General features: G+C 35.9%; 5 protein-coding genes across 7 annotated transcripts; 2 read left to right on the plus strand and 3 right to left on the minus strand.

Annotated features, from left to right (window-relative positions):
* The first annotated feature begins 243 nt into the window (after nucleotides 1–243).
* Nucleotides 244–7099, plus strand: Droj2 (DnaJ heat shock protein family (Hsp40) member A4-like). Of its 2 annotated transcripts, none has more exons than XM_073962820.1 (3): nucleotides 244–381; nucleotides 5329–6598; nucleotides 6729–7099. In XM_073962820.1, the coding sequence occupies exons 2-3, from the start codon at nucleotides 5507–5509 to the stop codon at nucleotides 6837–6839; spliced, it is 1203 nt and encodes a 400-aa protein (XP_073818921.1). In that variant the 5' UTR covers nucleotides 244–381; nucleotides 5329–5506; the 3' UTR covers nucleotides 6840–7099. The 2 variants fall into 2 exon arrangements, with proteins under 2 accessions (XP_073818921.1, XP_073818922.1); XM_073962821.1 differs by having other exon boundaries at nucleotides 322–648.
* Nucleotides 7100–22682: 15583 nt separating this feature from the next.
* Nucleotides 22683–25134, minus strand: LOC141390147 (uncharacterized). Its single transcript, XM_073962823.1, has 2 exons — nucleotides 24895–25134; nucleotides 22683–24826 (listed from the first exon to the last, which is right to left on the minus strand). Exons 1-2 carry the CDS (start codon nucleotides 24987–24989, stop codon nucleotides 24619–24621), a joined length of 303 nt encoding a protein of 100 aa, XP_073818924.1. The 5' UTR covers nucleotides 24990–25134; the 3' UTR covers nucleotides 22683–24618.
* LOC141390146 (protein AAR2 homolog) lies at nucleotides 23408–24618 on the plus strand. The gene has a single exon (XM_073962822.1). It carries the CDS (start codon nucleotides 23408–23410, stop codon nucleotides 24533–24535), a length of 1128 nt encoding a protein of 375 aa, XP_073818923.1. The 3' UTR covers nucleotides 24536–24618.
* A 414-nt stretch (nucleotides 25135–25548) lies between the features above and the next one.
* LOC141390144 (WD repeat-containing protein 36) lies at nucleotides 25549–28881 on the minus strand. The gene is made up of 5 exons (XM_073962819.1): nucleotides 27855–28881; nucleotides 27466–27787; nucleotides 27143–27397; nucleotides 26905–27081; nucleotides 25549–26847 (listed from the first exon to the last, which is right to left on the minus strand). The coding sequence occupies exons 1-5, from the start codon at nucleotides 28683–28685 to the stop codon at nucleotides 25655–25657; spliced, it is 2778 nt and encodes a 925-aa protein (XP_073818920.1). The 5' UTR covers nucleotides 28686–28881; the 3' UTR covers nucleotides 25549–25654.
* A 16992-nt stretch (nucleotides 28882–45873) lies between these two features.
* Nucleotides 45874–110037, minus strand: CCHa2 (neuropeptide CCHamide-2). Of its 2 annotated transcripts, none has more exons than XM_073962839.1 (4): nucleotides 109787–110037; nucleotides 67846–67933; nucleotides 52950–53203; nucleotides 45874–47170 (listed from the first exon to the last, which is right to left on the minus strand). In XM_073962839.1, the coding sequence occupies exons 2-4, from the start codon at nucleotides 67919–67921 to the stop codon at nucleotides 47054–47056; spliced, it is 447 nt and encodes a 148-aa protein (XP_073818940.1). In that variant the 5' UTR covers nucleotides 67922–67933; nucleotides 109787–110037; the 3' UTR covers nucleotides 45874–47053. The 2 variants fall into 2 exon arrangements, with proteins under 2 accessions (XP_073818940.1, XP_073818939.1); XM_073962838.1 differs by lacking the exon at nucleotides 109787–110037 and adding an exon at nucleotides 73448–73973.
* Nucleotides 110038–121875: the final 11838 nt, after the last annotated feature.

The raw sequence follows: 121875 nt of genomic DNA on the forward strand, positions 1-121875 counted from the left end.
TCATACAAATACTGTCAATTACATTGCTTAAATGTCAAATGAAATCCAATGGATTTCAGATGAGATTTCATTTGACGAATACGCATAGGAATTGACAATTGAAATCCACTCGATTTGAACTTGTACAAATTGTCGAGTAAACGAACACAACTATTGCTTGTATTCTGTAAACCCAAGTTCATTTTAATAAATTTACTGGTAACGGAACACAGCTTATATGCATATTTTAACTGGTTAATCAATTTACAAATTAACCGATACTCGGTACTATCAGAGCATAGCATTGCCAGCGTTAAATAATTTTCTAGAAAATTTCTGAACGAAACGAAGAAACGCATCCATTCGTAAAATAAAAGTATTGCGCGACGGATCATTTTTTGTGTGAGTTCAATTTGCCAATATTTAATAATTTTTAAGGAGGAAAAACTATTATTTCTATTTAGCCCACAAGAATAAAATCAAGTTCATTCAATAAAAAGACGAAAAACCAAGTGTGCGATTAACAAATTTCTTTGAAATTATATATAACAAGGGACTCCACTCCGTAAAATATTAAAAATATCATTATTTTATTCCCAATTTTTGTTAACAAATATTTCAATATTGCAAAAATTCTGAGAGAAAAAAAATTACCTGACATCTAAGAAGGTAAAATTGTGAAAAAAGTTACCATTTTCTTTGTATAACTGTTACTATGTGACGCATTTGTGGTGAGAAAAAATGAGAATTTGTGCGTGTGTATGTTGAATGAGTTCTTCAACTTTCTTCCCTGACTACTCGACTCTGAAATTCATCTGTATTAATATATTTTTGTTAGTTTAAGATGAAATTTTATGTAATTCATTTCGGTGAGACGAAAGAAATGTGATGATGAACAATCTGCAATTTTTTTCAGATTCGTTTCACTATTTTCCGTAGGATGGGAACATAAATCACCTGCCCTTTATTGTCTATTGCCCTTTGACAGTCTCACCATCATACTGTTGTACATATTCATGATTGTGGTGAGAGGCATACAAGGCAAGCAAAACGCTTATCGTGCTATTATGGGGAAGTTAATTTGGAACTTTTGAACATTTGCAATTAATTTTTATTTATAATATAGCGTTCTAAAATTTCGAATTATTAGTGCAACTATGGGCTTTCAGCATGCACCACAATAAACCAACAAAAAAATGTATTTCCTTATTTTCCTCGTTTCCTTTTTTTACATCAGACATGTGGAAACCGATAGAATTTTTGCGTTTTTTCATTTATTTCTTTTGTTCGTGGTTTCATTAGTTGTTTGTGTGCGAGCGTGTGTTTACTCGTTGTTACCCCCAAACCCCAGTGTTGTATTTATTGAAGCAGCTGTCTCGAGTTTGCAGAAAAAAAAACAGGGAATGCCATAGTCATCGTAGTTCTTCATGTGTGCAATGTGTTCGTCGTCGTATTTCACAAAATATCTAGAAAATACACGATGACCGATTCTTCAGTAAATAATAGGAAGATATTCGTTGTCTCTATTTGAATGTAAATTTATTATAACATATTCTGTTTATTTTTACGTCATGCATATTGTTGTGTATGGCGAAACCGTATGATTGAGAGAAAAATCAACCACGCTCACTATTTTAACTTAAAAATCGGACTTTGAGTTCATTTAATATGATAAACCACTTGATTTGGCGTAAACTATTACCCAGTTTACACTATGCTTGCATTAGAAAATCCAGTTGATTTAAGATGTCATTTTCGGCATAAGACGATCTGGCCAACTATGCTCGGATCGAAATGAAATTTTTATCACAGGTAGATCTGATAAGAGAAAAATTTTAAATTTAAAAAAAAGTTGTTCCCGTTCCCTAGATTTGCACCTGTCCATAGGAGAAAGTCTTAAATCCCCGGCCGAAGGACGGTTACTTTAAAAAAGTACAAGTTTAAAAAAATTTTTTGAGCATAGTGCGTCAACTCAACTTGTTCCACATTTTCATACAATATACAGTTTGACAACAAATGTATTGCAAAGGCCAAAATTGTAAAAAATTTCAAATTAATTGCTCGTTTATTGCAACAAAATTATGTAAAAACTATACGGTTTTTTGTGCAAATCTCTTACTATTGGTCCCCAAAACAATATTCCATTAATATATGCAAAGTTTATTTGCGATTTATAAAAATACGGTCAAAAATAAGAATTAACTACTGTTTGGTCTTTGCAATACATTTGTTCCCTAACTGTATGTATGTCAAATAAATCGAGAAAATTTTATAAATGCATAGTCTAAACCAATTTTAGGAACGGAAGGTTAGATGAAAATAGACCCAATTATCATTGTAATACCGTGCATCCCGGTTATTTACGTCTCTGCTAACTGCCTTTCCCATCAGGATGGCTTCAAAGTAAGTAACAGGTCAACAGCAGTACCACCACTTTTAAAAGTGTGCGCTGCGTTGAGATTTTTTGCGGAGGGAAGTTTCCAAAAGTCCCATGGCAATGATTGCAACAATTGCATGGCTCAATCTACATTATCGAACGTGTTGAAGGAAGTTGTCCACTTGATAGAAGACAAATTGGATCGTTTCGAAGTTGACGGAGGGGGAAAAAAGACAAAACAAAAATAGATGGAACCCAAGTGCACATTGGATTTGCACTCAATTTATCAATTATTTATTTTATTTTTTATTTACCCTGCGTTTACAAATGCCAGTATTGGCAAGACTATAGCAAAAATACAAACCTTTTTCACAAATACATTTATAAATTTTTAAATATGTATAGAAAAGTATGAATGTATTTGTAAAAATGGTTTGTAACTCTGCTATTGTCTTGTCAATACTGTCTGTGTGTAAACGCCTAGTTATTTTAATTAATCATGCAAAAAATCAACAATTGTTAAGAAAATGTTTTTTCCTTTCAATTTTACTTCTTGTTTCTTCGAAAATATTCACTGCAACTAAAAATAACTGGTTGCTGAAAAATAGCCGCTTCGTCAACTGAGACTCGCAACTTCAGTTGAAAGTTGCCATACGTAAAGTAATTTTGGCAACTGACAACGCCACTCAACGATAATTGCCATCGATAATCGACCCCTTATGTCCAATAACTCCATAGTTTTATTTTACCCTGACCTAGAACTGTCAAAAAATAGATGACACAATTATTAGTTATGTTCCAGAACTAAAAAGTTTTTACAATTTTTACCACTTTTACAGATTTTGCGTTCCCGAACACAAAATTTATATGAAAATCGTTTACGACTTTTACAACTTTTACGACTTTTACCATTTTATAAAGTACGGGAACAGGCCAATTATTTTAAAATTATTATTTAAAATCATTTTTTATAATTTTTTAAAAATTCAATATTGATAGATAGTTTTGTCTTCACACGTTCACATTTTTCGAAAAGTAATCTGTATTTTTGTGAATTTTTATTAAATAAAAGCAATTGGTTTTTTCTCTTCTATATTTCTGTGAACTACTTCTGCAAAATGTCGCATAGACATTTCCGTCATTTTCGTTTCCAAATTAAGTGATGACAAATTAAAGATAATATCGATAACAATCGATTATTTGAAACGAAATATCGAAAATATCTAAAGCATAGTACACACGGTCCAACAAAACTGACAGTCATCGAAGTCTATTTCGTTAATATCTAAGTATAGCTGAATAATTACTTTCCTAATCACTAAATTATACCTTAAATGTTGTATTTCAATCATTTTTAGCTAACAAAAAGTTTTTATTTGCCAGAAAATTTCCGTGCTTAAGTCCATATTTATATTATGCAATTTTCCTTGCGGCAATTGTCAGTTTGAAAGAGAGAGAGGTGTGGCATATTGTAACCCTTTGCCTCTCAACACCCTCTCTTACCCACAAACTGACAATTGCCGCAAGGAAAAGTGCCTAATCCAAATATGGATTAATGTTGGAAATATCGATTGTTTGCCAGCTCTATCCTGACCTTATTATATATTCATATTCATAAGATTAAATTTTTATCGCATATTTAAATTTTTCATCAAAAGTCGAAAATTACAAAATTGTTTGTGTTTTAGTCCAATTGCGTGGATTTGCATAGAATGACAGATAACAGACAAGACTATAACAAAAGCCAAAAAACTCTACAAAAAATTTACAAAATTAGCCGAGTTTTACGTCATTTTTTTGTAACCATTTTTTGTGGTGCCACCGTGGTTCAATGGTATGCACACTCGCCTTGCACGCTGAATGTCGTGGGTTCGATTCCCCGACCAGTCAACATGAAATTTTCAACGGTGGCAAAATACCCCTCAGTGATGTTGGCGACATTTCCTGAGTATTTCAGCCATGTTAAACTTCTCTACAAGTGGTGTCTTAAGACACGACGTTCGGACTCGGCGATAAACAGTAGATTCCATATCATTGAGCTAGTATGAATCGGGGTGCACTCATTGATATGAGAGAAGTCCTTCCCGTCCCATTTTGTAACAATCGGTTCAGAAGAGCCAGGTCTAACGGACAGTTTTTACTAAACTAGCATTAAGCAAACCTCTGTTGCTACAAAATTATAAAAACCGTCAAGTATTCACCATGGAGCTACTATCATGACAAGAGTGCTAGAGTGCCGTTTAACCACAGATTTGTGTTATTTTTTGTATAAAATCTTCCATGTTACAATTCGCCATATAGCATGTATTATGAGCCTAAATTAGTATTAAAAAACACAGTGATATTGTCTAAAATCATGCGTACTGTTATACCTATGGTGTGTTCCAGTACTGCAAGAATCTACTAATTTTTTAATATTTTTTGCGATAACATAATGGAAAAATTTTTATTGTAAAATTTGTAGCTTCTTGCAGGTTCTGGAACAGGCATATAAACTCACCACAATATATAAATCCTAATAATAAACCCTAATACACCACAATAAAAGGAAACGTAATTACTTTCCAAAAATTTGTCACTACCTGATAAAGCATTTCCTTACTCAAATACGAATCACCCGTCATTTGATGTTGTTACTTTTCGCCAATATCCAAGCATACATAATGATTGACGGGTGGTGACCTTGATTTTCCATAACGTCACACGTACAAACGCACACCCGCAAACAAACAGATTATACTATTCATGTGCCATGTGCATCTGTATATGAAATGATTGAATCAATCGATTGACAAACGAATCAAAGTTCTAGAAGCGCATTGCAAATATCTAACAAAGTAATTTGTTTGTTTCAAATGCACGGTATAATCACCCCCCGCTCTTTCACAAAAGAGATAAGACATGTTTGAAATGGCAACTCTATTTGCTTAATTTATGGATTTTTCACGATTTTCCTTTTTGTTTGTTTTCAGATCCTTTTCATCCCTTTGTCATCTTTGTGTGTGTACAACAACATTAAGAAAGCCAAGAAGAAGGAGGTAAATAAACGGAAGCAGGCTCCTCTTCCCCAAAACTATAAGAAATTATTCGGCAAAAGCAGCAAAGTGAAATATCTTCTAGTTTGATAAGCCATACAAAAATTATTACAAAATGGTTAAGGAAACCGGTTATTATGACCTGTTGGGTGTCAAACCAAATGCCACGCCTGATGAATTGAAAAAGGCATACAGAAAATTGGCCTTGAAATATCATCCGGACAAAAACCCAAATGAGGGTGAAAAATTCAAAGCTATTTCTCAGGCCTACGAGGTATTGTCAGACCCTGATAAGCGTTCCATTTATGACGAAGGTGGCGAAGCTGCTATCAAGAAGGGCGGTGCCGACACCGGTGATTTCCGTAATCCCATGGACTTCTTTGAGAAGTTCTTCGGTGGTGGCTTCACATCGGGTCGTCGTCGTGAACGCCGCGGTAAAGATGTTGTTCATCAAATGTCTGTGCAACTGGAAGAGCTGTACAATGGAGCAACACGCAAATTGGCCCTGCAAAAGAATGTCATCTGTGACAAATGCGAGGGACGTGGTGGCAGGAAAGGAGCTATTGAAAAGTGTATGCAATGTAATGGTGCCGGTTTGGAATCACGCATCCAACAAATCGGCCCCGGTTTGGTCCAACACATCGAACAAGTTTGTCGCAAGTGTGCCGGTTCTGGTGAAATGATTTCGGAGAAAGATCGTTGCAAACAATGTAATGGCCGAAAGACAGTGCGCGAACGCAAAGTTCTAGAAGTGCACATCGAAAAGGGTATGCGTGATGGTCAGAAGATTGTATTCAGCGGTGAAGGTGACCATGAACCCGACTCCCAGCCCGGTGATATTATTATTTTACTGGACGAAAAAGAACATCAGACCTTCGTTCACGCTGGTACAGATTTAATGATGAAGATGCCAATCCAATTGGTCGAGGCTTTGTGCGGTTTCAGTAGGGTGATCAAAACATTAGATGATCGTGATTTGGTTATCACATCACCACCAGGCGAAGTAATAAAACATGAAATGACTAAGTGTATAATGGACGAGGGTATGCCGTTATACAAGAATCCTCTTGAAAAGGGTCGACTCATCATTCAATTTGAAGTGATCTTCCCCGAATCGATTCCAGTTTCTATTATTCCCGCTTTGGAGCAATGTTTGCCACCTAGACCAGAAGTAACCATTCCAATAGATGCTGAACAAGTCACATTGGTAAGTCTTACAACATTTTTAATTTTCATATTATAATTTTGACGCCAAATTAGTTTCATATGGCTTTTCATCCATTAATGCTTATCTTTATGCAAATCGTTAATTTTGTTTTATTCTTTTTTCCCTACAGTCTGAATTCGACCCTAAACAACGCCGGGATCAACATCATCATCGCATGGCGTACGAAGAAGATGATCGTTATGAGGATGGACCTAGAGTACAGCAATGTTCCTCAAGTTAAATAGCATGTAACTAATTAACAAATCCGGCGTATCCAGCTTATAAACATACTACTCCAACAAAACAAAAAAATACATCAGAAGATTTAATGGAAAACAAAAATGCTAGGCGCAGAAGCAAACCATACATGTAACTTAACCCCCTATTGCTAACACTCACTATTCCTCGTTTTAATAAACAAATTAGAACAATCATTGAAACACAACACAAAACACGAACATAAACAATATATTTGCGAAATCTAGAACTGGAAATCTAAAAGTTTTTGTGTGTATTTTCTTTTTTACCTACCATTATTTTGGCATCAGTCTGTCATTTCCACAACATTCTTCTGAATCAAAATACAAACTATAGATATTAGATGTCAGCAATTTTCATCATAGCAGGTGTAAACCAGAAGACCTGATGAAAAATAAGTTATCCAATTATCCTTTGGCTGGAAGGAACAAATCAAACTTATCAACCGTTTCATTAGAAAATATTACAACACTCTTAGCTAATCAGCAAAAAGAAGAAAACAAATGTCTAAATTACTTCAAGATATAGAAACATTGAAAATTTCAAAATGTACATTATATACACCGCTGTATTTATAACTTTATACTTTACATACATACATAGTACATATATTTATATCTCGTAGTAGTAATACCACTTCAACTATATTTGATTATTAAATGCAACCTTTTATTTTGATTTTATGGAATGGAATGACATTTTTACGATTCGGTTGTCCATTCCTTAACAAACATTTGCAGCCCTATTCTGAACATTCCCATGGGAACTGTTTCCCATGGGAGCGAAATTTCCCATTCCCACGTTTTCCATATTCTCAACGACGTGGGAACATCAAATCATGGGAATTGAATTTTCGAAATTCGAAATTAGTTACACCAAATTATGATAGCATACTTTTAGGGGGCTGTAATTTTGTTTTGTAATACAAAATGCCTATTTGCATTGAATTCGCGGTTTTTGAATTAGATTAGCAAAAGCACAACTTACTTAATTCAACAACCGTGCATTGATTTATGGATTTTTTAAGTGAATGGAGTCAACGATGTGTGATGTTGTTCTAATAAGCACATTTTCTTCAGATTGTGCGAATTGGTGTAAGCATTTTTTAATTAGTAGGCAAACATAATTTTTATGTAAAAAGAAATAGGAACTTTTTAAGTTTGTAACGAATTTAAAAATTGTATGTTGATACCGAGTAATTTTAGTTAGGGGTTTAACGAGTATATCGCTAGTTTTACTTATTCCTAATGACCGCTAGAACTCGTATTTTGCATATTTTTAAAAAATTCAAAAAGATAAGTTCGGGTATTTTTCTCGATTATTACATATTTTTGCTTGTTTATTACATATCGTCACCATAAATATCCGAAGACGTATCTAAAAAAAAAAACTAATAATAATAATAATAAAATACGTTTGTGATTGAATCTAAAACTAAAACACATGCCCTTGCAAAATTTCAAGCTTCTACGATCCTATTCAAGAAAAGGCATTTCGGAAAATGGAATAGCATTGCAATAATTTGGCATATACATATGTATGTACGCCTGTTATCTTTGTCGTGTCGTTGAGGAGACTAACACGTTTTCAATAGAACGTTGGTCGTCTGATTTAAAAAACCCGAAAGTTATATTACGAAAATAAATAAAAGTTGTAAAGATTGTATATATTATGGTTATTTTCCAATATATTTTAATAATTATTGCCAAAAATTCTTTTGAAATTGATTTGTTTTTACTTGTTGTTCTGCGTTAATAGAATCAAGCATGACTCTTTTTCTCGTATTTCAATACATATGGTCTGTTCCAGAACTGCAAAAATCTACTAATTTTTACTACTTTTTTTGTTTTGTTCGATAACATAAAGGACAATTTTTTATCGGTGTAAAACATGTTAGATTCTTGCAGGTTTTTGTATCATATAAGAATATGCAAAATCCGAAGTCTACTAATGACATATTTTACAGTACATTTTGTATGCTTTTATTAAGCAAACACATGGCGATTATAAATATTTGCAATAATTTTGTCGTGTAGATGTCTTAAAATATGAAATTTCATAAAAATATGAAATTTCTTGAATTTTTTTTTCAAACTCCCACACTGTTTGCTGGGGAGATTTTTCCCACAAAAAGACACAAAATTCTCCCACAATTCAAGATAGAGAATGTATACTTTTTTCCCATGGGAACAAATTCCCAATTCGAACTTCATTCAGAATGAGGGGAGATGGGAAATGGAAAAAAAACTCCCACAAAATTTTGTTCAGAATACGAAAATGTGGGAATGGGAAAAAATTCCCAACTCCCATGCGTTCAGAATAGGGCTGTTGGTGTTTTTCCTTCCGTCATTTCCAGCATGAACGACAAATAGTGAGCTGTAAAATCTCTCACATGTTTTGGAAAACGTTGTTGGCTTTGTGTTCTCTTCTTTTGGAAAAAAACGTCTCGTAAAATAAATAAATTAGTTTTGGGTTCTGTTAAATTTGGGATAATATATATTGTGGCACTTGATGTTCGCAGAATATTAAGTCTTCATCGTTTGGAAGGGAATAAAAGAATCTCGAACTACCGATGTTTAATAATAAACGACCTAAATCATACTTTACAACAACGGAAAAATAAACAGTTCAAGAAAAATAAAAAATCATGTTTAAATCTTTCAAATGTTTCTTTTTTCATTCAGTAATTCATCTGAAAGGAAAAAATCCTTAAAACGGTAAGAGAGAGAGGTTTGAAGTTTACAACCAATCCGAAACGTTTCAGAGTGAAGTCCTAAATTTTCAAAAGAGTAACATCAAATTGATTAATACACAATATCCTGCGGAGATGAACAAGTGAATCTAGAAACAGAGGCTCACATCCGAAACGTCAGTTGCTTTGCAGATGACTGAAGTGTTATGTTTCATAAACCAGTGCATTTCGTAAATCTAAACGTACTACAGTCGGACCTCGATAATCCGTAAAGGTCGGGACCGGAGGCATTACGGATAATCGATTTTCCCGGATTTGTTAAAAGAAAGAAATTAATAATAATAAACAGCCCAATCATGAATGAAAATTCCGTGCGGAATTTCTCTCTTTTCCCTTCTTTGCTATCACAAACAAAAACAGCCCTATTCTGAACGCATGGGAGTTGGGAATTTTTTCCCATTCCCACATTTTCGTATTCTGAATAAAATTTTGTGGGAGTTTATTTCCCATCTCCCCTCATTCTGATTGAAGTTCGAATTGGGAATTTGTTCCCATGGGAAAAAAGTATACATTCTCTATCTTGAATTGTGGGAGAATTTTGTGTCTTTTTGTGGGAAAAAATCTCCCCAGCAAACAGTGTGGGAGTTTGAAAAAAAATTTCAAGAATGGTTTATATAATTTCATATTTTAAGACATCTACACGACAAAATTATTGCAAATATTTATAATCGCCATGTGTTTGCTTAATAAAAGCATACAAAATGTACTGTAAAATATGTCATTAGACGACTTCGGATTTTGCATATTCTTATATACAAAAACCTGCAAAAATCTAACATGTTTTACACCGATAAAAAAATTTTCCTTTATGTTATCGAACAAAACAAAAAAAAAGTAGTAAACATTAGTAGATTTTTCCAGTTCTGGAAGAGACCATATGTATTGAAATACGAGAAAAAAAGTCATGGTTGATTCTATTAACGCAGCACAGCAAGTAAAAACAAATCAATTGCTCTGTTCCAGAACCTGCAAGAAGCTACTATTCTTTACTACGATAGCATTTTTCCCTTTATGTTATCGGAAAAAATAGTAAAAATTAGTAGATTCTTGCAGTTCTGGAACAGACCAAATTTCAAAATTTTTGGCAATAATTATTAAAATATATTGGAAAATAAGCATAATATATACAATCTTTAAAACTTTTATTCATTTTCGTAATATAACCTTCGGGTTTTTTAAATCAGACGACTAACGTTCTATTGAAAACGTGTTAGCCTCCTCAACGACACGACAACGATCACACAAACGTACATACATATATGCTAAATTATTGCAATGCTATTCCATTTTCCGAAATGCCTTTTCTTGAATAGGATCGTCGTTATTTTTGAACGTAGAAGCTTTAAATTTTGCAAGGGCATGTGTTTTAGTTTTAGATTCAATCAAAAACGTATTTTATTTATTTATTTATTTTTTTTTGAGATACGTCTTCTGAAATATGTATGTAATAATCGAGAAAAATATCCGAATTTATCTTTTTCAATTTTTTAAAAATATGCAAAATACGAGTTCTGGCGATCATTAGAAATAAGTAAAACTAGCGATATACCCCTAACTAAAATTATTCCGAATCAACATACAATTTTTAAATTCGTTGCAAAGTTCCTATTACTTTATACACAAAACTCATGTTTGCCTACTAATTAAAAAATGCTTACACCAATTCGCACATTCTGAAGAAAATGTGCTTATTAAAACAACATCACACAATGTTTGACTCCATTCACTTAAAAAAACCGTAAATCAATGCACGGTTGTTGAATTAATGGACCGATTCCGTACAGCGAGGCGAGTCATGTCGCGTTGCCAAATGCAATTTTTCGATTCCGTATGGCAATATCGCCTGACGTCGTCAAATTTTGTCGCCGAAATGTTCATTTTCCGGCGACAACAAATTAGCTGTCGCCGTACATTTTTACTAACGAATAAAAATAAAATAAAAAAAAATAAAAATAACTTGTTATCGACGATTATTTTCTATCGCTGTACGTAGTGCATTTTTTAAATTTTGTCACAGAGACGATAGACGACGCGACATGACTCGCCTCGCTGTACGGAATCGGCCCATAAGTGAGTTGTGCTTTGCTAATCTAATTCAAAAATCGCGAATTCAATGCAAATAGGCATTTTGTGTGTTTTTTTAAGCTCGATAGAACTTGGAATTGTAAAAAATAACACAAAAAATTAATGGGCCGATTCCGTACAGCGAGGCGAGTCGTGTCGCGTTGCCACATGCAATTTTTCGATTCCGTATGGCAATATCGCCTGACGTCGTCAAATTTTGGGGTCGATCATCGATAACAATTATCGTTGAGTGGCGTTGCCAGTTGTCAAAATTGATCCACGTATGGCAACTCTCAACTGAAGTTGCGAATCTCAGTTGACGAAGCGGCTGTTTTTCAGCAACCACCAATTTTCAGTTGCAGTGAACATTTTTGAAGAAACAAGAAGTAAAATAGAAGGAAAAATAAACATTTTGTTAACAATTATTGATTCTTTGCATCATTAATTAATTTAGTGTATCAATATGGTGAAAATAACGACAAAGCAACAGTTCGAAATATTAATTGATAAACTGAGTGAAAATCCAAACTTAAGCTGGAAACACATACAACGTTTGGGTAAAGTTTTGTGTCGTTTTGGCCGTTTTTATACTGTTGGGCATGATGCCGAAAAATTCAAATTCATTTGAAATATATGCCGGCAAACACATCAACGCCGGACATTCGTTGAAAAAGAAAATGCATCAAAATAAAATAAACTTCAACGACACTGGTGGTGGTCCATCACAGAAGGGAATTTATCGCCTTTGGAGCGGACAGCAGCAAATCTTTTGCAAATGAATTTGGTGACAAATACAGTAGGTTCGGTTTAAGTACAAATGACGAACATCCTCCTTTGGACCCATAATGTGCTCATGTACTCCATCTATATAGCCAACTACACCAAAGAATTTCGTTTTTGAATAAAAATGGTTTTTATTTTGCCCTTTTTCCACCTCTGTCAACTTCGAAACACACAATTTGTCCTCTATCAAGTGGACAATTTCCTTCAATACTCTCGACAATGTAGATTGAGCCATGCAATTGTTGAAATCAATACCATGGGACTTTTGGAAACTTCCGTCCTCAAAGAATCGCAACGCTGCGCACACTTACTGTAACTTACTTTGAAGTCATCCTTTAACGTTTCCACAACGTAAACTACGGCATCCTTTGGCAATCGAAAATACGACTGAAACCTGAAATAATTTACTGATTATACAGATCTTTCCACATGATCATCAGCTTACAGTGCAGATGGCAATTCCAATGGATTCGATTTGTCCCTCAAATTTCTTCTAATAGATGCAATGTCCTGTACATTTTTTTCATCATCAAAAAATAATTCCACCGAACTTATAATTTTTTGAGACAGGAAATAAAACTTGACGATCCGAAGATTCAATGGGCTGTTGTTTTCCAAATTTGCTCGAAAACTCAGCCAAAATATTAAAATATTGTCCAGAATACACAAAAGAGTTATCCAAAGCGCAATTATTTTTAAAATGTTTTTTTTTTGTGCGAATAGAGGTCACAAGTTTGAAAAAACACTGATCGATAACATGTTTATCGACCACCCAGTTGAGTTGACATTAATGGTACAACATTTCGTCTCAGTCGCGCAGACAACTGACAACGCAACTCAAGTTTAGTGGCAATACAAGATAGACCCATTTGTCGCCGAAATGTTAATTTTCCGGCGACAACAAATTAGCTGTCGCCGTACATTTTTACTAACGAATAAAAATAAAATAAAAATAACTTTTTATCGACGATTATTTTCTATCGCTGTACGTAGTGCATTTTTTAAATTTTGTCACAGAGACGATAGACGACGCGACATGACTCGCCTCGCTGTACGGAATCGGCCCATAAATTGTAATCAAATTTTTTTTTTATTCGAAAGATCAATACGTGACATTAATGGGCCGATTCCGTACAGCGAGGCGAGTCATGTCGCGTCGTCTATCGTCTCTGTGACAAAATTTAAAAAATGCACTAGAAAAATTTGTAAACAAGGCGGAAAAATTAAATTTGTTTTGATGTACAAAGTTGATTTTAATCAACCAAAACTAATATTTATGATGTCTAAACGATAAAATAATTCGTTTATTTATTTTAGATGGGCAAACTGCGATAAAATAATTCTTTGTTTGCTCTTTAGTTAGCATTAGTAGCGTAATGTGCTAACATTTTCAGTATTAAACAATAAATTTGGAATTTGAAGTATGCTTTTTGAGACGAATTCAATTTACAAAAAAAAATTATTTGACGTTTCAAATTCGATCAGACGGGATGATGCATCTACTTTGGTAATTGTGCTATGAACAAAAATCAGCTGACTGCCATTTAAACTCTTAAAAATGTATATCTAAATACAATGAGATTTGTACTGGATTTATTAAATCCAGTCGAGGATTTATGGCTAGTCTAAATGAGCTATTACAGCCCCCAAAAGTATGCTATAATAATTTGGTGTAACTGATTTCGAATTTCGAAATTTCAGCTCCTATCTTTTGCTGTTCCCACGTCGTTGAGAATATGGAAAACGTGGGAGTGGGAAATTTCGCTCCCATGGGAAACAGTTCCCATGGGAATGTTCAGAATAGGGCTGAAAAAATCCGCACGGAAAAAAATTCCGATGGAGAAAAAGTAGGTATCATGAACGCTCTCAAACATGTGTTTTCCTCCAAAAAAATCTCCCTTGCAAAACTGAAGGGAGATTACAAAAAAAGTTGGTATTTCCCAAAAATTTTGTACAAAACATGCAAAATAAACAGTTTTGTTGGATTTTTATACTAAAATCTTCAATTCGCGGTTGAAATTTTATTAAAAACTGGACATATTTAACAAAATGACAATACTTTTTGTACCGATCAACGATGGATCGCGGAATTTTGCACATACAAAATACCGATTCGTTATTGTTGAAAACACTGGATAAATGTATAATTTTAAATATTTTTATTAAAATGAATGTAATCGAGCTTGAGGTCAATGTTGTGCTTTTATTTATTTCATATTTGTTCCAATATTTCGAAATTCATTGAATTTCATCTTCAGGGAGATTTGTAAATAATTAGAATAATAACTTAAAAACTAGCGTAGTGTGACTACCTCCGTCAATTGTTATTATTGCAATAATTTTTATAATTTTTTAATTTCGAAATATTGGAACAAATATGAAATAAATAAAAGCACAACATTGACCTCAAGCTCGATAATAGCCCGTTTCCACGGTACGTCGTTCGTTCTCTATTCGTTGTTCGACCCTCAAATACAAATAAATTACTTGATTCCCCATACAAAAATCTGAGAACGAACGACGATTTTTCTACGTTGTTCAAGTAGAAATACTCTCCGAACAACGATAAAATATGTCCCATCTCTAACAAATGAGAGCATTTATCGAAATAAATTAATTATGACATGTCTAAATTCAAAATTGAAAGATTTGTTGAAAACACAAAAATTTTTAGAAAAAAGGAAAAAGATGAATGGAAATTAATGAAGTAAACACTTTATATAGATGCAGAAGGAAGATGGTTGTGTTTCCTTCTCAATTCCACACACGTTTCTTGTCCATTAGTTCAAAATCGCGTAAACAATCAGAAACAAAAAGGAAACAAATAACTGAAAGTCTGTATACACAAACACTGTTTTGACATGTCTCTCTCACTTTAATTTTGAAAATAGAAAAATAAAAAAATATATTGAAAATACAAAATTATTCGGAATTGATGGAAAAAATGAATGAAATGTGTGTAGTTAAATATAGAAGATACATTTGAAGGAAAGTCTATTGCTTTTCCTATTCATTTAATGTATATTTAATGTGTTTTCGGTTCAAATTTTCGTGAAAACAAGGAAACAAAAATGAAGGAAATTTTGTTTATGTTTCTGTTAATTACGAATGGTGTCGTGGAAACGGGTTAATTCGTGTACGTCGTTCGACAGGCGAACAACGTAATTGAAACGCTCGTGTGAACATGACATTACATTCATTTTAATAATATTACGAAAAGGTCGAACAAAAAACATAGATTTTTAAATATTTTTATTTCAAAATCCTTCTTTTTATTAAAAACACTCGTTTTTAATACATTCGTGATAGAGGCAGTTCCATAGCACAATGCACTGTTTCCTTGGAATTTTACAATCTTATTTGATGATTTTCATAACAAGTAACATCTTCTGAATTTCTTTGATGTGTACAAAGACATAAATACATAAAGACTAGACATAATAGCTGTGTCTTTTTACGTGATAATTTGTAATAATTATTACTAATGTTGTAGATTTTGACAGTTGTATAAAGGAAAAGTTGCTGGAAAAATGTTTCAGCAACATTTATGGGCCGATTCCGTACAGCGAGGCGAGTCGTGTCGCGTTGCCAGTTGCAATTTTTCCATTACGTATGGCAAAAGTCGCACGACGACGTCAAATTTTGTCGCCGTAATGTTCATTTTCCGGCGACAACAAATTAGCTGTCGCCGTTCATTTTTACTAACGAATAAAAATAAAATAAAAAAAAAATAAAAATAACTTGTTATCGACGATTATTTTCTATCGCTGTACGTAGTGCATTGTTTAAATTTTGTCGCCTAGACGATAGACGACGCGACATGACTCGCCTCGCTGTACGGAATCGGCCCATTAGTAAGTAAAAAGACACACCTAATGCATGCAACAAAAATGTTTATGAAACAATGTATAGAAACATTACCCTTAACAGAAACAATGCACGTTGCATTCAATTCAAAATCGCAACCAAGGAGGAAATTTTCATGTAATGATATCAGAAACGAAATTTATGAATTCAAAAGGATCTATTCAAGAATAATTCCATGTCAATTGGTTCGTTAAATTCGGTTAAATACGTACAAAACGTATAAAAGAAAAAAATGTTATGTCACCTTATCGTAACATTACATTATGTTAAATTCAACAAAGCCATAAATACAACAAGACATGGTAGAATAATTCTTAGGTAGGACACAGCTAACAGCTGATTACAATTTTTTCTTTTTATGGCTTCTTCTGTCAAAAGCAGGGTTGACATTTCTTACTGTTGTTGACATTATACAATAATAAAGGTAGATGCATCGTTGAATTTTCCCAACAAAAACTTCACTGTAAGATATTATCTTAAAATTGAGAACAAGGACAACAAATTCTATTAGCATTGGCAAAGTTAAATTGGTTAATAGTGATACTTGCGAAATAACGATTTGTAAAATATTGATTTGAATTGAAATTAGTTCTGAAATTACGGGAACTGAAAAACTACAAACATTGTAAAAATTCTAGCTGCAATGTCAACGTATGTGTATGCAAAGCAGATGCCCACAATCTTGATGTTTGATCAGCCAAACTTGTCAAGTAGAAGATAATAGATTTCACTGTCGTAAGTTTGGGTATAACTTTTGCTATTTTTGGAAGTCTTTTCTAGCAGTACTGGAACAGACTAAATATTCTGCAGCATAGCTAGTGATTTTTATATTTTACTTTATTTGGCGCTTTTATCATAAACAGTGAAGTTCTAAAATCCATATGTTTTTGTAAAATCGGCTAACTATGCAGATACATCTACCCTTATTATTGATGTATGCCATTTGACGTTTTAAGCCATGGCTACAGGGTTGTGTTTTTCAGCGATTTTCATACCTGGCCTACCTATAATTTATTGTACCATGTGTCTTATCTTGTTGTATATAGCTTTGTTCCTTTACTTTTTTAATGGTAAGAGTGGTAAAAGAGAAAAGTGTCAAAATTGTTCAAATTTGCTCTCTCATGAACATTTTTACCAGAAAAGTAAAGGAACGGAAAAATGGTAGATCCGGCAGCAATGTCAGAAAAAAACATAAAAAAAATCAATTTTCGTCTTTTATTTCACAGTTTTTAATTTAGTGTTGTCAGTTTTCGACTTTTTCTTCGGTTTTTCGTCCATTTTGTGAAATAATCATCAAACAAAAGTCGAAAAATCAGTTCTGCCATTTTCTACCTGCAGAAATTTTGCTGGTAGCCTGTGGTAGAAGAGAAAGCCATTCTCGCTCTCTCTCCCCTCTCACTCTCTTAAAAATTGCTTCCAGTTTTGCCATTTTTCGGGGTTAAGGAACGCATTGCAGGTTAAAAATGGTAACAAATGGTAACCTCAGGTAGGTAAAGGAACACACCTAATATGTCTTTGATGTGTAAAAGTGTATGAGGTAATTTACACGAGGAAACAATGTTTCCTCTAAAACGTGTGTTCCGTTTTGATTCTCATTCATAATTGCATTTTCAGGGTTGCGCTGTTTAACAAGCGTACCTTTTGAACGGTAGACGTACGTTTTTACATAAAGTTACCAAAAATGATTATGTACCTATTGTACCTGAATATTCAAAAAACAATTCTTTGGAAAACTACAAAAACAGGTAAAAAGGAAGGGTTAATAATATAAATAACCATTCATGAACAATTCCGTAAAAAGTATGACACATGAGGGTAAAAAATACCTGTATTACCTGTCGTAAATTGTTAAAAAATGGGTATCAATTCATGAAGTAGTGAAATACCTTACTATAACAATTACAAGAAACATTTTTTTACAACACAAAATAAATAAATTATTATGAAATTATTATTTATTTCTTGCACATATCCATCCAAAAGTGCCTTTTGTACGTTTTTGTACAATCATTTCTACATTTGTTCCCAACACTGACCAATTTTGCGAATGAGAATCAAAACGGAACACACGTTTTAGAGGAAACAAGGAAACATTGTTTCCTCGTGTAAATTACCTCTATTTTAGAGCGTTTTCAGACGATAGGGTTTGACTGCTCAAAAACGTGGTTTCCGTTTTGACTCTCATTCGTAATTTTCACATCTAGTGTTGCGTTTTTAAAGTCATTTTATACAAGCGTACTTTTTGAACAAAAAGAAGTACGGTTTTACATAAATGTAACAAAAAGGTTTATGTGTGTATTGTCACTTCTTACCAAGATCTATTTAACAGGTCACGTAAGTAACACAAATACAACTCTGTTTTTGCCAAAAATTCTTCAATATGTCAAAACGTTTGTTTACGTTTTCATACAATTTATTCACAATAACAAAAAAATTTGACAGATTGAAACCAATCATCTGGTCATTTTACGCCACCTTATTATTTCATCATGTTTCTTACAGCATTTAACACGAAAATGATTATTTGTTTACATTTTTATTCTTACACATTTCGCACACACACATTCTTAATATTATAAAAACCTGTGAGGAAACAGTTATTCACCCTTATTACGGTTGGCGTTGTCGTATCCAAAATTGCAAGCTGACGTGTCGTAACGTCTAATTGGTATTATGTATGTTTTTGAACAAAAAAGCAAAAATTTCAATTTTTAAAGAATTCTTTTGGTAACAAACATAATTAGAATTATTAGTAGATCATTTTTAAACTTTTAATTCAGAAGAAAAACTAACCCTATAGTTTTTACAATCAAAACAATTGTTTGGCGTAGACGTTTTTGTGGTCGTTGGCGTAGTCGTTGTCGTAGGGATATTTTTTGGTACCACGTAACATTTACGACAACGACAATTTTTTTCTCATACAAAATTTAAAAAATATATATTTTTTAATTGTAAAACAATTCGTTTGAAATCATCTTTTGAGCAAGAACTAAGAAATTTACATTGCATCAATCGTTATATGAGTACTCTAACAAATTTTCAATAGAAAGTTTGTCATCTGATAAAGACACAAAATTTATCTTACGCAAATGAATCAAAGTAGAAAAATTTGTATTTATTATAGTTATTTTCCAATATATTTTAACAGTCATTGCCAAAAAATTCTTTTGAAATTAATTTGTTTTTATTTTTATATGCTGTCGTTTACAAAATCGGTCACGACTCTTTCCTCGTATTTCAACGCCATACGTAATACCAATTTGTCGTGTTACGCCATACGTAATACCGATTTGTCGTATCAAAAAGAAATAAATGTTGTATTTAAACCAAGAAATGCGTTCTGGAAATTACAAATGTATTTCTTTCGATTTTTTAAGGACATAAAATGCTATAAAAGACAAAAAATGTCGTTGTATATAATTTTTCATCATATAAAAATGTATCTTACGACTACGCCAACGTCTACGCCTACGACAACGTCTACGTCACTTGAACGTCTACGACTACGCCAACCGTAATAACTAGGCGTTTACACCAGACAGTTTGTCTTCAAATACAACTCTGATTTACTAACACATGCATACATTTGTCGTTTGTCTCTCAGCTGTCCATCAGTTTTTCACAGACAGCCGGGTTGACAAATTTTTGACATTTTTGTGAAAAAGAAGTGAGATGATAATTCAAATGTGCTGAAAACAAAAGAATATGCACAAAACAAAATATGTAAACGGAAAACAAAAAGAAATCGGTGATTTTCATTCATAATTTTACAACTGTTTTCGCAGTTGTCTGGACGCCTACGTCACACAGGCAAGTTGTGGGATTATGACAATCAGTACATGAAGTCAACTGTCCTGTCATTTGTAAACGCAGGGTTAGGGTGATTACTTATACCATGACCAGATTTAGATTAGGCAATTTTCCTTGACGGATTTTTTCGCCCTCTTTTATACAAACAATTCTGTTCGAACATTTTTTTTTTCAAAACATTTAAAATAATCTCAATTACGAAAACTATAAAAGAAATTAATTAAAAAATCATAACATGTTCTTGAAGTAATGGTTGTATAATACAAAATAAATAGAAAATATTTCACGAACGAATTTATCAAAAAAGTACTTTATGTACGTTTTCGTTCACTTACTTCCACATTTTGTTTCAACACTGGCACAGTCTGCGAATGAGAAACAAAACGGACAACGCATTTTTGAGCAGGCAAACCTTGAACGTTTTCACACGATAAGGTTTGCCTGCTCAAAAATGCGTTGTCCGTGTTGGTTCTCATTCGTAAATTGTGTCAGTGTTGAAACAAAATGTGGAAGTAAGTGAACGAAAACGTACATAAAGTACCATACATACAACACTAGCATGTAAGATATTATCTACCTGTTTCATCATATTTTTTACAAATAAAGGTGTTCTTCAAAACATGACTTCTATGTACCTGTTAATAACAAAGGTATTTCCCTATTTCATAAAAATCTTTCTTGAAAAATTTACGCTGGTAACGCAGGTATCATCTTACCTTCAGGTGGTAAGAATTATTACATTATTTTTTACATGGCATGCGCGCATGAGGCAACAATTTTAACAACGCATACATTTTACCCAATTTTATGGGATTCACAAGAATTACTTTTTTAATTTTCAAATACAATACACACATAAACCTTTTTGGTACATTTATGTAAAACCGTACTTCTTTTTGTTCAAAAAGTACGCTTGTATAAAATGACTTAAAAAACGCAACACTAGATGTGGAAATTAAGAATGAGAGTCAAAACGGAAACCACGTTTTTGAGCAGTCAAACCTTATCGTGTGAAAACGTTCTTTGAATTCAAAAGCCATTCACTGAAGAATGATAGCAAACAAGTGTCTTATCTTGTTGTATTTATAGCTTTGTTCCTTTACCTGCCTGAGGTTACCATTTTTAACCTGCAAAGCGTTCCTTTACTTTAACAAGCATACAATTTATATGAGACCACTTCACCACTTTTACCATTTTTTGCCACTGTTACCATTTTTTAAAGTAAAGGAACAGACCATCAGCCCAATCATGAATATACTTGCGGAATGCAGTTCTCGCGGAATAGTTTTTTCTCGAGAGAACATTCCTCCTATCATTAATAATTGGGGAAAAATAATCTTTGAATTTGGCAGCACTGAAGGGTCGTTTTCATACCTTGTGTGCCCTAATTGTTGTGAAAACAAAGAGACAATGTTAAGTGTTTGTGTTTTTAGACAAAATAAACAAATTTAATCAAATAAATAACACTTTTACACATCAAAGAAATTCAGAAGATTTTACTTGTTATGAAAATCATCAAATAAGATTGTAAAATTCCAAGGAAACAGCACGTTGTGGTATCGAACTGCCACTATCATGAATGTATCAAAAACGAGCGTTTTTAATAAAAAATATGGCAAAATTGAAAAATATAAATTTTGAAATAAAAATAATTTGAAATATGCATTTATCCAATGTTTTTCAACAATAACGAAGCGGTGTTTTGTATGCTCAAAATTCTGCCATCCTTCGTTGATCGGTACAAAAAGTTGAGACTCAACTTGAGAGTGACCGAGTTTGCAAACTAATGTTATTTTGTGAAATATGTTAATTTTTTAATAAATTTCCAAACGCGAATTGAAGATTTTAGTATAAAAACCCAAGAAAACTGTTTATTTTGTATGTTTTTACAACATTTTTGGGAAATACCAACTTTTTTTGTAATCTCCCTTCTGTTTTGCAAGGGAGATTTTTTTTGGAGGAAAACACATGTTTGAGAGCGTTCATGATACCTACTTTTTCTCCATCGGAATGTTTTTCCGTGCGCATTTTTTGTTTGTGATAGTAGAGAAGAGGAAAGAGAGAAATTCCGCAGGGAATTTTCATTCATGATTGAGCTGCATATGTCTTTGATGTGTAAAAGTGTATTTTATTTGATTAAATTTGTTTATTTTGTCTAAAAACACAAACACTTAACATTTTCTCTTTGTTTTCACAACAATTAGGGCCACAAGGTATGAAAAAGACCCTTCAGTGCTGCCAAATTCAATGATTATTTTTCTCACATTATTCTTGATAGGAGGAATGTTCTCTCGAGAAAAATCTATTCCGCGAGAGTTGTATTCCGCAAGAATATTCATGATTGGGCTGTACATAAATTCCGAATAAAGTTTACATCCCGTTATTCACGAAATTTTTAATGGAGCGGAGCTGGAGTCCATGTCGAAAGCTGAACTAGTGATGGGAAGGCAACATAAAAAACCTTTTGGGTGATGAAGCAAAATCAGATGCGCTTGGATTAAATTAAGAACGGAGGAAGTAAGCTCAAATGTGATTGAATTTAATGGAAACTTTTTTTTAAATTTATTTATTTATTTACTTTGCAATTGAAGCCAGTTTACAATTCTATGGCCAATTTAAATATAATTACAAAGAATCCACATGAATATCATAGCTACTCGAAAATATAAAAATAAATAAATTAATAAATTTGTGTTTATATAGTAAAGTTCTTTGTGTTCTTGTTTTACACAAAAATAAATGCATTTTATTTACATTTGGGATATTTCGCATTGGCTTGCATTTTTATTGCATCTTTAGACTGATTAAAAATTCAATCCGAAGAATGAATACAAATTCAATCCAAAGCACTGCATCTTAAGTTGTGATTTGGATCGAAAATGGAGTGCATCCTAGCTGCGCGCTCTCTTGTAAAATTCATAAGTGAATTCATAGGAAAAGATGTACTCCAACGGCAATTGTACTGTACACTATTACTGATTAAACTGCATCCACGGATGCAAACTTTTTGCTGGGGAAATAGTATTCGAACACACCTGTTGTTAACACAATCAAAACATATGTTGTTGAAGTGTACTGTACTGTAGCAGCTGGGTAGTACGGAAAAGTAGAGGGAGCAAGTTCTGCATTTTAAGAGATTAAAATTTAATTTCAAAAGGTAATTATTTATTTTATTATTATTGTCTTATTGTTTTTGTTGGTATTCAAATAATTATTATCATTTCTTCAGGCAATTTTTATTTCACACAAAGCGCGTAGTTAGTTTCTTTGCCGGCATGAATCAAAACAACATTTCATCAATGGACATCGACTCTGAAACTGCTAAAAAGCTTTTCGACCATGGCGCTGTACTAGTCATTACCGGCGTTCCCAGGAAAACTGAATTTGGCATAGATTTGTGTTCGTACACTACCGATGAAAATTTCCGCGGTATAAAAATGATACCGCCAGGACCGCATCATGTTTGGTGTGCTGCCACTGGGCCATATGGGGATAGTGCGCCCCGAGTTGGATTTGCACACTATTTTAATGAACAGGAGATATTGGTGAAGGAATGGGATGCAGACAATGAAGAATTAAGAGATCGTAAAGTGGATGAACCAGAATTGGAAATACAACGGATTAGGTCAAACCTAAAGACATTGGATAAATATTTAGCACCATATGATTTTCGTTACTGGAATGATTGGCGAAAACTAACCGACACAGTTAGCAAAAATACCTTAGACAGATGCCAACCTTCCCTTGGTGTAATTCGTACCAACGCAGAGCTCCAGTCATGCCCGGATTCTGAGAGACCTCGTGGTCCCTTAAGCGCGACACGTCCTGCAATGGCGACAAAATTGGTAATGAATGAATCTGATTTACTACCAAATCTGAAGCCGATCGAAGGAACTGCTCCCAGATTTTGTACAGTCCCAAGCAGAGTACCCAAAGAGTGTACACCTGCAGAGATTTCTAAACACTCACTAGATTGTATAGATGCATGCGACATATTGCTGAAAAACTTCCTTCAATCTCAAGAACTTATTGAAGAGATACAGCTCTCTTTTGCCTTTTTTCTGGTCGGTTACTCTATAGAATCTCTGGAATTTTGGCGAAAGGTTTTGTCCCTGCTTTCACATTCAGAAGATTCAGTTACAAAATATAGATTATTGTATATGAAGTATGCCGAAGTACTGGCATTACAATTGCCTCATCTACCAGAGGAACTAATGGAAGCCACGGAACATAATAGTATCTATAAAGATATTCGTTCGTTGCTTGTAAATTTAAACGTATGTGGATTGCACAAAAGTGCTGAACATTTAACGAAAAAACTAAAGAGCAGTATGAATTGGTCATTTGAAGGTCTTTTGGATGAAGATCCCGAAGATATGCCAGTTGTGGTAGAATGTGATTAGTAAGTACGAGTTAGTTTTTTAGAAACATATAGTAGCTTTACATATATTGAAATATTAAAATAAAATAAACAAGATTTGTGTAACTATTTGTCCTTCTTAGCTTCAGCAACGAGACTCGAAGGGTCGTCCCCTGTAACATTGTCCTGGCCGTTGTTTTCTTTGTCGTTAAGTTCTTTTTCAGCATCGGCAAGCTCTTTATCCAAATCCAAGTTATATTTGGCTGCCAGCTCCTCTAAACGTTTCTGATTGTTTTTCAAGTAGCCGGGCAGGAAAAATATTGTTTGGACCATTCTTGAAATAGGTGAAAATACATGTATGTATGTGTGAAAGTGAATGTGTTAATTTCTTATGACGCTTACTTTATCAAGACGTATCCTGAGATGGCCAACAGTAAACAGGTTATTGATGTTTTCAACATCGTCCAGTAATCCACAACTACTTGTTGATGCTTCATTTTGTTGCAACCACAATCGATTTTGAATATTTCTTGAATTACTTTTAAACTCAAATATGAATATGATTGATGTTGATGATAATTTTCAAACCAATTTCCTAAGGTGTACTGCTATAACAATATTTCAAATTACTAAACCTTCTGTTATGTGGTGGTCAATCGGTCGGTTAGTGGTGCGTTTGGATGGGTTGTTGCCATGGGTACGCTAACAATTGAATGATGTGGTGGGAAACACATTCAGATATACACATGTCCTTTCTGTGTTTGTTAATATATACCCATGGGAATACTTACATATACATATGTATTTATATAGAATATATAATTAGGTATGTTACTTTTTTAGGAAATCAATAATGCACATGATAATGTAACAGACAAAATTCACAGATATCAATTATGACAATTTGTAACCGAAATCAATTGTTAGCCTGTGACTAATCAACAAATTAGTACCTTCTGCTAGAAACTTTTGCTGAAGATTTTCTATGTAGAGTGTTAATAATTAATTAATTTGTGACTTTTTCCATTCCAATTACATTAGACAAAAACTATAGCATTCGATAAAAAGTTCGAGTTTATGTATTTATTAAAAACAATATTAATAATTTTGCTGAACACTAGAAATAAACTTAAATATATAACTAAAAGGAAGTACATCATATCTATTGTACAAAATTTCTCAGCGCCGCCACTACACCCATACCGTACATTAGGTTTTGTTCAATTTTTTGCCATGAAGCCTCCTGTACTGCGGACAACTCCTCTAGGGTTTTAATTGCATCGGGGAATTCAATTAAACCTGTACCATGTGCACGTAAAAATACGCTTAGGTATGATTGGGCCAATTCAAAGTTATTGTTAGATTCAAACATGTATTTGAGTGTTTTTAAGAACTGTATCATAGCTTTGACAGTTCCACCTCCGATTGGATGTAATGATTTCACTTCGAAATCAACCATTGAAGGACCCATTTGTTTAAGGAACGTTACAGCTTTTTCATAATCTTCAGACAGGGCTGTTTCCTCTAGAAGTTTTCCAAAAGCTGTAAGATTACTTAGGTTTGTCGTTTTAAAGACTCTTGATTCGGTTTCTTCTTCAGTGTTGGCCTTAGAGATATCAAATTTCATTTCTAACCCCGCCACGGTTGGCAAAAAGAATGGTGCTTGTTTAGGTGCCTTAGGCGGAGCTTTTGGTTTGTTACGCTTCTTAATAATTTCCAAATCCAAAAGATTTTGCCATCTGGACACTGCAACACCTGACATTGTAATCAATTCTCTTGACAGCTGCTCAGGTGTTTCATAATTTAAGTTAACCTCATCACCCAATACTTCATTTTCCTCGTACTCATCGTCAATCTCCATGGATAATTCTTCAACGGCTTCTTCAAGACTCAATTCATCGGCCATATTTGTGGGTAGACCCACAAATGGCGCCACTGCAGTTGGATTAATGGAACGTAAAGAAATTTGGTTGAAGAGCATTTTGTTGGCCCACAGGTATATTCCCAAATTGTTGACATGAGCAGTGGCAAGAAAATCTCCAGTTGGCGACATTGTGAGGGACACACAAGGTCTCTCCACCCGAAAATGATCAATCATATATGAAGAGGGTATATCCCAAACTTTGATGGTGGCATCCATGGAAGCAGAAATAAGCCAACGGCTGTCGGGACTGAATGTAACGTCATTGATCTTTGCTGAATGTCCCTCAAATTTACGTATAATGACTTTGGTATCCATATCCAAGACCAATAAAACAAAATTTTCCAATGCAATGGCTATCATTGCGCTTTCGCGATGGCAACGCATCAGCACAATACCTTCTGTCAGTTTTTTAATGGCAAACGGCTTTTCCACTGAAATCAAATATTTGTTAATATCTGCATAATTTAAACACCGAAATGACGGCTTACATTTATCTTTGAAATGCCAAAACTTCAATAGACCTGTGCTGCAACCAGTCACCACTACCTGACTCAGATTATCGCATGCTATTCCTCTTATGGCTGCTTTATGGGCCGGTTTTCCATAGCTGGCTCTATGAATACCGGATTGTATATTAAATCTTTCTACTTCACCATTGGAATAACCTAAAAATTATTCAAAAATATTAGTTATAAGGGGGGTCTAATTAAACTCACAACTACTTACCTATGATAACAAAATTGCCACAATGGGTCAGGGTAACGCAAGTAGTCTCTGTTTTAAAGTCTTGACGATTTTTATTAGTAAACTGTGCCGGTATTAAACGATGCTCGCCCATACGGTTTTTATGGAAAGACCAAGTGGTTGTTTGTATGGTTCCGCTATGAATTGCCGCAATATTATCCCACTCTTTTTCGCGTGTCAATTCTGTGGTAAATTCTAAAATGGGAGGCATACGATGGCTGTCCTCTTCAAATCGATCTAAAAAGAAAAAGAATGTTTGAATTCACTTAATTGTCGTTCCTCCTGATATCTCTGTTGCTACTTACTCTTCTTTTTGGATGCTTTTCTATTATAGCTAGCTTTGCCGAAACTTTTATTTAGTGTCTCAGATATAGTGCTAAACGATCTCAGAGAACTGTCTTCACCGGACGATAATATAGTTTGACCATTCATACCGTGATAACGTATACATAATGGAGGAGCTGTATGACCCTCACGTATGCGCAACATTCGTGCACCGCCGTCGGTCATATCAAATATCCACAGTTTCATAGCATTATCTGGCGAAGTGGTTAAGATTAAGGGTTCATTGGGTAAGCATATAGCTGTTGTTACTGAGTCCTCGTGAGCCTGCAATTGGCTGGCAATCTAAGAACGTGAATAAACGTAGGTAGTTACAAACATAATTCTCCACTGTCTATTTAAGTTGACTTACCTTCTTCTCTTCTAAATTCCAAAAAGCTACATAACCATTGGTACTGGCTGTGGCCATTATAGGTGGCCCATCTGTTCGAAAAGTTATTTTCGATACAGCACCCCAATCCTGTTTGAATTCCATAAGTATTTCATCATATTTCAAATTCATCACTGTAGTTGTACCGTCTTGGTGACCAACTGCCACTACATCTATTGCCGGTGCCGGTTCAATGCACGTTACTCTGCTATCGTGACCATTGAATGTGTATACCAACCGATTGTCTTTTATATTCCAAATTTGTATTTGACCTTGTTTGGAACCCAATACGATTTTATTCAGATAAGTTGGTGGATGAGCCACAGCAGTAACTAGAAATTCCTCAGCTTTAAAGGGTATTTCCAAGTACACCTCCTCATCCTTAATATCCCACACCTTCAGTACATTGGCCTCGTCTACGGCGATCAGGTGACGATTAAAGGGCAGCAACAAATGAACATTTTTGCTGTGGCCCCTATAAATGTGACGCACATGCTTGCCAGCTCTCCAAGCATATATACATTTGTTACTTGCTGTATAGATGTGCCAGCGATCTGTAGCCATTGCAGTGATTTCATCCGGATGCTGTCCACCTACATGGAGTAGTCGGAAGTGACTTGCCGTATAAACTTGAAAAGATCTTCCAATACATGTTGTAATAAGATTATCTTTGCGCCTCTGAATGTAACGAACAACGGCTGGGATGTGATTGCTAACGTAACCCAGAGCACGATTTCGACGGAAGATAACACTGCTGTCGCGCTGTTTCGCCCTTAGATTTGTTGTCTCTTCTCCTTCATTAAGATTAGTCATTGTAAATAGGATGTTTCTGTGTAATCTTTTGATATTATTGCCTTTGTTTAATTTATTTTAAAAACACGCGGATCAATTTCTGAATTCCAATGTTTTTGTCATGTAGTCAAATGTCAGTTTATGAGTTTTCTCTGTTTTGTCGTGAACACCGCCTGAGAGCAACATGTGCTAACTAGAGCTGACAAATAATCGATGTCACTATCGATACTTAACGATAAAAGTTGATGCTATTTATGTCATGTTCACACGAGCGTTTGAAGTACGTTATTCGCTACTACTTTCTACTACGATAAAAATTTTTCCTTTATGTTATCGAAAAAATAGTAAACATTAGTACATTCTTGCAGTACTGGAACAGACCAATATAGTAATGTTTTATTTGAACCCGCTTCAGTTCTGTTTTCATTTCTTAATTTGGTGGCACATTTTCGTTGGTAACAAATGGTAAAAATGGCAACCTCAGGTAAGTAACCCTGCGTTTACAAATGCCAGTATTGGCAAGACAATAGCAAAAATACAAACCTTTTTCACAAATACATTTATAAATTTTTAAATATGTATAGAGAAAAGTATGAATGTATTGGTGAAAATAGTTTGTAACTTTGCTACTGTCTTGCCAATAATGCCTGTGTGTAAACGCCTAGTAAAGGAACACAACTTGTATGAACTTTGCATACTGAAAGTCCCAATTTAGTCCCAATTTACATTGGGCGAGGTTACTTGCGGCAATTGGCATTTTGTAGGAGAGAGAGGTGAGGCATATGGTAACCCTTTGCCTCTCAGCACCCTCTCTCACCTACAAACTGACAATTGCCGCAAGTAAACTCTCCTAATGTAAATTGGGACTTACATTGGGCGAGTTTACTTGCGGCAATTGTCATTTTGTAGGAGAGAGAGGTGAGGCATATGGTAACCCTTTGCCTCTCAGCACCCTCTCTCACCAACAAACTGACAGTTGCCGCAAGTAAACTCGCCTAATGTAAATTGGGACTAACACAAGGCACATTTATATAAGGTAGATGCATGAATTACCTTAAAGTTCGGGAACGGAAAAATGGAAAATACGTCAAAAAAACTGGAACAAATGTCAAAGTCGGCCTATTTTTTTACACGCTCAAATTTGTCGAGTAAAAAGTTTTTAAAGAGAGTTGTGTACGGGAACGGGTTTTCGGGTAAAATGTGTAAAAGTCGTAAAAATTTTAAAAACTTTTTAGTTCTGGAACAAAGCTATTATGTGTGATACACTACTCATTTAAATTACCTCCACGCGAACTGTTTCAAGCATTGATCCTTTTGAGGTAATTTTCGACCACTTTTTTACACATATTGGGCGGTATCTTAACCATAACATGACGAATGTTGGTTTTTAAGTGCTGAAAAGTTGAAGGTTTATCTGCATATACACGGTATTTCGCGTATTTCGCGTAGCCATAACAAGGCTAATGGTGTAAAATTTGATGATCTTGAATAAAGCCATATTCGCTCGAGTTGTGTGGCATATGTACGGTGACCAACCGTACTCTATTATAGAGTACAGTACTCTATTTTATATGTCCGTCCTCTATTTTTTTAAAGTACTCTATTTGTCCTCTATTTTCAAAATATGTACTCTAGATCTCTATTTTTGATCTGTTTTACAAATACATGTGAATAAATACATATCGCTCATTTACTCACAGAGTGGCATAACTCAAAAAAAGTGTTTTCTGATTTAACAAATTCTATTTTGTCTACGACTTCTACTTTATCTTATGTCAAGTTTTTATGCTAATATCTCGAAAACTCACCTAGCTACAGTTCATTTACTACGGGTTTGGCCCAATTCAAAAGTTTTTTGAGTTTATAAAGCATTAAAACAGTTAAAATCATGCATGATCTTGCACAGAAACATTGAGTAAATGAGCGATATGTATATAAAACAGGCCTGCTCAAGGTGCGCACCTGAGCTGTCGGTGTGTGTCAATTTTCTCACACACACAATTTAAAAAGAGAGCTTTTGTTTTTGTTTTGAATATTTTCAAAATTAAAAATCAGTCTCTATTGAACATTCAATGAGGAAGGTTCTGTTTTCGAATTTGTCTATGAATTTATATGCGTACACTGAAAAAATGAATGAAGATACTGAATACGAATTTTTATTTGCCTAAAATTTTTACGGCAAATTAGAGTGTTTGGTTTGTCAACGCACTTTGGTTTGTCACGAACTTGATTTGCAACAAATTATAACATCAACAGTCACATTTGGTCAAAATAAAATAATTATTCTACTCTATATTTTGAAATATAAAATAAAAAAAAACTGTTACGATATTTCTCACAGTATACAGAGAGACAAAGGAAAATTGAAATTTGTGTATTTCAAAACCAACACAATTACAAAATGTGTTTGTGTGTCTGAGCACACCTGATATAAAACAATGAAATCAAAGAATCCTACACAGATTTGAAATAAAAAATGTATTTTTCATGTATGTTTACAAACTTTTTTTTACAAGGAGTGATCTTACGGATGGAAAAAAAACAAATTCCACCCGAAAGTTCACACATTGAGCTTCTTTCGGATTTATGTTGAAAAATATTGCATACCTGCCTACCAAACACTGTTCTTACTGAAGCAGTTTACGGTACCCACAGTAGCTCCCAAAAACAGCCACATACGGATTTAAAATACACCCTTTCATTTATTACACCAGCAACCGTGGTAATATAAACCAAATTTAAATGTATGTAAAATGGAATAGATTGACCATTGGGAGTGGAATTTATTTAATATATAATATACTTTAAATAATGTGTGGAGTGACCAAAAAATACAAAAAGTCGAAAAAATTTATTTTATTTTCCTTAAAATCACTACATATGGCTAAATTGACCGTGATTTCACCACCTAGAACATATTACTGAAGGTCTGCTGCATTTGTCTTACTAGGTTTCAAAATCCGATTTTGCCCTCTTTTTGATATTTATCAGTTTTTATTTGGATAACTCTCAATAAAAACTCGTAAAATTGTGAAATTTTGGTTTGAGGAAATAAATAATAAATTTAAAAATGTTATTGTTTACATTTTCATTGCAAGTGAAACAAGTAAGGATTATCCATTGTTCGTTATATGCGGGATTTGCGGTAGTAAACTTTATCTTATCTCTCTTTTACATATTTATAATTGATACTGTGTAAAGGAGCACTAAACTCATTTTTATTAACGTACATTTCAAAAATACACAAAATCGTAATACCAATTCGTATGAAAATCTAATCGCGGGGTCAAAATTTTTGTTACTTACTACCGTGATCTTTTCAACGGTTTGTTGTGCATAGAAAACTAATGAAAATGCCCGTGGTAGAAATAGCATTCTTCGTTATATACGTAGTTTAGAGCTGGCAAACCATCGATATTCCCAACATTAGATATTTACACCTGCGTGAAGTTAGCGACGTCGCCAACTTTCGATAACACAGAGTTATCGAAATTCACAGGGTGACACAGAACGTCAAAAATTCACATTTAGTACTATTTTTGCAACCCTGCTGACGAAAAAAGTTAGCGACGAATATTATAATTAATTAATTTTATAAAATTATGAATGAAAAACTCTAAAAACAATCCATCTTATTATAAATAATAAAATTTAAGTAATTTTCAAGAGTTAAATGTACGTCAATGTTACCAAACCATATCAAATAACGCATTGTTTTGAACCTAAAATTGACCGGTGGTCAGGACAGAGAATCGCCTCTGGAATCTTCAATATACAAACCTCGTCCAAACTGAATGCATAGAATGAAAGATAGAGTCCCAGAGAACATTTCCTCATACTAGGAATATTCAATTTCAGTTTTTTGTAGAACAAAGTTGTCCATTTTCCGTTTTCCAACTGGTGGTCAGGACATAGAATCGCCTCTGGAATCTCCCCTATACAAACCTCGTCCAAACTGAATGCATGGAATGAAAGAAAGAGTCCCAGAGAACATTTCCTCATACTAGGAATATTCAATTTCAGTTTTTTGTAGAACAAAGTTGTCCATTTTCCGTTTTCCAACTGGTGGTCAGGACAGAGAATCGCCTCTGGAATCTTCAATATACAAACCTCGTCCAAACTGAATGCATAGAATGAAAGATAGAGTCCCAGAGAACATTTCCTCATACTAGGAATATTCAATTTCAGTTTTTTGTAGAACAAAGTTGTCCATTTTCCGTTTTCCAACTGGTGGTCAGGACATAGAATCGCCTCTGGAATCTCCCCTATACAAACCTCGTCCAAACTGAATGCATGGAATGAAAGAAAGAGTCCCAGAGAACATTTCCTCATACTAGGAATATTCAATTTCAGTTTTTTGTAGAACAAAGTTGTCGATTTTCCGTTTTCCAACTGGTGGTCAGGACAGAGAATCGCCTCTGGAATCTTCAATATACAAACCTCGTCCAAACTGAATGCATGGAATGAAAGATAGAGTCCCATAGAACATTTCCTCATACTAGGAATATTCAATTTCAGTTTTTTGCAGAACAAAGTTGTCCATTTTCCGTTTTCCAACTGGTGGTCAGGACATAGAATCGCCTCTGGAATCTCCCCTATACAAACCTCGTCCAAACTGAATGCATGGAATGAAAGAAAGAGTCCCAGAGAACATTTCCTCATACTAGGAATATTCAATTTCAGTTTTTTGTAGAACAAAGTTGTCCATTTTCCGTTTTCCAACTGGTGGTCAGGACAGAGAATCGCCTCTGGAATCTTCAATATACAAACCTCGTCCAAACTGAATGCATGGAATGAAAGAAAGAGTCCCAGAGAACATTTCCTCATACTAGGAATATTCAATTTCAGTTTTTTGTAGAACAAAGTTGTCGATTTTCCGTTTTCCAACTGGTGGTCAGGACATAGAATCGCCTCTGGAATCTTCAATATACAAACCTCGTCCAAACTGAATGCATGGAATGAAAGAAAGAGTCCCAGAGAACATTTCCTCATACTAGGAATATTCAATTTCAGTTTTTTGTAGAACAAAGTTGTCCATTTTCCGTTTTCCAACTGGTGGTCAGGACAGAGAATCGCCTCTGGAATCTTCAATATACAAACCTCGTCCAAACTGAATACATGGAATGAAAGATAGAGTCCCAGAGAACATTTCCTCATACTAGGAATATTCAATTTCAGTTTTTTGTAGAACAAAGTTGTCCATTTTCCGTTTTCCAACTGGTGGTCAGGACAGAGAATCGCCTCTGGAATCTTCAATATACAAACCTCGTCCAAACTGAATGCATAGAATGAAAGATAGAGTCCCAGAGAACATTTCCTCATACTAGGAATATTCAATTTCAGTTTTTTGTAGAACAAAGTTGTCCATTTTCCGTTTTCCAACTGGTGGTCAGGACATAGAATCGCCTCTGGAATCTCCCCTATACAAACCTCGTCCAAACTGAATGCATGGAATGAAAGAAAGAGTCCCAGAGAACATTTCCTCATACTAGGAATATTCAATTTCAGTTTTTTGTAGAACAAAGTTGTCCATTTTCCGTTTTCCAACTGGTGGTCAGGACAGAGAATCGCCTCTGGAATCTTCAATATACAAACCTCGTCCAAACTGAATGCATAGAATGAAAGATAGAGTCCCAGAGAACATTTCCTCATACTAGGAATATTCAATTTCAGTTTTTTGTAGAACAAAGTTGTCCATTTTCCGTTTTCCAACTGGTGGTCAGGACATAGAATCGCCTCTGGAATCTCCCCTATACAAACCTCGTCCAAACTGAATGCATGGAATGAAAGAAAGAGTCCCAGAGAACATTTCCTCATACTAGGAATATTCAATTTCAGTTTTTTGCAGAACAAAGTTGTCCATTTTCCGTTTTTCAACTGGTGGTCAGGACATAGAATCGCCTCTGGAATCTCCCCTATACAAACCTCGTCCAAACTGAATGCATGGAATGAAAGAAAGAGTCCCAGAGAACATTTCCTCATACTAGGAATATTCAATTTCAGTTTTTTGTAGAACAAAGTTGTCGATTTTCCGTTTTCCAACTGGTGGTCAGGACAGAGAATCGCCTCTGGAATCTTCAATATACAAACCTCGTCCAAACTGAATGCATGGAATGAAAGAAAGAGTCCCAGAGAACATTTCCTCATACTAGGAATATTCAATTTCAGTTTTTTGTAGAACAAAGTTGTCGATTTTCCGTTTTCCAACTGGTGGTCAGGACATAGAATCGCCTCTGGAATCTTCAATATACAAACCTCGTCCAAACTGAATGCATGGAATGAAAGAAAGAGTCCCAGAGAACATTTCCTCATACTAGGAATATTCAATTTCAGTTTTTTGTAGAACAAAGTTGTCCATTTTCCGTTTTCCAACTGGTGGTCAGGACAGAGAATCGCCTCTGGAATCTTCAATATACAAACCTCGTCCAAACTGAATACATGGAATGAAAGATAGAGTCCCAGAGAACATTTCCTCATACTAGGAATATTCAATTTCAGTTTTTTGTAGAACAAAGTTGTCCATTTTCCGTTTTCCAACTGGTGGTCAGGACAGAGAATCGCCTCTGGAATCTTCAATATACAAACCTCGTCCAAACTGAATGCATAGAATGAAAGATAGAGTCCCAGAGAACATTTCCTCATACTAGGAATATTCAATTTCAGTTTTTTGTAGAACAAAGTTGTCCATTTTCCGTTTTCCAACTGGTGGTCAGGACATAGAATCGCCTCTGGAATCTCCCCTATACAAACCTCGTCCAAACTGAATGCATGGAATGAAAGAAAGAGTCCCAGAGAACATTTCCTCATACTAGGAATATTCAATTTCAGTTTTTTGTAGAACAAAGTTGTCCATTTTCCGTTTTCCAACTGGTGGTCAGGACAGAGAATCGCCTCTGGAATCTTCAATATACAAACCTCGTCCAAACTGAATGCATAGAATGAAAGATAGAGTCCCAGAGAACATTTCCTCATACTAGGAATATTCAATTTCAGTTTTTTGTAGAACAAAGTTGTCCATTTTCCGTTTTCCAACTGGTGGTCAGGACATAGAATCGCCTCTGGAATCTCCCCTATACAAACCTCGTCCAAACTGAATGCATGGAATGAAAGAAAGAGTCCCAGAGAACATTTCCTCATACTAGGAATATTCAATTTCAGTTTTTTGTAGAACAAAGTTGTCCATTTTCCGTTTTCCAACTGGTGGTCAGGACAGAGAATCGCCTCTGGAATCTTCAATATACAAACCTCGTCCAAACTGAATGCATAGAATGAAAGATAGAGTCCCAGAGAACATTTCCTCATACTAGGAATATTCAATTTCAGTTTTTTGTAGAACAAAGTTGTCCATTTTCCGTTTTCCAACTGGTGGTCAGGACAGAGAATCGCCTCTGGAATCTTCAATATACAAACCTCGTCCAAACTGAATGCATAGAATGAAAGATAGAGTCCCAGAGAACATTTCCTCATACTAGGAATATTCAATTTCAGTTTTTTGTAGAACAAAGTTGTCGATTTTCCGTTTTCCAACTGGTGGTCAGGACAGAGAATCGCCTCTGGAATCTTCAATATACAAACCTCGTCCAAACTGAATGCATGGAATGAAAGAAAGAGTCCCAGAGAACATTTCCTCATACTAGGAATATTCAATTTCAGTTTTTTGTAGAACAAAGTTGTCGATTTTCCGTTTTCCAACTGGTGGTCAGGACATAGAATCGCCTCTGGAATCTTCAATATACAAACCTCGTCCAAACTGAATGCATGGAATGAAAGAAAGAGTCCCAGAGAACATTTCCTCATACTAGGAATATTCAATTTCAGTTTTTTGTAGAACAAAGTTGTCCATTTTCCGTTTTCCAACTGGTGGTCAGGACATAGAATCGCCTCTGGAATCTCCCCTATACAAACCTCGTCCAAACTGAATGCATGGAATGAAAGAAAGAGTCCCAGAGAACATTTCCTCATACTAGGAATATTCAATTTCAGTTTTTTGTAGAACAAAGTTGTCGATTTTCCGTTTTCCAACTGGTGGTCAGGACAGAGAATCGCCTCTGGAATCTTCAATATACAAACCTCGTCCAAACTGAATGCATGGAATGAAAGATAGAGTCCCATAGAACATTTCCTCATACAAGGAATGTTTTATTTCTAGAACAATGTTTCCAATTATCTGGTTTCCAAGTGATGGTCAACATTTGCGCCAAAGTCTTCTTGTTTATCATTTACTGCGCGTTGTTAACATTTTCTTACTTATAATAGGTGTGTTCGTTTACTCAACAATTTGTACCAGTTCAGTAATTTCTTGCAATCTTCTAAGGTCTTTTGCATTGTACTATAGTACTATAGTAAACGAACAACACCCAGTAATAATTTGTACAAATTTTATGTTTACGACAAATTAATGCATATCTTCTATACACAGTTTTATGCTATGTTCACATATACGAAATCCACTCGATTTCAAATGTCATATCCATAGGATAAACGTCAAATGAAATCGAGATGTGATTTCATTTGACGTATAATCTATGGATTTGACAGTTGAAATCAAGTGGATTTCGTAAATGACAAGCAACGGACGAACAAGCAACGTAATGAATTCAACCAGAAATCCTCTTATGTATCCAGCACTTTACTTTTAATAGCATACAGTTTGTATGAGCGCGGTTCACAACTTTTACCATTTTTGCCAATATTACCATTTATTAAAAAATAAAGGAACAGATTAAATGACTGTCATCTATATCTGTAACCTGGCGTTTACAAAAGACAGATTTTAGAAGACAATAGGAAAAATACAACTCTTTTTAACCAATACATTTATAAATAAATTTCGGAGTACGAAAACGCATTTTTAGCACTTAATGGGAAAACTACTCCAAGTTGTTATTGAAGTAGTTTTAAACACAACTTTTATCTATCAACATTTATTTTTTGATGTCTCAACAACGAAATTATTTTTTCTTCATTTGTTTGTACTTTACACACTTAAAACGATATATAGATAATTTTAGGGTAATTTTAAAAAATAAGGTTGTAGAGTTCTATATTGTAATATATTTTTGATTATTAATTCAATTGACAACAACCTGTTTTGAACATTCAAGTTCGATCAGCTGCCCATATGAATCTACCTTGATCATTGTTATATGATTGAAATCAACAAAAAAATAAGTGTAAACACCGGGGTGTATTTCCGGATTTCGCGAAAGCCAGTGGATTTTGGAGCGTAAGTGTAAAATTGGCATAAGCAATCGATGTTTTATATAATTGTTAATTATTTTTTAAGATACGGAATTATAACACTAGGGATCTTCAAAGCCGTCTTCTTCAAAGCCGTCTTCTAAAATAGAACAAATTTGAATCAGAATTTAAGTAATATAAAGCATTCAGAACTGTCGTAGGTCATTCTTATTAGATGAGAAGAAGTAATTTATGGTTTCAAATTTCATGAGTAGATCCTATTATTATTTGATGAATGTAAACCAGCTATAACTGACAACTGAAATCGAATTTATTTCGTAACTGTAAATGTACTAAAAGACATGAATCCGCGTCCTGGGTAATTCCCGGTCCACAATTTCTATGAAAAATTTTCATAAAAGTATGTGCTTTTATAGCCCGTTTACATATAACAGGGTTAACGCAGTGGGTTTGGGTTTCAAATGTCAATTCCATTAGGTATACGTCAACTAAATTCTCATAAAGAAGGTTAACCCGGCAAAAAAGCTCTAGTGTGTACGGAGTTTTAGGTCGATCTCGATATAATAGCTGCTTTACATTACGAAATTGAATCTATTTCCAACTGTCAATTCCTTTGTCCAAACTTCAAATGTAATCGAATTGATTTCATTTGAATTTTCATTTGACGCAAAGGAAATGACAGTTTGAAATCGACTCGATTTCGTAATGTAAACCAGCTATAAGTTCCAGTCCACTCTAGAGTGTTTTCATTGAAAATAATTCATGAAATAATGTGTTCATGTGCTATGTTTACATTTACAACCACTCGATTTCAACTATCAATTCCATTGCTCAACGTCAAATGAAATCCAATCGGTTTCGGCAGAGTTTTCATTTGACGTATACGAAAAGGAAGTGACAGATGAAATCGAATGGATTTCGTAAATGTAAACATAGCACATAGCACAGTAGGTTTATTAAATCTGTATAAATGAAAACGCGTTATTATTTCCATTTTATAAAAATATGTATGTATGTCATTATTTGTATAGTGATTTTCGAGTCCATAAATTACAAACAAACGTACAAACATTCTTCTCTTTTACAGATATAGATGAATGCCATTATTTTTATAAAATGGATTAATTTGTCGTCAGTCATAAGATTTAAATATATCACCCTTTAGCAATTATCTGGTTTTATTTGGCATATGCTATATGAAAATGACAACTTAAATCCACTAAATTTGCTAAATCCAGTATAGTCTAAATGAGGCATTATGTGTGTTCGTAAACATAAAATTTGTACAAATTATTACTGGATGTTGTTCGTTTACTATAGTACAATGCAAAAGACATTTGAAGATTGCAAGAAATTACTGAACTGGTACAAATTGTTGAGTAAACGAACACACCTATTATAAGTAAGAAAATGTTAACAACGCGCAGTAAATGGTAAACAAGAAGACTTTGGCGCAAATGTTGACCATCACTTGGAAACCAGATAATTGGAAACATTGTTCTAGAAATAAAACATTCCTTGTATGAGGAAATGTTCTATGGGACTCTATCTTTCATTCCATGCATTCAGTTTGGACGAGGTTTGTATATTGAAGATTCCAGAGGCGATTCTCTGTCCTGACCACCAGTTGGAAAACGGAAAATCGACAACTTTGTTCTACAAAAAACTGAAATTGAATATTCCTAGTATGAGGAAATGTTCTCTGGGACTCTTTCTTTCATTCCATGCATTCAGTTTGGACGAGGTTTGTATAGGGGAGATTCCAGAGGCGATTCTATGTCCTGACCACCAGTTGGAAAACGGAAAATGGACAACTTTGTTCTACAAAAAACTGAAATTGAATATTCCTAGTATGAGGAAATGTTCTCTGGGACTCTTTCTTTCATTCCATGCATTCAGTTTGGACGAGGTTTGTATATTGAAGATTCCAGAGGCGATTCTATGTCCTGACCACCAGTTGGAAAACGGAAAATTGACAACTTTGTTCTACAAAAAACTGAAATTGAATATTCCTAGTATGAGGAAATGTTCTCTGGGACTCTATCTTTCATTCTATGCATTCAGTTTGGACGAGGTTTGTATATTCAAGATTCCAGAGGCGATTCTCTGTCCTGACCACCAGTTGGAAAACGGAAAATGGACAACTTTGTTCTACAAAAAACTGAAATTGAATATTCCTAGTATGAGGAAATGTTCTCTGGGACTCTTTCTTTCATTCCATGCATTCAGTTTGGACGAGGTTTGTATAGGGGAGATTCCAGAGGCGATTCTATGTCCTGACCACCAGTTGGAAAACGGAAAATGGACAACTTTGTTCTACAAAAAACTGAAATTGAATATTCCTAGTATGAGGAAATGTTCTCTGGGACTCTATCTTTCATTCTATGCATTCAGTTTGGACGAGGTTTGTATATTGAAGATTCCAGAGGCGATTCTCTGTCCTGACCACCAGTTGGAAAACGGAAAATGGACAACTTTGTTCTACAAAAAACTGAAATTGAATATTCCTAGTATGAGGAAATGTTCTCTGGGACTCTTTCTTTCATTCCATGCATTCAGTTTGGACGAGGTTTGTATAGGGGAGATTCCAGAGGCGATTCTATGTCCTGACCACCAGTTGGAAAACGGAAAATGGACAACTTTGTTCTACAAAAAACTGAAATTGAATATTCCTAGTATGAGGAAATGTTCTCTGGGACTCTATCTTTCATTCTATGCATTCAGTTTGGACGAGGTTTGTATATTGAAGATTCCAGAGGCGATTCTCTGTCCTGACCACCAGTTGGAAAACGGAAAATGGACAACTTTGTTCTACAAAAAACTGAAATTGAATATTCCTAGTATGAGGAAATGTTCTCTGGGACTCTATCTTTCATTCCATGTATTCAGTTTGGACGAGGTTTGTATATTGAAGATTCCAGAGGCGATTCTCTGTCCTGACCACCAGTTGGAAAACGGAAAATGGACAACTTTGTTCTACAAAAAACTGAAATTGAATATTCCTAGTATGAGGAAATGTTCTCTGGGACTCTTTCTTTCATTCCATGCATTCAGTTTGGACGAGGTTTGTATATTGAAGATTCCAGAGGCGATTCTATGTCCTGACCACCAGTTGGAAAACGGAAAATCGACAACTTTGTTCTACAAAAAACTGAAATTGAATATTCCTAGTATGAGGAAATGTTCTATGGGACTCTATCTTTCATTCCATGCATTCAGTTTGGACGAGGTTTGTATATTGAAGATTCCAGAGGCGATTCTCTGTCCTGACCACCAGTTGGAAAACGGAAAATCGACAACTTTGTTCTACAAAAAACTGAAATTGAATATTCCTAGTATGAGGAAATGTTCTCTGGGACTCTTTCTTTCATTCCATGCATTCAGTTTGGACGAGGTTTGTATATTGAAGATTCCAGAGGCGATTCTCTGTCCTGACCACCAGTTGGAAAACGGAAAATGGACAACTTTGTTCTACAAAAAACTGAAATTGAATATTCCTAGTATGAGGAAATGTTCTCTGGGACTCTATCTTTCATTCCATGTATTCAGTTTGGACGAGGTTTGTATATTGAAGATTCCAGAGGCGATTCTCTGTCCTGACCACCAGTTGGAAAACGGAAAATCGACAACTTTGTTCTACAAAAAACTGAAATTGAATATTCCTAGTATGAGGAAATGTTCTCTGGGACTCTTTCTTTCATTTCATGCATTCAGTTTGGACGAGGTTTGTATATTGAAGATTCCAGAGGCGATTCTCTGTCCTGACCACCAGTTGGAAAACGGAAAATCGACAACTTTGTTCTACAAAAAACTGAAATTGAATATTCCTAGTATGAGGAAATGTTCTATGGGACTCTATCTTTCATTCCATGCATTCATTTTGGACGAGGTTTGTATATTGAAGATTCCAGAGGCGATTCTCTGTCCTGACCACCAGTTGGAAAACGGAAAATCGACAACTTTGTTCTACAAAAAACTGAAATTGAATATTCCTAGTATGAGGAAATGTTCTATGGGACTCTATCTTTCATTCCATGCATTCAGTTTGGACGAGGTTTGTATATTGAAGATTCCAGAGGCGATTCTCTGTCCTGACCACCAGTTGGAAAACGGAAAATGGACAACTTTGTTCTGCAAAAAACTGAAATTGAATATTCCTAGTATGAGGAAATGTTCTCTGGGACTCTATCTTTCATTCTATGCATTCAGTTTGGACGAGGTTTGTATATTGAAGATTCCAGAGGCGATTCTCTGTCCTGACCACCAGTTGGAAAACGGAAAATGGACAACTTTGTTCTACAAAAAACTGAAATTGAATATTCCTAGTATGAGGAAATGTTCTCTGGGACTCTTTCTTTCATTCCATGCATTCAGTTTGGACGAGGTTTGTATAGGGGAGATTCCAGAGGCGATTCTATGTCCTGACCACCAGTTGGAAAACGGAAAATGGACAACTTTGTTCTACAAAAAACTGAAATTGAATATTCCTAGTATGAGGAAATGTTCTCTGGGACTCTATCTTTCATTCCATGCATTCAGTTTGGACGAGGTTTGTATAGGAAAGATACCAGAGGTGATTCTCTGTCCTGACCACCGGTCAATTTTAGGTTCAAAACAATGCGTTATTTGATATGGTTTGGTAACATTGACGTACATTTAACTCTTGAAAATTACTTATATTTTATTATTTATAATAAGATGGATTGTTTTTAGAGTTTTTCATTCATAATTTTATAAAATTAATTAATTATAATATTCGTCGCTAACTTTTTTCGTCAGCAGGGTTGCAAAAATAGTACTAAATGTGAATTTTTGACGTTCTGTGTCACCCTGTGAATTTCGATAACTCTGTGTTATCGAAAGTTGGCGACGTCGCTAACTTCACGCAGGTATATTTACGATATAATGTTTTAAAATATCGATTGCTATCGATATTATCGTTAAGTTGTCATCGCCATTAATTTGGAGATGAAAATGGCGGAAATGTCAATGATTTTCTTGAAATTATGCAAAAGTAGTTCACAGAAATGTAAAGGAGAATAAACAACTGGTTTTATTTTATAAAAAATTTAAAAAATACATTTTATTTTACCGAAAAATGTGTACGTGTGACCACGGACTTATGGGCCGATTCCGTACAGCGAGGCGAGTCATGTCGCGTCGTCTATCGTCTCTGTGACAAAATTTAAAAAATGCACTACGTACAGCGATAGAAAATAATCGTCGATAACAAGTTATTTTTATTTTATTTTTATTCGTTAGTAAAAATGTACGGCGACAGCTAATTTGTTGTCGCCGGAAAATGAACATTTCGGCGACAAAATTTGACGACGTCAGGCGATATTGCCATACGGAATCGAAAAATTGCATTTGACAACGCGACACGACTCGCCTCGCTGTACGGAATCGGCCCATTACTTTCTTACACACAGATAACCGAAAAGCACCGAAATTTCTATTTATTTCAATGGATTTCAGGTTAGGTGTTTTTATTCCGATAATATCGATAGGCAAAACTATCTATCGATATTGAATTTTTAAATAATAATCGATATTATCGATAGTGCCATCGATTTTTTGCCAGCTCTAACGTAGTTGCTTATAACCGTTGTTCGTTATATCCCAATTTAACTGTAGAAATATTTGTTTTTCTCACATTTACATATAAATCTTTTAAAAAGTTAAAAAATGTTTGTGATTTGCTTTTGTTCACGTACTCTGTGAGTGAGGAAGAAAAGCAAATGCAAGGACAACTTATGAGATCGCTGAGTATACTGTCTTTGCAAAGAAGAGCATACCAGCTTTACACCAATAAAAATCGTCGTCAATCAGAGTGCAACAAGTTGTTGTTGTTGCAACATAAAGCGGGGTACACACGATCAGTTTTGACTGTCGATTTTTCGGAATTATCGATAACTGTCCAACCGTCCAGCAACCACAAAATATTTTGATGACTAACAAAAGTGAATGGCCACACGGCAAACAACCGATTACACCGTCCGACAATTTTCAAAAAAATTTGTTACACTTAAACCGGACTATATACGTTTGAAAGTATAGGCAAAATGGAGTATAATGGTATTTTTAATTTTTCGTTTTCTCATCGTTTTGACCTTTTAGAGGTCAAACAAATTTCAAAGGTCAAAATTTTTCAACAAATATTTTAAATACTTGTAATCGTCGTACGATGCTGGTATTGGTGTCATATTAAATTATTGCATTCCAGGATAAAAAGGACATCAAAAATATCCTTGAAAAATTAAGTCAAAAGTGAGCATTTTGGCAGGCGCATATCTCCTAAACCGCGAAGAATTTTAATTTGTTCATGGAGGCAAAGTTGTAGCTCTTGTCATAAAGAACATCAATTCTGGATAAATGAAATCCTCCAAACCTCATTTTCAAGGTCAAAATCGCCAAGGTCAAACCCCTAGAACAAGTTATAGAAGATGATGAAGATGAGGTTTGGGGGATTTCATGTGTCCAGAATTCATATTCTTTATGACAAGAGCTACAAAACTTTGCCTCCATGAACAAATTAAAATTCTTCGCGGTTTAGAAGATATGCGCCTGCCATTTTGACTTAATTTTCAAGGATACTTTTTGATGTCCTTTTTATCCTGGAATGCAATAATTTATAATAATTATATAAAGCCTATACTCTCCTCTTTAATATGACACCAATACCAGCATCGTACGACGAGTACAAGTATTTAAAATATTTTTTGAAAAATGTTGACCTTTGAAATTTGTTTGACCTCTAAAAGGTCCAAACGATATAATGGTTTTAGACCCCAAGTATGTTTTTACGAAATCCGTTGCAGACAATTTGGAGTCGATTTAGCAATGTCCGTCCGTCTGTCTGTCTGGCTGGCTAGTGCGCACGATAACTCTCGAACAGATGAACCGATTTGGTCCAAACTTTGACTTTCGTAATGTTTTGTCCAAACTTTCAAGTTCGAAGATGGGTTATATCGGTCCACTCCTCCCGGTACCTCCCCCACAAAAGTTCGGAACATTTGTGCACACTATAACTCTTGAAGGGAGTAAACGATTTGGATCTCCTAATATTTTGCCCAAATTTAGTTTAACTTCTAAAATGGAGGTGCCTTAGGGTACCTCCTCCACAAAAGTTCAACATTTGTGTCTAAGTGCAGTTTAAGGTCTGAAGATCCTTTGGAAATGTATACCGATGATGTTCCTTGTTGTCCTGCTTACAGCGGTATTATATTTTCCGTGGACAAGTCCATGCTTCCTGGCATACTGGTCCATAAGTTGTCGTATAACCCACTGCAATGACTAGTGGGCGCGATATCCCAAAATAAAATCCACTTCCATGATGGATTATGTCGGTCCATTCCTTTAAGTACCTCCTTTACAACACTTTTGAACTTTAATCCTAATCCATATTATCGTCGGCAAGTTCAAATGTCCAAAAAAGGCCACAAAATAATGAAATGTCCATAAATACATTCGATCTGACAGTAGATGAAAGTTTAAATGCACATAGGCTGAGGGTATATCTCTGTCTGCAAAGCCGACAGACGGCTACGCCATCCCGAGCGTAGTTGGGCCAAAACTATTCTGGTTTGTCGTGGCAGCTGACGCACCTCAGCCGCGATAGAATCCAACAAGTGATTTTCTTTTCCATCTCTCTGTCATCTTTTAGTAGAACGATTGCTCCGGGTGATCTTCAGTGATCTTTGTACATTTGTATTTTTCATAGTTATTTTCAATTTGTTTTTCCTTTCTCTGAATTAAGATTTTATGATTTCGTATTGTTATGTTTGTTATCTAGACAAATAAATATTATTAAGTAATTATCGTTTCCTATCTCTGGTACTATATAGTTGTCTTCTTTTTTCACTATTTCGATGCATTTTCTTTCACTTTATCAGATATAAAAAATAAGCAGGTGTCCAATAATCAATTATTTATATTCTACAACAAACCTTGATTTTAAAAAAAAGTCATGGAACTTCAAAATCGTGCCAATCTCTTTGTTGTATTATTTTATTGTATACTCGTATTTGTGTTATTTTTTATTGTTTACACATGTAATGTTGTTGTATTTTATATATGTGTTTTATATAAATTTGCTAACAATTTTCTTTTTTCGAGAAGACATTCCAGATATTATAAATTTTTATATTTTACAAAAATTAACAGGCGATTTGGCATGAAAATTAGCATTCATAGATATTTATGTATATATGTGGTCATAGGTGTATTCATTTTGCAATTATTTATGTATGTATATGTATAATGTTACTTAACGTTAATAGAATTGTTAAATATACATTTATAAATAAATTAATAATAATAGGAGATCATGCTCACACAATAGTTGAAGCTTTTTCTAAATGTAAGAATTTAATTTAACAGCAGGTTTTATGTTTATAAACTTTATAAAAAAATCGCAATACAAGAGATGTGAATGGAATTATTAAACTCTCATTAGACGAAAGCTAATTTCACTATTTAAAGATAAACTTGAAACCACTGGATGAACCTAAAAAAACGAAACATCCAAAATAACTGTAAAGAACTGAGAAAAATGTGTTTTCTTTAATTTCAAATGGAGATAAATTTGATTTGATACTTTTGACACATTTTTTCTTATACATTCCATTGCCTTATCTACAATGCTAGTGTGTGTTTTTTTCTAAATATTTTTTGTTAATTGATTTATAGTCTTTTGCTTTCCTTAGTTATGCACAAAACAACTTGTATAGTACAATAGTTTTTATATTTATTTCTTAAAAGTTTTTATTTTTTATTTTTGTTTTTAATTTAACTGAAATTTTTACCAGCCCTTGTTTTAGTTGTCTTAGTGAAAACATGAAAAAATTCCAGTTAAGTTTTTTTTATTAGGATTTATAAACATTTAAGATAAATAGCAGTTCTTTTTTTTAGGTTAAGCATTCATGAAAATTTGTGACCATTTGTAACATTTTTAGTTGTGTTTGTTTTTCTGTAATTTTTTATTTACAATTGTAACAAATTAAATTTATATAAAGTTGATGTCAAAAGTTAAAACAAAAAAATATGTCGAAAGGAAAAACGTATCTTTAAGATAAAATCCCATCGTGGTAGGTATATAACATGTTTGTTGGTGGTGGTCTTCGGTCGGTTGCTAGTTGTGATTGTTTGGTTGGTTGACTGTTTGGCTGTACGCTAGTTGTTCGAACTTAATAAGAGTTGTTATTGGTGTTAATGGTATTTTCGCGATTGAAAAACTCATCCGATAATGGATAATCTGCATCGGGATTATGTTCAGCGAGAGGCCTTCTGTGGGTATTACCAAACTGAAATGAAAAACAAAAATGTAGAACACATTATTGGTTATATCTATTTTTGTTCAACATTTGTATCACAGTGTAATACAATATTATATATAAATAAAATTCCATCTTGTTATAAACTTCAGAAAAATTGTAAAACAACAAATACTTTGTATATAATTATATTGATCGATCATATAGTTGTACATATTTTGTAATTATATGCATAACTAGCTGGACCCGGAGCGCTTCGCTACCCCGCAGCATATTTACTTGTTGGCCAAATTCCGTCACACATTCCAAATTTCATCGAAATCGGGCATATATAACGTGTTTGGTGCATCAAATTCTTGAAATCGGAGGAAAATATATATGTGAGCTATATCCAAATCTGAACCGATTTCGATATATTTTGGCACATTTATTTGTAGGCCAAATTCCGTCACACATTCCAAATTTGGTGACAGTATCTGTAACCGTTCTATAGATATTTGCATACAAAATTTCCATTTTTTGGAGGTACCTCCGATTCTGATGCTATATCTCCGGATCAGAATGGAATTTTGAAACTTTTTATAGCCTATGTTACTTTCAGGCGATGTAGTAATATACCCTGAACAGTTCTGCAAGATCGGTTCAGCGGTTTTTGAGTCCATACATTTCAAACAAACAAACATTTTTCTACTTTATATGTCGTCACCATAAATGCCCGAAGACGTAACCCACAACCCGCTATGAAATGAAAAACTGTTTTATGGAATAATTATCTTATGTGGTCGAGTATTTGGGATATTGTCAATCCTATACGAATGGGAGTAATTGATGAAACCAAAACCACGTAAACACTTGATTTTGGGATCCGTCATTACAACAAAATCTGCAATATTATAACATTTTTCGAAATGTCATTTCTTGCTTTATGTATCAGATCCCATCAAAAAACGAATTTCGATTTGCGTGTGGGTTACGTCTTCGTGCATTTATGGTGACGATATATAGATTATATGATCGCATACATCCGAATCACGAATGCGCAAATAAAGAAGAAGAATAATACAATCTCACGAACAACGGGTTCTTCGATACCGGATTGACCTGGAACCAGAAAACCCCCGTGTTCCGGCCCGCCGCTACCACCTCAATGTACACATGTTCGTATTTGTATTGTTTTTCTGGGTTGGGAGCAGCATAGTCCGGAATGCCTGTTTCGGAGTCTTTTGGTCCATGCCGGGACGGAGAACCAAATTATATGTGCTCAGTTTGTCACATCCGCATCCATCATGCTCAAACTTCGGTGAGTGCGTGCATCTCAGGGGTTGTTCTGGACTGTTGCTGCATGCTACGAAAACACAGCCCCCAGTGAGTGGTTGTCGTCATCAGAATACACGACTCGCCCGCAGTCTCCCGAAGAGCAGCCGCAAACGCAGCACTTAACATCACCCGTGTTTATTACAATCCCTGAAAATGCATCATTTTTGCAATTTAATTGCAATGGACTTCGAGGTAAGATCGAGGAAATAGTGGATTTTATGAGTAGGTAGAATATAATGGTCACGGCGGTGCAGGAAACCAAGCTCAAAAACAACTGCAGTTTACCGCGTTGTGATGTTTACAACGTTTTGAGGAGGGATCGCACCAGAAGGATTAGCTTTCCTATTACACCAGTATGTTCAATACAGACCTATCTCGCTTGACGCGTACATGGAATTATGTAGGGTTGCAGAACCTATATATACATCCCGCTGATAAATAGCTCTACTCAAGGTTATAGGCCCAACATTAGCCCGCTTTTGGAAGGTCACATGTTGTGGCATTTGGTCCTCGAAAACGACCAGAGGGGTATAGTGGAAAGCTCTACGTTTTGCACGGTCAATGAGGACGCTTCTACCAAAATTAGCGGTGAGTGTCATAGTTCTCCAGACATAACCATCGTGTCACCTGGTCGTCGTTTTTCTTGGATCAGACCATCTCCACATAGTTGTCTTCATCAGCATATCGCCCGATTTCATCACCTCTGAACGCCGCAGTTTCACCAATCACGTTAAAGCTAATTGACCGAGTTTCAGAGAGTTCACTAAGCACCGCTTCAGAGATCTGCCCTTCCCTTCTGGTGTTCGGGTAGTAGAAATGACGTTCCGAGACATCATAACTTCTGCGGCCGCATGTCATATACCTGCTGGTCGAATACCCGAAGTAAGACCAAATATCCCAGCAGAGGCGAAGGGATTAGCAAATGTGCGTTGTTGTTGTTGTAGTAGCTTCTACAAGAACATGTACATCTTCATTTTATTGATTCGGCTCTGCTTCCAGCTCCAAGTTGAGAAAGGACGCCACCTGAATAGGATTAGTTCAAAGTGAGCGTGGAGTCAGGTTAGTCGGGTTGGCTGGGCAGTTAAACAGGTGATGCGTAGTGTGCGGAACGGTGCCACATGCCGGGCAGATATTCCGCGTGCCATCAATCTTGGCCCAGTGAGAATTGAGGTGGCTGCACCAAGCAGATCTTAGTTATGCCAACACGACTCTCATTTGCCTTGGCAACTGTTGCTCTTCCGCTGCCACGGGTGGTGGGTGATCATCGAGGATGATATTGGCACTGTAGGCTGCCAGAGCCTCAGCGACCGCGTCAATGTGAATATCTCTCAAACATGCCTGATAATAACGTTGATCTAGTGTTTCTCTTTTATATCTCTGGACCTCCCTTTCCAAATCACGAAAATCCTCCCTGACTCGCCTGGGGGATTCAGGCATATGGGTGGTCTTGCCTATATCCTCCAAGCAAGTCCTGCATAGCTATTCTCAGGGCAGTATTCTGGCAGATTTGTAAGCTATACCATTGCGTATCACTTACGTTAGCAAACCACGCTGGTGCCGCATAGCTTACCACAGACCGACCTATCGCGTTGTATGTGGTTAACAAGGTTTCTTTATCCGCACTCCAAGTACTGCCGGCTAGGGACTTGATGACCTTGTTCCTGTCTCTCAGCAAATGTGCGAGTCAACCCCAGTGACCCTAGAGTCAGTGAGCTAAAAGTGGAAGTTAACAGGTTGCTCGCTTAGCATAAGCCTACTTGTTCGGTTAAACCATCTGAAATGTTGCAATATTGGTACCGGAATAAGTGAATATTGGACAGCGGTTAAGTCTTTCTCGATCCCGGGAATGATGAAAGATAGGACCTCCCTCAGTCACGTTTGGCGATGTTACGTTGGCTGATCCGAAGTTATTTTATCTATTAAATATCTTCCTGTCGAGGATGAACCACCATAATTTACAATGGATGACGTTTTGAATGTTCAGGGATGCTAAGTCATCCAAATCGTTGGACCCTGATAAAATTGCCATGCTGAAACGGGAGTCGAGTATCTTATTAAAATAATCAGCATGTCGCTCACTCCCACCACTCACATGGTTCTCGAAGTCTTGAAAATGGGTTCGATCCCAGCAAAGGTGATTAGTTTATACCGACTTCCTTTTTTCTTTAGTCCACCCCAGCTTCAGAAATAGCTAGTTAGTTGCCATCATCAGCATGGTATCCAGCCAGAGCAAGACGTGTGATGGAACAGTGATGGAGGCGCTTGACTTATCAAAAGCTATTGATACTGTCAAGCAGTCCACTCTATTTGAGGACATCGAGCAGACTACCATCCGGCTAAGTTTGAAGCATGGGATAATTAATTATATGTGTGGACGCCAGTCGTACGTGTAATTCAGGAACACGAAGTCCAGGCTCCGTAGAGTGAAAGGGGGAGTTCCTCAAGGTGGAGAAATATCTCCAGAGCTTTTTTACCCCTACCCCTCCAGACGGCATTGAGACCGTGACGTTGGCGTCAGGCACCTTCCCTAATGTCATTTGTGAAAGGCTCAACTCCTATTTAACCGATCTTACCACTCTTTTCCACGCGAGGAATATGCAAATATTCGCCACTAAATCTACGGCCGCTCTGTTCACCACATGGACTGCAGAGGGGAGCACTGAGTTGAATGTCGTGGTCGATGATTTCACAATTCAGAACACATACTAACCCAAAATTCTAGAAGTCACATTCGACGGCATGTTCATGTCGTCAGCGCTTACAACAGCTATCTGTGACAAACTGAGATGTAGGAACTAGGTCTTCAAGTCCACTTGGGGTGCAGATAAAGAAACTGCATATAATGCGATAGATCGGTATGTGATAAGCTATGCAGCGCCAGTGCGGTCCACGAATAAAAGTGCAACGCGATGAAAAAATATAAAAAAACCGATCAGTATGTCGCCCTGTGAACTGCAACACGGTGCCTCCTCTTGTCTACAGTGGGCCATCTCCATGAGGAGAAAACGATTCTTCCAGTACATGGTGGATAGGACCCGCCACCCATGCATACAAGAGAGACTCCCTAGGTCAACAAGCTTATCAAGCAGGTTGAAAAAGCATTCACACAGTCATAAACAAGTACCGTGTGAATGTGGTTCTCGGAGAGCATGCCCCATCTATCGCAGCTGAGTTAGTTTTGGCTCAAATACGCTTGGGATTATGCAGCCGTTTAAATTCCTATCTGCCCAGCATGTTACACAGGCTCGCACTACACACTGCACATTTTCAACTGCTCTGCCAAACCTACTCAACTATTAGGAGCCTAGGACTGGAAATACACCCAGACAAGAAAGTACGCAGGGTGTCTCAGGTGACGCAAACCCACCCGCCCCCACCCCCAAAAATTAGAAAAAATTCATAAAAGTTTTTAACATTTCGATTCCAAAAACTTAAGTTTGGCCTACTGGGTCCCCACGAATTTCTGTGTAATTTGGTGGAGTTAAGTTCGACCGGACCGAACTTTTTATGTTCTCCACTATAATATATTCTGAACTAAACTGAAATAATTCTGAACTAAAATAATAATTTTTCGACCACGGCTACCCCAAATGCCTAAATTAGGTCAACATATGTATCTAAAAGTTCCTTCAAATTACAGCTAATTCGTTTAAAAATTGTCGCTAAAATTCTAAAAATACGGAAATCGGTGGTACCGTTAAATGGGGGCATTACAACTGAGAACCTCAAATGTCAAATTTCAGCTAGTTCGGCCCAAAAATGTAGCTTAAATCCTCAAAATAACTTAAATCGGGTGGTACCGTTATACGGAGGCTATAGCAAAACGTAGACCCATATGTAGCCCATCTTCGAACTTGACCTTATTGCGGACGCTAGAGTGATTACAACAGACGGACGTGGCTAGACCGTCTTAGAATTTTATCCTGATCAAGAATAGGTACATATATGGTCGCAAATGATTAATGCGGTGTATTACAAACAGCAAAACAAACCCTCCATACTATGGTGGAGGGTATAAAAACGAACTAACAAACATATCATACAGTTACAACAACAAATACCGCGATACGTAGTGAACACGTAGCATTAACTGCAATTGTGCGAACTAGTTTTAAATTTTGTGTGGGAGGTACCCCAAGGAGTAAACCGACATAGTCCATATTCGATCATGATCTATGTCTGGAAGAAATGTTACGAGGAACAAATTTCGGGCCAAATTGGTTGATCCGTTCGAGAGTTATCGTAGGCTCCTGCAACCAGTTATACATATATGGGGTCGTTAAACCCGTTTTTTAATATTACACATATAATTGCAATACTAGGTCAAGCATGATTTAACATAATGTTCTCTCTCCTACTACAATCCCGTTAAATGATTTTTGCCTCATTCGATACTCATACAAAAATAATTATAATTTAATTATCTTGTGACATAAATGCCCCCTATTTCGGAATTGCTTTTTAACATTTTTCTTTCATGTAGAGCACTTACCCAAGACTTCATCATTTTAATTAATCGATATCTGGGATATGCTTCTAGGTCGGCATCCAAAAGCATGGTGTTCGCCTCACTCGGATATATTTGGAGCATGGGATTGGCATGGTGTTGCTGCTGCTGCAGCAGCTGTTGTTGTTGATTTGGCTCATTCTGCAGGTCAAGACCTGTTGACATATCGGGCATTTGTGAATGCAATGAACGTTTGCCATGTCCTCCATAGCAGGCATAGCCGTATGCATTACAGCCTTCTGCAAAGAGAAAAATAATTGAGAAAATAAAACATAGGCACAACACAAAAATTGAAAAAACAAAAATGCAAAAGTGTTGCAAAGTCATCCACCCACCTAGTGTAAGAACAAATATATGTATCTATGTGTCAGAGTGTGTGTAAAATAAGGAAAAATTCCACATTTCATTGCTGGCGGCTAAGAAACTTGAAATGGATGGAAGAAAAAGGTTGTTTCTTTAACTTGTCATAAATGGAATTTTGGACAAACAAAATAGGACTCCTTCACCTACCACCTTAACGTAACGTAGAACATCAAACACCCACCAACACAGCCATACGTACATCTTCATACTTTTAATTTAATTGTTTGGGTATGGCCCAATTTAAATTTTAATAAGTCTGCAATTGAGGGTTATTTTTATGCCGTTTAATCTTCGGAAATTATTCGAAAATATCACAAATTTAGGCATAACTTTTCGGTACCTCGTTCTTTTTTCTTAAAGTAATTTAGAAAGTTTTCCAGTTTATTATGGACCTTGTGTCAAATTTAAATGCAATATTTTTTAGGCTGGTCTGATATTGTGTTGTATGTATGACGTTGTTGTTGTTCTTGTTTGATATTATAACCCTTACGAGACTTGTTGATAACCGTTGTTTTGCCAATTTTTTTTCTTTCATTTGTTTTGTGGTTTGAACTCTATAAAACTCTTTTCGTGTGGATGATGTTTGTTTGTCTGTTTGAGGTTCTTAACCAACCACTTAATATACAATTTTCAAGGATAGAAATAGGATAGATATGTTTATGTTTATATGTATGTGTGTGGTTATCTTTTGCTACCTTTGAATGCCGCCTTTTATTGGTTCAAAGATTAATATAATGTTTGACTTTCATTTGGGAATTATTGTGGCCACAGATAACCTGCTCATAACGAGATATATGTACATACATATGTCCAGGTTGTTGTATTTTGATTCAAAATCACATGCACCGAAGTTGTCTTGTGTTAATATTTCCACTTTGTTGTTTTATAACATAGACATGTTTTGCAATTTGTACTTTGTTCTTTGTTGAAACTCCAGAGACTTGTCCAATTTGTTGTATAAATGCTTTGCTGCATACTGTAGCCGCGGGAGAGCTTGTCTTGGGTATTTCACAGATTTTCAAATAAAATTTAATTGCAATGAAGTTGTATTGTATTTTAATTATAAAACAAATATTAATTTGTAAAAAATATAAAGAGTTAAAGGTGGGCTACTTGATTTAAAACCAACATATTTTATGGACGTTAGAAGTAAAAGATTTGTATTGGAAAAAACAGCACACATTTGCTTCCATATCGAGCTCCAGAAATACCCCTATTAGATCTCGCCGAATACTTAGGTGTGTCATGGAAAAGTTACAGTCGAAAATGTGGTTTATGTTATGTTAGTTATGTTTATGTTCGAAAATGGGCCTTATCGGACCACTCCTCCAAGTTCAACATTGTTTGCTAAAATTGTGCGCACGAAGGAAGTAACCGAATTGGTTATAACTTTGCGTATGGTAATATTACTTCTAGGCATAGATCGGGTTCGAATATAGACTCTATCGGTCCACTCCTTCGGGTACTTCCCACACAAAATTCGGAAAATTTTGAGTTTAAGTAAGTCAATACTTCTTGAGATAATGACTTTGCACATCGTATTATTCCATCTAGTCATATAACAGGTTGGAATATGGACTATATTAGTCCGGTCTTCGGGTACCTCCCACACAAAGTTTGGGAAAACTGCAGTTTAATAGCTCCCCTAGAATCGTATTGTAATTTTTTTCGAAAAATTCTTTTGCGGACCCTGTTACGACGGGTCATTTTCTTCGGGGGCAAGTCTATACTTTCTGAGATAATGGATAGTACGTATATAAGTAACCCTCTAAGGGTGAAACCGTTTTGGTCCAAACGTTTTACATCGTATTATTTCTTACAGCCTCGAATTATATCCGAATATTAACTACATCGGACCACTGTTTCGGGTACCTCCCACACAGAGTTTAGAAAGAGTGCAGATGTTTAGCACGGTGTCCTCGATCCTTGCCCTATAGGAATTTCGACGGCTGCACCACACCGAGGGTAGTTGAGCCACAAACTGCCCTGGTTTTTGTGACAGCTGACGCTGTTCTCCGAGGACCTGTTTATGGCATTTGTGACTACGTCCGTTTGAATGCAATTTAAACCTGCTTTGTTAAGTTTGTTGATCTCTCTCGACCTGCCTGAGTGATTGGGATGGCAAGTACTGCAATGAAAGATTGTCATTGTCATCATGTAGATGACCCACTGAAGACATGAGGAGGTACCCTGTTGCTCACCTCGGGGCGGCATTCTGACAAGTTTGAATATCTTTACATCGTGTTGCACTTACATTCGTATACCAATCTGGCGCCGCATAGCTTCACATAGACCCCAAAGACTAGGGACTCGTTCCTACATTTCAGCTTGTCACAGATAGCCGTGGCATGCGCGGATGACGTGAACATGCTGTAGAATGTGACCCCTAGAATTTTGGGTTAGTTTGTGGTCGGAATTTTGCTACCATCGACCATGACATTCAACTCTATTCTCACCTGTGCCGATCATGTGATGAACACAGTGGCCATAGATTTAGTGGCGGATAATAGCATATTCATCGCATTGAAAAAGCCTGTAAGATCGGTCAAATAGTAGTTCAGCCTTTCACAAATGACATCAGGGAAGATCGAACAGTCGTCCGCATACGTTACGATCTCAGTGCCATCAGGAGGGGGCGGGATACAGGAGAGTTAGAGGTTAAATAGTTCGATAGATATCACACACCTTGTGGAAATCCCTGTTTCACTCTACGGGGCTTGAACTTTTATTCAACGTTTCAAGCTTGGCGGGAGGGTTGTCCGCTCAATGTCCTCAAACAGCGTCAAGTAAGTCAAGCGCCACCATCACTGTTCTATCACACGGCTTACTCTGGTTGAGTCCTCGACTAATATGTGTAGAGATGGCGAGCAGCGCTCTTGCCGTCATGTGCTGCTTATGGAATCCATGCAAGTGATTGGCAAGTGGATAGCTATTTCTGACGCTTGGGAGGACTAAAACCTCAAGGGTTTATGCTATGGGCGACAAAACCCGAATTGGTCTGTACGAATCACATTTGCTGACATCGGCAGCGGAACCACCCTGCCCATTTTTCAGACTTAGAAAACGATGTGGTTGGCTATCGACAGGTTGAGAACTTTAGAGAAATACCCGAGTTCCGGCACATAGAGCTGTTTTAGCATTAGAGATTCCATCAGGGCCCAACGCTTTGGATGACTTAGCGTTCCTGATGACATTCGCAACATCATCCATTGTAAAATGTGGCAGGAAGAGTTCTAAGGCGACATAGTACTCTTATCATCACCATGTCACTCCCGGGGTGGTCGATTGAAATAACTTGCGCACCTCTTCGGATCAGTCAGCGTAAAGTCACCATCCGTGACTGGCGTCCTGTCTTCCTTCTTTCCAGGTTCGAGAGTGTCTTAACCGTTGCCCACAATTCACTTATTCCGGCTCCAATGTTGCAAATCTGCAGATGATTTAAACTCTTTTTCCGCTTATGCTCACCGACCAACCTGTTACTTCCAGTGTCAGCTCCCTGACTCTGTGGTCACTGGGGTTGGCACGACGCTCATTTGCTAATCCCGTGGCCTCTGCCGGGAAGTTTGGTTTCACTTCGGGTATTCGACCAGCAGGTATATGGCGTGCGGCTGCAGCAGTGATGATGTCTCGGAACGTCATCTCTGCTACCTGAACATCAGAATTGTTGAGCAGATCTCTAAGGCGGTGATTAGTGAACTCTCTTAAACTAGGCAAATTAGCTTTCCCATGATTGGTGAAAGTACGGCGTTCAGAGGTGATGAAATCGGGTGGTCTGCTGATGGAGACAAATATGTTGAGATGGTCCGATCCAAGAGAAACGACGGGTTCAAGGTGACGACAGTTGTCATACCGGGTGACACGATGGTTATGTCTGGTGAACTTATTGGTTTTAGTATTGTTTTTGGTTTTAGTATGTTTGGACGAAATCCGTTTTAGACATTTTGTAGTCGATTTAGCCATGTTCGATTCGGTCGAATATTTGGCCCACATAATATTTTGTTTAAACTTAGATTAAGTCCTAAGATGGGCCATATCACTCCACTCTGACTCGTACGCGCAAAAATGGTGCGCATAATAACTCTCAAAGGGAGTAAACGATTTGGTCCATACCTTGCAATCGTAATATTTCTACCAGACATAGATCTCGTTCGAATATTGACTATATCGGTCCACTTCTTCGGTCGAAAATTTCGAAAAGTGCAATTTAAGATCTGCTTTGTTCTCCCGTTCCCAATTGTGACGGTATACGTTTTCTCAGGGGCAAGTTCATCCATCTTGAGAAAATGGTCCGAAAGCTGTAAAAAAACTCCTACGGCCACTTATATCGTAATATTTCTGCGAAATTTAGAAAAAATTCGAATAAAGTGCTTATCAGTCAGTCCACTACTTCACTCAACAAAACTTCTAAAATGTTCGTTAAAATAATGCTCGCGATAACTCTGAAACGAAGCAACAGATTTGGTCTAAATTTTGAATATTTTGTCGAAACTTGGTTCGAAAAATTGTCCACTCCCTAGGGTATATTTTCCACAAAAGTTCAACATTTTTGTTTAAGTGCAGTTTAATGTATGTTAGAGGATCCTTTGATAACTCTCAAAGGGAGTAAACGATTTGGTCCATACCTTGCAATCGTAATATTTCTACCAGACATATATCTCGTTCGAATATGGACTATATCGGTCCACTCCTTCGGTCGAAAATTTCGAAAAGTGCAATTTAAGAGCTGCTTCGTTCTCCCGTTTCCAATTGTGACGGTATAAGTTTTCTCAGGGGCAAGTCCATCCATCTTGAGAAAATGGCCCGAATGGCCAGTCAGTCCACTACTTCACTCAACAAAACTTCCAAAATGTTCGTTAAAATAATGCTCGCGATATCTCTGAATCGAAGCAACCGATTTGATCTAAACTTTGAATATTTTGTCGAAACTTGGTTCGAAAAATGGTCCACTCCTTAGGGTATCTTTTCCACAAAAGTACAACATTTTTGTTTAATGTATGTTAGAGGATCCTTTGGATATTTGTTGCTCATTGTAGCCCTTTTTACAGCGATATTAGGTTTTTAGTGGGCAAGTCCATGCTTCCTTATGTAATGGTCCAACAGTTCTAAATTATACGGTGATGCACTGTAATTACTGATAGGTGCGATATCACGAACTTTAATCCAAATCCATATTTTTGTCAGGCAAAATTAAAAAAAAAAAACTCCCTGAATAGATAATTGGGTAAAAGGATTTTAGTTGTGTGTGCAGATGGAATAGCCATCTGTCTATGTATGAAAGCTTTAATTCACACAGGCTGCCGAATGATACTTTTTGAAGGTATATTTCAGTCGGTAAGGACGATCAATATTTTTGGCTGTTGTATAGTGTTTTAAGATCCACAACTTTGGTTTAAGCATTTCTAATAAAACTTGTCGTTTTTGCAAAAAAAAAAAAAAAAAATATATTTTGACCTTTGACCGCAAATAACTTTTCTGTGTACTTGATATTATTTTGTTTGTAATGGTAAACTCAAACTCTTCACCAACAGTTTTCTATTGTGGAAGTTTTTTTTTTGTTGTTTCAATTGTCTATTTTGAATTTATGATCCAATTCAATCTGTTCACATTAACGTATGAGTGTTGAGATTTTGTTTTCCCAACAATAATTATACGCTTAGCAACATACATATGTATGCGGCAAAATACAAAGCTGATTCTAGGTTTCATGAACTGCAAACTTGATAACCCCTTTCGTATTATTAAGATATGACGTCAAATAATATAATAATAAAAATGATGAATTTTGTAGCGTCAGAATATTCCCTTTTCTGTAAAAATTTGTGTAACCCAAATTATTGAAACAATACGATGCAATTCGCAAATGTGTGAAAGGTAAGTTGAATTGCTTCTGTTTTCTTATCAATACGTAACAAAGTAGACAGAAACGAGTTGAGAGTAACTGGGTGTGTTATAACAATACAAATATATAATAGAGTGGGTAACTAAATATTAAGCTGACTACTTTTCAACTTTGCCCAAGATGATATTGAATTGAAATTGTATCACCACAGCATGTTGCTCAGAATATGCTTAACCCATATTAATACTGAACACAAATAACCATATTTCAGCGCCTGCAAAGTTCATGTGTTCTTAATTCGCACACACACACTCACACACACATTTGCACATTTTGCAACATTATTGCCGTACCAATTGTTCGGCATTGTCCTTCTTGACTTGCCAACCGTTTCCATTTTCATAATTTTATTACGTTTCTTTTGTGAAGAAGACAAACAAATCGAAACGGAAGCGCGTAGTCGTTTTGTTCAATGAATGAACGAATGAAAATGATAACAAATATTTTTGTTATTCTTACGTAGACCCACACACACATAGATACATATGCTGCATACAAGCAACAACGTCATCATCACCATCATAATTATGCCAATGCTCAGCATCCATAAACGTAGGAAGAGAAATAAACTAAAAACTATTTTGTAACACACAAAAATGACGCTATACTGTTGACAATTGACGTCAAATGAATGCAGAAAATATTGGTTTGTTTATGTTGTGCATTGAAATGACTTGCAAAGGCAAGAAAAACAAAGAAACAGTTCGGAATATCAAATGGACTCCACTGCAAAATATGCACTTCGTATAAAAATAGGGGGTATGTGAAATAACATAAATTTCATATTGAAATAATATTCACATGAATATCTGTGGGTTTCATGGAATAAGTGCATAAGTCGAAAATTGTGAATTTTCAGCGCTAACCTAAATAGGCTAACGAACCTTAAAAAGTCTGTTGCTTTTGCAAGCCTTAAGACAGCAAATGTAAGTTTGAAAGAACAATTGCGATGACTGAACCAAATCCGGACTCAATTTAAGAGTCATTCTAGTCGGTGGCCAAAGGGTTTCTACAGCAATGGGGCAATTATCTCCGTCAGTATGGTCTTACTTTCCATAAAAAAATAAGGTCGTAACATGAGTCGCGAGGACTATCTGCTGTAAAAATTTCTAAACTATCCTAAATTGCACATTTGCGAACAATTTTGTAATATTGTGTAAATGGTACCAGAAAGAGTGGACCGATATAATCCATATTCGAACCTTATTTAAGTCTGAAAGAAATATTACGATTAGCAAAGGTAGTTGCCCATCAGACATCTTGGACTAAAATGCAGGAAACATGGCATTGCCCACGAAAAAACATCATATCGTTGTAAACAGGATCTCAAGATGTAGTTTCGGCAAACATTTGGAAACGATCCCTAAACTGCACTTATGGAAATATGTATGTTGAAATTTTGTGAGGGAGGTATCTGAAGATGTTTTCCAATATGGAACTTCTTTGAACGTTTGAAAGGAGTTTTCCGATGTGCAAATTTTGACCAAATCGGATACACAATTCGTAAGTTTTGAGGTTTATCAATCATTTGAGTTGGTGCCGACAGAGATAATTAGAGCTTATAGGACATTATCTTAGAAAGTATGGACTTTTCTCCGAACAAATTCTGCCGTAGTAAAAGAGGCAGCAAGTACAACTCATGACGATCCGAAGGTGTTCCTAAATTGCACTTGTGCCAACAATTTTTAATTTTTGTGTGGAAGATGCCCAGCTGGTGTGAGACCACTACCTGGGTAATTGTGACATGGTCCATATTCAAAGCTGAGCTATGTTTGGAAGAAATATTAAGATGAACAAAATTGGGTTCTCCCTTCGAGAGTAACCTTGCGCCCCATTTTAGGGAAACATTTTTAACTTTTTTTGTGGAGAGGTACCCAAAGGAGTTTCGCATCCTCGAAACTGATCCAAGTTTGGACAAAATATTACGAGAACCAAATTTTTGCACCAAATCGGCCAGCCGGACAGACAGACCACAATTAAGAGTCGGAACGGAACGCCGCACGCTGACAAGATAGGAAAAAAACAGTGAGACACGAGTTATTCCATTTTTACCCTCAGTCTATAGGCCAAAGAGGATATACACACTTTGATACGACCAAAACTGTGCCTCATCGAAATTTTCGGGGCCAAGTCCATACTTCCTGAGATAATGGCCTAAAAGCTCCAAGACCCTTGACGGCACCAACTAAAATGGCAAATCCGCAAGATAACTCTCGCAGGGAGTTTCTGATTGGTCCAAACTTTGCAAATCGTATTATTTCATTTAGTCATGTATCAGGTTGGAATATGGTCTATATCGAGCCCGTCCTTTGGGTACCTCCCGCACAAAATTAATTTGGGAGATGTGCATTTTAACAGCTCATGTCGGATTGTTTTGACATTTTTTTTTCGAAAAAGTTCTTCTTGCTGCAGAATTTTTTTCCATACTTCATGATATAATGACCTAAAATCCCAAAAAAAGCCTGCCGGTACCAACTAAATTGGGTAGTACGTAAGGTGACCCTCAAAGGGAGAAACCGATTTGGTCCAAACGTTGTACATCGTATTATTTCTTACAACCCCCAATTACAATACATCGTACCACTCTTTCGGGTACCTCCCACACAAAGTTTAGAAAGAGTGCAGTTTAAGGACTCGCCTGGAATCGCTTTTTAAATTTTTGGTAACATGTTTTGTATGCCGCCCTAGTTAAAACGGTGCAATTTTTTTCGGAGGCAAATCCATAATTCCTGAGAAATTTACCAAAAAACTCAAGAAAACCCCTATAGACGAAGTATTGAAGTATTGGGTTTGATTCTTTTCTTTAGGTCCGGCACTGAGGGTATATCTCTGTCGGCTCAGCTGACTGATATTTTCTTACTTCGTTGGTCTTCGTTGGTATCATGTTGTGGTGCCAGAATGTGGTTAATAATTCTTCACGTCTGGCCTATTTAGCGCTTAAGAACGGTGTATTTACTCTTCGGGAGACGTTTTACATTGCTGAGGGGTTACAACTGTTGAAAAATCTGATATATTCTTGCCAGCTAACCACTGCACCAGAGGGTAGTTACATCGCTGTGTTTATAATAATTGTTCCACAAACATCCCAGATGCGACAAGGGAGACTCCTCTCATATCAGTGAGTGCACGACGATTCATATTAGCTCAATGATGTGGGACCTACTGTTTATTGCCGAGTCCGAACGGCGTGTCCTAAGACACCACTTGTAGAGAAGTGTTTCATGGCTGAAATACTCAGGAAATGTCGCCAACATCACTGAGGAGTATTTTTGCCATCGTTGAAAATTTGATATTTCCTGGCCTGGGAATCGAACTCACGATCTTTAGCGTACAAGGCGGGTGTGCATACCATTGCACCACGTTGGCACCCATCGCTTTGTTTAACAATCAAAAATATGTATATACGAAAAATGCAACAAACAAATGATTCAATATATTTTTTGGGATACACCTTGATCTTCAGACCCACAGTTCTTAGATAAGCAGATGTTTTTTTGCTTGATGTCTGTCATTGAGCTGCATTAAGTTCGACACACGGATTCCACATATTTGTTTGTGATATGCAGTGTTGTTAAGGTTATTGCTTGGGAACACGGAACGTTTTGAGTTGTATTCTTGTCATTGTTTGATAAGGAGGTAGGTAGGGAAATGTACACAAGTACCAAGTACATTTATTTTATGTATAAAGTGCCCACCATTTATTTGTATTTTTAAAAAGCGTTTGGTTGTAGTGTCTACTTGGAATAAGTCCAGGGAACCATCACATGGAAAATGAAAAGGCTTTTTCTCTTAAATCAATGGCTGACTTGAAATGTGAACTAATAAAAGTTAGATTTGTAAGGTTGTTATTTATAATTAAATAATTTCGAAATTTACTTTTCCTAATTTATATTTCATGAAACTCGACAAAAATTCTATTTAAAAAAACTCTATAACTTTTATATTCCAACAGTTATTCCTCTAACTTTTGGCAAATATGTTCTATATACTATTACTAATAAATCTAGTCAAAAATATAACTATATTCGAACCTGATCTATTTCTCGTAGAAATATTACGATGTGCAAAGTATGGACTAACTCGGTTACTGCTTTCGAGAGTTATCGTGCGCACCATTTTAGCGACAAGTTTTTAACTTTTTTGGGGGAGGTACCCGAGGGAGTGAACCGATGTGGGCCATCTTCGAACAGTGTCTAAGATTTGCAGAAATATTTGAATGTGCAAAGTTTGGAAAAACCCAGTATCCAGCTCGAATATTGCCGGGTCACCCGACACCTCATATCGGTTACTTCCTTCGAGAGTTATCGTGCGCACCATTTTAGCGAAAAACAACTTTTGTGGGGGACCGTAACCGAACGATATGTAAGATTCGCAGAAATATTACGATATGCAAAGTTTGGATAAAAGTAGTATCCGGATCGACAGTTGCCATACGCACCAGCCACTATACAGGTTGACTGTAGGCGGATCAAATGGTAACTGTCTTTGAGAGTAATCTGCTCACCATTTTAGTGAAAAGTTTTTAACTTTTGTTGGGGAGGTACCCGAGGGAGTCGCCGGTACGTCATATCTTCAGGCTTAAACTATGTTTGGACAAAATATTACTATGGCCAAATTTTGGACCGAATCTGTTGATTCGTCTATACGATAACGTGCGCTCCAGCCAGACAGACGGACGGATATGGCTAAATCGACTCCAAATTATCTGAAACGGATTTCGTCCAAACATAATTGGGGTCTAAACCAATTATTTTCATGAGGCACATTTTGGTCGTAAGAAAGTGAATATACCATAGTTAGCCTAAAGTCTGATGGTATAAAACTTCAAAAGGATCCTCGAACAGAGCTGCGTTTAACCAAATATATTTCAACTAGCAATATGCCCGCTACTTCGTATGCGTTAAATATGCAAAACAAATAAAGAATATATAATATAGAATGGTGGAAACATTTTGTCACGCCTACACAAGAGCAATCCACATTTTTTGAGATATCTTAATTCAGGTTCTCAGCGCAAATATGGCCTAACCCAACAACCGCCATCATTTCCAGCTATATCTGTTCCCTCAAAACCAATTATAGAACTATTTAGTACTTTACATGTAAATACATAAATACGAACCTCCTCCAATTATTTCAAAATTCCCTTTACACAATAACAAATTGTACCAAATCCTGTGTCATTTACAACTTTTCATATATTTATGGCACATATTTCTTAAATCGAATCCAGATCTATCCGTTCATCCAATACAAAATTGTACCATACATGGAACAATTTTGTACCCCTAAGTGTACCTAATTCCACATTTTAGGATTCGAGCGCTATAATTTCATCCAAATCCTAATTGTACAAAATGTAGTACTTTTGGTAAGCATAAGCACGCATTTCCCCAACAGTAATATTTACTCCAAAATTCAAGATTCCAGCTCTAACCGTTCGCTCAAATCCAAGTTGTACCAAATTTAGTACCGTTTAGTACCTTTCATACATATAAGTACGAATTTCCAAAACTTCCTCAATCCTACACCCCAACAGTAATCTTAATTCCAAACTTCGAGATTCCAGCTCTAGCCGTTCGCTCAAATCCAAATTGTACCAAATTTAGTACTTTTCGTACTCATAAGTACGAATTTCAAAAACTACTTCCATATCTCAATCCTACACTCCAAAAGTAATCTTAATTCCAAATTTCTTGATTCCAACTCTATCCGTTCGCTCAAATCCAAATTGTACCAAATTTAGTACTATTTAGTACTTTTCCTACCCATAACTAAAAATTTCCAACATTTTATCAATCCTACAATTCAACAGGTATTTTAATTCCAAACTTGAGGATGGCAGCTACATCAGATCACCGAAATCCAAATTGTACCAAATTTAGTACCATTTAGTACTTTTCGTACCCATACAAATTTCCAAATTTACAAATTTTCAAACAATAAGCTTAATTCCGAATTTCAGGATTCCAGATATATCCGATAACTCAAATCCAAATTTGGAATAATTTAGAACTATTCGTATCCATAGTACGAATTTCTAAACCTACCTCTATCAACACTCCAACATCAATTTTAATTCCGAATTTCACGATTCCAACTGTATCTTATTTAGTACTTTTCCTACCCATAAGTACAAACTTCCAAAACTTTATCAATCTTACACTCCAACAGTACTCCTTGTTCCAAATCTCGGGTTTCCAGCTATATCGATTCACCCAATTGCAAACTGTACCAAATTTGGTACCATTTAGTACTTTCGTACCCATGAGTACGAATTTCTACAACTACCTCAATCTTACACGCCAACAGTAATCTTAATTCCAAATCTCAGAATTACAGCTGCATCAGATCACCGTTATCCTAATTGTACCAAATTTAGTTCCATTTAGTACTTTTTGAACCATAGGTCCGAATTTCCATACCTACCTCTATCCAACACACCAAAACTAATCTTAATTTCGAATTTCAGGATTCCAAATGTATCTGATCACCCAAATCCAAATTGTACCAAATTTGGTACCATTTAGTAATCTTCGTTGCCATAAGTACGAATTTCCAAAAGTATCCCAATCCCACACTCCAATAGTAATCTTAATTCCAAATTTCACTTTATCAGCTCTATCCGATCACTTAAATTCATATTGTACCAAATTTGGTACCATTTAGTACTTTTCGTACCCAAAAGTACGAATTTCCAAAAACCGAGCCTTATCTCACGCCAACATACCAACACCAACCTACACTCAAAATTTCAAGCCTATAGCTTCATCCGTTTCGTCTGGGCATTGATTATAAGGCGGTCCGCCACAAAAATGACACAATTTTTAGTACATTTTAGTGCTTTTCGCATCCTTCTAGGACGAATTTCCAAAAACCCAGCCTTATCGAGCACCGTCGCCCCAAAACTAATCCTCACCCAAAATTTGGGAATTCTAGCTACAGCCGTTTCGCCTGGGCGTTGATTCTTAGTCGGCCCCCCACACAAATTTGACCCTTTTTAGTACATTTTAGTGCTTTTCGCACCCTTGCAGGACGAATTTCCAAAAACCCAGCCTTATCGAGCACCTTCTCCCCAAAACTAACCCTCACACAAAATTTCAGGTTTCCAGCTTCAGCCGTTTCGTCTGGGCGTTGATTCTTAGTCGGCCCCCACACAAATTTGACCATTTTTAGTACATTTTAGTGCTTTTCGCACCCTTGTAGGACGAATTTCCAAAAACCCAGTTTATCGAGCACCTTCGCCGCAAGACTAATCCTCACCCAAAATTTGGGAATTCTAGCTTAAGCAGTTTCGTCTGGGCGTTGATTCTTAGTCGGCCCCCCACACAAATTTGACCATGTTTAGTAAATTTTAGTGCTTTTCGCACCCTTGTAGGACGAATTTCCAAAAACCCAGCCTTATCGAGCACCTTCGCCCCAAGACTAATCCTCACCCAAAATTTGGGAATTCTAGCTTCATCCGTTTCGCCTGGGCGTTAATTCTTAGTCGGCCCCCACACAAATTTGACCATTTTTAGTACATTTTAGTGCTTTTCGCACCCTTGTAGGACGAATTTCCAAAAACCCAGCCTTATCGAGCACCTTCGCCCCAAAACTAATCCTCACCCAAAATTTGGGAATTCTAGCTTCAGTCGTTTCGTCTGGGCGTTGGTTCCTAGTCGGCCCCCCACACAAATTTGACCATTTTTAGTACATTTTAGTGCTTTTCGCACCCTTGTAGGACGAATTTCCAAAAACCCAGCCTTATTGAGCACCTTCGCCCCAAGACTAATCCTCACCCAAAATTTGGGAATTCTAGCTTCAGCCGTTTCGTCTGGGCGTTGATTCCTAGTCGGCCCGCACACAAATTTATTTTTAGTACATTTTAGTGCTTTTCGCACCCTTGTAGGACGAATTTCCAAAAACCCAGCCTTATCGAGCACCTTCGCCCCAAGACTAATCCTCACCCAAAATTTGGGAATTCTAGCTTCAGCCGTTTCGTCTGGGCGTTGATTCCTAGTCGGCCCCCCACACAAATTTGACCATTTTTAGTACATTTTAGTGCTTTTCGCACCCTTGTAGGACGAATTTCCAAAAACCCAGCCTTATCGAGCACCTTCGCCCCAAGACTAATCCTCACCCAAAATTTGGGAATTCTAGCTTCAGCCGTTTCGTCTGGGCGTTGATTCCTAGTCGGCCCCCACACAAATTTGACCATTTTTAGTACATTTTAGTGCTTTTCGCACCCTTGTAGGACGAATTTCCAAAAACCCAGCCTTATCGAGCACCTTTGCCCCAAGACTAATCCTCACACAAAATTTGGGGATTTATGGTCGGGATAAAGTGTATCCATAAGCCTGAAGCTATAAAAATACGGTATGTTAAACTGGAAGACAATTCTAGTAAAACTTGTTGCTCTGCCAAATTTGCCTAGTTATATAAAGGATACCCACAAACAGAACGACTGAACTTTAAATTAATACCAAATGGTATTTGCTTACATCTTTTGTTATTCACTTCTTTACCGAACTTTATTATTTCCTAAGAGATGTTTTTAAGTTATACTCGTAAGTGAAATGCCGCTTCCTCTTCTAACTACAAAACAAAACGCTTAAAGGATTGATGGGTGGTACTTACTTTTAGCCTGACTTTGTTGAGCGGCCAAACACATGGTACAGATTACGACCAGGAAGAAGGATATTGACAGTTTCATGTTTACAAAAATCTGAAAAAAGAGAGAAAACACAACAACAATGAAAATACTGACTTTGTACGGAAGTAACAATAACCTTTGTTCGATGCTTCAAAGTGAATCAAATGGATGATAAATATAGTATTATAAAACAAAATAAAAAATTGCACAATTTAATTCTTAAATTGATCAAAATTCTGCATGAATTTGTTGCTATACTTTTGTAAACATCTTTATCTCAATTTCGTGTAAATTGTTTTATAAGCACAATCATAACATTAAGTAAAGGTTGTAAAGCTTATAGGCCGCAAGCACTATAAACAAGGCGAATTTAGGAAGGTGATACAAAAGACGAATTTGGGCTTTCATTTGCTGCAAAACCACTCAACAAATATTTCACTTCTATCAAGTATATATCGTCGGGTCAAGTATATATCTCGGAAACTAGAGCAGATAGAAAAAAGCCGACCAAAAATTCAGAAATTCAAAACCCTGGAAACCACCTACATCTCAAAAAGTAAAAAATGGCGTATGGAACACATAAGCATAACACCGACGATATGTGTACAACATCTTTATTTAAGCTTAGCTAAAGATATTTTGTCGTTTCCTTCTTTCTTTGGCAGATTCTTCGCACACAATTTTTTGACAGCAAATGAAAACTAAGGCCTGAATTTGTCTTCTGAATAACCTAACTAAATGAACCTTGGCTATAACTATATTTTGCTGTAGTACAGGTGAGATGAAGTAGGCGACCATATCATCTTTGTTTTTTATATTTCTAAACTGGTCCTATTTTGTTACACCAACAACAAGTTAATGTCCTTGTTTATTGTCCCCTTTGATGTTTGTAATTCACAAAGGTAATTTTGGAAACTTGGCATGACATTTAAACAAAAATATTGCTTATATTAAGAAACACTTAGGTGAAAAGATTAGCTCACGAATATATGGAATTATGGGTATATGTATATGATGTATGTTTGTTTGTTATACATATGTAAAAATATGTTCAATCTTTTCCCACGCACATGATATGATTATGGGGCTTAAATGTTTGCCAGAAATTAATTAAATTTTATGCAGTATACACTGAGAAAAAAATATAGTCAGCAGCATTTTTTTTGAATATGAAAAGTAAAGGTTTATATTATTCTTATTTATACCCTCCACCATAGTATAGAGAGGGTAGAATATACCAAGCAACGGTCTTGACTGGTTTTAACATGGGGAAGACCAGGACTTATTTTGGTCCCTATTTCATCTGAAATGGACACTGACCTCCCCGTGGTGTCACCTGGGGAGATGCTTTTAACACCCGTTAAAGGTAGTGGAGTGCGAATCTGCACCTCCAATATTCACACTCTTTATAGAGAAGTTGCAGTTTACGGATTGGCAAATGAACTTGAAGAGAACAAGGCCGGCATTACTGCAATACAGGAAATATGTTGACATGACAAAAAGCATGACTTTGGTAGTGGATTTGTAGTTGGTCGGAGGTCAACACATCTGGTCTCCAGCTTTACCCCAATGAATAAAAGACTTGCTACATTTTTCAAATTTTTCAACATCAGCTTTATACGACATGTTGCTCCAACTGAAGCCAAAGACGAACAGACCAAAGATATATTCTACGTGCGCTTAAAATAAACACATGACCGTCATGGACAGAGGCCCATGACATTAAAATTATTTTAGGCGATTTTAATTCCAAGATTCGTAAGGGGAATGTCTTTGGCCCTACAGCCGGGAAATTCAGTTTTCACATTGAAACATCTGACAATGGAATGAGGCTGGCATGCACACAGCCGCAGAATCCATATTTGGATATCACAGACCTCCACCAAGGAACCAATGGTATGACCAGGAGTGTCGTGGTGCTAACGAAGAGGACTAATTTACAGTTAGTAGCAACGCGTGGGGCACGAGAGAGGTATGGGAAAAAAAAGGAGAAGCAGGAGTGTGAAAAAATGTACAGGAGCCAGAAGGAAGTCCGAAAGTTCTACCAAAGATTGAAACCTATGGTGAACGAAATAATTTTGTTTTGTCACAGATATTTAACTTTTATATGGAATTCGATAGTAAACATATTGAAACTAAGGAAACCAAAAAATTACGTCAAAATATTGGAAGGTGCGGGGTGCCCCTAAAGACGAACATTTTTTCCATGTTTGAGCAATAACAGATATTGTGTTGATTGTTTTTTGTTAGGTAGGTAGGATTGTGTCCTTAATAATAGTTAAACAAATTACCGTAGCGTTTACACTACATGAGCTATTTAATTTTTCCTCAGGTACTAATTTTATGAAATTCAAAATTTAGTGGACTAGAAAATTTGTGGAACAACAAGGAACAATGTTCCACAAAAAGATTCCCGAGATACTCCTCTTTCAGCCCATATATACTTTTGTACCCGTCCCGTTCTGTCGGTTTAAAACTTTTTTTAAATTTATTGAAATTACATGGGTAAAAATGTGTGTTTTTCCATACCATTTCCCATATGAATTACAGCTTTTTTACACAAATTAACTTTTTTTGGAGCATATGAGTTTTATAAGTTTTATGAATGAAAATTTTTGAAAAAACTTAAATTTTTTGTAAAAATGTTTAAAAAAAATTTTTTGAACAATTTTTTGTTTGGTTTTTTGGTATTTTCATAGTTTATTTATTGTTGTTTGACCATTTTTAATATATAGGAAGACATAAAAATATTTCGATGAAAAATAGTAAAAAATGCAAAAGTTTGACTTTGACCTTGAATTCCTCTGCAACTACCAGAACGAAAAAATATCTCTATCCGTTCAAAAGTTACAGAATTTTGACCAGGAAAAAACGATTCTGAACCACTGTGTGTCGTTTACCTCGGTACCGCACACTGGTCGAAACCATTGATCAAGCGGCGCGAAAGTCAAAAAATCTAAGTATAAAATTGCGAAATGTTTTCCATTGTATAGATTACAGACACTCTGCTGACTAAAATTTTGTTTTCACTTTTTGTTGTTGTAAATATTCACTCAGTTATTAACTGTCAAGTGCAAGAAATTTTGATGCATCAGATTTTAACAAAATTGTTGCTAAAAACCTGATTTCATATTTGTTTAATTGTTTAATAAATTCGTAATAAAACTAAACAAAGTTTATTTTTTATAGATAGGGGAGGGTGTAAGTTAAATTTACAAAAAATGTTTGGGGCCTGAAGTTACATAGTTTTGTAGCAATAAATTTTCAAAAATTATTATTTTTTTTATGTTTTTAGTGCAATATACTTTTGTTGAATGGAGCGTAACTACCAGTCCAATTTGTTTACTAATTAAATTGGACTTCCTAGATTCCGAATAACTACAATTTAGCTGCAAATCTTGCTGGTAAATGGTCTTGAAAAATAGCTTAAATCCTCAAAATACCCAAAATCTGTAGGTACAGTTATATGGGGGCTACATCAAAATGTAGACCTATGTTCACAATTTTTGGTGGAGAAGATGTATAACCAACGAGAACCTTCTATGCCAAAATTCAGCTTATTTGGTTTCAAAATTTAGACAAAATCCTAACAATACCAAATATTGGAAGGTACCGTTATATGGGGGCAATATCAAAACGTAAACCTATGTCCACAATTGTTGGTGGAGAATGTTTGTGTCCCCTGGGAAAACCAAATACCAAATTACACCTAATTTGGCTGGAAAATGTAGCTTTAAACCCCCAAAATACTGAAAATCGGGAGGTACCTTAAAAGGGGCCTTTACCCAAACGTGAACCTATGTCCACAATTTTTGGTGGAAAGGTACCGTTATATGGGGGCTATACCAAAATATTAGCCGATGTTGTTCATATTTAGTCCATTATTACCCACGGACACAGACTGAGTTTGTGCAAAATTTCAGAAAGATATCTCCATTCGTTTCCAAGTTATTAAATTCGCGCTGCGAGATCAGTGATTTCGACCACTGTGCACCGCCATAAAAACAAACAACATCAGTTTTTAAATAAGAAGAAGAATTGTATTGACCAACAGATGATAATACCAGTGTTTTTGAGTTTTTCATATGTTCCAATATATTAAAAATGGTCAAACACCAATAATCAAAACAAAACAATAAAAAATACAAAAAACAAAAAAAAAAATTCCAAAAAATTTTCAATTAAAAAAAATAAAATTTGTTCAAAAATTAAAAAAAGAACACTCCTTGTGTTTTCAAAATAAAAAAAAACATATAATTCAAATAAAAACTCATATATTTAAAAAACGACCATTTGATTATAAAAAAAAACGATAGCTAATATGGGAAGCAGTATGAAAAAACACAATTTTTTACCTACGTAATTTCAACGGGCGGGGCTGAAAGAGGCATCATTCTGCGAACGCAAAATTTTGTTCCGTGCTGTTCCCTAAAAGTTCTAGTCCCCTGCATTTGGAATTTCACTAACAAAAAAAATTAAATAGCTCACTTCGTGTAAAAGCTGCGGTAATTTATTAAAACGGTTTTTAAAAGCAACAATCGTACCTGCCTAAGAAATTGCTTTTTTTCATTTCTTGCAAAAAATATGTATTTTTGAAAATTGGGGAAAAATTAGTGTATTAAGGAGCACGCCACGTTTTATTGTTTATGTTTCTGCTATAAATTCTTTGAGTGTATCAAATAGTAAAACCCTAACACCGTCAGCTTAGATGCTTATCATAACAATAACATTTGTGAAATGGACAAAACACTTCTAAACTAACCTGCTGATGTCCTGTACGACCGACTAAATGTTTTGCAAATTCCCATCACGTGTCTGCCTATTGACTTTCTACTGTTGAACTACCCAACAACAACTACAATAACACAAATATGAGAGGTCAAAAGTTGTGTGCCAAGAATAGAAAACAAACAATCAAACAATTTAGTAGTGGGTCGTTCCATTCATTTAAGATTACCTGTTAACCTGTCGTCGCCGACATGCTGCTGTAACTAAAACAAAACAACATATTTATTTGTACAACAATTAAGAGAATGTTGCAAACACATGTTAGATGTTCAACATGTTCTAAAGATAGCTAACAGTTTTTTAGCCAATTCTTGGGCAAAACTATTACCAGTGATGGCAGTCATCGTTTCTCTTCGTTTTGTTTACAATTCTTTGAAGTTTTAATCCCACTTAAACAGTTTTAGCTTAACGATGACATTTTCTGGACAGAAAGAAAGATTTGGCTTGATTTTGTTTAGAAATAGGAATTATAATTGGTTGTATTAGAAAAAGTTTTTGCCTAAACTGGAACACAAAGCAATAATGACGATTTTGGAAATCACGTAAAACTCCTCAAAAGACATTTATTTGTGTTGGAAAAACAAAATTAAATTAACCTTATGCTGGATTGTTAACAGAAACAATTCTAGTATGACATTACCTGGAAAATAATGGTATTTGTCTATTGATTTCATGTTATCCCTAAACTTATAACTATCCTAATGTAATATCATACTACTGTGTTTATTAATCTAATTTAATTTTCATATTTTATGTCTTTAATAAATAACTTATTATTTTCGTTTTCTTCAAACTCACCTTTTCCGAAAATTATAAAAAAGCGTTGAAAATTATCCACAAATTTGTATTGAAATTAAGCACTTAATTGAATTTGAAATGAAAATTAAGCTTTTAAACTTAATTGCTTAATTGTTTCTTTTTCCTTCTTCAATTTAATTATAGTTTTGTCTTCTTAATCTACATAAATAATTAACGATTCCTTTTAAAATAGTTTGGGTATTGGTTTTGTGGGTAAACACACAACCAGTTTTGCACTTTTAGGTACTTTTATAAATCACAGATAGTTTTCACTTAAATTTCTATTGGTTTTCGATTTGCATTATTATTATTGTTGTTGTATTTAAAAAAAGAACTGCCGCCGGATCTGTTTATTATTTTTGTTTGTAATTCTTTTGGGTTGTTTTTGTTGCCGTCGTTTCGATTACAAAAATAAATCAGATCTTGAGTTCAGTTAAAACTCAATGATTCGACCAAGTACGTTGCACATTTTTCGAAAGTTTCAAACCAAATGAAATTGTTTTCACAATTCCAGAGATTAATATAGCTGGAATATGTATTAAAATTTAAGCGATTAGAGTAAGCTTGAAGTGTTGCCATATCGATAGAAATATTTTTATACCAAAAAGAAAAACAACGGTTTAACAATTAAACCATCGTCCTTCCCTCCACCATAAAATACTCGGAACTAAAAATAAGAAATAGTTTTCTTTGGAAATATTTTTTTACCACGGATGCCCCCATTGTCTAAATTAGACCAAAAAATGTATTTGAACATGTCTTCAATTGGGCGGCAACTTTATATTGGGCCTATATCAAAGTGTGGACCTAACTACTCAATTTGTGGTGCTGGTGGTGGACTGCTCGGAGGGAACCTCATATGTCAAAGTAAGGGCAGTTCAGTCATTTATTGCGCTTAAATTCTTAAAATACCTAAAATCGCGAAACATCGTTATATGGCTTCTATACCGAAAAATTGTCTTATATATGTCGACAATTTTTGGTTGGGAAGTTTTGTGGACTGCTTGGAACCTCACATATCAAATTACGGATAATCCAGTAAAAATGTAGCTAAAACCCTCAATAAACATAAAATCAGGAGGTACCGTCATATGGGTTTATTCTGAAACATGGGCCTACCTTGTAAATTTTTGTTGGAGAAGTTTTGTGACCTCTGGGAGCTTCAAATGTCAAATTACAGTATTTCGTTGAACAAAGCCCAGGATTTATTTTGATCTCTCTTTAATCTCAAGTGGACACTGACCTCCCCGTGGTGTCACCTGTGGAACTGCCTTTAACATCCGTTAAAGGTAGTCAGCTAACATGTGCCGCGCGTTCACCCATAAGAACGTTAAAAACTTGGGTTTGAGCGTCGGGTTAGTAACCCTCCCCCAGAAAAAACAGCCTACTATGAAAAAACGAAAGAAAAGAAAAACAAACCCCTCTAAAGTTGACGAACCCCGCAAACGTTTTAAGGACCATGATCTGCGAATCTGCACCTGGAATGTTCGCACTCTTTATAGAGAAGGTGCAGTCTTCGCATTGGCAGACGTACACTGCCGATATTACTGTCATACAGGAAATACGAAAAGGCGTCACAACAACACCAAAAGGTGACGTACTGTATTATAGCTGCCATGACGTAAAGCATGAGTTTGGTTGCGGATTCGTAGTTAGTCGGAGACTAGAACATCTGGTATCCAACTTCACCACAGTGAATGAAAGACTTGCTGCAATTCGAATAAAAGCTAAATTCTTCAACATCAGCTTTATTTGCGCTCATGCTCCCACTGAAGAAAAGGACGAACAGACCAAAGATATATTTTACGAGCGCTTAGAAGAAACATATGACCGTTGCCCTGCCCATGACATTAAAATCATTCTAGGCGATTTTAATGCCAAAATTGGAAAGGATAATATCTTTGGCCCAACAGTCGGGAAATTCAGTCTCCACAGTGAAACATCTGACAATGGTATGAGACTGATAGACTTTGCAGCTGCACAAAACATGGTAGTTAGCAGTACCAGATTTAAGCATCTCGATATTCATAAGGGCACTTGGCTGTCTCCAGATCAAAGAACAAGTAATCAAATTGATCATGTTGTAATAGATGGAAGACATTCATCCAGCGTGTTGGATGTACGATCGTTCCGAGGCGCAAACATTGATTCGGACCACTACCTTGTTGCAGCAAAGGTACGTACCCGTCTAAACGTTGCAAATAAAGCACGAACAGACTCAACGCGGAAGTTGGATATCGATAGGCTGCAAACACAACAGATAGCCACAGCATATTCCACTCAACTAGCCCAATTGCTTAACGCGAGCACTCCTTGTCCCGATAACATAACAACACAATGGCAACATATTGCCCACTCCATGCAAACAGCCGCAAAATCCATACTTGGATTCCAGAGACCTCCACAAAGGAATTCATGGTATGACCAGGAGTGTCGTGCTGCTACCGAAGAGAAAAATGCGGCATATAGAACTACTTTGCAATCAGTAGCAACGCGTAGCGCACGAGAGAGATATCGGGGGAAAAGCAGAGAAGAGAAACGTCTTTTCCGCAAGAAAAAGAGAGAAATGGAAAAGCGGGAGTGTGAAAAAATCGAAATGTACAGTAACCAGAATGAAGTCCGAAAATTCTACCAAAGAGTGAAACTTCAAACAGATGGCTTTGGTACAGGCACATCCTCCTGTAGAGACCAGCAAGGTAATCTGGTAACAGATACAGATAGTGTGCTCAGGATATGGAAGGAACATTTCTCCAATCTGCTGGTATCCAATAGTAGCGAAAACGATGATACCACAGATCCAATCCCAGAAGATGGTATAGAATGTATACCGCCCGGCCAAGATGAGGTAAAAAGAGCAATCAACCGGCTGAAGAATAATAAAGCAGCAGTAGACGATGGCTTACCAGCTGAGCTGTTTAAAACCGGAGGCGATGCGCTGATAAGGTGTATGCATCAGCTAGTTAGCTCCATCTGGCAGGAAGAACGCGTACCCGACGATTGGAACTTGAGCATCCTGTGTCCCGCCCACAAGAAAGGAGATAAAACTGTATGCTCCAACTATAGGGGCATAAGTTTTCTCCCTATTGCCTATAAGATAGTGTCAGGGATATTGTGCGAACGACTAAAGCCAATGGTCAACGAAATAATTAAACCATACCAATGTGACTTTAGACCTGGCAAGTCCACCATTGACCAGATATTTACCCTGCGGCAAATCCTGGAGAAGACCCAAGAGATGCAGATCGACACATATCACCTTTTTGTCGATTATAAAGCAGCATTCGACAGTCCCCTCCGATCAAAGGTATTCCATACAATGTGTGAATTTGGTATCCCCGCAAAGCTCATCCGGCTTTGTAAGATGACTTTAACTGATAGTAGGTCCACAGTTAAAATTGGAAAGAACCTCTCCGAACAGTTCTGTACCAAAAGAGGTTTCAGACAAGGAGACCTATTCAACATTTTGCTATACAAGATGCAAATGTCGAAAGAAATGGCATAATTTACACCAATAGCCACCTGTTACTTGCTTATGCTGATGACATTGACATCATGGGACGATCAGTAAAGGAAGTAACTGATACCTTTTGGAAGGTCGAAGCAGAATCTGCGAAAGTGGGTCTGGCGGTAAACGGCGAAAGGACCAAATTGATGGTGTCGACGTGCAAAGCGTCCATAGAGCTCGGACCAACTGTGAAAGTTGGTACCTATAATTTTGAGGTAGTTAAAGACTTCGTTTACCTCGGCTACATCAGTTGTGAAATAAGAAGAAGAATTGTATTGGCCAACAGATGCTACTATGGTTTAAGTAAGCAATTTAAAAACAAAGCCACATATCGTCAAACAAAAATAAAACTACACAAAACGCTGATACTACCCGTGCCGTTGTATGGCTCCGAAGCATGTGTACTTGCGCAAGCAGATAAGTCAGTGCTTGGTGTGTTTGAGAGGAAAATTCTTCGAAAGATCTACCGGCCGATTTGCGTTGACGGTGAATATCGACATCGTATGAGTCACGAGCTTTATAAAGACATGAATATAGTTATACGTATCGAGATCCAACGATTGCGTTGGCTAGGCCATACCAGAAGAATGAGCGATGATGAACCCGCTAAAAAGGCGTATGAATCCATGCCACATGGCGGTGCACGCAGAATCGGCTGGCCTAAGCTTCGATGGAGCATACAAATGGATGAAGAAATGAAAAGGCGCGGTATTCCAAAAAGCGAAGCGAAAAACAGAGAGGATTGGAGATATGTATTTTCTTAGTTCGGTCTATGGAACAAATGTTCTGTAATGGGCCAGCTAAGTAAGTAGATTGATTATAACAGACGAACTTTGTGGCTACATCACCAGAGAGTTTCATCCTGATCAAGAATCAAGAGAAAGAATCTGCTTACGGGTGTTCTCAGGGCAAAATTTGGCTTTCGTAATATTTTGTCCAAACATAGTTTAAGTTCTGTTTTTTTCAAAATAGTCTGGCTTAATCCCATTGTTGTTGTTTTAATATTTTAAAACAACTATTTTATTAGTGGAAAAGATTTGGCATTGTTCGCCAAGGGGTAAGGCAGGGAATACTATAGTTTCGATCCACGCCACTGGATCTCATCAGTTCCCTTGTTTCTTGTTTGTGGATATTCTCCACCGAAGTTATTTTTCAATAACTTCTTCAACAAGAAACTTTTTATACCCAAACATCAATCGTCAGCTCGAAGTATAAAGGTAAGCAAAGAAAAAAGTTCAATGAGAAGTTTTTCCTTGGCAAACTCATACAACTCCGACGAAAGTGTCTGCGAAAACAATTCAAACCTCTTCCACTTGTGTGTGTCGTCGAATTTCGACAAATGCACACACCAAAATCTGGTTGGTCTGCTTTACAGCAAAAACAACACACGTCGTGCCAGTGTCTTCAATTTGAAGCATTGTGGCGTTTTTTTATTGGGATAGCGTTTGCAATTTTGTTTTTTCAAAATAGTCTGGCTTAATCCCATTGTTGTTGTTTTAATTGATGTTTGGGTATAAAAAGTTTCTTGTTGAAGAAGTTATTGAAAAATAACTTCGGTGGAGAATATCCACAAACAAGAAACAAGGGAACTGATGAGATCCAGTGGCGTGGATCGAAACTATAGTATTCCCTGCCTTACCCCTTGGCGAACAATGCCAAATCTTTTCCACTAATAAAATAGTTGTTTTAAAATATTAAAACAACAACAATGGGATTAAGCCAGACTATTTTGAAAAAACAAAATTGCAAACGCTATCCCAATAAAAAAAACGCCACAATGCTTCATAGTTTAAGTTCGAAGATAAGCCCTATATATCGGTCCACACCTTGAGGTACCTCCCCCACAAATGTTCAAAATGTTCGGTAAAATTGTTAACTCCCTTCAAGAGTTATTGGATTTGGTCCATACTTTAAACATCCAAATATATCTACTAGATATAGATCAGGTTCAAATATGGACTTTATTTGTCCACTCCTTCGGGTACCTATCACACAAAATTTCGGATAAGTTTACTTTAAGACCTGCTTCCGAATCGCTTAGTTTTTGTTGCATTCGCTGCCTCAATTACGGCGGTAAACGTTTTTGTAGAGGCAAGTCCATACTTCTTAAGAAAACAGCCCGAAAGGTGTAAAAACCCCTATGGCACCATATGTAGTGGCTAGAGAGCACGATAACTCTCGAACTGATCAACCGATTTGGTCCAAAATTTGGCCTTCGTTATACTATGCCCAAACTTCACTTTCAGTTCGAAGATGTGCAATACCGGTTCACAGCTTCCGGTACTTCCCCCAATATTTAAAAAATTTCAATAAAATGATATGCACTATGTCTCTTGAACAGGTCAACCAATTAGGTCCAAACTTTAGATCTCGTAACATTTTGTCCAAATATAGTTAAACTTCTAAAATGGCCCATATCGGTACTCTCCTTAGGATACCTCCCCCACAAAAGTTCAACATTTGTGTCCAAGTGCAGTTTAGGGTCTGTTCGAAAGTCCTTTGGAAATGCATACCGATGCTGTTCGATATGGTCCTGTTTACAGCGATATTATTTTTTTCCGTGGACAAGTCCATGCTTCTTGACATACTGGTCCAAAATTTGTACAATGACCCACTGAAATGACTAGTGGGCCCGATATCGGTCCATTCCTTTAAGTACCTCCTCCCCAACACTTTTGAACTTCTTTTTTTTGAACATTTTTGTCGGCAAGTTCAAATGTCCAAAGTGTCTCAATTCACATGAGGGTATATCTCTGTCGGCAAAGTCGACTGATACTTTTTTACTTGTTTTATTTATTTTTCACTTAAAGAAATTAGTTCCTTAATATAGTTCCAAATAGTTTCGAGACCAATACAGTTCAACTAATCTTTCTCTTATATACGGGTATGTGATGAAAACCGAATCAACTCGATTTGCAGAATCGAAATGGTATATAATCGGAGTGCCGTTGATGATATACATATAGTTTTGCTTCGCAAACGCCCCTTATTTGAATAATAAAATTTTAAAATCCATTTTCAATTTCATTAAAATATTCACCAAAATTATGGATATACGATTTCGATTTATGGCAAAACGAGTCGAATCGCTTTCCATCACATACCTGATAGTTTGATGGAGGAATTGACATAAAACTAAATAAATTATAGAGATGTAACGTACATTTGATTTATGTTTATTTAACAATGTGGCAGCATCTGAATATTGAAGGAAACGAATGCGAAAGATGAAAATGGGTGTGAAAATTAAGGAAGACGAATTTAAGGAACTGTATGCACGACAGGAACTATATGAACGCAAGAACTGGATATAGTTCCAATAGTTCATAGTCCGCAATAATTCTTTGATACTAGCTAGTAACTACACAACTGAAACAAGGAGAACAAATGTTTTGATTTGTGTTTTTTTAGCTTACGTTGTTACATAATAAGGGCTAAGCACATAAGCCAGTTGTAAGGATTTTTCTTTGTTTATTGAAACCTTCAAAAATATCAACGTTTATACATGTTTTTTTTATATATTTTTTATAGTTTGTTTTGTGGATTATTTTAGACAATATTTATGTTACAAATAAATTTAAAAAAAAAAGAATAGAACATCAAGAAAAATTTAATATTTATTCTCCCTTAAATAATATAATTGTTCCACAAACATCCCAGACGGGACAGGGCAGACTTCTCTCATATCAATGAGTGCACCCCGATTCATATTAGCTCAATGATATGGGACCTACTGTTTATCGCCGAGTCCGAACGACGTGTCTTACCACACCACTTTATAGAGAAGTTTTACATGGCTGAAATACTCAAGCAAGGCGGGTGTGCATACCATTGCACCACGGTGGCACCCCTTAAATACCCTCTTTTATTATTTTGTTCAGCATTGCATTAACACATTAGCATTTTTGTTTGCCTTCTGCTTGATTGACCCTCTGCATTGACCTAAGTCTGCTTGCAAATAGTTTTTTTTTCGGGGAATTGAAAAAATTCTACTCTTATATACTACATACATATCTAAATACAGACCGTTTTAAGTATATAACATTTTCCGGGGAATTCCGAAATAAACATTAGATTTTCGAATTGAAAATAGCGGGAAATGTGGAAATTCCTGGGAGGGGAATTCCCAAAAAAAACTCTACTTGTCACAGAATACCATGATATCAACTACTGGCAAACACATATGATATCATAACTATGTAAATTTGACATGCCATTACAAGTATATCGGACATGAACGTTCATGATCTGACAGAAATACATCCCGACTCCACTACTGGGGAACCAATGGAACTTTTGTCCCTTGGGACATCTGGACCGTCGGTGCATAAAATAAATAACCACTATACAATCCGACATGTTCCCAAGAATTATTGACCCATTGGATAGCCACGTCCAAATTGCTTTAGATGAATTTTTTTAATTGTTTACAGTGATAACTATGTACGCTTTCTTTTAACGGCCAAATTCATGAAGACGTTCTTCCAAAGCGACCAAATTTCTAAGCGTTAAAAATACGGTAACATTGTTTTTTTTATTATTAAGAATTATAAAAGATAAGGTATAAGAGCTATTGTGGAGGTTTGGCTTATTTACATATATTAATATTTCATTGGTTCAAAAATGATGACATCGGAAAATTTTTCAAAATCCCCATTTATAGGTCGATAGCTGTTCGGTTGTAGCGGAAAAGAGTTTTTTTTGTATGAAAGCTTTTATTTGCTAAATTTTCTAAAGGGGACAATTAATTTTTTTATTTTTAAATTCCAATAGCTACAATTGTACAAAAAATTTCCTTAAATTTTTGGACGACATAATTTTCAATCGTTTCTTACATCTTTAAAGTATTACTTCTGAAATGCATTAACCTTTAAAATGTCTTGTTTACTTCGGAAGCTTTCCACACAGAAAGGAGAACATTGGCATTGTCTATCAGGGTAAGCATTGTTGTAAATAAGATTTATTATAGAAATAATAATAAAAAAGAAGAAAATACAATAAAAGAAGCGGAAAATGTAAACAGTGCCATTTAATCAACCGTAGAAGGCGTCTGGCCACAAAAGTGTGTCCTCCTTTTTTCTCACACTTTTCAAGCTATTTTTAGTTGATAAGTTATAATTATAAATCTAAAGTGAAGTACTTCTTCTAGATGGCTGATAGTCTGACAATTAATAATCCTTTCATAATTGCTAGTGCTATTTGAAAAATAACAATAACATTAACAGCAAAAAAAGAAAAATAATAATAATTAAATTCGTATTTGAAAAGATCAAAGTACAAAGAAAATTTGCTGTAGGCAATTAAAAATAAGTCAAACTAATTGCAGTTTTTATTATAATCTGTGAATATAGAATTTCGGGAGAACTGCTGCAACAAAAAGTGTTTGTGGCTGATATCATTAACTTTTTGAAGACTCATCTATCGACGATCAGCTCACGATCTAGCTGATGAGAAAAAAATCTCCAAATCTATTCATAACAAACAAAACATATTTTGTTAATTATGCATTTAGTTTTGTTCCACATTATCACATGGAACCTATGAAACACTCCTCGTTGCCTTTCTTAGCATCTCTGATCATGTAGGTCAAGACGACGTGTTGCTGTTATTGGAGCATAAGATCGCTTGATCGCCTACAATTTCAATCTTTGTAACATTATGAATAGAATCTGAGCAGATATGAAACGAAACGAAAACATGTCAAACGGTCAATCAGATCGCTTCTAATCTATTTGAAGAGGAGAGCTGTTTTGTGATTACAAACAACAACTGTAGCTGTGGCGTTATCAGTTATCAGTTTGCAATTGACAATTGCAGTTACATAAATCATACTATTTTATTTATTTATATATTTTTTTATTGATAGTACTAATATTAATAAATGATAATTTGTTGTAAATTGTGAAGGTGGAGATGGCTTTGTTAAGGTGTTAAGATGCTTTCTAACTTGAGTCCAACATTTGACAGATGTGAAAATGTGCGCGTGTTATTTTAACCAGCAGTTTATTAGTATTGCACTAAGTCGTATAAGAATCCTCTAAGCGGAGGAGGTACCACCACAATTTACGACGAGTGATGTTGCAGATGTCATCCGAAATGCGAAATCATCCAAAGCGTTGGGCCCTCACGGAATCTCAATGCTAATGCTTAAGCAACTGGATGAACCCGTACTTGAGTATTTAACAAGTGTCCTCAACCTATCGTTTGCCACCCATATTGTAACAAAAGCCTTGAAAGTTGGCAGGGTGGTCCCGCATCTGAAGCATTAAGAGGATGCCAACAAAGGCGAATCGTACTGGCCGATTTCACTCCTGTCGCCAGGAACAACGATCCTATAGGCAATACTCCTCCCCACGATGAGAAGCTGTTTCCAGTTGCCCAACATCAACATGGATTTCGGAAAATGCAAAGTACTATAACAGCATTACACGCCATATCCACACATATCATTCGAGGAGTGAACTAGAACAGTCATGTCGAAACTTGATCTATTGAAAGTTTTCTATACCGTTCGAGGACATAGGGTAGGCTTGCCTTCAGCCGTGTTTCTGGAATTCAGAAATAAGAAGTAGCAGTGTGAAAGAAGCAAAATGTATCAGTCGGCTTTAACGACAGAGATATATCCTCAGCATGTGGGTTTTGAAACTTTCATCTATGGACAATATAGAAACGAATACCGGCTACACACCCAAAATCCATTTCCCCAAAAATTATGTATTAGGGGGTTTTTCGATTTTGTGGCCCTTTTTGGACTTATGAACTTGCCGTCAAAAATATATCTTTGGATTAAAGCTCAAAAGTGTTGCCGTGCTGGTACCAGAACGAATGCATCGGTGTAGTCCATTTTGGGGAGTTGATTTTATTTTGGGAGTCATTTCTTTTCAATAGTTGGTCACCGTATAATTTAGAGCTTTGGACCACTATGTCAGGAATCATGGACTTGTTCTCGAAAATCATAATATCGCTGTAAACAAGACCAGAAGGAAAAGCATCGGATCTTCGAACAGATCCTAAACGGCACAAAATGATTCAACTTTTGTGAGGGAGGTACCCTAAGTAGAAGACCGATATGGACCCTTTTCGAAGTCAAACTACATTTGGACAAAATATTAAGAGATCCACAGTTTGGACTAAATCGGTTGCTATTTGCAACACACCAAATATTACGAATGCCAAATTTTGGATTGAATTGGCTGATCCGTTCGAATGTTATCGAGCCACTACATATGGCGCCGTAGGGGGTTTGTAACGTGACAAATTGATCACGTACAACAACAGCGACGCCCACTACCACAACAACAATACAACCGGCCAACAGAGAACAAGAAGGTGCCACTACACGGCACGCGACATCATAACAACTGCAGAGTAATTCTCACTTGCTCTGTGCGACTGTACACACTAATATCCCAGTATCGTTGGGGAAAGACAGGCTTGCTACTGCAGGGAGCTAGTCACACGGGCTTGAGTACAACTAAGTATTCGTAGTCCGCCAACTTACACGGGAGTGTACAGAGTGTTGGGAAGTATTTTTAAGAGCTACACTCTTTCTGCGGTGGCTAATACATTCACTCCATCTTCGGGTGTTGTTCCACTCCACCTTCGGGTGTGGTTCCACTCCACCTTCGGGTATTATTCCACTCCACCTTTGGGTGTTGTTCCACTAGTCAGTACTCGTAGTATACTTTATAGCTTAAATTAGAACTAACACTAACTAACCGCGACCCGAACAACCGAACCGAGTGCTTAATCACCGAGTGGCCGAATCCCTACAAAACGAGAGTCGAGGGCCCGAGCGACTATACGAACACCGAGTGGCCGAACCACGAACACGGAATCACCGAGTGGCCAAACACATAAGAACTCGAGCGCCAGAACATCTACAACTCGAATCAACGAGTGCCGAACCCTGAACACCGAATCGCCGAGTGGCCGGACCTCTACAACACGAATCACCGAGTGACCGAACCCCGAACACCAAATCACTGCGTGGGCGACCACATTCGAACCCCGAGTGGCCGAACATCTACAACACGAATCACCGAGTTCCCGATTATCTTCAAATCGCCTACTACCGAAGGGCGAATTATCGAGTTCCCGTGTATCTTCAAACCGCCTACAACCGAACAACGAATCACCGAGTTCTCGATTATCTGCAGATCGCCTACTACCGAACGGCGAATCACCGAGTTCCCGATCATCATCAAATCAATCGCTGAATCTAAGTTGCCGATCCCCCAGCCAATTATCCTTCTCATCGTATTTAAACATCAGTAGATTATAAATTAGTTTCACATCAATAAATATCCGATTTAACCCCCAGGAAAGGGAGATTACTCGTCTTATTATTCCGTAAGGTTTAGTGGGTCCTTATGGCGACGAGTTCTCGATTATCTGCAGATCGCCTACTACCGAACGGCGAATCACCGAGTTCCCGATCATCATCAAATCAATCGCTGAATCCAAGTTGCCGATCCCCCAGCCAATTATCCTTCTCATCGTATTTAAACATCAGTAGATTATAAATTAGTTTCACATCAATAAATATCCGATTTAACCCCCCAGGAAAGGGAGATTACTCGTCTTATTATTCCTAAAGGTTTAGTGGGCCCTTATGGCGACGCTGGACACGACTAAGTCTACCCCAGCCTACGACAAAACTACGTTACAAATTTTATATCTTTCGGACTATTTTCTCAGTAAGTATGGACTTGCCCTTGAACACACCTGCACCGTCGTAATGGGGACAGCGAATACAAGGTGCTACAACAAAAACCGAACCGAATTTTTATTATGGGATTGGACCGATAGAGTGTATATTGGAGCCTCATCTATGTCTGACAGAAATTTCACGATGTGTAAAGTAAAGACCAAAACGGTTACACCATTCAAGAGTTATCGTGCGCACAATTTTCCGAATATTTTTGAACTTTTGTGGTGGAGGTACCTGAAGGAGTGGACCGATATGGCTTAACTTTGAACTTAAACTAAATTTGGAAAAAATATTGCAAAGGACAAATTTTGGACCAAATCGGTTGATCCGTTCGAGAGTTATCGTGCGACAGACGGACGGACATGGCTAAATCGACTCTAAATTGTCTGAAACGGATTTCGGCCAAACAAACGATTACTTCGAAGAGGCAAATTTGCCGTATGAAAGTGTATATACCCTTGTTAGTCTAAAGACTGAGGATATAACAAGGAGTTACTCAAGGCGGGGTGACATCACTCTGATTAATATCTACCATTCCGAAATTCCACACTCTCCAGAAGGCATAGGTAGCGATAGCTTAAATATCTACATAGCTGACTTAGTGCATAGCATTTAGTGCTGCTTAGTCCGCTGCCACACTGTTCACCACTTGAGGCTCCCATTTACATTTTGGTCGATGATGCCCATATTCCGACCACTAACTACGTCAAGATATTGGGTTTAATATTCCATAGCATAGCATGTTGTGATAAGATGAGAAGTAGGAACACTGTCTCGAGTCACTGACCAGGAGAATTTGGGATGCTGACCAAGAAATCTTGTTGACCTCTTTAAGCTGTGAGGGACCAGTGTCGTACGCAAATAAATGTTAGCGCAAAGCAGTGGATGAATATTCAAACCTGCCAGAATGCTGCACTGAAGACTGCAACCCAGTAGACCATCTTCATGAGGAGACGAAGATTTTATGGGAGCATGAATAACATTCACAGTGATGCAGTTGCGCAGGCAGTTCAAAGATACAGTGTGAATACAGCACCCAGGGTCCATCGCAACAGAAGAACGCCAGCTGCCAAGGTAAATATGTTTGGTTTTAGCCCCAAAAAAATCCGCCGCATAAATTTCTATTTGGCACGAATCCCAACTCGACACCCACACTTGTCAAGGATGTGTCTTTTATTGGAAAAATTCTGTTTTATTGAAAGTATACGACTGTATCAAGGTTCATTTAGTAAGGTTATCCAGAAGGCGAATTCCGGTCTTAGTCTTCAATTGCTGTCATAAGTTTTTGTGCGAACAATCAACCAAAGAAAAAAGGGTACCTCCCACACAAAATTCGGATAAAGTGAAGTTTAAGAGCTCTTCTCGTACCGTTTTGATTCTTTTTTCAGTAAGTTGTCCTTGCGGCTCCCTTTACGACGGTACCATCGTAATTCCATACTTAGTGGATATTGACCTAAAAGCTCCAAGAAACCCACGGCACTAACCAGAGATCTTCTCGTACCGTTTTGATTACTTTTTCAGTAGGTTGTTCCGGTTGTAGGTTGTTATTCCAAAATGGCTATTGTGCAAGATAACTCTAAAACTTTTTCAAAACTTTCTTTCAAACTTATTTCAACATAATTTAATATTTCGAGTTCTTTATGAAGAAGTTTGGTTACTAAAAATGGTTGGTATATGTCAATGATGTGGTGATGTGGTATTGCCCCACATTACGGTACATACATACTTTAAAGCAAACTCGTGATACAAAATCAATATATTTTATATACGGCATAATTATTGTGTTTGGTTTTTTTTTGTCAGTGGCTGAGGGTATATCTTCGTCAGCACAGATGACCGATACTTTCTTACTTGTTAATTAAAAAATATGTTTTGACAGCAAATGAAGGCCTGAATTCGCCTTCTGGATAACCTTAATAAATGAACCTTGGACTGTATAAAATATATGCTGTATATGGCGAATAACAAAAATGTTTTACAATCGATGAATCCGAGTTTCAGCCATTCATAATTCGCGAACTGTTAACATATTCTATATAGTATGATTGAAATTCTTTAAAATGAAGTGTTTTAGGAGGAATCCCATAAGATCGACCATTAAAATTAATTTACGTGGAAGCTGTGTTGGCATCAATGTAGAAAAATAGGTAAAAATTGGTTGAAGCCAACAAGTTTTTTTATGCTCCCTTCCGATTTCTGGCTTAACCTTACATTTTATAGACATATGCCCAAAGAAAGACTCAAAGAATACTTCATGGGCAATATGATACTAGTGTATCATTTTTCGATATATGCACTGCATCCATCTAAAATTGATACTGACATTTTGAAGCCGGAATTTCGGGGTTTTTTGAATTGTTTTAATAATTTGGTCGCGCAACAAGATAATATTCAAAACTCATAATAGGGTTATAAAACTCGTGATTTTACGTCGTTTAATGCATATCTCATGAGTGTGCTTCTTACAGCATCCTACTAATTGGAGTCTAGAGGCCAATATTTGATGCGTAAATTTTTTTAAAAAACCTATTTTTTGCGTTTAAAATTTACAAGTGCCATTCAATTTCCTTTGTACCCCGCGTGAATTTAGTTTTTTTACGCGACGGATCTAATGAACCCATCCGCTATCGAATCCATCCACTAAAACCGCGGATATAGATACCCTGAAAATAGGAAAATCAGCAAAAATTTATTTTGACAAATCCGCGTACTAAACCGCGATTTTCTTTAAAAATTTTTACGTAAATAGAATCCTTTATACGCGATTATAATATTTGCGAACACGCGTGTCATAAATTACAGAGATTCGCGAGTAATATGGGGTTTTTACCAAAAATAGAATGTGGAGGCACATCCGCGGTTCTTGAAGAATCTATTTGAAATATTTGTATATACACGTATTTTTGATGGGTGCTACTGAAACTGGATGCGCATCAAAATCGTATGCAAATTGCGCTATTTTTACCCACTTTAAGGTTTTTTGCATTGTGTGATGCAACTGGCGGCACACTTTGACCGCTGAGTGAAACATCGAAATATGCATAGATATTGAAAGAGATTGATTCGCTGTATCCAAAAATGGATGCGCATCAACTGATTTTAACTAATTCGCGAATAATAGGCTTTTTAATTTCCATATTTTTTTAATGATTGTAGTTTCAATATTACTCTTAATTTCCTATCCTTATAAGTTACCACAGTAAGCAAAAAAGCTTTCACGATGGTAAACCATATTTCTTGATGAAGTTTTGGCAGTACACATTAATTATTGTATGGGATTTTAGCGAAATAGTTAGAGAACTCCCAAATATTTTTTCTAATGTTTCGAATCAAACCAAAAAATATATTTGCAACAATATTTCCCAACAATAAGTTTTTCTCATTTTTTGTTGCTATAATATGCAATCATATCATATTTTTCTACGCATTGTCTAGATTCCGCATATATTTTTTAATTTATTTTTTGAGGGTTTGTACGGACTCTGGGACAGGATAATTTGGATTTACTTCAAATTTTTTGTATTATTTGTTGATTTTCCGCGAAAATAATAATAAATTTAATAACTATTTAAACATCTACGAATAGATATGGAATGCTGTAAACGATTTACGCATACATTTTCTCATAACAACAAATAAGATATTTTTAAATATTTTTTCTTTATATGATAATAAAAACCGCTATAACTTTTGCGCGCATCGTCCAATTTTGTGAACGCGAACAGATTTGAAACCAGAATTTTTTCTTAACCTCTATGCCAAAAATTGTAGATGTGCTCGCAAGAAAATTTTTTAATTTTTTTTCAAATGGAATTGCAAAGAATTTTTGTTTTTCGCCATATAAATTCACTTTTGTACATTTATTATGTAACTATTACAATACACTGATTTCTAAAAACAGATGAAATAATAATCCAATCATCCAAATCTATGCTACTAATTTATTAGGAAAATTATAAATATATAAATGTATTTTTTATAACCTCTGCATTATAAACTGAATGCTATGCAGCAGAACAACCAGATCCCATTGCACCACTACTTCAATTATGCCATACCTTAAGGAGCAATGTGCCAAAGCAAACCAAATTAACTGAAATAACATCAATAAAATTCCCATTTTGCCAGCAGCACACCACACATGGTGTGAATTTAAATACTAGAACAGATTCGGCAGATAGATACACATCGTGTGAAATGATTAATCGCTGATAACAAAAGGCAAAATAAACAAATTGAAAACAAAGCGGCATTTTCTTTTTTTAAATGTGAGCTAATCTTGAAATGTCATAGAAGAGGTACGTACGGGTGTACTGAATAGTTTACGTTGACATACAATAATACACATTCATATGTATGTTGATGTGTGTACTTTTTCTAAGTATTCAAACTTAATCACAACCTGAAAGGAATATTACACCGAAGTTCTTTGAAACATCCAACCCACTAAAAAATAGCCAACTGTGATGAGATATGTTATCAGTTCTAAGGAAAATTTGCGTGAGTACTGGCAACAACAATATTTGTTTCTAAGACGAATCCGCAGGGCTTTAGAGAAAGTTGTCTACCTCGACGACATTTATAGGGTCGCTACTTTTGTATGAGTTTTTTTTTGGGGTTCATAGTTCCCTATTTTTTATTCAAATACAATATAAGTGTTATCTAGATACTATGTACAACTTTCTGAGTTATTTTTAAGTTTTCTTAAGCCTAATTTTTTTCTTAAGCCGGAAGAAACCATTATAGTCCGTGTTCGAGTTTTATGTAAGTTTGGAAGAACTATTACGTCGTTCACGAAGACTCACTTTAAGAGCCATAGTTTGTGGGCGTAGTGTTTTACCACCTTTAAGGTAATTATCTCGGCCAATATAGACTCACCGGATGACGTAGGGGATGAGAGATACCAAGGAACGGTCCTGACCGGCTTTAACATGGCAAAGTCCAGGATTTATCTTGGTCCCTCTCTCATCTCAAGTGGACACTGACCTCCCCATGGTGTCACCTGGGGAGCTGCCTTTAACACCCGTTAAAGGTAGTGAGCTAACATGTGCCGCGCGTTCACCCATAAGAACGTTAAAAACTTGGGTTTGGCGCCGGGTTAGTAACCCTCCCCTAGAAAAAGCAGCCTACTATGAAAAAACAAAAGAAAAGAAAAACAAATCCCTCTAAAGGTGACGACCTCCGCAGACGTTTTAAGGACCATGATCTGCGAATCTGCACCTGGAATGTTCGCACACTTTATAGAGAAGGTGCAGTTTACGCATTGACAGATGTACTTGAAAAGTACAAGGCCGACATTATTGCCATACAGGAAATACGATGGAATGGGAAAGACGTCACAACAACACCTAAAGGTGACGCAATGTGTTAAAGCTGTCATGACACAAATCATGAGTTTGGTGGCGGATTAGTAGGGTCGGAGGTTAAAACACCTGGTCTCCAGCATCACACCCGTGAATGAAAGGGAGGTATCGGGAGAAAAGGAGAGGGGAGAAACGTCTTTTCCGCAGGCAAAAGAGAGAGATGGAATAGCGGGAGTGTGAAAAAATCGAGATGTACAGGAGACAGAATGAAGTCCGAAAATTCTACCAACGAGTGAAACATCAAACTGATGGCTTAGGTACAGGCACCTCCTCCTGCAGAGACCAGCAAGGTAATTTGGTAACTGATACAGATCGTGTGCTCAGGATATGGAAACAGCATTTTTCAAACCTGTTGGTATTCAGCGAAGACGACGAAGATACCACAGCTCCTATCCCAGAAGATGGTATTGAATGTATACCGCCCAGCCAAAATGAGGTAAAGACAGCAATAAACCGGCTGAAGAATAATAAGGCAACAGGAGCCGATGGCTTACCAGCCGAGCTGTTCAAAACCGGAGGCGACACGCTGATAAGGTATATTCATCAGATAGTTAGTACCATCTGGCAGGAAGACCGAGTACCCGACGATTGGAACCTGAGTATCCTGTGCCCCGTATATTTAGGGGCATAAGTCTACTCCCGATTGCCTACAAGATCGTGTCAGGGATGTTGTGCGAACGACTAAAGCCTATGGTCAACGAGATAATTGCGGCATACCAATGCGGTTTTAGACCTGGCAAGTCCATCATTTACCAGATATTTATCCTGGAGAAGACCCAAGAGATGCAGATCGACACCTACCACCTTTTTGTCGATTATAAAGCAGCCTTCGACAGCCCACTACGTTCAAAGGTATTCCAGGCCATGCCTGAATTTGGTATCCCCGCAAAGCTCATTCGGCTTTGTAAAATGACTTTGACTGACACGAGATCTTCAGTTAAAATAGTAAAGAACATCTCCGAAGAATTTTGTACCAAAAGAGGTTTCAGGCAAGGAGACAGCCTCTCGTTTGATCTTTTCAACATCCTGCTGGAAAAGGTTATTCGAGAGGCAAACGTCAAAAGAAGTGGCACAATCTTCACCAATAGCCACATGTTACTTGCTAATGCTGATGATATAGACATCATGGGACGATCAGTAAAAGAAGTAACTGATACCTTTATGAAGGTCGAAGGAGAATCTGCTAAAGTGGTTCTGGCGGTAAACGGCGGAAAGATTAAGTTGATGGTGTCGACGCGCAATGCGTCCATAGAGATCGGGCCAACTGTTGACGTTGGTTCCTATAATTTTGAGGTAGTAAAAGACTTCGTATACCTCGGCACCGCCGTAAACACAACAAACGACATCAGTTGTGAAATAAAAAGAAGAATTGTATTGGTCAACAGATGCTACTTTGGCTTAAGTAAGCACTTCAAAAACAAAGCCACAACTCGCCAAACAAAAATAACGCTTTACAAAACACTGATACTACCCGTGCTGATGTATGGTTCCGAAACCTGGGTACTTGCGCAAGCAGATAAGGCAGTGCTTGGCGTGTTTGAGAGAAAAATTCTTAGAAAGATCTACGGACCAATCTGCGTTGACGGTGAATATCGACGTCGTATGAACCACGAGCTGTATCTGCTATACAACGACATCAATATAGTTAAACGTTTCGAGATGCAGCGATTGCGTTGGCTAGGCCATATCATAAGAATGAGCGATGATGAACCCGCAGAATTGGTAGGCCAAAGAATAGATGGCGCAAACAAGTGGATGAAGAGATGGCAAGGTGCGGTATTTCAGAAAGCGAAGCACAAAACAAAGAGAATTAGAGATCTTTTCTTAGTTCGGTCTATGGAACAAATGTTCTGTAATGGGCCAGCTAAGTAAGTAAGTGAGTAATATATTTCGGCCGATTTTAGGTATGAATGAGAATTTTAATGAAATTAGAAATGTTTGATGGAATTAAGACTAGAAAAAAGTTTGCCAAATTACATTGAAATCGGTTCAAATTGGAATGTACTAAACAAGCAGATTCTGTTTAATTTAAATGATATTTGGAAAATGTCACCGAATTCGGACTAGAAATAAATTCGTCAAACTATATTAAAATCGGTTCAGATTTGGGTATATCTCCCATATTATGTGAACAGATATTTTGACAGAATTTGGAAACTACAGGTTGTCATTCACCCGCAATTCAATGCAATGCTCAATAATTAAATCAGCATTACATACATATGTCAATGTCTCACGTGAAAAGATGTAAATAAGCAAATGGATGTCAATGTTTTTGATAAGGCATATTTCATGACTTGTTAGGGAAAAGGTGGGGAAAACCACAGACATTATTAAAAGTTATCTCCTTATTTTTACTACCGGCTTAAAGATATCCAAGAAGATTGTTGGACAACAAATTTATTGTTGTGAGACAACAATAAAATTGACCTAAACCTGAGGGAAATTTTTTATAAATGGGTCACCGTCCATTTAATGGGTAGCAAAAAACTCTTTGCTTCAGTATGTAAATGTGTTGTGGTCATCATGCGTTGGTATTTGTTTATACGGAAAATGATAACAACCGGGAATCGTTTAACCATTCACAAGTGTGCTGATCAATCTGTAAAAAATGTCAACAAATTAATATGTGTGAACGTTTGCCATCAGCGTGCAAAATTGTCACTTTTTGCTTTTTGCACGAAGCACTGTGGTGCACACTGGATGCGATAAAAAAATTAATCATAATTCTATGAAATAGTTTTTCCAATGGTTACAGAATCGTTTGAAAAAATGGGATATAATCTGATATTAACCTATTTTTCAGATTACGTCCCATTTTCATCAACCTTTATCGATATACAATATTTATGTAGCAATACAATAACAGGTAAGCATGATTTATTATCCACTGGAAACTAAAAATTTTAACTTGATAGGTTAACTGAAATTACAGTGCAACGATGAGGAGAGAAATTGTCTGTTGTGTTTATAGGAAGAAACCAGAAGTAGTACAAAAAAAAAAAAAAAAAAGAAACTGATTGGGTCAAATTGCGTTGTAATATTTAAAAAACAAATAGGCTTTGAAGTGTTAAATTTCACGAGTATATTAATAGGTTATCAAGCAGAATAACTAAATAAATTATAATAAATTATATAAGCGAATTAACTGATATTAAATATTGTAATTTATAGTCAGGGTTTCAAATGCTAATGCCATATTAGCAAAAGCACCGAAAATTTGCAGCTGTGCCTACTAAAATTTCTTCGAAATATATTTAGCAACAATGAACGACGACAACATGTAGCAACAAATGTCACAAAAATATTAGCTGTGTCTGTTTACATGATAATTAGTAATAATTATTACTAATGTTGCAGATTTTGACAGATGTATAAAGGAAAAGTCGCTGAAAAAAATGTTTCAGCATCATTTAGTAAGTATCTATTTGAAATTGTTGCTATAATAAAACAGCATCGGATACGCATACTCATATTTTGCAGCACACATGATCAACACATATCAGAAAAGAGAATAAGCAATATAGTTTCAACGGTTTAGCCAAGTTTTCAGCAAAAAATTGCCAGTGTAATGCATTAAAAATCACGATATAATTAATATCACTTTTTCGGACACGTGAATTTTTGGTGAAACCGGTTAATATTTATTTTTCTTATTTTTAAACAATTATAATAAGTATTTTTTTATGTTCTACCATATGATGAAGGCATTTTGACATTAAATTACACCTTTTTTATTACTGCGTTGGCAACTCTAATCACAAAAACACCCTCGGTTGCTAATTCGCTGCGACGAATGGTCAGCCGACGGCTAAATATGTAGCGTGGTTGTCGATTATGCCTAACGAAAAAAAGATTAGGCGTAAAAAACGAAATAAGCAAAAATGTACAAAAATAAATATGCGTTGGCTTGCTTATTTAACCGTGTGTCTCAATGTTGTATATCAGTTGAAGGTTACAGCTAATGCTAATGGGTTTAGATGCTGGGTTTTAAACCCTGTTTATAGTATATTCTAAAAGAACGGATTTTATTTTGCGTGCTAAATGACTAACTTTTGTGTGGGAAATGTATCTTAATGTATTTAACAGCGCTATATGTCGCAATTATAATACAATTCTAATGAAATGGAGAATAGAAGTGTCGTTACAGACCAGGATGGAGATCACATATTCGTGTATAATCTGACGATTGTTACCGAATAAAATTTACCTATTTGATTGCTAAACGGCTACACATCATCAGTTTTGACTGACAGTTTTGCTCAAATAATCGGTTGTTCGTCAGTGCGGCCGTTCATTTTTTGTCGTCCATCAGACAACCACAAAATGTTTTGATGTTGCTGGTTAGTTTTACAATAATCGATATTTTCGAAAAATCGACAGTCAAAACGTATTGAGCACCAAAAATTACATTTTTCATAATTTGTTTACAAGAAATTTACCAATTTTTTTACAACTTCGATATTACATACAAATCACAATGAATTTTTGTCCGATAGACTCAAAATTTTTTGCAAAATATTCTATTCTACCGGGACTTTAAAATGATCCAAAAAATAATATATGGGGATTTCTGAGTGAAATCGGACACTTTTTCAAGATGAGGTTTTTGATTTCCTTTATTTTTTGCTGCGGTGATGCTGCTCATTAGCAAAACATTTTAGTATATTTTCAGATTTTTTTGGACTAACCGCTCCAGAGATATCGCGCCTTGAAAAAGTCAAATTCTGTAAAAACTACATGCAAAGAAATACTCATAACTTCCTTAATATTGGTCCAATTTGAAAAAATCTTTTTTGTATGTTTTGTTGTTTTATCAGCTGTTAAATAAAAAATAGCAAAAAAATTTGCACAGTGGGCTTGGATGCTATTTCCGCGATTTAATATTTAAAATCAATTTTTAAAGATGTTCGACCCCTTCGATTTTCTTTAATTTTTTTTGTATTAAACTGCGTTCAATTACAAAAATTTTAAGTCATATGTGGTAATGGGATTCGGACGATTACTATTTTTTCTGAATTTTTGTAGAGAAGTTTTACATGGCTGAAGTACTCAAGAAATGTCGCCAACATTACTGAGGAGTATTTTGCTACCGTTGAAAAGTGTTTTGATGTTGCCTGGCCGGGGAATGGAACCCACGACCTTATGTGTGCAAGGCGGGTGTGCATACCATTGCACCACGGTGGCATCCGAAATTTAGTACTCGTAATATTTTATCCCATCTTAGATCAACCCTCAAAAGTTCAACATTTGTTGCTAAAATGGTGCGCATGATAACTCTTGAAGGCAGAACCCGATTTGGGCCCTATTCCACGAAACAACTTATCAACTTTTCATTTTGCACTTATCAATATTTTTGACAATTCTCAAAGTTAAGTGTTCCACAGAACCATTATATTTGATAAGTGATAAGTTGCTAATTATAAAGTGAGTTTGCTTACTTTTAAAAAAATTGTAACTCTTTTTTTGATTTCTGTTCCACAAACGTTATTTCTGCTAAGTGAAAAGTTGTAACGGCAAAGCGTATTTTGCTAAGATTTTGCAAAAAAAATTGCTCTTTCGTTCCCCAGAAAACTCTGCATTTTGGTTTTGCAAATCAAATTTTGATAAGTTTGCCTTAAATTTGCGAGGTAAACGTTCTCTTTGCCAATGTACATTGTTATAGCGAGATTTTGTTCGGAAATAGTGAAAACACGGTTATGACAAGAAATTGTAAAGATTTTTCCGAACTTCTACCCTCTGAATCAACCATCCTACTTCGAACTCTCACTATCCGAAATTCCACCCTACGAATAACCCCATTCCGAACTTCCACCCTGCGAACAACCTCACAAATCGATGTTTCTCGATCTTACATTTAGACTAAACTCTATATGAGAGACTATTTTTATTTATTACTATACCCTCCACCATAATATGGAGGGTATATTATGTTTGTCGTTTCATTTGTAACTCATCGAAATAATCATTTGCGATCCTATAAGGTATATACATATATTTTTGATAAGCGTAAAATTCTAAGTTGATTTAACCACATCCGTCAGTCAGTCTGTTGTAATCACGCTATCTTCCGAACGAGTTGAGATAGGGGGATGAAATGCTGTTCACACGTGTCTTAAATCAAGTTGGAAGTTGAGCTTTGTTATAGCCCCCATATAGCAGTGCCGTCGATTTCAGCCATTTTAAGGTTTTTAGCTACATTTTCAGAACGAATTAGTTATAATATGCTTCCAAAACTTACCGACATAGGCCCATCTTTTATTATACCGCACAATTTCAGCTACTTTGGGGTTATTAGCTACATTTCCAGGCCGAATTAGGTATAATTCAGCCAATCGCCAAGAAACGTTTCCACAAAAAATTATGGATATAGGTCTACGTTTTTTTATAGCCCCCATATAGCAGTACCGTCCGATTTCAGCTATTTTAAGGTTTTTAGATACATTTCTAGAACGAATTAGTTATAATTTGGCAAGTAACTTCTACACTTTTTGGAGAAAGAAAACTAATTACTCTATGCCGAACATAACGCTTTTTACTTGTTTTATTTCGCTTAATTTTATTGTATTTTATTTTATTTGTATTTCCCTTATTTTAGATTATTTTATTTCACTTAATTTTCTTTTGTTTCATTTTACTTTATTTTATTTATTTTTTAACTTTATTTTATTTCAATTTACTTTACTTTATTTCACTTAATTTCATTTTATTTCACTTCATTTTATATTGTTTTATTTTTATTTATTTTTTATTTTATTTCATTTTATTTTTTTATTTTATTTTACTTCATTTGATTTATTTTGATCTTATTTTAATTGATTTCATTTAATTATTATTTAATCTTTATTAAAATTATGTTATTTTATTTTATTTTTATTTATTTTACATCTTTGTGTTTATTTCAGCTTTAGTCCATATTTTGTTGTATTCAAGTATTTGAATAACGACAAAATGTTTTACAGTGGATATGAAATTGATTAGTTGCGGGCGGAGGGTAGGGAATACTATAGTTTCAGTTGTCACCAAACAACTTCATCAGTTCCCTTTTCCACCGACTCTGTATCGATAAACAGGTCAATAAACCCATCCAGCAAATTAAACAAAATGAGAAATTTGCTATATGGCCCTAAAACTGATTACCCTACAATTTGAGTCGAACTAAAGAATTTCATATCCACCACTGTTTTTATGTCGTCTTTGCTTTGCAAAGAATACGAACATAGGAGTGTTGCTTCAATAAGCGGGGGTAAAACAACGAGAAAGTTGTTTTTGCATTACGCATTGATCAACAAGGCCGTGCTGATGCCTATTATTGTTGTTGGCGTTTTTTATTGTTGGACTGCAGAATTTTACATCTTTGTGTTTATTTCAGCTTTAGTCCATATTTTGTTGTATTCAAGTATTTGAATATTTTATTTTAATATATTTTATTTTATTTACTTTTAATAATATCAGTTTCTTTTCATTTTTTCGCTCGTCTCAATTTTACATGTCTTATTTATTATTGCCAAGTAAAAAATAATGCAAAGATGATAAAACGTTCTGTGGAACAAATATCATTCACACTTTGCAAGAGAACTGAGAGACTTACCAATATGGCGGAAAAATTGAGCAAGAGAGCACAACAACTGTACTAAAAGAACAGTGATAGACAAATTTGCTAAGTGAAAGGAAAATTGAAAAGTAATTTTGTGGAACACAAAAAGGTTATCACTTTTCAAAATAACTACTTTTTGATAAGTGCAAAATGAAAAGCGATAAGTTGTTTCGAGGAATAGGCCTTGGTCCAAACTTTGCAAATATGGACTATATCTGTCCAGCCTTTCGGGTTTTTTGGCCAATTTCTCAGAAAAAATTGTACAGTCGGTACTCGGGCCACATAAACAACATTTTGCCAAAAACTTTAAAACTATTCCAGACGAGTCCGATGTATTCAATATTCGAACATTATTCGAGTCTGTAAGAAATAATACGATGTACAACGTTTAGACCTAATCGATTTCTCCCATCGAGGGTTTTTCCAGTTTAGATGGTGGCGGCAGACTTTCTTGAGCTTTTGGGCCATTATCTCAGGAAGTATGGACTTGCGCCGTCGTAACAGGCCCTGCAAGAAGAACTTGTTGCAAATGAAAAAAATCAAAACGATCCGAGACGAGCTGTTATACTGTACTTTTTCCAAATTTTGTGTGGGAGGTACACGGAAGGAGTATACCGATTTAATCAATATTCAAATCTAATCTGTGTCTGCAAATAATATTACAATATGCATTGTTATGAACAATTCGGTTATTCCATTCGAGAGTTAACGTGCTTAACATTTTAGCGAGATTTTTTGAACTTTTGTTGGGGAGGTACTGGAAGGAGTGGACCTATGGCCTACCTTCGAACTTAATCTAAGTTTGGACAAAATATTTGTTTGGAAAATGTGGCCAAGATATTCCAAATAACTTAAATCAGGAGGTACCGTTACATGAGGGCTAAATCAAAAGGGAGTACAACCAATTCGGGTAAACTATGTAAAGAGGACCTTAAAAACAAACTAAATCGTATGGTCAATGCTTATTAGTTTTTATATATGATAGCTCTGTTAAGAATCTGCAAAAGTCTACTATTTTTGCCAGCCTGCAACTATTCGCAAAAAAAACGTTCAAACACTCCAAAAAACTTGCAAAACTTAGTGACCAAGTGGTTTTGATGAACATTTAGCATCGTTTTTTCGACATAGAATTTTATGCTGATCAAGAATATACATTTATACTTTGTAGGGCCTCTGCCGAATATTTCGATGTGTTGCAAACGGAATGACAAATATCTTATGTTGGTGGATATAAAAGTAGTGACCTGATATCTACCGCCATAACAGGGGAAAAAGTTCTTTGTTTTTTTAAAAGCCCCATTTTAAAACTATAACCGTATTTACAGATTTTTTCGACGTATGTATAACTTGTACTTCAATAATAAAACAGATGTGTAATCATTTTTAGGACATTTTACGAAATCTCTGTCATTTACTGACATTTTTATTAATTCATAGCTCGGACAGTCTTATTTCATTATAGGTTCTTCTGTTGGCATCCTTTTTTTAATTTGAAAATGTTGCCTATTAGGCGAAGGTCATTTTTTATTAATTTTTAATTAATTTCTCGTTAGAGACGAGCTTACTGACCAAGATGCTTTTTGAAAAAGGAAAGCCGACGATACGAACCCACACAACCACCACTGTGTGACATGACATGTTTCGCCATTGGTTTAGGACGGCTCCTCAGACACATCGATTGTTGGGCGGCTTCTCTATCATCTAACTTTTTTCCTATTTCAAATGCAATTTGTTTTTTTACAAATTTGAATTTTTTGTTCAAATCTTTGTATGGCTTTCATGACAAACGCTTAGCGTAGCCTTTGTAGAATAGTTTTGGTATTCTACTCTTACCGCTACTTTGTATTTATTAATGACTTTGACAGTAGGCCAAAAAGAAACCTGGTATTATATAGGAAAATCGATGTATATTACTTCCATGTGTTATAAGTTTCGGATCAACAAATGTACTACCACAATGTTGAAATATAATACTGTAAGCACAAACCAATGTAACCACAACACCAATGAAAATCCTAAGTGAAGTTACCCTAACATTTATTATTATTATAATTTTTATTAATAATAAGTTCTCCAAAATATTTATTACCTTCACCATGACGGAATAATATCCACAATAGTTATACAATTTTAAGAAATAAACTAAAAAGAAACTTTGATATACATGTCCCTTGATATACATGTGCAATTAGGTATTTAAGCTATTAATTTATAATTATACAAATCATAATTATTAATTAAAATGAATTAATTTACATACGCACACACTTATTTTGTCCAATAAATATGCATAATTACGCAATTGTTATCTTTCCAAAATAGTTTGTCTTCTCCAAAATTAAACAATTCAAACAAACCCCACTTTGCAATGACGTTAATTAAGTGTAAATTTCATTTCGTTTTCACTTTTTGGACAAAAACAACATTACGTTTTAGAATTTCTTTCCTTCCCACATTTGTGTGTCAGTTTGAGAGAGAGAGCGTGGGTGCAATGCAAAAACCTCGAGGCAATTAATTCTTTGAATAAGTTTAATTTAACGACGAAAAAAGGACTCTCTCCTCTAATATGAATAATTAAATAATAACCCATTTGAGCGGAGATACATTTCAATTTACTGCGTTGGTGGTTTAGGGCTAAGGTAGGTGTTAGGAAAGTTACTGAGCGGATGGCTGGCTGGCAGGCTATGAAGTCTGCCTAGTTAGACATTATCATTACGGATGGTCTAATGGAAAACAAAAGGGATTCATTTTTAACTTCCTGCAGCATCTTTGCCACAATGTCAATGTTTTGTTTGCCTTTCCAATGGTTCTGTTTGTTTATTTGTTTCCACGAATCTGTGTAAACATTTCCAACCAACAGCCCAACATAGAAATGAACAATGATTGCGAAGCTTGTATGTATGTATGTACATTCCACCCGTTTATTTTCTCACACTGCGAAAGGTATTCTACGGTGCATATCCTTTTATTCAAAAGTCTCAATTCTTAAATTTATTTATTAATAATTAAGACATATATCTAGACATTCTATTCACTTGTATACATATGTATATCTATGTATGTAAACGTATTTTATGTTGTGTTAAACAAAACATGTCCTTGCAATTAATTTACATTTTGATTTTTAAATTTTTGAATAATTGAATAATTATTTTCAACTACATAAAAATATGTACATACAAATCACCCTTATTGTATTACATTAACATACATACACATGTTGAAGGCTGGTGCATTGTACTGTAAATATATTCAATCGATTTGGAGAAAAAAATTATGATACCCAAATTATCATTAAAAGATGGATTAGTCTTTATGGGTTAAAAGAACCTAACAAAAATACAAACAGCTATGTTTCACTTCAACAGATGTTATATATACAGTATCGGCCAAAACTAAAGCACCCCCTCAGTACATATTTTTAAAATGAAAATTTTTTTAAGAAAACAAAGTTGTAATTTGTATTTGTATTTTTCGTTTTCTTTATTTATATCCATATTAATAGAAAACACAATCAGAATGTATTCAGAATGTAATAAACAAAAGTTAAAATTCAAAAATCATTTTAGGTCGAAAATGTAATCGGACAAAACTAAAGCACCCCCCAATTTGAAGTATAACAAAAACCATTGAAATCATATTTCGTTGGGCCTCCTCTATTCTGGATGACACAATCACATCTTTTAGACATAAAGGATTCTAAATAATTAATTATTGCAGGCGAAATAATTGATTTTCGGAAAATTTAGCTTAAATCCTCAAAATACTGAAAATCGGAACTTATCGCTATATGGGGGCTATACCCAAACGTGGACCTAGGACAACGATCTTTGGTGGATAGGTTTTGTGACCACTAGGAACCCTAAGTACCAAATTACAGCTAATTTAGTGGGGAAATATGGCTTAAAAATTCAAAATACCGAAGATCGGAAGGTACCGCTATAAGGATGCTATACCAAAACATTACCCGATATTGTTTATATCCATTTAAAAAAGATACTAAAGCCTCTTCTGTTCAAATACAAAATCGCTTAAGTTTAAAAATTAGCAAAAGAACGATTCACAAAAGAACGGTAGACGTCGGCTTATTCAGTCGACGACGACCAACAAGCAATATTTAGGATTTAACAGTTGCCCACTTGGTACACGTCTTTTACCATCTGAATACATTAAATTAAATATAGCTTCATCGGAAAATAGCAGTATCCTCCATTTTCTAATCCAATTCACTTTTAGTCGATATTAAAGGTTTCTTGCTGGTCGTCGACTGAATAAGTCGACGTCTACCGTTCTTTTGTGAATCGTTCTTTTTCTAATTTTTAAACTTAAGCGATTTTGTATTTCACCAGAGGAGGCTGTAGTATCATTTTCGGATGGATATGAACAATATCGGGTAATGTTTTGGTATAGCATCGTTATAGCGGTACCTTCCGATCTTCGGAATTTTGAATTTTTAAGCCATATTTCCCCACTAAATTAGCTGTAATTTGGTACTTAGGGTTCCTAGTGGTCACAAAACATATCCACCAAAGATCGTTGTCCTAGGTCCACGTTTGGGTATAGCCCCCATATAGCGATAAGTTCGGATTTTCAGTATTTTGAGGATTTAAGCTAAATTTTCCGAAAATCAATTATTTCGCCTGCAATAATTAATTATTTAGAATCCTTTATGTCTAAAAGATGTGATTGTGTCATCCAGAATAGAGGAGGCCCAACGAAATATTGATTTCAATGGTTTTTGTTATACTTCAAATAGGGGGGTGCTTTAGTTTTGTCCGGTTACATTTACGACCTAAAATGATTTTTGAATTTTAACTTTTGTTTATTACATTCTGAATACATTCTGATTGTGTTTTCTATTAATATGGATATAAATAAAGAAAATGAAAAATACAAATAAAAATTACAACTTTGTTTTCTTAAAAAAATTTTCATTTTAAAAATATGTACTGAGGGGGTGCTTTAGTTTTGGCCGATACTGTATGTTAAATCGTCGGTACTCTTACATGGGGTAGTTATGCCGAAACATTGACCTACATATCGCACATTTACTCAATGAGTTGCATAACTCAAAAAATTAATTTGTTAGTAATTTCTATTTTTATACCCTCAGCTCCTTTCATTTAAAGTTGGTTCAAGAGCACCGTGATTGAGGATACGATTCCTTCATGGTGGAATTAATAAATATTTTGTATATTTTGTGGTAGTACATTTTTTTGATCCAAAACTTATAACACATTCTAAGGATGCCAAAGAAGAACCTATAATGAAATATTACTGTCCGAGCTATGAATTAATAAAAATGTCAGTAAATGACAGAGATTTCGTAAAATGTACTAAAAATGATTACACATCTGTTTTATTATTGAAGTACAAGTTATACGTCGAAAAAACTGTAAATAAGTTTATAGTTTTAAAATGTGGTTTTTAAAAAAAATAAATAACTTTTTCCCCGGTTATGGCGGTAGATATCAGGTCTGTACTTTTTTTTATCCTCCACCATAATATATTTGTCATTCCATTTTTATCACATCGAAATATTCGTCAGAGGCCCTACAAAGTATAAATGTATATTCTTGATCAGCATAAAATTCTATGTCGAAAAACGATGCTAAATGTTCATCAAAACTACTTGGTCACTAAGTTTTGCAAGTTTTTTGCAGTGTTTGAACGTTTTTTGCGAATAGTTGCAGACTGGCAAAAATAGTACTTTTCAGATTCTTAACAGAGCTATCATATATGAAAACTTATCATATTTTGCGTTCCAAGCATTGGCCATACGATTTAGTTTGTTTTTAGGGTCTTCGTTACATTGTTTACCCGAATTGGTTGTACTCCGTTTTGATTGAGCGTTGATTTAGCCCTCATGCAACCGTACCTCCCGATTTAAGTTATTTGGAATATCTTGGCCACATTTTCCAAATAACTTGGCTGTAATTTTGTATTCCGTTTTTTTAAATGCATGGAAGATCTTCTCACAAAAATTTGTAATATGGATCTATGTACTGATATAGCCCTCTTGTGTGGTACCTTCCGATTTGTTGAATTTTTACTTGTTATCCGACATACATTCACCAATTTAGCTATATTTTGGTATTTTCAAGTTAGTTAAATGTATACTAGTTTCAAGCAAAACACGTATTATACCCTCAGCATTTATGCTAACAGTTTTCATTTTATAGCGTTTTTTTGCTTCTCCTGTAAAATTATTATTTTGTTAGTTACGACTTTTGGCATTTATGATGGCGATACATACTTTCAAAGGGGAAAATGTGCCTCATCGAAATAATGGTTTTAGACCCCAAGTATGTTTGGACGAAATCCGTTTCAGACAATTTGGAGTTGATTTAGCCATGTCCGTCCGCCTGTAAGTCTGTCTGGTACGATAACTCTCTGTCGTACGATAACTATCGAACGGATCGACCGATTCGATCCAAAATTTGGCTTTCACAATATTTTGTCCAAATTTATTTTGTTTGAGTTCGAAGGTTGGTTATATCGGTCCACTCCTTCCGGTACCTCCCCCAACAACCGATTTGGTCCATTCTTTGACATTGTCAAATTTCTACCAGACATAGATGAGGTTCATTCGGTCCACTCCTTCGGATACCTGCTCTCGAATCAATTTGATCTATTATTCACTGCCCCCATACGACGGTACAAGTTTTTTCAGGGGCAAGTTCATTCTTACTGAGAAAATAGCCCAAAAGGTGTAAGAGAGCCCTATTGCACCATGTGTAGTAGCTGGACTTTTGAACGGATCGGCCGATTCGGTCCAAAATTTGGCCTTTGTAATATTTTGTCCAAACTTAGTTTAAGTTCGAAGATGGGTGCACAGCTTCCGGAACCTCCCCCAAAGGTTAACAAATGTGACTAAATGGTACGCGCTATATCTGTTGAACGGAACAACCGTTCAATCTTTGGATTTCCTACTATTTCATTCAAATATAGTTTTATTTAAAAATTGTCCATATCGGGATCTGTGGTCCTGTTTAAGCGATATTATGTTTTTCGTGGGCAAGTCCATGCTTCCTGACATAGTGGTTCAAAAGCTCTAAGTTATACGATGACCAACTGAAATGACTTGTGGACACAATATCTATCGAAAGGAATGACTCCCAAAATAAGATCCACTTCTAAAATGAGCTGTGTCGGTCCATTCCTTCAAGTACATTCTCCGCAACACTTTTGAGCTTCAAATGAAATATACATATTTTTTGTCGGCAAGTTCATACTTCCAAAATGGGCCACAAAATCTGTGTAACCGCTATTACATTCAATATTGTCAATTGATGAATCTGTCGAAAAAGCCGACCAATACTTTTTTGCTTGTTTTCTTAAATTTTGAAGTTTGTTTTTTTAATGACAAATAGCTCTCCTCTGCTTATATTTGTTGTATTAATAACAAGTAAAATACAAAGCTTTCAATCAGTAGCAAGTACATATATAGAATGTCGACAGTAGTCAAATATAAAATTATGTATTAATTATTTTGGTGCAGTTACCCTAAGTCATTTCGTATAAAAGCCAGGGTAGCATCTCCCTAAAAAGGTTTAGCAGTGAAAAGCTTCTGCTAAATGGAATGGTGTAGGGTGTCACACAGTTGGCCACGTCCCGATTATAACCCTTGCTCATTTTTGATAGTGGACTATGTGAGGAGAAAATAAAAAAATAGTGTCGTGCAAGTTATGATGATGAACCTAATATTTTAATGGATCCCATTTATTTTTTCATTATTATTCATACATATTTCATCGCTAAAAGGAAAAAACAGTATGGGGGGTAGATGGCGAAAACCAAACATGTTTTACCCATTCAGATTTCGCGACCTGACAACATATTCTATGTAGTATAATTGAAATTCTTTAAAATGAAGTGTTTTAGGAGGGATCCCATAATGTCGACCAACGAAATTAATTTTCGTGGAAGCTGTGTTGGCATCAATGTAGAAAAATGGGTAAAAATGGGTTAAAGCCAACAAGTTTTTTTATGTTCCCTTCAGATTTATGGCTTAACCATACATTTTATAGACATATGCCCAAAGAAAGACTCACAGAATACTCCATGGGTAACGTAATACTAGTGTATCATTTTTCGATATATCCACTGCATCCACCTAAAATTGATGCTGACATTTTGAAGCCGGAAGTTCGGGGTTTTTTGAATTTTTTTAATAATTCGGACGCGCAACAGGATAATATTCAAAACTCATAATATGATTATATAACTCGTGATTTTACGTCGATTAATGCATATCTCATGAGTGTGCTCCCTTCAGCATCCTAGTAATTGGAGTCTAAATGCCAATATTTGACGCGTGCTTTTTTTTAGAAACCTATTTTTGCGTTTAAAGTTTACAAGTGTTATTCAATTTCCTTTGTACCCCGCGTGAATTTAGTTTTTTTTACGCGACGGGTCTAATGAGACCTTCTGCGATCGAATCCATCCACTAAAACCGCGGATATATTTACCTTGGAAATACGAAAATCGGCAAAAATGTATTTTAACAAATCGGCGTATTAAACAGCGATTTTTTTTAAACATTTTTTACATAATTGGAATCTTTTATAGGCGATTATAATATGTGCGAAAACGCGTGTCATAAATTACAGAGATTCGCGATTAATATGGTTTTTTTTTTACCATATATAGAATGTGGAGGCACATCCACGGTTCTTGAAGAATCTATTTGAAATATGTGTATATAGACGTATTTTTGATGGGTGCTACTGAAACCGGATGCGCATCAAAATGGTATGCAAATTGCGCGATTTTTACCCACTTTAAGGTTTTTTGCATTGTGTGACGCAACTGGCGGCACACATTGACCGCTGAGTGAAACATCGAAATATGCATAAATATTAAAAGAGATTGATTTGATTCAATATTACTCTTAATTTCCTATCCTTATAAGTTATCACAGTAAGCAAGTAAGCTTTCACGATGGTAAACCATATTTCTTGATGATTTTTCGAATCAAACCAAAAAATATATGTATTTGCAACAATATTTTCCAACAATAAGATTTTCTCTTTTGTTGTTGCTATAATATGCAATTTATGTACCCAATCTCTATAAATTTGGTATCATATTTTTCTATGCATTGTCTAGATTCCGAATATATTTTTTAATTTATTTTTGAGGGTTTGTACGGACTCTGGGACAGGATAATTTGGATTTACTTCAAAAATTTTTTATTATTTGTTGATTTTCCGCGAAAATAATAATAAATTTAATAACTATTTAAACATCTACGAATAGATATGGAATGCTGTTAACGATTTATGCATACATTTTCTCATAACAACAAATAAGATATTTTTAAATATTTTTTCTTTATATGAGAATAAAAACTGCTATAACTTTTGCGCGTATCGTCCAATTTTGTGAACGCGAACAGATTTGAAACCAGAATTTTTTTCTTAGCCTCTATGCCAAAAATTGCAGATGTGCTCGCAAAAAAAAATTTTTATTTTTTTTTTTCAAATGGAATTCCAAAGGATTTTTGGGTTTTGCGATATAAGGATTGTTTTTCGGTTTGAAACGATTTGAAATTATCGTTTGCGACCACATAAGGTATATATGGGGATTTCTGAGTAAAATCGGACAAATTGGGAAAAACTGGTTTTTGTTTTGTTTTTTGTTTTGTTGATGCTTAAGTAAAAGCAAAATATTCCAGTGTATTTTCAGATTTCTTTTTGCCTAACGGTTGCGGAGATATCGTAGTTTGAAAAAAGTCTATGCAAAAAAATTCTCATAACTTCTTTAAAAATGTAAATAGAAAAAATTGCACTGTGGGCTTGGATTAAATTTTCGGGATTTAATATTTAAAATCAATTTGTATCCATCCAATACTAAAACAGCATTTGTAGCCAAGACAATACAAAAAAGCATTGGAACGCTACTTCATGCAGTTTTGGCCTTGTGAAAGTGCAAATTTTTCTTTAAAATGTTGATAACATGCCAAAGTTTGCACTTTTACAAGGCCAAAACTGCCTGAATTAGCGTTCCAATGCTTTTTCGAGAGTTCTTAAGTATTGTCTTGGCTACAATTTTTGTCTTAGTATTGGATAGAAAATCTTAATAGTTTGGCTGTTATAGGCCAAAATATAAAAAAGCAATTTTTTTCTTAAAGGTACATTTTCAGTGTGAGTAAATATGGAATGTTTTTGTTTCGGTACATATGACATTGACCTCTAAGTAATATATTCGGAGAAATTGTAGCCTGAGCCAATAGATATATCAACATTTCAAATAGTTTACGAAATATGAGCCAAAGAAAATTTGCAAATTTTCCAAAAAAAAAAAAAACTGCATATCAAAATGGGTCTATCTCGTGTTCTTTTGCATGGTACATACAAATGCACAAAGGCACAATACCCCTTGTAGGGAATAAAAATAGACAGGTCGGGAAAGTCCACTAAACTAGTATGTAGTACCTGCGTGTAAACGCTATAGTAATTTTTTTACCATTTCATAAAGACATAAAACCTACTTACTCAAATCGTAAATTAAATTCTGAATAACTGTACATCATTTAAAATGTGATATTGTCTGGTGTGGGGATCGAAACTGGGCATTGATAGCGCAAGGCATCTGTGGCACCAAAAAATGACTTTCCAATTGTGCAACAAATGGGCAGAATGTCGGACACGCAGACTCAGAAAGTCCATTTGTGTGTTACAAATAATTGCACAAATATATAATAGTATGTTTCACAGTATGGTATAAATTTTGCAATAATATGTTATATATATATATATGTATCTATATTTAATAGAGTTGGGCAATCTCGTTCAATTGAACGATCTGGATCACTGTCCTCATTCAAAGACGAATGAGTAACATCATAAAAACCAACGTGTGAAATTAAGTATACACAGTTTTGTCAAAGAAATTACCGGTGTCCATTGAACGAGATAGTGACCCGGATCGTTTAATTGAACGAGATTGTCCAACTCTAATATTTATATGTACATATGTGTAGTACCAGACATTTAAAAATAACTGGTAGGGTTTTAATTATTTTGACGGCCATTGTATGTTTAGCATTGAACTATTTTCAATTTAATAAATCACAGTTTCTAAACAATACTTTTTTTAAATACGGCGGCCAATCTAATTATACGATAGTATTTGACATTTTGTGGAATCTACTTACCAATAAAATTCAGCACAAATTATTAAAAAAATGTATATTTATAACTTTTTTTTAAATAAATGTTTTGCCTTTTTGCTCTTAAAAAAATTTGTAATTATTTACTTTTTTTTAATTTTAACAATTTTGGAAAATCAGATATTTTATGTGTTAGGTATTTTTTGGGGGAAGTTTCAACTCTTTTCACGTACACAGTTGAAAAAATTCGGGGTAAAATATAACTTTTCGTAACAAGTGTCCAAAATTGAATGACTGTTGGCTTGAGTTCAACACGTATCTTTATATATATGGGAAAAACAAAAACAACAACAACAGCTACTGTTAGTCCGTATCAAAGCAGGATTCTGCAAAAGCTATTTTCCGTTATAAATGATAGCTTTTGTTGTTGTTCACGGTTGTTGTTGTTGTGGGTATTTTTGCCGAATCCACACAACCAATCAGAGAAGCAGAGCTTTTACGAACACATTGTAAGTGTTGTTCGTTAGTTGTGTTGTGGTGTAATCGTTTTGGACCCTACCATCATCATCCTGAATGGACAAAAGTAGCGTTTGTTGTGAAACGTGGGTGCAAAATGTACCAGTGAAAAACAAAGTTAAAAGCGTGGGTTTATTTCGGCTATGAGTGAGTGAGTGTGTGTGTGTGCGGACATAAAGAGGTTCCTTATGCACCTGTGAGCTGATATGTGAATGTTTGTTTACCTTATGTGAGAGATTTCGAATAAAAGTCCACGGGGATTAAGGTTAGAAGTCGTTGTTTTTACTGGTTGTTGTTATTGTTGCAACTGTTGTCTGTGGTTATTTGCCCGGTTTAACTAATTAGTAACAAAATGTAGGAGGTTTTATTAATGGTTTATGTTGGAATTTCTTGTTGTTTTTTGTTTTCCAAAGATTGTGGCAAGGGTTTTTGGCCTAATTGCTTCACGCACTTTGATGTCCACAACTTTTAATATCTTCGGGTAATATTTTAATTGATGTAATAATTATCTATGCACATATTTAATGGAATATTTCTTGTAAGAATATATTAAGAAAATATCATAAATATATTTATATTGTATTAGCATACACACTCCTTGCACATCACAAAGACGATTATAAGTCATCATTTTGGAATATTTCACAGAAAATAAAAGTAAATGGATGCAAGTTGCAAGTAAAACTTTGGCTTAAATAAAGAATGCAGTTAGAGTTCAAGTTCAAAAGTTATTTTTTAATTTTATTCAATTGTTTTCTCTTTATATTTAAAGCAAGACTTTTTTCTTGTATACAAATTATTTTCATATTAAATGAAAAACGAAGTAGAACTCCTGTAGTGCAATTCTCTAACTAACTTCTTAAGTTACCGACAAGAATCGGTAAAATAAAAATGTTCATAATTTCTGTAATTAATGGTATTTTCCCGTAAATTACTTTAATTTAAACTTTTCATTCATAATTTTTCGTTTTAGTTTTGCCCATTTTTGTCGCTAACTGAATAAATTATTTAGAGAATCGCACATTAGCTAAAAATTCAAAACTTTGAAACCAAGACAAGATTTATTAAAAATTATATTTGCTTAGTATATTCAGTATAAGTCTGGACTATGAAAGCTATAGTCATTAATGAGCTTGAGACATTTGAAATATGGGTTTACAGAAAAATACTTAAAATGCCGTGGACAGCTCAGCGAATGAAAAAGTACTCAGAAAAATCAACCGCACCCAAGAACTAATAAAACACATAACAACGAAAGACTCTCTATACGTAGGAGACATTTTAACCAATTAAATTCCAAGGCAATTTAAATTCATTTATTTACACTTAAGTACTTTTTTTACTTTATATGGCTTTTATTTTAAACAGAACGTCTGGTTCCATAAGCCGAACTAAGAATAGATTTCCAAACGCAACGATCTTTTGCTTTACTTCTCCAATTTTGGATGCCATGTTTTGTGATATCTTCTTCAACTTGGTCTTTCCATCGGAGTTTTGGGCGTATACCGTCGAGTGGGTCGTATTCAAATGCCTTTTTGGCGGGGGCATCTTTATCCATCCAAGCCAACGCAATCGTTGTAGTTCGATACGTTTTACTATATCGATGTCGGTCGGCTGGTTAGCTCTTGGTTCATACGACGTCGGTATTCACCGTCAACGCATATTGGTCCATAAATCTTTCGAAGATTTCATCTGCTTTCGCAAGTACCCACGCTTCAGATCCGTACGGGTAGTATCAGTGCCTGGTAGAGTGGAAATTTTGTTTGACGAGAGGTGGTTTTACTTTCAAACTGTTTACTTAGACCAAAGTAGCATCTGTTGGCCAATATTATTCTTCTTTTGATTTCAAAACTGATGTTGTTCGTTTTATTTATGGCGGTGCCGAGGTAAATAAAGTCATTTACTAACTCAAAATTGTAGTTCTGAACATCAACAGTTGGTCCGAGTTTACTGTACGTCTTGCGTGTTGATACCATAAACTTTGTCTTATCGTCGTTGACTGTCAGACCCACATTGGCATACTCTTTTTCAATTTTCGCAAAGGTGGCTGTTACGGATCGGGTTGATCGACCTATTATATCAATATCGGCTACGTAGGCCAGTTACATTATATCCGTATTGTATACAGTGTTATTTTTATCTCTATCGGTATATACATTCGCTTCTCGTATGACCTTTTCCAATAGAATGTTAAATAGGTCACACGATAGGCTGTCACCTTGCCAGAAACCTCGTTTTCTTTCAAAAGGTTCCGAGAGGTTCTTTCCTACTTTAACAGCTGATCTTGTATTAGCCAATGTCATCCTGCATAATCTTATAGGTTTTGCAGGGATACCAAACTCAGATATGGCTTGAAACACCTTTGATCGAATTGGGCTGTCGAAGGCGGCCTTATAAACGACGAACAGGTGGTTTGTGTCGATTTGTCTTTCGTGGGTCTTCTCCAGTATTTGGCGCAGTGTGAAGATTTTGTCAATTATCGATTTACCAGGTCTAAAACCGCATTGGTATGACCCGATTATGTTATTGACCATGGATTTTAAACGTTCACACAGTACACTCGACAGCACTTTGTATGCGATTGGGAGCAGACTTATGACTCTGTAGTTTGTGCACACCGTCTTGTCTCCTTTCTTGTGTACGGGACATAGAAGGCTGAGGTTATGCTCTCTTCCTGCCGAATTTCGGTAATTAACTGATGCATACTCCTTATCAGCATGTCGCCACCGGTCATGAACCGTTTGGCGGGCAGCCCATCAGCTCCGGCTGCTTTATTGTATTTCAGCCGATTAATCGCTTTGGCTAGGTGGAAGACATTCAACGTCCTCGTTTGCGATTGGTTCTGGTGTATCTTCATCGCCGCCCATATTCGATACTAAGAGCTTCATGAAATGCCCCTTCCAGATCCTCAGTACGCTATCTGTATCAGTTACCAGATTCCCTTCATGATCTTTGCAGGAGAATGTGCCTGCACCATACCCTTCAGTCTGGTGTTTTACACTCTGGTAACATTTTGGGACTTCATTCTGACTCCTGAACATCTCGAGTTTCTCACGCTCACGTTTTTCTTGCTCTTTCTTTTTTCTTCTGAAAATACGCTTCTCCTCTCTCCTCTTCTCCCGATATTTTTCTTTCGCGCTTCGTGTTGCTACTGAAAGCAGGGTTGCTATGTATGCCGCGTTCTTTTTTCCAGTAGCCTTACGGCACTCCTGATCGTACCATAGATTTTTAGGTGGTGGTTTTTGGTACCCAATCACAGATTTTGCGGCAGTTTGAAGTGAGTGGGCTATTCTTTGCCACTGCGCTTCCACATTATCGGGACAAGCCGTGCCGTCTTCCAGCATGTGAGTCAGTTGAGCGGAATAGGCTTGTGCTATCTGTTGTGTTTGCAGCTTCTCGACATCCAGCTTCCGTCATGTGTTAGATCGCACTCTTGCCGCAACATTAAGGCCGAATCGATGTTCACTCCTCGAATCGATCGGACATCTAACACACTGGACGAGTGTCTTCCGTCTATCACAACATGATCAATCTGGTTTCTTGTTTTCCCAACTGGGGATATCCACGTTGCCTTATGTATGTCGAGGTGGTGGAATCTGGTACTGCTCATGATTTTTGTCAGTTCATCTTTCTCTTCGTTCTGGGCATTTGCGCATATGAGACTGAACAGGAGTGAAGCTGGAGACGAGATTTTTAAGCCTCCTATTTACCATAAATCCAACACCTAGCTCATGTTTCGTTTCATGGCAGCTATAATACAGTGCGTAATTGTTTGTTATTTTTACGTCTACCCGGTTCCATCGCACTTCCTGTAAGGCGATAATATCAGCTTTGTACTTGCCAACTACATCCGCTAGTGCGCAAACTGCACCTGCTCTGTGGAGCGTCCTGACGTTCCAGGTGCAGATTCGCAGAGCATGGTCCTTAAAACGTTTGGGGGGTTCGTCAACTTTAGAGGGGTTTGTTTTTCTTCTTTTTATTTGTTTTTTCATAGTAGGCGGTGTTTTGACGGGTTGAGTTACTAGCCCAACCCAAGTTTTTAACGTTCTTATGGGTGAACGCGCGGCACATGTTAGCTCACTACCTTTGACGGATGTTAAAGGCAGCTCCCCAGGTGACACCGCGGGGAGGTCAGTGTCCACTTGAGATGAAAGAGGGACCAAGATAAATCCTGGGCTTTGCCATGTTAAAGCCGGTCAAGACCGTATCATTCATCCCCTACGTCACCAATTTACACTTAAGTACATTTAAGAAATGTAGAAAAACAACAAGTTAAAAAGAAAGAAATTTTAAGCTGGTTCTTAGAGCTGTACACGGATGTGTACATACCATTTCAACGCATAGGGCGACTTTGCGTTGATCACTTACCACATTAATAAATCCACTGGATTTCAAATGTCAATTCCAATGCGTATGCATATGCCAAATATCCTCATAAAGAAGTTTAATCCGGGAAAAAACTCTAAATGGTCCGAATTTTATTCTGTAATTTTGTAGATGTTTTGAAAAAGGGCGCACGATTCTAGTGGGCATTTTTTGTTCTTGAATCTTAAACAGTTCCACAAGCTCAAAGAGTTGTAAAAAAATATAATGTGATCCGAAGGGGATGGAACGTTTAATAATAAATGAAGTAGGACTCGGGATACAAGGTGAAGGTCCTACAATAAGTGTCGAACTGTTGCAAATTGCTACGGCTGCTCGTCAGCATCTAATCATTTTACCCAAATTTTCCGAGTTTACCACTAATAACTTGTTTTGAAGGGTATATTCCAATGTATCGCCATGGATACGACAAATGACTCTTTCTCATGCAAGTAACCATGCTGACAAAATTTGTTGAGAGAAGTTTTGCCAAAGGTCTCACCTCAGGAATTTTGTCAGTACATAGTAACTAGTTTTAGTTTATTTCGCGACATATTTTGAGAAACAATTGGAGTGGGCGTCTCTTTGCAAAGTGTCAATTCATATTTTCTCTCACTATACATGTTGGATATTATCTTCTGTAGCACTTTCGAAAAATACTTCGACTTCACTTGGTACATCATTTCACATGCGATCACAAAGAATATCTTGAGGTACCCTCCCAGCAAAATAAATTGGAAGTAGTGCAATGTGGACTAGTTCTGTCACGGCATGTTTTGATGCAGTTCAACTGGGGTCGTGAAAAAGGCACTCCAGTCCTCACATTTTAACCGCATTTGGATGCAATCCAAAGAATCACATCCACTTGTCACATTTTAACAACATCCGGATGCAGTTCAACGGAGTCGTGAAAAAGGCACTCCAATTCCTCACAATTTAACAGCATCCGGATGCAGTCCAATCGGAGTCGTGAAAAAGGCACTCCAATTCCTCACAATTTAACAGCATCCGGATGCAGTCCAAACGGACTATATGTACATAAATCAGATTGTACATCTCTACAGGCAGCGGCTTTCATTTTCCAAAAAGAGATAAGCGTGTTAACATGTCCAAACATTTGTTAATACAAACTAAATAATATTTAATATTTAAATAATATTTAATTTGTGAACATATTTCCGGCAACTCACCAGAAGAAAATTTCCGAATGGAGTGCTGTTGGAGTACGTGTCGAAATCTTAACTGGTGATGGGAAGACAACCCATTTAGCAAATGAAGCAAAAACAGTTCAGCTTGGAACAAATGCACAAATAATAAATGCATTTTATTTGTTCTGGCATATTTTGTAATGGCTTGCACAATTTCCGCAGAATGCCTGTACCAAACACGTGCTTTGGACTGCCTCCTATTCTACCCCAAAGGGTTAGTTAAAATGCAATGCCAAAGGGTCAGTTAAAATGCAGTGCCAAAGGGTTAGTTAAAATGCAGTGCTTTGGAGTGCATCTTTCAGTAGTCACGCTCTTGTAAAAATCATCAGTGAAAATGCATAATTTGATGCACATCTAGATCATCTAGGCAAACATTTTGCTGGGCTCCTGCTCAACTATGTTGTAGTGCGGATTTGGTGAAAAAATCGATATATCGAAATTACTGTGAACATCACTTTCCACAAAATCAAGAACACTTTTCATGTTTGTAAAGATTTCCATTTTAGTTGAAGCATAGACTAATGAAAACATATACGTCGGAACTCTCTCACCGAGTATGTTCGAATTGAGTGTGGTAACTAAAAAACTCAATATAAAATGCCAAAAAAAAAATACAACTTAACAAATATTTTGTTCTGACAAAAGGCTTCATGGGGATAGTTTTTGATGGGAACTACACTGCCGCTCACTTGAATATAACCCCTTGCAAAATTTTTTTCAACCTCCATTTTTTCCGAATTATACAAGATATGAAGTTTGGAGTAAACTTAGTCATTCATTTGCATTCAAATACAATTTGTATAAGAATTATACAAGGAAAACAAAATAAAGTCAAAAATTTATGTAAAAAATTTGGCTCATTTGAATATAACCCCCTTTACAACTTGGGAATACAAAAAGATTGTATTAGAATATCGATGCATATTCACTCTATATTGACTATATTGAAAACGATGTACTTTCAGTAATACTTCAGTAATATTAAGGATACACCCATATATCCTGGTTTGGCAAGGATTCTTTAAAAAATCAAGGGTAATGCCTAACAAAGCTTGTTTTTTTCTTTCAAAAAGTTTATTTTTGGAAGTCATTCCCATACACTTTAGAGAATATTTACCACTGCAGAATATGACGGCCCCTCCAGGATATCCGCATTTCTTTTCAAAAATTTAAGTTTTGATGACTCGAAGTGTACAACAGTTTATAAAATCGTGATAAAATTGCCATTCGGGATATCCGAAAATTCTTCTTGGCCTTCGTCATATTTTGTCATAGTTTTAGTTCGAAGATAGGCAATACCGGTCCACAACTTCCGGTACTTCTCCCGAATATTTAAAAAAAATGTCACTTAAATGGGTATGCACGATATCTATTGAAAAAATTTGGTCCAAACTTTGGATCTCCTAATATTTTTCCAAATTTAGTTTAACTTCAAAAATGGAGGTACCTTAGGGTACCTCCCCCACAAAAGTTCAACATTTGTGTCTAAGTGCAGTTTAAGGGCTGTCGAAGATCCTTTTGAAATTTATACCGATGCTGTTCGTTGTGGTCCTGTTCACAGTGATATTATGTTCTCCGTGGACAAGTCCATGCTTACTGGTAAAGTTATACTGAAATGACTAGTGGGCGCGATATCTATCGAAAAGATATGGCTCCCAAAATAAGATCCACTTCCACAATGTATTATGTAGGTCCATTCCTTTAAGTACCTCCTCTGCAACACTTTTGATCTTTAATTCTAAACCGCATTTTCGTCGGCAAGTTAAAACATCCAAAAAAAGCCACGAAATACTAAAAAGTCCCTAAATACACTCGATCTGACCGTAAATGAAAGCTTCAATTCACATAGGCCGAGGGTATATCTCTGTCGGCATAGGTGATTGGTACTTTTTTAATTGTTAAGTCTTGTTTTAATAATTTACTTACAAAAGTTTAAATTTTGTCCATTAGCACCCCCCTGAATGACATCATAATGCCTTTTTAGCTACTCCCTGCCCAATGGAACCGGAGGTATTCGTACATGTGTATTTATACGAATAAAAAGTTGATTATTCCGTACTTAATCAGCGTTGTTGTTTTCATATATTTCGATGTACCTAAGATACCCAACGTCTTTAGGCTATTTTTATACCCTCTACCATAATATGGAGGGTATAATTAAATTTGTCATGCCGTTTGTAACACATCGAAATATTCTTCGGAGACCCTATAAAGTATATATATTCATGATCAGTCGATATAATCATGTCCGTCTGTTGAAATCAAGATACAGCTCGCAATTTTTAAGATAGAGCTTTGAAATTTTTTATAGAAGTTTCTATTATTCCTAGGATGTTTGGTATTGCAAATGGGTTACATCGGTCCACGTTTTAATATATCCCCCATAGAACGGTACCACTCGATTTTCGGTATTTTGAAGGTTTTAGCTTTATTATCACACCGAAATGGCTGAAATTTAGTATTAAGCGTTCGTGGTAGTATAAAACTTTCTCCCAGAACTTTGTTGGTATGGTTTCACGCCTTCATATAGCCCCCATAGAACGGTACCTCCAGATTTTCGGTATTTTGAAGGTTGTGGTCTCAATATTACTCCGAAATGGTTGAAATTTGGTATTTATTCTTCGTTGGGGGTACGAAACTTTCCCCCAGAAATTTGTTGGTACAGGTCCACGCCTTCATATAGCCCCCATAGAAGGGTACCTCCCGATTTTCGGTATTTTCAAGGTTATGGCCACAATAATTCATTGAAATGGCTGAAATTTGGTATTTATTCTTCGTTGGGGGTACGAAACTTTCCCCCATAAATTTGTCGGTACAGGTCCACGCCGTCATATAGCCCCCATAGAACGGTACCTCCCGATTTTCGGTATTTTGAAGGTTATGGCCACAATAATCCATTGAAATGGCTGAAATTTGGTATTTAGTCTTCGTTCGGGTAATAAAACTTTCCCACTGATATTTGTTGGTACAGGCACACGCCTTAATACAGCCCCCATAGAACGGTATCACCCGATTTTCGGTTTTTTTGAAGGTTTTAGCTTCGTTATCACACCGAAATGGCTGAAATTTGGTACTTCGCCTTCGTTGGGAATATACAATTTTCCCCCCGAATTTTGTTGGTATGGGTCCACGCCTTTATATAGCGCCAAAGAACGTTTCCTCCCGATTTTCCTGAGGGTTGTGGCCACAACAACAAACAGAAATGGCTGAGATTTGGTATTTACTCTACGTTAGAAGTAAAACCCTTCCCGAATGAATTTCGTCGGTATAGGTCCACGTTTCCATATAGCCCCCATACAACGGTATCTCCCGATTTTCATAATTGTGAAGGATGTGAGCGTACCTCGTGATTTACGGTATTTTTTAGGTTTTAACCACATTATCCTACTGAAATAACGTAAATTTGGTATTTAGTCTTCTTTGAGTCTAAAAACTTTACCCCACAAAAATTTGTCGGTACAGATCGACGTTTTGATATAGCCCCCATAAAACGGTACCTCCCGAATTTTCGTATTTTGAAGGTTAGCGATATTGTTTTACCGAAATTGCTGAAATTTGGCATTAAGTCTTTTTCATAAACGAAAGGAAACTAATTGTTCCATTTAACTTGAATACCACTCCTGGTGTAGGGTGTAACAAGTTCGGCCCGGCCGAACTTAAAGCCGTTCTTACATGTCATAATTATATGTGCGAACTGTGTAAATAATATCTTCCGTTTTTTGTTAAAAATATGTACGTACGTACTTGTACTTCATTGTCACTGTCAAATTAACCCACTTAAAGCCACTTGTCGTTTAAACGCCACAAAAAATTGTTACAAAAATTGACGTAAAACTCAGGTATTTTCGCATATTTTTGTGTGGTTTTTTGTATTTTGTTATAGTATTGTCTGTTATCTATTATTTCACGCTTATAAAGCTTCATTTGGTCCATGAACTTCCATGCAATTCAGAAAAATTGACTTTTTTGTAATTTTCGATTTTGATGAAAATGTTAAATGTGCGTTAAAAATTTAATTATAAATGTTACATTCATATAAAATCAGAGATTTGTTAGGAATATAGTAAGAGTATTTCTTCATCAAAAGCCAAGGGATTGTCATGTAAGAATGAATATACAGATATTAACCTTCCAACTTTTCGGCACTTTTAAAAGATGGACCGATTACAGGAATGTACGTTTTAGAGAAAAATTTATTTGTTAAAAAATGTTTTAAAAGCCTCTAAAATATCATTTTCATACAAAATTTTAAGTTTTCACGCAAAAAAATCTCGGCGCTAAGTGGGTTAATACTCGCATGTAACTGCAACAGCTTTTGTTGTTTTCAAAACAAAGCCCTTGAAAGTAGTAAATTTGTCACCAGAAAAAAAATGGAAAGATTATCACTATCACGATTACGATTACCATGATTAACGCTGACATAAACAAGGTGAGTGTTAAGTGTTTTTTTGTAGGTAAATTAGCTTTTTTCTCGAACCTAATCAATTTGATTGAATATATGTACCTAGTTCGAGTGTGTTGTAACTGTTCCACAGCAACAGTGTCAATGCACGGGAGATGATATGGCGGTGACGGGCGGTGATAGAATGGTCGAGTGTGTATCATCATTAAACATCATTCGCTGCCACAGCCACTATGTCAGCTGTTTATCGTCAATTCTATTCCCTGAGTATGTTTATTATATTTTTGGTGTATCACAGACAATTAAAAGGTGGAGCACCTGTTTTTGGCCATATTACAAACATTTTGTGTTCGTAAACAAATCATCCAAATTCCGTATCGTAATTAGGAGTAATTGTTTTTTAAACATTTGGTTTGTCTTTTTACGTACTGAACTTTACTGAACATTTTTTCTTCAGTAAAGTTTTGACAATTGTATAATTGAAATGTTGCTAAACATTACTGAAGAAACAATGTTCAGTAAAGTTCAGTACGTAAAAGGACAAACCTATTGTTTTGATGAGATTTTTTTGACGCATATTCGTATACATACAGTTTGTCAAGTAAATATGTACTTTCGAAATAAATAAAAAACATTAATGGTGTATTTCACTAAAGGCCCCGGCACATACGGTCCGTTAAGCGTCGCGTTACAACAACCACATGAAAACTTCAAGAACAAACTTGGCATCACTTACACTTTTTTCGTGTGGTTGTTGTTTTTAACGCGTGACGCGACGCACAACGGACCGTATGTGCCGGGGCCATAAGACGTTTCGAATTCAAATTCGTACGAAATACTACCAAACTTTGTTTTTTTTTTTTTTGGAAAATATTTGATTCATTTTTTTGTTTTAAATCAAACAAAACCTAGACCACAGGGCCAAGAGCAGCCTTATTCATTAATTATACACCTATACATTAACTACTCATTATAGATAATCATGGATCAACAATGTATTGGAACAATTCTGACTTAAGTATATAAAATAATTTCCCTAAGACGACCAAATATGTTCTTGAATTTACCTAAAATTGTTTTTCGGACATTTGCAAAGCATCTGACGATACGTAAATCAGCCAACATTTACACCTTGGCTGATTTCCGTATCGTCAGATACTTTGCAAATGTCCGAAGATGTTTTAAGTATCGTATTTTATAACGCCGCAATACTTAACAAATTAGAATCTATACAATTCAAAACGTAGCAATTGCGTATTTATTACGCAGGCAAAAAGAAAAAAGTGCATTTTCAAGGAACAATACATAAGTGTGCAACTGAAATATTTTCGGTCTGGCCTAGGTAACACCGCATGTTGCCAGGAGCCATTTGATTTTTTTTTTGAAATTTTGACTGTTTTTACCATAAACGTACTCAGGGCAGTTTGTCATACGACCATGTGTTGTGTTGTTTACAGTGACTTGAAAAAATCACTTTGCAAAAAAATGGAATTTACTTGTGCACGTTTTCGTCCAATCATTTTTCACAACTTTCGACGTGGATGATTACGGCAAGAGTGCATCTATCAAATTAGATCTTTGTATGTCGATAAAGGGCCGGCCATTCTATAGCACTATGAACAATTGGATTAATGAATTCAATTGTG

The sequence above is a fragment of the Musca autumnalis genome, unplaced genomic scaffold (genome assembly GCF_047663935.1).
Source record: "Musca autumnalis isolate F117 unplaced genomic scaffold, ASM4766393v1 scaffold_1, whole genome shotgun sequence".
In the NCBI taxonomy this organism is placed as follows: domain Eukaryota; kingdom Metazoa; phylum Arthropoda; class Insecta; order Diptera; family Muscidae; genus Musca; species Musca autumnalis.

Bases quoted from the DNA above. Each gene is read 5' to 3' on its own strand.
- Droj2 (XM_073962820.1), top strand. From the start codon at position 5,507: ATGGTTAAGGAAACCGGTTATTATGACCTGTTGGGTGTCAAACCAAAT. The intron at 6,599-6,728 runs GTAAGTCTTACA...TTTTCCCTACAG, and splicing joins ATGCTGAACAAGTCACATTG to TCTGAATTCGACCCTAAACA.
- LOC141390146 (XM_073962822.1), top strand. From the start codon at position 23,408: ATGAATCAAAACAACATTTCATCAATGGACATCGACTCTGAAACTGCT.
- LOC141390147 (XM_073962823.1), bottom strand. From the start codon at position 24,989: ATGAAGCATCAACAAGTAGTTGTGGATTACTGGACGATGTTGAAAACA. The intron at 24,827-24,894 runs GTAAGCGTCATA...ACCTATTTCAAG, and splicing joins TCAGGATACGTCTTGATAAA to AATGGTCCAAACAATATTTT.
- LOC141390144 (XM_073962819.1), bottom strand. From the start codon at position 28,685: ATGACTAATCTTAATGAAGGAGAAGAGACAACAAATCTAAGGGCGAAA. The intron at 27,788-27,854 runs GTAAGTCAACTT...TCACGTTCTTAG, and splicing joins GGAATTTAGAAGAGAAGAAG to ATTGCCAGCCAATTGCAGGC. The intron at 27,082-27,142 runs GTAAGTAGTTGT...AATAATTTTTAG, and splicing joins TGGCAATTTTGTTATCATAG to GTTATTCCAATGGTGAAGTA.
- CCHa2 (XM_073962839.1), bottom strand. From the start codon at position 67,921: ATGAAACTGTCAATATCCTTCTTCCTGGTCGTAATCTGTACCATGTGT. The intron at 53,204-67,845 runs GTAAGTACCACC...TTCTCTTTGCAG, and splicing joins TCAACAAAGTCAGGCTAAAA to AAGGCTGTAATGCATACGGC. The intron at 47,171-52,949 runs GTAAGTGCTCTA...TTTTCATTTCAG, and splicing joins TTAAAATGATGAAGTCTTGG to TTTGGTAATACCCACAGAAG.